Source organism: Lonchura striata, chromosome 16, assembly GCF_046129695.1.
Source record: "Lonchura striata isolate bLonStr1 chromosome 16, bLonStr1.mat, whole genome shotgun sequence".
In the NCBI taxonomy this organism is placed as follows: Eukaryota; Metazoa; Chordata; class Aves; order Passeriformes; family Estrildidae; genus Lonchura; species Lonchura striata.
The window spans coordinates 3,754,059-3,858,779 of NC_134618.1; the positions used below are offsets into that span (position 1 = coordinate 3,754,059).

The following is a 104,721-nucleotide window of genomic DNA, read 5'->3' on the forward strand; positions in this document are numbered from 1 at the left end:
ACTCAGCCAAATGCTCCAGGAGAGCCAGCCCAGCCCCAACCCTGCAGGTCCTGGCACAGCCGGAGCTTTGTGGCAGAGCTGTGCCAACAAGCACAATCATGGCAAAGCTGAACAGGCTGGGGGGTTATTGCTTCCCAGGAAAGGGTTTTCCCATGGCATTGTCCCCATTTTACTCCAGCTGTGATTCTTCACCTGGAAAAGGATGAGGCAGGATGTAAGAGGTGGGATGTGGGGCAGGTAGTGATGGGTCAGCCCAAGCCAGAGGACACCGAGAGGAACTGTGGTGGCAGGGCCTGAAGGGACAACCTCTTCTGCCTCTCCCCAGTGACAACAGGACTGTGATGCAGCCAGAAGTTGTGGTTAAAATTTAGGGAATGCCAGGAGAGGTGGGGGAGAGTTACAGCCACATACAGCCAAGTCTGCCAGGTCATTGTGTGGGCAGAGTCCCCATTAGGTCCTTAAAGCCTGGGAAAAGGCAAAAAAAACAAGATAAGACATAGGGGCAAGGGAGCTGGAGATAAAAAGAGGCAGCAAGATAAAAACAAACCCGGTGTCAAGGACAATACCAGTGCCAGGAATACTACATTGAAAATTTTGGACCTGGAGGGATAAAGATCATGCAAAAGGTGTCCTGAGTGCCAAAGCTGGCTTTCCAGAGCCACAAGGGATGCTGGCAGAATCACAGAGGGTCAGGATAGATGGGCAGGGCAAAGGGGCACCAGGTGTGCCCAAATTTGGGTAGCTCTGGGGCTCTGGCAGCTGCAGGGCCTGGCCAGCTGGAGGTCTGGGGTGCAACGTGAGGATGATGGGTGCTGAGTGGCAAAGAGCAGTGACAACAGTGCCCACACCAGCCTGTGGCTCTGGCCACATCCCTGAGCTCTGCTGATGCAGCTGAGGAGGGAAAGGTTTTGCTGGGATCATGGTGCTGATGAACACAGGGTTTTTCCCCTGTTGCTTGCAAACGTCGTCATCACGTATATAAACACAAAAGGCCAAAATGTGAGTCAGCCCAATGGCAGTTTGGCTCCTGCACCAACAGCCTGATAAATGGTGGAACCAGAGCTTGCAGAGGGGATTTATTCCTGTTTCGAGGGTTTCAAAAAGTTGTTTCATGGCAGGTACAATATACTGCTAAGATATAAAAGAAAAAAAAATCAAAATTAAAAAAAAAAAGTATAAACCAGGGTTTTTCCCAATTAGTTGCTCTCTATTGATGAGGGGAAACGTTTCAGTCTCAGGTAGTGGTCAAACATACTTTTTAGAGGAAAGAAATGCAGACAGTATTTGCATGTGAGCCATAGATGCAAATTTTATGAAGGTGAATATTGTATGAATATTTTTTTCAATATTTGCTGAGTAAGTTTTATGGCCTAGTGCTGTGATCCAGCATAACAAAAGGTCCTATTCACACAAGGGCACAGATCTGAGACCACCTCATGAATTCCTGAATTTCTCAGGGTTTTTTTTTCAAACATAAAGGATCCCAATGAGTCAATTATGAAGACCTTGATATAATATCTTTTTCTTATTTTTATTAAAATGCCATAGTTTAAACTCTGCTCTGTAAACAGTCTGGCCTTCACTTCTATCTCCAGGTGTCAATAATCCCATGAGGGTCAGCAAAACCAACCACAGATATAAAGTTGAGTGTGTGTGAAAAGTGTCTCCAGGACTGAGGCCAGCGATTGCAAAACAGTTTAAACTATAATCCTCCATTTTCATTAGTTTCTTGAAAAACTTCTGCTGTGGGCTTGAAATCCTTCCTGTTTTGTTGAGCCAAAGGTGATTTTTCTCCCCAGCAGTCTGAGCACAAACCTTCCCGCTGGTTTTATATTGTCAGGCTTCAAAAATCACATTTCCCACTAAGGACATTCTGCCCTTTTCACAGAGAGAGCTTGACATTGACATCTATCATGTAAACAAAGCTAATTAAAGACAGTTATTACTTGCTAGATATAAAAGTCTTCCAACTCCACAGTCCCGTAAATTTGGCTGCTTTTGGTAAGTGAAACTTTGTGCTCTCCCTATTCTGCAGAAACATTGAATACATTTCCAGCCTAAGAGGTTTCTTCAGCCCTCTATCTCTTTATTTTCTGTAAGATTTGAGGCCTATACAAGGGACTTCTTTCAGTCCACAGTGTTTGCCATGTCTTTGCCTTTAGATGCAGGAGGAGGATGGAGCAGCCCAGACCATCCCTGCTGTCAGCTCCACACTGCTGCAGCACCCACAGGCACTGGGAGCATCCTTCATTCCTGTGGGTTCATTTTTCAGCCTAATATATAATTTAAATAAGACCTCAGCCCAAAATTCTACATCTGCATCCTCTCCTAGGGCACTGAGCAGCACAGAGGTGGTGGGCTCCAGGCAGTGGCCACCTGAAGCTCCCTTCTGTTGGGAAAAAGAAATGACCTCCCACTAAGATGTCACTGCTGTGTTGCCTTTTTGGGGAAAAATGAAGGCAGTGACTCTGAGCTGCTGAAGTCTCTATGGTTAGAGAAGCACAACTGCTCATCTAGGAACAGAGGTGGGCTGTGGGCTGGCTTGAGGTTAGGAAGCTGATAATCTCTCCAGGAGCCCTGCCCACATTTCTGGCTTGGAAGAAAGTGTTTGAGGCTGTAGCAAAGTGATGGACTTGGTGCCTCCTGCTCTGAGCAGTGCAGCTGGAGGGGTGAGACGGGCAGGAGGGAAAACTGGATAAAAATCCAAACACCTCCACTCAAAGTGTCTCTAAAGTAGTCCATGGGACTTGACTGTGAACTGAACACAATCAGAAAAGGTAGCAAGAGATGCAGATGAAGGGCAAATTCTTCATTAAGAGCTGAAATGGTCCAAATAAAGAATCAAACATGGCAACAGTTATTTGAGCTATAATAGAATGAGACTTAATGAATATGTGTTACACTGTGAAAGGAGAATAGAATATTTTCTCTGCTCTTCAACAGAGATAAAGCTGAGGAAAGAATGGAAACAAGGATGGTAAAAGAGGATAAATGAACAGACAGGAAAAAGCCACTTGGAACAATTAATCTGCTTCTCAGCCCCCACTTCCTTGGTGCATGGCTGGAACCTTTTCTCTTTCTCTGGTCACATGTCTCTGCCTCCCAAAATCACTGCAGAAGTATAGAAAATCCTTCAGATGGTGGGATACCTTACTTTAATTTTCAGCCAGGCTTCAGCTTTGTAGCTTATTCAGTAACAGGTTCTCCAGGTACACAGGAATTTAATATTAATAACAGATGTTTTGACTGAACTTGTAAGACACACAATGACTTTTTGTTTGGGTTTTGTTTGGTTTTTTTGTTGTTTGTTTGTTTGGACTGAAGAAATACTGAGCGGCAATTTCAATTCCTGGTTTTCTTTTCCAAGTGTTCTAGAAATTAATTTCCCAAATAAATAGACAAGATGTGGGACAGTTTTAGGCATGAGATCACACACAGGAGCACCATCTTTACCAAGTTCCCTTTGGTGAATAACTCATCCCTCTGAATCTACCAAGCAACCTCTGAGCAGTTCTCACAGGTACAAATCATTCAGAGCTTCTGGAAGCTGCAGTCTGGAGATAACCTTTGCTGAGAAATTGCTGGACAGCCTGCCATGGGATTTCCCCTGATTGTTCCACTGAGAGTTTAATGTGTGCCACAAAGCACGGGGGTGTGATTTTTGCTTGTTGATGGTGGTTGTTGGTTGTCCCATTCACCCAACTCAAAGAGATTTCTAGTTTATAAAAGGATTAGGGTCCCATTCCTAAATCCTGGTTACATTTAGCCAATAAATGCTGGATTGCAGCATTTCTCCCTCTGTGACTTTTCACTGGGTTCTATGTGCCACCTTGTCCTGCTCTCCAGCTCCCACTTTTAAGAAACATTTGCTGTGTTTTCAGTTCTCAGAACCACTATTCCCTTTCCCCTGTGGAAGCAAGCATTCCCTCTTACCTCTGTCAAAAGGTATTTACGTACATGCCTCACCCACAACCAGCAGGACCCAATCCTGAGTGACTTCACACTTTATTTCCACAATGCACCACTATTGTCAGGGCAGCAGCACCACAGGTAAAAATGCCTGGAGGATGTGATAACCACTGCTGCCAAAGTGTTATGTTTTAGTATTCTCAGCAACATTTTCTTCTTTTGTTTCCTTTGGAAACAGAACAAAGCACATGGCACAAACATGCATTCATGCTCAGTTTTAAACATGAGTTTTTGGAAGCTGTTTGCTTTCACATTCAACCTGGTCCAGTGGAACATGTCCCTGCCACAGCAGGGGGTTGGAAGTAAATGATCTTTAAAGCCCCTTCCAACCCAAATCATTCAATGACTGTTTGATTCTATAAATTTCCCCGTATGAATCCTTGTTTCATCCAAGTTTCAATTCTACCATTGCAACAAAAATTTGAAGTAACAACTGGTTCCTGTGTTTGTAGACAAAAGTGAATTTTTTCCAAGCTTGAGAACACAAAAGTGTGTAGAAATGGTCTTAAATACAAACTAAAAATTGATATAATAGTTTTTCAATGCCTTCCACTTCATACTTATCACAACATTGCTAAGTTGCTGAGATGTATCTGCTCCACTGAAGGAGCAAGAATCATGTATCTTTTTGTGGTTGCCTTTGCAACCACACAGGTGAAGTCCTAGGTATAGGTGAGAAGAATGTTCACTTCAACCCTTTTGGGGAAAAAAAAAGTGCACCAGAAATCCAGTATTACTGAGTTTGGTTATTTTTTAAAAACCTGTTGGCACCCACAGGGCAGAATAACAGATTTGTGGCTAAAATAGAGCCAGGGAAAGAGCAAGTGAATCTATTCAGGGATGCAGTTGGGAACACTCTGCTTGGCTCACAGCGATGGCTCTCACCAGATCCATTCCCCCTCAGCTGTGCCTGGGGTCACCTTTCCACCACGGATCAACCAAGACGAGGGATCAGGTCACAGAAATGCCCCAGCAATTCTCTTCTTCCTAGAAATCTAAATTTAAAAAGGGCCTAGTGCACACATAGCAAATGTTTCACGAAGTTTTACGCTGTGTAATTGCTTGTGGCACATGCAATTCCTTAGCTGGGGTTTTCTGTGGATTTGCAGCAGATCTTCCTTCCAAACCTGCAGTGTGTGCACAAGGTGACTGCACAATCCTGTAATTACACCTGTAAATCCTCATCCCCACCTCTTTCAACTGAATAATCCAAAACACTAAATATAAAACATGCTTCAATTTGCAACTGCATTGTTGCAAAAATCCAAAAATGGTAAAATTGTGTTGCAACTTTCACACCTGTTGCAGAAATGGAAATTTTTTCAAATAATTACAGCTTCCTCCATAGTACTGCAGGAAAATCCTATGCCAAGGATCACATCTTGTCTGCCCATGATTTGAAAGTGGTTACTGATTTTTGTCTGCCCATTGGAATGGCCTTTCCTTGTGGAAAATAGAGCCAATTCAGACACATTAAATGGAGGCACCAGAAACAGTAGTTTGCTTGGACCAGGAAGAACATGACACCATCCTGTGGTATACAGGAAAGGAAAACCAGGAGCACCCATGGGAAGGGGGCACCCCAGTGCTGCTTGTCAATGGGGGTCCTTTTGTAGGATGCCAAATACCACAGATGCTCATTTGCAAGAGAAAAAACTGCAGAGCTTGAAAAGGGCAGATTGAGAATAATGTGAATTTGCTCATTCTTCTACTTCTTATCCTGACTTGGAGCCACAGAAAATCCTCCCTCATTTGTATCACATAGGACTATTTTTATGTGCCTTTCCACTGCCTTCCACCTACTCATGGAGTCCTGCTGATGACTTTAGTGTCACTTCCCAGTATTTGACTGCAGCTCTTGGTCATTTCCCCAGGTTTTTTGCTGTTTTATGCTGTGCTATAAAGTGGAGTTGCCTCATGGCAGCAGCACTGACTCAGCTCTACCTTGGGAATGCTGTAGCTGATCTCCAGTCAATATTTTAGAGCTTCTACTGTGTTTTCTTGCCATTATTTTCTAATGGCTTAAGACTTTGCTTCAGTTTGGTTATAGCCTGTTCATTGTCTGCCTAATTCCTGAGTATGTCCTGAGAAACTACAAACAGGTGGAGTGGGAGCTTGATGCTGGGCTAGGCTAGGTGACATCAATGACTGCCACTTGTAAAGTCCTTCTGTTGCTTGTTATTCCTTGAGACTTCCACATCCACACAGTCCCACTCATAGCAACCCTAACACTTCTATTTTGAATAAGAAAGTGCCTTTTTACTTACTTTTTTTTTTTTTTTTTTTTTTTTTTTAAGCAGCAGAGTGCCATGCAAGTCCCTGCATGAGTGTTTGTAGCTATAAAAGGACATCAGATGTGGTTGTATTTGCAGACAACAGTGGTACTTCCTCTCTTCGGAAATGGAGCAAGTTTCTATTTTGGGCTGTGCTGACTCAAGGGTGAGGTACCCAAGCTGATTCAGCAGTTTGGCAAGTGAGGAGAACTTCTGGTTATGAATTAAATGAGCAATAAATTTAAGTTTGTCTTCATATTAAAGAAATGTATAATTGAGTGAAGCCACCTCCTAGTGGCAGACATTTTGTCAGGTAAGTGGAATATTCTGCATTGCTTTTGGCAAAAAGACCTCTCCAATTAGACAACCATAAAGCCTGCAAGTAAAATCCTGGTCTCAGGGGAGTCAGAGATTTCTACTTATCCAGACTGGAATTTATCCATTCTATTGAGTCACATAAAAACATCTTCCACTGCTTACTTGCTTACTTAATCTGTGCATCTCATCCTCTCAGTGATATGAAAAAAATGAATAGCAATTTCAGAAGGATGAAAATATAGAACACAAAACCAACCTGGCCACTGCAAGGAAGTGAGAATGCACCACCCATTTACTCAGCTTCCATGGGTTCATATGGAACAGATGTCAAAGGTAACCCTTGTGCTCTTCTGCTATGGAAAAAATGAAATAAACATCGTGATACTTTATAATTTTTAAAACCATGAAGGAGTAACAGTCTTTCACAATATTTGCCAATGTTTATGTGTTAGTCTGTGAAAAGAAGCCAGAAGATTTGTTGAGTTTTGGTTTTCCTAAATGACTTATTTTACCTGGAGGCTTCCAGAATTCAAAATAAAGCTTGCAATAAATGCTCTGCATGTCAGTAAGGATGAAGATACAGAAATTTGTTAGAAAGTGAGATCTTTCTGCTTATTAAGGCCAGACAGCATGAAATGGGGTATCTGAGCTGTCTCCCTTGAGCCCCCTTCTGTTTGTGGATTGTCCAAACAGGTTTTAACATATTTGCCTCCATCTTTATGCTGTTTCCAGGCAGGATCAATAAACTCCACAGTCCCTACCCTATGGCATCCACGATGCCTGTTCTTTCAGGCTGCAAGTTCTTCCTTTGACAGCACACAACAAAAGCTGCAAACTTTCAAAGACCATTCCTCCTCCCCAGCTCCAGGAACCCCGCTGGCACTAAGGCAAGCCGTTGTTCCAGCCAGCCGTTCCCATGCCGTGTTCTCTGCCTCGTGAAGGCGGTTTGTGAAGTCTAAAAAAGCATCATGTGGGCTGTCACATTTCAGAGCCCCCTAAATAGCTTTGCATGGCTCCACCAGATAAGCAGTGAAGTACAATATTATGAACGTCAAACAACAGCTCATCATTACAGCTGACAAAGCTTGTTCTTCTGAGAGGGGAAGTAAATACAGTTCCATAGGCTAAATGTGTATTTAGTGGCTTGAAGTTAAAAGAACTCTGCAAGGAGGATTTGCATTTGCCCAGCTACTGCTCTGCGAAATATTTCCTCTAACTCAGTCTCTGAGAAAAGAAACCAGTCACAGAGTATCTTGGAAGGGTGGTCAGAGCTCTCCACAGGGAGCCAGCACAATCAAATCCAGAATAAACCCAGGACTCAGGATCCAGACTGCATGGTGGCTCCCAGCTCTACCAGAATGGCTCACTAAGAAAGTGATCCAGAGGAAGCATCTCCCTTAAAGAATGTCACAGACATGACCCACTCAGGTGCTGCCTTGGAGGGACACGCTGGCTGTTACACCTGTCCTGGATAAAAACGAATCAGAAGGTGGTGGTGGTGGTGAGGAAATAACAAATGCAACCTCAAACCACTTCTTGCTCTCTAAAACAAATCTCAGTCACACGTAAAACGAATCCAAGCATCACTGGTGTTTGTGGTTTTCTGCTTCATGTATTTAACCTGCCACTTGAATTCAACAGAGAAAAATTTACACAATACAAGCAAAGTGAAATTAAAAATTCAGTGTTTCAGGAGACAGTATGAGATCTGTCCCAGCCAGAGCTAATGAAACGGAACAGAACTGTTCCTTGACTGCACATGCAGGGTTTCCACGGAACTTGATAATGACAGGGGAAGGTGGGGAGTGGTTGGGCTGGTGAGCGTTGGGTGGCTGTTCCACCCAAAAGATCAAGTGGAGGAGCAGGATGGAAATCTACAGGTTAAAAGTGTAACAGGAGCTCCTTGGGGGAGCAAGGATTCTGCAGCACCTTGACACCCCCATGTGAAGCTTACCAAAGGAGGGTCTGACAAGTCTCCTTCCATACTATTTCCCTCCTTCAAACCCATAAACAAAAGCTGGGAAAGAGGAACTATTTTATTAGTGGAGATCAAAAGCTGTCTCTGACCAGTAGCCAGACAAAATTTGGTATCGTGTGGGTCACTCAGTGAAAACTTGTGATGTAGTCAGTATCTTTGATGTGATTCTGTTTATTCTAAGAATATACAAAGTACCACTTTATGGAGCCCAGGGGAACAAGACAAAAAATCTATGCTGGGATTTCAGTACCTCTTAAATATCTAAGTTCAAATCACCCAACATAAATCTTACATGTTTGCATAAAAAAAAATTAAAAACACAGGTAGTTTTACCTTAAATTCTCTGCCAATGAGGTAAAATTTTTTTTTCAGTTCTCACCTTGCCTTTGAATCCTTGGAAACTGTTGCACTTCTTTAATCCAGCAGATTAAATAAATTTATCATCCTGTATGAAGTAAAAATGTAACTTAAAAGTATATTTAGATGAATCAATAAAAAGGTTGGAAAGAAGTTTTAGTAAATTTATCAATTAATAGCCAAGCCCAGGAGGCCATCCTGCCTTTCTGCTCTGTCAGCTCAGGGATTTCTCTCTTCCCAACAGTGTTTATGTAAGAGCTGCATGGTAAGCAGCACTTGATATAAAATATTGATCAGCTGAGCCATTAGCTGGAATTCAAGAGACAACTGTGTCACAGCAAAACCAGAACAATTATTGCTATTGATTGGAATTTTTAGAGATTATTTTGATATTTGAGCATGTCAGGAAATACAAATTTCTTCTAAATAATAATACTAGAAACATATGTTACAGCATGGCTACAGGACACCTTTACAAAGGAAATGGAAAATAGGGCCGGTTTCAATTTCAGTAATTGTGTGGCCACAGATTTTCTGTTACTATTTTTAAAAAAGAGTATAGAGAGTCATAGGCCATTAAGGCTGGAAAAGACAAGGTCATTGAGTCCAACCTTTGACCCAAAACTACTGTGCCCACTAAACCATACTGTGAAGTACCATGTCCACTTATTTTTCTGAACACTTCCAGGGATGGTGACTCCACCACTGCTATGGGTGATTTGTGCCAGTGTCTGACCACCTTTCAGTGAAGAATTTTTCCCAATATCTGATCTGGTCATGGCACACCTTGAGGCCGTTTCCTCTCATCCTGTCCCTGTTCCCTGGGAGCAGAGCCCAGCCCTTACCCGGCTGTCCCCTCCTGTCAGGAGCTGTGCAGAGCCACAAGGTCCCCCTGAGCCTCCTTTTCTCCAGGCTGAGCCCCTTCCCAGCTCCCTCAGCTGCTCCTGGTGCTCCTGACCCTTCCTAGAACACTTCCCAGCCCCTAAATGTCTGTCTTGTCTTGAGGGGCTGAAAATTTACCCCAGGATTGGAGGTGCCCCAGCACAGGGTATGGTCACTGCCCTGGTCCTGCTGGCCACGATATTACTATTAATACACCAGCGCCATTGGCTTTATTTTACAGGATGCTGTGGTCTTCAGAGGAGAAAGGATTGCAGGAGGAAGGACGGCTGGAGTGAAGTGCTTTGCTGGGGAAGGCTCACCTGGAAAAAAGTAAATAGGATTCAGGGAAGGAGAAGTCACAGTAGGAAGAACTGGGGCTGGAGCTGAGGGGCTGAGAGGGATGAGGTGGGACCAATTTGGGAACATCACCTGTGAGCAAAGGTGAGGGATGCAGAGCTGGGGAGAGGAGAGGGAGCTACAGCACCAGCAGAGAGAGACGCTGTGAAGGAGGAAAGCCACGGTCCATCTGCGAGAAGAGATAATGAAACCGAGGGAGCGGTGCAGGCGAGATAGCGTCAGCCATAAACAAGCGGAGAACGAGGAGAAAAATAACCCAGCCAGTTTACAGCGGGGCTCGAGCCGAATTGTTTGGTGAAGTGCGTGCTGTCTGCGCATGGCAAATGTCAGCTGGTGGGGAGGGCGGTGGCGGGGGCAGCCCGGGAGCCCCGGCGCTCGGCCCCGCGGTCTGTCTCCACTGAGGTGCCGCCCGGCTCCCGCCACCCCCGCTGTCCCGTCCCCCTCACGGAGAGCGCTGCCAGCATCGCGCCCGTCCGCCTCGCGCGGGACCGTCCCCGCTCCCACCCGCGACCCTCGCGCTGAGGCGGGAAGAGTGTGTTTGTGTGCGGGGGGGGGGCGCGCTCCCGCCGCGCCGCCGCGCCCAATTGGCCAGCGGAGGCGCGCTCCCGCAGCCCCCCCGAACCCCCCCCAGCGCCGTGAGGAAGATGGTGGCGGCCGCTTGAGCGCGTCCCCGCGCTCCCCTTCCTCCCCTCAGACGGGCGGGCGGGCGGAGCGGAGGAGAGTGGCTGCTGCTGCCGTCCCGGCTGGGCGGGCGGCTGAGGGCGGGAGGCGGCCCCTCGTCGGCAGCCGTGCGGGGAGGAAGCGGCGGGCAGCTGCAGCCGACATGGAGGAGCGGTCCCCTCCCGGCGGGGGCCCGGCGTCCCCCCCGCGGGGCTGAGCCAGCGGCCTGCCCGCCCCGCGCCTCGGGAGGGCTGCGGGGGAGCGGGGCCAGCGGCGGGCGGCGGCAGCCCCGGCCCGGCTCGGCCCAGGCGAGGCGACTATGCGGGGCTGCCCCGGCGCGCAGTGTGCGGAGCCCGGCGAGCGGCCGATCGCCGCGGCGCTGCCCGGCCGCCCCTACGCGGCGGGGCCCGGAGGAGACTAGAGGCGACTCTGCGAGGAGCCCGGTGGCTTCGGCAACCCCAGAGACCCAAGTCCGGCGCGGGCTCTTGAGGAGGAATTGACAACATGGCTTCCCCACCGCACCAGCAGCTGCTGCATCACCACAGCACCGAGGTGAGCTGCGACTCCAGCGGGGACAGCAACAGCGTGACGGTGAAAATCAACCCCAAGCAGCACCAGGGCTGCACCTCTTCCAAGCACTGCAAGTACAGCATCTCCTCCAGCTGCAGCTCGGGGGAGTCGGGGGGCGCCCGCCGAGCCGGCGGAGCGGGCGGCAGTGGCTCCGGCCTCCGCCGGCCGAAGAAGCTGCCGCAGCTCTTCGAGAGGGCCTCTTCCAAGTGGTGGAACCCCAAGTTTGACTCCAACAACCTGGAGGAGGCTTGCATGGAGAGATGCTTCCCGCAGACCCAGCGCAGGTTTCGTTATGCCCTCTTCTACATTGGCGTGGCCTGTCTGCTCTGGGGCATCTACTTCGGCATACACATGAGAGAGAAACAGATTGTTTTCATGGTGCCGGCTCTGTGCTTCCTCCTGGTATGTGTAGCTTTTTTTGTGTTCACTTTCACTAAGACTTATGCCCGCCATTACGTATGGACTTCGCTGATACTCACCCTCCTGGTGTTTGCTCTGACCCTGGCTCCGCAGTTCCAGGCTCTGAAGCCTGTCTCAGGAAGTGGTGACATGTCCAACCGGACTCCCCTGGCAGATCCCACAGACACTTGTCTTTCTCAAGTGGGCAGTTTTTCTATGTGTATTGAAGTGCTCTTGTTGCTTTACACAGTGATGCACTTACCCCTGTATTTAAGCTTGTTTCTGGGACTGTCGTACTCGGTCCTCTTCGAGACCTTTGGTTATCACTTCCGTGATGAGAACTGTTTCACACCTCTGGGAGCTGGTGCGGTTTACTGGGAGCTGTTGAGTAAAGCCTTCCTGCACATCTGCATCCACGCCATTGGTATTCATTTATTTATCATGTCCGAAGTCAGATCAAGAAGCACATTCCTGAAAGTGGGGCAATCCATCATGCATGGAAAAGACTTGGAAGTGGAAAAAGCCCTGAAAGAGAGGATGATTCATTCTGTTATGCCAAGAATAATAGCTGATGACTTAATGAAGCAGGGGGATGATGAAAGTGAAAACTCCATCAAACGTCATTCCACTTCGAGCCCCAAAAACAGGAAGAAGAAGCCCTCCATACAGAAAACCCCCATAATATTCCGTCCTTTTAAAATGCAGCAGATAGAGCAAGTGAGCATTTTGTTTGCAGATATTGTTGGCTTCACGAAAATGAGCGCCAACAAATCAGCCCACGCCCTGGTGGGACTCCTGAATGACCTCTTTGGACGTTTTGACCGTCTGTGTGAGGACACTAAATGTGAGAAGATCAGCACTTTGGGAGACTGCTACTACTGCGTGGCTGGCTGCCCCGAGCCCCGGGCAGATCATGCCTACTGCTGCATCGAGATGGGCTTGGGGATGATCAAAGCCATCGAGCAGTTCTGCCAGGAAAAGAAAGAAATGGTGAACATGAGAGTCGGTGTTCACACCGGGACAGTCCTATGTGGCATTTTAGGCATGAGGAGGTTCAAGTTCGATGTGTGGTCCAATGATGTCAATTTGGCCAATCTGATGGAGCAGCTTGGGGTGGCTGGGAAGGTCCATATTTCGGAAGCTACTGCCAAATATTTGGATGATCGTTATGAAATGGAGGATGGAAAGGTGGTTGAGCGCGTGGGTCAGAGCGTGGTAGCCGACCAGTTAAAAGGTACGTGCTTTTATTTTGTGCTTGCTTCTCTTTTGTGAGGGAGCAGAGTTGCCCTAGTGCCTGCTCTGTGCTTGCTGACTGTGTTTTACATTTAACTCGGTGTGCTGATGATCACAAACACCGGAGGAATTACAGGATAAAAGATGCCACAGAGAAAAGCATGAAAGATCATCTGTGGTAGTCAACATAGGCTTTAAAACTCAGCGCTCCTTCTGAGAGTGTTGCCTTGTAGGGAGGAGAAGGTTCATGTGTTTGCTGTCTGTAAGAGGTTTTTGTTTTACTGTTGTGTGTCATCCTTTAATTCAGTAAGTAAACTTGTTAATTGACTTCATGTGCCATACAGAGAGCATATGTGTTTTGCAAAATTATGTGTATCTGTGAAAAGGTTTTTTTGGCATCAGGAGAGTTGGGACTGAGAAGGCATTTGGGAAAAATGACAGCTGGATTCACAGAAAGAAATGAGCACTGTAGATTTGGCAGTTTGATATGGCAAGTTGTTGCAGTTTGGAGTTAGGCTGGAAAAAGTTACTCAGGTGGCTCAGTGAGCTGGCAGATGCACTCCTTTCTGCAGCTCGAGGGATCTGGGGATGAAATGGCAAATTTGCCTTTTGGATAAGAAGAGGAGGGATCCTTCAGTTCCCCTTGGTTAAGAGTCGGATTTTCATTTTTTCTACAATGTTCATTTTGAAATGAAACTCCTGGTTGCTTTCTAGCAGCACTTAGAGGCACGTGCAGGAAGATTGTACGAGCTGAGGATTTAATTGGGTCTTTTGTCAAAGCTGTGTCTCTTCAGTGCCATGTCTTTGTCTCACAGAGAGATTGTTGCAGTGCTCATAGTCCAGGGTGGGGAGCAGATGGATCTAAATGGGAGTGGAATATGTAACAAACCCTGTTAAGGTCTGTGAGTTTTTCTGCTTATAAAAGTACCCATTTTGATGAAGTAAGCTGGAAAACTGAGTGGAAGAACCCGAAGGAGTCATAAACTGGCGTTGTGATGGAGGAAGGAGATATTTGTGGCAACAAACACAAAAGGAGGCCAGGATGGTGGTGGAAAGGTCAGTGAGTAAGGACGTGGGGAGAGCACTGCAGGGCAGTGGTGGCAGTGGCAGCTGCTTGCCCCTGGCAGGTGCTTGTTTTGATGTGACACAAAAACTTATTTTTGGTGAGCGAGCTGTCCGCATGCATACGGCAGCGGGGCTGCAGCGCGAGCCTCGCAGCAAGCAACGACATCGGCAGTGACATTGGTGCCTGGGAGCCACAGGGCTGAAGCAGATGTGTGTCCCTGGGCTTTGGCTTTCTGCTTAGCTTCTAAAAATACCGATTCAGTTAAATTCTTTGGAAAGTGTTGACACTGATGTATTTCAGTGGGAGTGTGCTTTCAAGAAAACAGCATCATACGTAACCTTGTTAAGATGAATTTTGCTGTTCTAATGGAAATAAATTGAACAGGTTGTAGAGAAACATCACTGTAGTATTTCCCCTTTCCATATACCTTTACAGCCAAATGTAGTGTGAAGGCTGTGTTGTAGCAACAAATAAAATTCAGTATTTTTACTGCATTTATAACTGTTCTCAATATTAATCCCAAAGTGACATGAACTTAGCTCTGGAGACTGATGGTACTGCTCCTAAATATTCTTGTTTATTTGTTTCTGTTTTGCAGGAGATTACAGGAGCACTGTGTAGAGCAATTATGCCACATGCCAGCAGTGGGTTTTTCATGGTCTTTCTCAGACTTCTGTTCTGTCCTTGGTTGCCATTTATCATGAGAGGGCACAGGCTGCTCTGCCTCCTCAGTACAGAGGTTTGGATTTTGCAGCTCTGAATGCCTTTGTTAGCTCTTGCTTCAGCCAGGGTACTACAGATGGACAAATTGACACGCAGTCTCTATAGATAAGATGAAATTTGCTTTGTGAACTGACGTTTAATGGTCTCTTCTTACCCCGAAATGTAGCTACAAAAGCAGCTGGAGCATGTGGTAAGAATTACTTTAACAAGGAATATGGGTTGGGCTTTGCTTTTTCCCCATTTCCCTTCTGTATTTTTTTTTGTAGAACTGTAATCAGCTGCCATTTCTTACCAATGTCTTATGCAGTTTCAGAAATCAGAGGCTGTGTGTACTTCTAAGGCAAGCAGAGCTTTGCCGTGACTGCCCTTAGCCACAGGTTTGTAGCACACTGCTCTGTTCCCTCCCATTGCACAGACCCTCAGGGGACGTGGTAGTTAGTGGGTGCTTCAGAGCTGCCCATTTTTTCCTGTTTCCTCAGAACTTTGTTCTGCAGCCAGATTACTCAGCTTATAGGTAAATGCCATCAGGGGAAAAAATACATCAAAGCCGATGATAAAAGCCATCAAACAGCAGTGCCACGGGCTGGTGTGTAGGATCTGCTGCAGGGGAGGGTTTTGTTGGGGAGCAGCTCTGAGATTTAATAAGGGAAACTGAGATTTCACCTCTTAATTAATTGATCTTTGCCAAGCACCTGCTCAGTTCTGTGAATGGAGGTGCTATTAGGAAGCTTTGCTTTACTGTTTTCCCTGAGAATCTGTTGATAGTTGTGATAGAGGAGAGGAAGTTTGTAGTGGTTATTTAATTATCTCATACCCTGTACTCTCTTCAAGTATAAAAGTGCTGTACAGATAGCAGACATAAGCTTTGTTTCCCTACCAGTACTTCAATTCTCAGCTTCCTTTCAACCCTTGATATCTTAATTATATCCTATTTTTTATGCTGTATGTCTAGTATATTATCTCTTAATTGTCTGAGCTGCAGCAGTCGTAGCTATCTTTGAGGCTGAGTCAACAGGAGCAAGTAAACTCTTCAAAGAGCAAAAGTAGGAGGTGCTGAGCACATGATGTCCATGTTCTGCACACTTCAGGACTTCTACCTAACATTGCTCCTGGAGCAGGTCTTGGAACAAAAGCACCTCTGTGGCTGGAGCACGTCAGGCGTGCTCCTGGAGCCGGTCCTTTGGCTCGGTTCACCCCGAAGGAATCCAGGTACAGCTCTCCAGCATGCACCAAAGCAGGGTGTGGAGGAGCCATTTGGGCAAACTGCTTCAAAACCCTGTTCCTCATTCCACTTGAAATCCTCAGGTTCATGTACCCCAAGTTGTCCTCGTGCTGCTCTTCCTGTTTTTTGGAGATGAGGCAAAACAAAATTTCTTTCTGTTTTATGGTTCACTGGAATCTTAGGATGGGAGTATCTTTTCTTCCTCCTTTGCTTCCTTGGCTCCTTAGTGCAAGCAGTGTGGCCCTGGTGTGTTCCCTCTTGTTTCTGACTTTGGAATTAAATAGATGGTGTCTAGAAGAAACCAATAAGGAGAGCTTGCCAGTGATGCCTTGCAAAAAAATGTTGCCTGTTTCTGACTGCTCTATGTTTTAAGGTTCCTTAGACCCCTGTTGTCACAAGTACCTGATCCCCTTGGTTGCAAAAGGAGTGCAGGAGAGCAGTGTTGCAGTGAATTTTTGAAGTCCACAGATAAACCCCAGCCATCAGTTCAATTGTATCTTCCATAATAATTTTCTTGTAGGATTTGAGCCAATTCACTTTTTCTGTTTTCTTGCAGAGCTTCCTAGCAAATAAATTTATTGAAGATCATAAGATACTGAGAGTCACATAACACAGGTTAATGTGTCCCTTTTGAGCTCTGGAGGCAGAGATCTCTTGGGATATAAAAAGTTCTGCTTATGGAAATATTTTTGTTTTGCTCTGTTCTTCTTGGTTGTTTGCATTTCTCTTTCTTGTTGCTTGGGAGGTCACAATATTGCTATTTACCAGCCAGCAACTCTTCCAGGAATACCAGGGTCACCGGCATCTTGTTTTTTGAGTGCTCAAAATAAGCATGTTGGGGCAAGAATGCTTTCTCTGTGTTTATAGGGCATAGCACAGCAGAACCAAGATTTCATTTGGGGCCTCTATGTGTATGCTGATACCCAAAATAATTCCCCAACTTTCTGCAGCCAGACATCTCCTTGTTAAGTTTGTCTCAATACAGCCACGCTTTTCTCTGATTTTGTCCCTTTTCATCATGGAGGGATTCTTGTGCTCTCTGTCACCTGGCTGAGCCAGGGCTGATGGCACAGGGAAGGTTGGCTTTCACAGCACTTACTGCAGGAGCACCCCCCAGTTCACCTGTGGCCAGCAGTGGCTGCTCCTGATAAAGCTTTTCAAAGATCTCCAGCTGATGTGCTGCTGTTCTCTCTGTTTCTTTGTATATTTGCTAATAATTTAAAATGTTTCTTTAGTAATAAGTAAATTGGTTATAAAAATCACCATTTTGGTCAATGGTGAAACCTTTTAGTCCGTGAATAGCCTGGCTCTTTTCAGGGTGACAACCTGTGAGCGAGGGGATGCTTTTCCCGTGGCACACGAGCTGCAGCTCTGCTCGGTGACTTGATACTCCACTGCTGCTTCACGTTTGGGTTGCAGGGAACATGGCACAGGTGTTCCTGAAAGACAAAAATCTTGGGTCAGGTTGTGAAGAGATAAAGCATTGAATTTTTCTTCCCTTCCTCTCCTCTGCAGCCAGTCAGGGGAGAGCACTGGTGTCTGCCCTGCCTGCCCTGACTCCTGTCCTTTACCAGCACTGTGCACAGAGGGCCTTTGGCTGTCATGTGCTTCTGGAAGTTCAGAGATAGATGAAAGATCAGATGAAAGTTTTCCTTGGCTTTTTGAGCCCAGCCTGCTGGGCACAGTGTAAATCTAGAAGGCTTGTGCTTGTGCCAGCAGGATGGCTCTGCAGAGAGCTCTGCAGATTCAGCTTTGCTCTGGGGCTGAGGGCAGCTTTAGTCTTTAACAAGTGAGGTTTTGGAGTCAGTGAGGGGGGTTAAGGTGCTTGTCCTGTGTCTTGCCGGCTGCTGTGCTGGTCTTTCCGTTCAACTTCTGGTTTCATCATGTTCCATAAAAGTAAATCTTAGATGCAGGCAGGCTTTTTATATTTATTGAACTGGCTTGTGACACACTGATTCTGTCTTTCATGGGTTTTGATACTGATCTGATGATCAGGCAAAAATAGACAGACAAATGTCCATTTTTTAAAAAAGTGGTAATTAAGTAAACATGTGTATGTATTTCCACTTTCTCACAAACAGAATTTTGAGTCCGATCATGATAGAAAATTATAATGACCAGTCAGTTTATCAGTTTTACATAATCTGGCCTGTTAACTGTTGTTGAGGTAGTGGTTCATGATTTTATGTGTGACAGCGAAAATAAAATATCATACACAGGTTGACTTTGCTCCTGTATTTCAAAAATGGTAAGTGTTCAGTGACAGAGAAAGAATAATAATTAGAGGTAATTTGCACAAAGGCATATTGCCAGGGAGAAGCGAATTCTACATTGATTTAACATTTTGACACGATCTGTAATTTTACCATGTAATAGCATAAAGAAAAGGAGGTAAATAGTGACTACAGTTGCTCAACCTGGTTCTTGTCAAGTCTTCACTCTGTGAAGATGTCTTTCACAGCTATAAACAAAAGAAAGAACTCAGTAGGAAAACCTAGTGATTATTGAGCTTTCCAAATATGACTTGATGAAACAACATAGCTTTTTGTCTAAGTAAGCCTGAGTTTGTGTGCAAGTACTGCTCAGATTGCTGCCAGACCTGGACAGGAAGGTCACAATTCCTGCAAATTTTGCGGAAGATTTTTTTTTTGAGTTGCTCATAGTTTTATTTGTGCAAAACCAAGTAGAAAAATCTCTCTATTAAAAATACTCACACTTCAGTTGCTTTTATTATTTAAGGAAAACTTGGATGTTGGCATTTGAGGCTTTGAGTTTTGATAACTGGTTTACAGGCTAATTTGACTGGACACAGTGATAAATAATTTGTAAGCATAGTTAGAACTCAGTGAAGTGAAAAGTTCTTCACTTTGAAGGGGATGGAGCCTAACCATCCACTTTGTTTAACAACGTGGGCTCTGGTTTCAATTTCTCATGTCCTGACACTAGCTAATAAATAAGTCAATGCAGTACTGAGGGTCTGGTTCTCAAGTGTTGAAGCTCTGCCCGTTTAAGCTCTTTAGCCCTGAACACTGTGGGCTGAAGGAACAGGTTCAACAGACCTTAAAAATTGACATCCTGCAGGAACTCAAGTGACCATGGCCACAGTGGAGCTTCATTCCAGAACATGGGAAAGGTGAGGGCTGAAATCTCAGGTCCTGCGGTACTGGAGGGACACCATGGCTTCTGCTGCATTCTTGATCATCATCTGCAGAGTCTTTGATCTGTCTTTCTGTCTTTGGCTACCCCAAATCTGGGTGCATGATGTACACAGGTACCCTACCAGTTGCAAATCTGAGCTTCCGTCTCCTGTTTGCATCAGAAAATCTAAAGAGGTACAGAACTGTTTAAATGTGAGAGATCGCCTTCCTTAAATAAAAGCTTTGACATGGGGCTTTTTGGGGAAAAAGATTGATGGAAAAGACAAAACAAAGTCAAAGACATATAATTTATATTCATTTTCTGTCGTGAGGAGGATGCATTATTTGAATGGGTTGTTTAAAACTCTTTTTGCAGTTACTTCACGATATGTACTTCACTTCTGCTGGTAGGCAAAGAATGTAAGAATTTTCATTCACCACTTTTAAAGTACAATTTCACTGGATTTCAATTTGCTGTAGATTGCCCTGCAATATTATTAAAACAAGGAAATTGGAGTTATTTCCTACCATCTACAGTTTGTGTGTAAGCTCTCTCTTTTGATCCTGAATCAAAGCTCAGTCCATCCATCCTGGCTCTGTAAGGAGAGACAGCCATTCCTCTTTCCGTTACAGCTGACACTTGAAAATTCTTGGCTATTTTTAGATGATTCTCAATCTCATTTCTGTCCTTTGAAAAGAAAGGAAGAAAAAAAAATTCCTAGCCTTTAAATTTCTAACTTCCAGTGGGAGTTGCTTTTGCAGAGTAGCCAGCTAGTCAATATAGCCTCATTAACACATTTTAACAAGTTCTGTTACATAAGTTTGCGTTATTGTGATGGCTGTTTCATAGGTTTGGAGGGAATTGTTGGAACTCAATTTAAAGAGAAGCCATGCAGGGTTTGAAAGTGTAGCCACTTGCTTCCAAGTAATAATTTGTGAAAATATAAAGTGGCAGTTAGAAAAGAAGCCTAAACTGGGGATGTACCATGGAATTACAGCTCGTTCTTTCCTCAGAGGTCGTGTTTGGGCACAGCTTCTGTCTTAGGCAGCAGCACAGATTTGGCTGGTGAGGTAGGTCTGGGTTGGCTTTTGTAAGTATTAGACTACCCCAGAAATCTTTACTGCCCTTTCAAGCCAAATTGTTTTCACCAAATTAATATTCTCTTTCATTTGCCCGCCCAAATGTTTTAACCTTGAGCAGTAAGCCTACTTTGAGAGATTGGTATTTTTTTATGGTTCTGAAATTTCTTTGTGGAGGAACAACATGTTCTAGGTATATTTCTTCAGCTAGCATCCCTCAGGATCAAAATCTCCCTCTCAACTGCCTGTAAATTTTTTGAGTTTGTATTTGCTGCTGTAACTTACTGTGGGAATTCTTGGCAAACCATCTAAATAACGATTATATTGCAAGTCTTTATTTTACTTATAGCACTTAATGTTCCTCTTGTTGTCCAACGTCTAAAACTTAATGTTCCTCTTGTCCAATGTCTAAAACTGTTGCCTTCAACTTGACTTGATAAATTTAGAAATCACGTTGCAATAGCATTACTTATAAAATCTCCAAAATTGGCACAGTCCAGAAGAACTGGCTGAATAAAGTCTGCTAGCTTGGTGATGGGATCTTTCCTTCTGCCTGCCTGCTTAACGTGTATGGGAGCATGCAAACCAAGCAAAAGTAACATCTTGATCATCTGCTCATGAAAGAGCAGTTTGCTTCCTTTTGGTTTTTTTTTTTTTTGTTTTTTTCTTCAGCTGAAGTTAAATCTGCTTGTGTGGATGTCGTCACAGGCTGGAATTCCCAGAGTGCCTGCTGTACATGATTCCATAAAGCAGAGGTCCTGCCACTGCAATGGGGATAAAGGAGCTGTGCAGAAAAGAGCCCAAAAGCATCCAAATCCAGCTGTCTCAGCTTATAAAGACTTAATTTCCTTCCAGTGTTACTAATTTTTAGGCCTTGATAGGAAGGCCTTCAAAACAGAGGGGGAAAGTGGAAAGCAAAACAAACTGATAAACAATACCATTGATATCAACAATCATTTCTATGTTTGAAGGGACAAAATGGTTGTAGTTTGATTGCATTTAACTGCACAATAAGCTAAAAAGCCACTTAAAAACCCTCAAGAAAACCCACCTCATAAAAAAAGTAAAGTCTATAATTGAAATAAAACATGCTATGAAACATTGAGACAGACCACAGAAAATGTATGAAAACTTCTGGTATTGAATGCTTAATTCTTTAAGTTCATTAGATAAATTAGGATGTTTGAGTCAGAAATGGGATTTTTGTGGTTATTAAATGTGCAGTTTTGCTGTTTGACTCAGATGTATGGGCCTGAGATGAAGAGTAGAAGTTAATTTCTGGTTGTGCTGTTTTCAGAAAAGCTCCCTGGGAAGCTTTCTCGTAGGTGTTTCCAGTAGTTCTTGGAATCAAATTCTTGCCTTCTTTAACTGGTGTTTAGTGGACATTTGAAGTGTGTCCTGTAGGTACTGAGTGTCTCTAACCTCTGACTGACTTGGACGAGCGACCAGCAGATAAATCTTCTGGAATTGCTCAGGGCCTGACAGGAGCGGTGCTACAGGCAGGATGTAATGAGGAAATGTTCCTCTATAAGGGCATTATTTGCAAAGAGACCAGGTACAACATCAGTTCCAAACTTCCTTTGTTTAGACAGCATGATGCTTGGGAAGAGCTGTTTCCAGCAGGTCTGAGCTCGGCCTGTGCTCAGAGAAGTGGCCACAGGCTTCCAGGGCAGGGATGGGGACCCTGTGGTGTCACACACAGTGACTGTGCACCAGCAGATAACCAGGCTTTGATTCAAGGCTTTTCCAGCTTTTCCCATCTATTTCCAGATTTTCAAACTTGGCTTTTATTTGGAGTGGGTCCAGAGGAGGTCACTAAGATGATTAGAGCGATGAAACACCTCTTCTATGAGGAAATGCTGAGGGAATGGGGAATGTTCAGCCTGAGAAGAGAAGGTTTTGGGGTGACCTAGTTGTGGCTTTCCAGTTCCTGAAGGGAGCTGAAAGAAACATGAAGAGAGATTATTTACAAGGGTCTGGAGGGACAGGACAAGGGGCAATGGCTTCCTATTGCTGGAGGGCAGGATTAATTGGGATATTGGGAAGGAATTGTTCCCTGGCAGGGTGGGCAGCCCTGGCACAGGGTGCCCAGAGCAGCTGTGGCTGCCCCTGGATCCCTGCAGATGCCCAAGGCCAGGCTGGATGGGGTTTGGAGCAGCCTGGGACAGTGGGAGGTGTCCCTGCCCATGGCAAGGGTGGCACTGGATGAGCTATAATTTACCTTCCAACCCAAGCTATTCCATGATTGTGGGAAGTTGTTTGCATCTGTCTGACTCTCTGTTTGGGACTGACCTTGCTACTAAGATCCATGTTATGAGAGATTCTCTCTCATGCACATATATGTTACTAATGAGACAATATAAGTAGTGTTTAATGTTTTATTTGCTGCTTGGCAATGTGGCATCATCTAGAAGCAGAGAGTGTTCTTAAAAATACCACATGAGGATGAGAAAATTTATTATCAGTTGTTTCATAATTCCAATAAACTGTTTAAGAGAAACATACACACCCCGTACCTGACCCGAGGTTCTGGAATGCTTAATGATCAGCAACTAGATTTTTCTGCTGAGAATGTAAAAGTAGCATATACATCTTTGGTTATGAAACATTGCTGCTGCTGGAAATTTCTGTGTATACAGAAATAAACAAAAGGTCTGTTAGTCTTCACTGAAGTTGTGTTTTCTTACCTGTGTCAGATGCTTGAATTTGATATTTGGTGATAATTTTCCACAAATAAGTCCAAAAATCTTACCTAAAGCTGTTGAGTTCATAGAATTGAGGAATGGTTAGGGTTGGAAAGGACCTCGAAGTTCATCTAGTTCTGCCTCCCTGCCATGGCAGGGACACCTCCCACTGTCCCAGGCTGCTCCAAGCCCTGTCCAGCCTGGCCTTAGACATTTCCAGGGATCCAGGAGCAGCCACAGCTTCTCTGGATATTCTGTGCCAGCGCCTCCCCATCCTCACAGGGAAGAATTTCTTCTCAATATCTCATCTATCCCTGCCCTCTGGCAGTGGGAAGCCATTCCTCCTTCTCCTGTCACTCTGTACTCTCTCTTTCCCCATGTCTATGTGCATATATAGCATTTCAGTAGCTATGTGCACCCTTAGAATGTTTTTTATATGAAAATGATCCGAGTTGTTGCTGCAGTCTGTTATTCCTCCAGAATCAGATGCTTGAACCGTGTTTAGTCAACTTGGAAAACATGTTTTAATTCTCGTAGCATGAATGGCTGCATGTTCATGAACTGGGTGACACTTCTTACTAAAAGTTTTGCTCGGCTCTATTTAGCAGGGAGCATCACAGAACTTACCTGCTGGCAGCAGAAGGTGGGAGCTTCAGCACATCAAGAATGCCATTTTTTTTAAGTGTGAAGGCAAGGGATCCTGACAGGAAGGTGCTGGTTTCCAAGCCCTGATGAGGCACTGGGATGGTCCTTTTGTTTTGCTGCTTATCCCTGCTCGGAGATAGAGCCAGTTTGGCCATGGCTGTTTGCTGATCAGGAGTCAGGAATGATTTTGTGTCCATAATCGGTGCTGAAAGTGAATCAGACCATACGGGAGGCATTTTTATCAGGCACAGTGTTTTCTGTGTGTTCTAAAAAACGCGTGCGTGATGTGGCTATATTTAAAATGGAGTACATCTGTTACGCATTTAATTCTTTCCAAGATTTCAGGAGGTGACAAAGTTGGAATTTGTCTTAAAATTCAGATTAAAATTTTGTTTTTCCAAGTTAGGAGCTTTGCCTGCTTGGCTTCCATCCTCACCAGTGCTTCTTTGAAGCAGTATATTTGCCGAGCACTTCAAGAAACGGTATTAGTTATGTATTTTGGGATTTAGGTTGTGATGGGAGTTATATGATCCTAATATCAGCCACAGCCAAGCGTGCAGCCAAGAGGGTCATAAATTACTGTGAGTTGTGCTGCTGCTGTAATGGAGCTGGATTGTGCTGACGGGGCATTATTTGTCTACCTCATTTGGAGCAAAGGATTTGTTAATTCTTGTGCTGCTTAGTAAGTGCAGGAGTTGGACCATGCCCCACCAGTGTTTGGGGCAGCTTTTGAAACACCAAATCCTCTGAATTCAAATGGCACTTGTTGAAGTTTGCTGTTAGAATTGTGACACTTCAGAGGGGTGCTGGTTTATTTTAACAGCAGAATTATTGATTTTTGGAAATAATGTGGTTGTGTGTTAAATGTCATCTTTGGGATGTTATGTTAACACAACAGCCTCTGTGAGGGAAATACATAACACAATTCAGGCACTGCATCTAATATACATTGAGCATGCCTATAGCTTGTCTAAAACAGCTTTAAATGTAGCCTATGACTCACTGATATAAGTAAAGCAAAATGTTGCTCCAGAAGTCTTTGCTGCTGTATTTAGGTGATTCAGTATAAAATCAGAGAATCACAGCATGGCTTGGGTTCAAAGGGACCTTAAAGCTCATCCAGCTCCACCTCCCTGCCATGGGCCGGGACCCCTTCCACTGTTCCAGAGTGCTCCTCCAAGCCCCATCCCAGCCTGGTCTTGGACTCTTCCAGGGATCCAGGGGCATCCACAGCTTCTCTGGGCAACGAACACAAAGAGTTACATTATAAACACAGGTTTTTGGGGTCAGAGGAAGGATGGCTTGCAGTATTTATGAGAGTTTTTATTGCCCTTGCAAAGCATATATAAAATTACAGCCCTGCTGTAATGACTGTTGGAGGACAATCTTATGGAGAGTGAGGCAGTGAAGTGTAGCTGGTGTTAGATGTCATTGAAAGGGTTCGCCCTTGGAACTTTATTTGTAAACTGAGGCACCTCTCGGGCAAGGAGCAGCATTGAGCTAATGAAGCCTGTGCTGCTGCCTGGGCTCCTCAGGTGCTGAGGAGCCAGTGGGGCTGAGCCCCAGTGAGGTTTGTGTTCCCACAGTGACAGCAGAAGGACCCAGTACCCGCTCCACGTGTGCTGTCGTGCTCCACGCAGCTGAGGGGCTGTGCATTATCAAGGAAGGAAGGAAGGTAAAGCAGCCTGAATTCATGGCTGGGCCACAATCCAGTAAATCCAGCTAGGATCCCATCCCTGAGCTGGAGCTGGTCGTGGCTCTGTTAGAACCTTGCAGGACAAAGAAATGGTTCTCATTTTCTGAGCTGTTTCTTTTCCTGATGTGACTTTGCCCTGTCTCCTAAATTGAAGGAAATCATGCTTTACTTTCAAGAAAGCTTAAAATAAATGTTTTCATTTATCTACATTTGGATATTTCTATATTAATATATAGCTGAACCGTTCTAAATGGGTATGAAATTTTACTCTTTAGTATTTACTCTTTCCTTTGTCAGGGGATAAGAATCCCCCACATTGGCACAGTACAGGCACTGGAAAGATCATCGGGTATTTGAGTAACTGGTGTAGATTAAAGGTGTATTACTTGTGCATGGATATTGAAGTAAAGGAGGATGGGTCAGGTGCCTGGTTTGAAAACTCTGTAGAGTCTTTTAATTTTCCTAATGAATAAACTCCTCATCTGTAGCTGTGGAGCCCATTCCTAAAACCAACCTGCTTGTCCAGACATTTGACTGTCTGGGTGTATCTGTATTTTTGGCCATGCCCATTCAATAACCTGACAGAGGAGATGGGTCCTTGATCCATCTCCACTTCAAGCTCTTGTTGGGTGTCTCAGGGGCTGTTCTGTGGTGTTCTGCTTGCTCTTAAAAACTTCTAGAAAACCCTGCTTCGGTTTCCTGTTCCATGAAGTGCAATTGCTGCCAGCGTGAGGAATTTTTAGTGTGACACCACACTCATCCTGAAGATGTGGCTGTGAAGCGTTGCCTTGCTTGAGATTTCTACTGTACATTCTGCTGTGGGAATCCTAAACCCAGGTTTAAATCCCAAGCAGTCATACCTGTGTTCACTTCAAAACTGTGCCTGTGGTTCAGGAGCAGCACAAAGTGCTGGTCTGTGCTGAGGCAGGGACATGAGCTCGTTTATTCGTATGAAACCGGGCTAATGTTTTGGTGACAGTGGTTCCCAAAATGTTGTATTTGAGGTTTGTCCAGAAATCCAGGTGCTTTTTACTGGAGTACAGTTCAATAGACTAAATAGTGAATAGTGAGTAGCTAAAATTAGAATTACTGTTCCATGAGACACAGGGTGTCTCACTCTTTTTATTTTCTTGTATCACAGTCCCACACGTTTTCGGCCTACTGCATTTTTGTTCACACCTTGAAGGGGGAATAAAGGGGAGAATTGTGCTTTGTAACAGTATAAATCTTTCATAAAATAATTGGAGATCTTAAGAAGTCAGATCTGCATTTGGATATTAGAATGAAAAGAGATGGGGACTGTGGGCATACCAGGCACTGTGATTCCAAAAATGGGATAAAGGATTGCAGGTTCAGCCCAGCAGCATTTGAAATTATTTTTTTTTGTAATTTGTTTGTCTGTTTAAAAACAAAGCAGTTAATGACTGCTCTTTCTTTTGCAGTGTCACACTGGCTCTAGAAGACAGAGGGGTTTTAAGTGACACTTTTTTGGGAAGAAGGAAATGATTCTTTAATGGTCTATAGTTTTCTGATGCTACTTTGCATCTGGGGCAATTCCTGCTGTTTCCTGAACCAAAATTTAACTTTTTGGATGTTGGAGACAGAAGGAACATACTGCAGCAGCAGCAGTAAATCCAACATTATTTTTGTTGCTTTATGCTCCCCAAAGAAAATTCCAGGACCTTTAAAACATGGAGGAGCCTCCACCTGTGCCAGATGTGGAAGTGACTGGTTCAGTAAATATATCCAGCTAATGATTTTGTTTTGGTTACAGGGATTACTTAGCACAACTGTTTATGTGAGTACTTCTGTTGTCAACGCGTCTCCATGTGTGGAGAAATTGGGAGTTTTTGAACTATCAGTGTACGCTGTACAAAAAAAGTTCACATGTTTTTAGCTGCTGTTTTATCAGCCAAGACAGCAGAGAGCAAATGTAGATAAACCATGAAAATCTGAGAGGTCATCACTACAGGGACATTAACAGTACAGGCAGTAAGCTGTTGAGTTTCTTCATGCTTGACTTTAAAATATACTATTATGAGATTTGTAGCTTTAATTGCTTCATTTTAAAATATATTACCCTTTTTGATTTTATTTTTTTTTAAATCTACTTAATTTAGATGTTAATTGGTGAAAAAAAATGTTTTCAAAGAATCTAATGAAAGGAAGATTAACAACTGATTTTTGGCCCAGTGAGGGATGATTAATTCCTATGGTCTCCTGAGCACTGAGACCATGGTGTTTCTCTATTTCATGAGTTCTTCATGAAGGCTGGGCTTTCCTTCTGGATGCACTTCCATGTTCTTGATTGCAGATTTTAGGGGCCACACAGGAGTTGAATTTTCTCCGTGAAACACAGCCCATGATAACTCATGTGCTCTAAAGAAAGGTCGTATTTGCTGATAGATCATTCTTCCTCCTCCCAAAAAAACCTGACAGCTGTTTTAAGAAGTTATTTTCAGGCTGGAACGTGAAACTTGGAAGAGAACCAGACTCCTTTATAAACAAACTTTGCAGTCCTTGTCCCCCACATAAAAAGTACTCCATATTTTTAAGTTTCATGTAGTTGGTCGTATGTTAATTCTCTCATTTATTCCCTGTTTTTATTTGCTTCAATGTTCTGTAGTATTTGTTTGCCAATAATTCAAAAGCATAAACTAGTGGAGGTACTGGTGGATTTTGTGGTGGGAGTTGTAATAGTGTTGCCAATGCAATTTGCTGATATGAAATAGAAAAGGTGGGATTTGCAGATATTAATACTATTATTGTTTCTAGCTATAGAACTGAAGAGCAAAACTGACCTCTGAGCAACATCTCATATATTTTTGTGCAAGTTTCCAAGGTCCAATAGCACTGTGGCAGCTTTTCTCAAAATATTGTGGCTTTTTAAGATAATTTTTAAGTGTTTGTTTTCATTGTTCTCTTGCAACTCAAGATAATCCCTGTAGGCATTATGACTGCAAAATATGTTAATGGGATGGAAGCTCTTAAGGGAAAATACTTATTCCTAAATTTTCTTTTGTATTTTTAATTACCCATTAGATTGTATCTTCTGAGAAGTAAATTAGAGAGGAATTTTGTGATGGTATTTGGAAAAACTGGAAGGCAGTGGGGAAGTGAAAACCAAAGGCATGGTGGGTTACAATGTGAGAGAAGAGATTATAAGAAGTTGAAATCTGCAGGAAACTTATCTGAAGCACTTTTGGGGAGGTGTTTTCTGTTTAGTCCTTAAATCTCAAGATGTTTCAATAGTAGAATAAACATGAATTAAAGAGATGTGAACCAAATGGAGAGAGCCTGTAAGAGGGCAGTTGGGTGGGATGGATGGATGGATGGATGGATGGGTGGGATGGATGGATGGATGGATGGGTGGGATGGGTGGATGGATGGATGGGTGGGATGGATGGATGGGTGGGATGGGTGGATGGATGGGTGGGTAGGTGGATGGATGGATGGATGGATGGATGGATGGATGGATGGATGGATGGGTAGGTGGATGGATAGGAAAGAGCAAAGAACTGCAGTTCCTGTAGTTTGGATGAAAAAGCTCCAGATGGGAGAGGTGGCCACACTCTCCAGACAAGGAAAGGGTCACTTATGGAGGGGAAGGAGCTGGAGCCCTGTGCTTAAACTGCTGCAGAATCACTGCTGTGTGTGGGAACAGCAACACCTCCAGCAGGGGTTCAGGAGCTCTGGGCTGTGGCCTTGGGGCAGGTGAGGCCTGAGTGGTGAGAAGGTAACTCAGCACCTCCTGGGAGGCATTGGAGCAGCCATGGATTATAGGGATGGATTGCTGCTGTGCCACTGGGAATAACCACACAATGTTTCAGTAAGAGGCCATTGCAAGAATTTTAATCCTCTTTCTGAATAATTTGAATAATTTGGCATAGAGCTGTTGCTGATTTACTGAGGTTGTTGTTTTGGGGTTTTTTGTGTGTTGTGAAGTATCTGGCTTGTCCAGGACACAGAGTGAAAGAGGATTGCTCCACTCAAAGTAGGTAGAGATGATCTTTGCTGTCTTCAAAAGCCCCATGGAGCAGCAATGTCCTGCTGGAGCTGTGCCTCTCCTCACTGCTGGGATGGAGGTGGCCCATCCCAGGGCTGTGTTGCCTGAGGAGCTCAGGGGTGCACAGATGCAGTTTTGCCCTCACAGTGCAAAGCTCCATGTTGATATTGTGGTACCTGTGTCTGGAAGGGAAATGTGCTGTGGAACAGATATTTGTTGCCCTACCCCTGATGACAACTGGCTGATCAGAGCAAGGGGCTTCAGAGGGTTACAGTCTCTTTTTTCTTCTTTTTTATTTTAGCATTCAATCAGTCAACTTCTCATTACCAAAGTTTTTTTCTATTGGTAGAAATCCAACACCCAATGATACTAATTTTTGTCTCTATATGCACATGTATAAGTATATAAATAAATCCATTGATTCAGTTAGTTCAGAACTGAAAAAGATACATTGCAAAGGAACATTTGGGGGTTGTTTTGCTTCTGATGTGAAAACCTTTGGATGCTGCAGCCTTTCCAAATGCCAAGCCAGAAGCTGGATGTCTTTTTCCATCCTTGGTGCTGGTGCTGCAGGAGCAGCCAATGTCCCTGCAGGTGGATGTGACAGCCCAGGGCAGCAGCGCCTGTGCTGGAGCAAATCTGCCTGTTGTGTCTTCTCCTTCCATGTTTATCCACGTTCCCTTGGCCAGCTGAGTCCAATCCCAGTGCACTGAGCCGGGTTTGCAGAGCTGCTGATCCCTGCTCTGAAGGTGCTTTTGTTGTGGGTACACTTGTATGATAAGTTTTTGTGATTCCAGGCGTGTTTGTTGGAATTTGTTCTGCCCTGCTCTGCAGTTCTTGCATTTCCAAGTCCATTTAACTGGAAACGTCACTCACACTGTCTAAACTTACAAAAGCAAACCAGATGGAGCTATCTAGAAAAGTTTTTGTGTGAGCCATTCTTTCTGTATATTTTCCAAAATTACGTTGCAAATCGTCAGATGAAAATGAAAAATAGGTGATCTGGGGTGAAAATATGAGCCACAGTAGGAAAAGATACATTTCCTCCACATGCAAACAAGAGCACTTGTGTATCGTAAGATATTCTCAAATATTTTCTCTTTTTGTTTTAATTTTCCTTATCTACCTGTACAATTACATAGGCTTATCAATAAGCGGATAAATATGAAATAATAAGAAATTAAATTTGATTTTTTTAATTGAGACAAAGTTGGCAAGTGATGGAAGCAGTGTGTGTGTCTGTGAGCGTTCTCTGAGGTTGCTGAGTCCTAGTGGTTTGTTGGTAATATTTCAGACTTAAAACCTCTCTCAGGCATGAGGGCAGCCATCAAATCATTAATTTAATATTGTGTTAGCAGCTCTCTCCTTGCAGTTATCTACAGGGAGACTAAATAAAAATACCTTAAAAAACCCATGTGACTAAGATCAAAATATCCTTAGGGGAGGAGCACTTCAAGGGCTGTTTTTAGGTACCGAAAACTTGAGACTGTCTTCCCTCTCCCTCCTGCACAGATTGGGGTTTTGTGGTGCCTTTTCTTGGTGGTTTTATTTGGTTTTTTGTTGTTTTAGATTTTTGTTGTTTTAGGATTTTTTTCAGATGAATTCTGTTTCTTTTCTTAATTGGGAAAATTGTTGTCTTGAAGTACTAATTTTGAAGGGTCTCAGCAAGTTTTAAGGAATTGTGTTTTTTAGGTTAATTTTTATCAGTGTTTTTACATAAGGATTTCTTTGCATCTATTTTATTAATTTTTATACCTCTTTAATTTCCCTGTTAAATTGCACAGGGCATGTTTATTACAAAAGGCTGCCAGTGTATGTTTGTATCCAGTTTCCTCAATAACTTATTCTCTTTTCAAGTTTGAAACTTGAATCTTTTATTTGGTTTTGTTCAAGTCTGATGTAACAGTGCCAGATCTAGTTATTTAAATTTCCCATTATAACGTTCTTATAATTTAAACAGTTTCTACAACACTGAACTTTCACAAACCCCGAGTTTCTCCAGGCTATGCCTTTAATTTGCAATTTAAAATTACAGTGGGAGTTGTGTCCCTAACTCATTTTGATCTCTCCATCTACAAGTTATGGAAACTGAGTTTTAAACTTGGGCTGAGGAAGAAAAGCAAAGTAGAAATATATTTCACTTGTCTGAAGCCCTTGGTATGGTACAGCACATTCCCAAGAAACAATGGGGAGAACTGGTGGCCTGTGTCTCCAGTCTCCCACTCCTGTGGGACCGAAGTAATTGGAACAGAACTGAGATTTACCCCAAAAATCTAAATCCCTTCTTCTCACAGAATCATGGAATCCCAGACTGGTTTGGGTTTGGAGGGACCTTAAAACTCATCCAGTCCCACCCCCTGTCATAGTAGGGACACCTTCCACTATCCCAGGTTGCTCCAAGCCCCGTCCAACCTGACCTTGAGCACTTCCAGGGATCCAGGAACGGCCACAGCTTCTCTGGGCACCCTCTGGTGCTTTTGATGGAAAGGAGACAAGTTTTTTAATTTCTCCATTCATTTTCCAAGCTCAGTTTTTTCAGAATTGCTGGAATTGCACATTGTTTGCTGGAGAAGCAGAGAAGCCCAACCAGGCTGAGGCTCAGGCCAGGATGCGTTTCCCTGCAGGATTTTCCATCACAGGAGGTTTTGTGTTTCCTGCCAACCTTTGCAGTTTTCCCATGCCTGTAAAGCTTGTGCAAATAACTGACCAGCAAAGCTCCATCCCTACAACTTAATGCCCCTCAGGATGTATCCCTCCATTCCTGCTGCTCACTTGTACTCTGGTTTTCCCCCTTTCTTTGCTGGGTCTCCCCTCTCTTCTCTTTTGTTCAAGTAAGGAACCACATGGGAAAGTGCATTCAGCTTAAGAGGCTGGTTCTTCTCTGCTCGTGCAGTCGTTGTGAATGCTGCTTGAGTTTGCCTTCATCAAAATGTCAGTTTTGCTTTGTTTTAGAAAAGATCAGAAGTTAGATAAAGATTTTTAAGTAGGGGAGGTAATTATGCTTTGCTGTTGGTAATACGATGCAGTGTTCAGCCCTGATTTCTTGGCCTTCCACTTTCCATGTAGATTAGAACTGTTGAATTTCCAATTACCCTTTGGAAAATTTGTTTTATCTTCCTTATAGAAATGTTTTTCTTCCATGCCTCCAGCATCTTACTTTTCCCCATTGCCCATTCTTTCCTTCCAGTCTTTCCTTCCAGGTTTCCACTCTGAGATTAACCAACGAAAAAGGGCTGGTTTGATACAAGTGAAGGGTGAAAAGCACAAAGGGAATAAATGGAGGAATGGGAATAAGCAGCCAGGGAGGCTCGTTGGGATCCTGCTCAGCAGATCTGCTCCTGGACAGGTGTTCCTTGTCTGTCTGCAGCTCATCAGCTACAGGACTTTCCCACTTCCTCTGCTCTCTTGCTTTCTTCCTTGCAGCTGTTGAGCTGAAGTGCCCATGAATTCAGAATTCCCAAGGAAATGGCCAAAAACTTGATTGGAAACGGTCACAGTCATCCTTTAATTTTATACGGGCCGCGACATGGGACATTGTGCAGTCTCGGTGTTGATGCATCGGTGGTGAATGTCCAGGCCATTTGTTCTTCAAAATCCATTTTAGCTGGTTTTAATGGCACAAAAATTTAAATATACAAATGGAAAGGTGTCAGAGCAGCTGAGCCTGTCTTGGTTCCTTTGCAGGAGAGGAGCCCAAATCCGGTGGGCTAGGAAATGCCCGTAAACAGTGTTCAGTCCGAGTTGTTTGTTTAAACTCTGCGTTTATGGGACCTAAAATAGACCAAAAGGGAAAGTAAATAATACAATATCCTATCTGGAGTGTTTCTTCTGCACTTGAAAATAAGTGAGTGTTAGAAGGGAACCATCAGGGGGACTCTGCAAAGACCAGCTGGACCATGGATGCAGTGCTGTTGGATGAAGCATGGGGTGCTTGCCCACTGCCTTCCCACTCCAGACCACAGCCACCAACTCTGGGCCATAAAAGGAAACAACTTTTCTTGTCAAAATACAGCTGCCCAGCCCATTTGCTTTCTGGGAAAAATGTCCAGTAACTGCTGGTACAGCTGTGTGATGTGCAGCTCTACCTAGAAACATTTACTTACTCTGAACTTGTGGGCTTTTCAGAGCCCATGTGGCAGGGGAATTACATAATGCTGCCAGCTGATGAATGGTCTCCATGTAGCAATGGAAAGCCTGGACAGAGTTTAAAGTTCAAAACAGTTTGCTTTTCAAAAAAAGTTTGGTTTTTTTTTTTTAATCAGAACAAATAATGTGAAGTGCCTAATTACTTGTAGAGATCATGCATCTCTGCATGAAATTAATTTTTGCATAAAAAGTAGCAAATATGTTTTGCCTCATCATTTAATTTCTTACTTCATAATACTTTTCCTCATTGCTCTGATAGTTTTAAATTTCTATAAGCTCTTTAAATGATGCAAGAAAGTGCTCTGCTGGCACAACATGTAAACTAAGTGAGTGGAAAAGTAAATATTTAAGGCTGACATATTGAAGTATAAATAGCGGTTACTGTGTGTAATGTTTCAATTGTAAAACTATTTCTAGGACTCTGTTAGTGTGCAGCATTGCTTGTTAAAATGGGAATGTTTTCTAAAAGCTGCATTTCTGTTTTGGAAAGTAGATCCCAAAGTGGTCACAAGTACATCTCTGACATGGATCCCTTACGTGTTTGTCACTTGGCCCTCGAGAAGGTCTGAGCAGCACAAATTGCTGTGCAGTGAAGTTTACCATTCTCAGAGGTTTGTCCATATTTTCCAGGCTTGATTTGGTGCTGTGCAGAGAAAAAATGAGGAATATGGTCAGGTAATGGGAGCTGGCTTTGTCAAATGCCAGTGTTGAGTCATTTGAGGCCCAGGGTGTCCTCCTGGCCCCAGCACGAGCAGCATTCCCTGGGGAGCTGCTTTGGGGGGATGTGTGGTGGTCCTCAGAGATCCTGGAGTTAACTTACCTCATATGTCTCACTCGACGAGTGGAATTTGGTTCTTTTCTTTGGAACTTGATCTTTAGCATTTGTGTTTTGCAAGAGCAGGGTATTTATCCTACCTTGTATCTTGGAGAACCATTCCCACAGCCTCAGTCAAGGGACCCTCCTCTAGAATTCCCATTCTTGCAGATTCAGGGAAGAGCCCAGTGGTGTTTTAGCTGAGTTCTAAGTTAGTTCAGCTGTACTTATTAGTTTAGTTCAGCAGTAAAGAACAACTTTCCTGTCCATTCTCCACGTCAGGAGGGCTGGGTGGCTTCCACATGGGCACAGAAAGGCAGGCTTTTAGTGCTGTGGCATTGCACAAGAGCTGTAAACTGCTCAGAGCTAAAGTTTAGCTCAGGCTGAGCTAACCTGACATTTGAACTTAATGCTTAACATGTTTTGCTGTAAAAATAATATTGTAGGAAGGCATTCCTCTGTTGAGAAGTTACTGTGGTAACAGGTATCAGTGATCCTGCTGGTAACTGTAGCTAAATCCGCTTATATTTTGGATGGAAAACAGGTTTTTACCAAAAATTATCTGGAAGAGAATAAAGTGAGTGATCTTCTAAATTTCAGCTTTTCCAGCTCTTAAAATAATGAGTCTGAAATGCAAAAAAAACTGTCTTGGTTTGTCCTGTAGGATGTGAAGACATTTGAACCTTTCAGAGTATCCCTTTTCTGAAATGTAGTTTGGTTGGGCCAGGTTAATAACCACTTTGTCAGTGGTTCTAAATCTCATTATCATAGCCCCATAGACACCCCTGCTGTCTTTGTCAGTTCATGCTTTCTTTTGTTGGTTTTTATTTAATTTATTGGCTTTTGTAATTTATGTGAAACATGCTTGTACATTTAGCAATAAAGAGTTTTTCTTGCCATCCCATACCCCTTCTCAGGGTGATGCACATTTTTGTTATTACCTCAATAGAAATAATTTATTTAGTAAGTTATTCCTTTATGTTTTAGTTTCAAATATAATACATAATTATACAATAGTGTTAATCAAAATGAAGAACCTTGTCCCAAATACTCTAAAAATGAAACAAAAAAACTCTTCATCCCTGTGAATTCTGGTTTCAACAAACAAGATAGAGAGATAGAGCACACAGCAGAAATGAATCGGTATTCAGGATAGGTATATACCTAAATATTTTCTTTCAAAATGACGTTTTAGAGAGTACTATTTAATGTCCCATCTTAGATACTTAAAAATCTAAAAGCTTTGCTCAGAATGATCAAATGTGCTGCGCTGCTGATGCAATACAGATAATTCAGAGGCTGTTCAGCACTTAACAAAAGGCCAATCTTGCCAACTTTCCTCTTAGATTTGTTCTTTCCTCCATTTGATCGGCTGCGTTTCTTGCAGCCTACTGCTACTTTTCCATCTCCCTAATTCCATAATTTATTTGCTCTCCCTGACATTCCAGAATCAGCATTTGGGAGCTATGGAATGGCAAGGCTGCCCTGCAGCTGCTGTGCAGCAGGGAGATACCCAGGGAGCATCATCCTAGAATCACAGAATCAGCAAAGGCTGGGCTGGAAGGGACCTCAGAGCTCGTCTTGTTCTACTCCTTCCACCGTCCCAGGCTGCTCCAAACCCCATCCAGCCTGGCCTTGGACACTTCAGGGATCCAGGAGCAGCCAAAGCCTCTCTGGGCACCCTGTGCCAGGGCCTGCCCACCCTCCCAGGGAACAATTCCTTCCCAATATCCCATCCAGCCCTGCCCTCTGGCAGTGGGAGCCATTCCCTGTGTCCTGTCACTCCATCCCTTGTCCAAGTCTCTCTCATCTTCTGTGCAGGTTCCCTTCAGGAGCTGGAAGGGGCAGTTTCATCACTCAGGAGCCTTCTCCAGACGGAGCAATTCCAGTTCTCTCAGCCTTCTGCTTCTCTTAGCCCACCACAAGGCTCACCACAGGCACTTTTTACCTTCTGTTTTTTTTCTAATGGTTTTTAAAATCTCTTCTCCAGACTCGCTGTGTTTTAAGCATATTCACATACTTTAGTCCACGTGGCTGTTTGGAAACAAACTACTCAAATTCATTTAGGTAGTAACTGTAAGCTGCACATTAAATCCCATTTCACATCACAGTTTGTAAATCTATCAGTAGTTGATTAGAAATATTCTTCAGGTATTCTGGATATGGTACAGTCAGGTACTTACTGTACCTGAGTTATTCCCTTTTTAGTTTATTCCGTTTAGGCTTATTCCCTTTTTAGTGCTAAAAAATTAGAAATTTTTTTATGTTTAGGTTTATTCCCTTTTGAGTGCTACAAAAATTAGATTTTTTTTTCTCCTCATAGTACTGCCCATCATCCAAGTGTTTGAATGCTGGAGGCGAGAGTTTTCCAGTAGATCCTCCTCCCTAATCTCAGACCTCAGAAAGGACCAGCTCACTTCCTGTGGTAGGGATTAGTGATTTGACTTCTGTAAATCATACATATTTCTGCCTGTAGCAGCATTAGCTGCAATACATTTGTATCATTTATAAAGCTTTAATCTCAACATGTTGTACAGGTTGTACATAGTTGATTCTTATTGCACAATGTTATCTTGAGCAAATATTTAATTTCTTTAATCTCCCCAGAAATGCAAAGTGCTAATTTACAATTCACTTGCATTCAGGTTGAATCTTAATTTCATGTGTGTATCACTTAACAGATGCTCTGGGGAGTAAAGATTCCTATAATTAGGTTTGACATATGTTTTCATGCGAGGTGAAATAGTTTGCATGCTTCTAGAATAAATATTGACTGGAGCCTGGATTTATAATCCCAGTAAACAACTGGACATGGGCTGGGAGCTCTCCACGCCCAGTGTAAGCTGTGGCTTTGGGAGCATGGACCCTTGTGATTCCAAAATATTGAGTCCTTCCTAATGGCCTTTTTTTGTTGTTGCTTTTGCTCCAAAAAAGGGCAAGATCAAAGTGCAGTCTGTTCTTTCCTGCCCTTCTAGATATACAAAACAGCTGCAAAGCACAATCAGCTATTGTAGTGATATGTGCCCCAGGTCTATAAATAGATGGAGAGCTGCAGGCTTGAGCTGTGCTGCTGCAGAGGCCAGGGGATTTTTGCTTGGGGTTACTAAACATTCCCTTGCTTGTTTGTGGTTTAGAACCATCATTTCCGAGGCTGCTAGATTCCAATTGAATTGGAATTCAAAATTATTTTGCCATGAAAGCTTTATGTGACTTCACTGTTTGCACTGTTTGGATTTTCACCTTCCTTTTTTTTTTTTTTTTTTTTTTTCTTCCTGCCCCAAAACACAAGAATTTTGCAGGTTTTTAAAGGAAGCCAATTAAAAAACAAGAATTGATTTGCTGAACCAAAAAAAAAAAAAAAAAAATTAAAAAATGCTGTGATGTATGGCCCCAGTGGGAAGTTTCCAGAGGCACACATGGAGAGTGAGAATGAGAGATGAGAGGCACGTTTCATTAAATTGTGGTCTGGCCTCTCCTCCAGCCTGGAAACGTGGAGTGTGACACTTGCTAAGAGCTTTGTGTTCTCATGAACTGGGAGGTGGGTGGCTGTGTGAGTACGCTCTGCCTCCTGTGCAGGAGGGATCAAATCTGCATGGCAGAGCCAGAGCTGGCAGAGCTGTTCCCAGATTTTTTTATTTTTAATTCAATATGCTGCATATTTTTTATTCATTATGTTAACTCGGAAGAGCTGTTGAGAGTGTACAAGCTAAGGACTTGTTAGATGATGAGAGAAAAATTAGTGTATTTGGCAGAAGTGAGGTGTTGGAGATAATTTGAGTTTTGAGTATCCAGGAGGTAGCTGAAGCTGCTGCTGGCAGAGGTGAAGCAGACTTTAAACTGCTCATCTCTTTTCCAAGCTCTCTCTTCCTGGAAAAACTATTGATTCCCCTTGCATTTCACCAACATTAGCACCTCACAGTATCAGTACTGCTGTCCTGCTTTAAATTTAAATGAGAGGGAGGGATAAAAATAACTCCTTTGGCATTTCACATGGATAGTTTTCAGCTGTAACCTTCATGCTTTGAGTCAGGTGAACCAGTTCACCTCTGGTGTCTTTCTCCTTTCAACCACAGGACCTGAAAATTGGATTTCCCACTGTGAATCAGGAGGTCTTGCCCCACACAAGTGCATAAATGCAATTTCAGTATATGTGGTCAGTGCTTTCCAAGGCCACGTGAGGTTATGGTGGAAATTCCTCAGAACAGAGCATGAATTTCTAATTTCTGACCTACTTGTTGTTTCTGAAGAAATAGCAGTAAGAATATTGAAGGAAAAATGTTGAAAATGTTGAAATCTCAACGGAAAGGAATTAATATTTACCTGAATTCAAAAAGTTCACCTAATATGACCTTTCTCTGGGAAAATTAGAGCATGAAATGGAATTTTAAAGTCAAGTATGACAAAAACTTGGATAACTTCTAACTGCCTTTGTGTTCTGCTGCATTGATGACAATGTAAACCAGACAGGCACACAGCAGATCTTGGAGGCAAATCAAACTTTTCCTGTAGTTTTCTATGTGGCAGCCATTTGATTTCCATTTGGTTTGGTTAAACAGCACAATACAGGCCGTTGAGGGACCTCTGAAGTTGCCTTGTCCAAACTCGGGCTCAGAAGAGATTTAGAGCTGGGTTTTAGGTGTCTCTCCCACTGTAACTTGTCCTTGTCATGGTGCTGTGCTCCTCTGTGGAGAGCCTGGCTCTCCTCCTGCCCTGTTAGGTGGTTGGAGCTTTCTCCTCTCAAAGCTCCCAAACCCCAGCTCTGTCCTTCCACACCAAGTGCTTCACCCCCTGATCATCATGATGGTCCTTTCTGGTGTCACCCCAGAGCAGCAGCTGCATCTCTGGGGAGCCCAGAACTGGAGGTGGTTTTCCAAGTTCTGTTCTGAGTGCTCACTGGGATGCTCCCAGGGCTGAGGTCTCTCTGAAGAGCAGCCTGGTCTGTAGATCTTTGACTGCTCCCAGCTTGCCACCGTGTCCTGTCCCCCCCCCAGTTTGGTATTGGCTGTGAGCTCAGGGGTGACATGAAGTTGTCATCTTACTCAGACCGAGATCTGCCAGCCAAACTCTCATTCTGTGTGGCAAGGAGCCAGGACAAACCTGTGTGCAGCACTTGGTGACAAAAACTCCGTTTGAGAGACCCCAGTACCCTCATCAGCTTCAAGCAAACAGACCTTTGTAAATCACAGCAGAACGAGGAAGGGGAAGTGCCAACCCTTGCTCTCAGATCTTGCTTTGAGGCTGAGACAGCCACAGGGAGAGAGAATCTGTTTCTCCAGAGCCACTGAGGCTCATCTGTGCGGAGGCAAACACAGTGGGAGAGGCTGAGAGAGAAAATCAGCCTCTTCCTGCAGACTGCACTGAGGATTTCAGCTGCTTTGGGAAGACTTGTGCTCTTCCTTAGCATAGATTTTGGTTTATCCCCTCTAGTTCAGGAGAAGCATTTCAAAATGTAATTACAAGATGGATTCCATCTCTTCTCATTGGAGTAAAACAGAGGGAATAAAAATACGGGAGATACAGAGGTGCACAGATGATCCATCTGATCACACACAAAGGTAGAGGGAGGGAAGGAGGGAGGGAGAGGAGCATCTTTTGTTTTCATTTCCAGCTGGGAGTTCCTGTGGCAGCCCCAGCTGCAGGCACGGCCGGGGTGTGTGTTCCTCCCCTGGGCACATCCCTGGGTGCCCATCAAGAGGATCCAGGAGCAGCACAGCTTTCACACCAAAATAACAGATTCAGGATTCAATGAGCACAGCTACATTTTATTTTTAATTCTCTTTTTTGCACCCAGGCTTCTGTGCTTGCTGGTTTGCCTGGGAGAGAAAGTGCAGCTTCTCTGGATGTGTGCACGATCCAGGTCCAGTGGAAAAGACAAATGTTTTGCTTGTACTGTGGTGCTAATGGGAGAGCAGACTTCAAATAATCAGTTTTCCTCTAAAGTAAACAACTTCTATGCTTCTGACATAAAAGATGAAAAGCACACCTCCTTTTAAAACCAGACCTTGCTCCTTAACACTGTGGCAGCTTTATAAATAAAAAAAAAAAAATTGAAACTACTGTATAGGCTTGGTATGAGAAAATCTTTCTAGGAAATGCTGTACAAATTCCATATTCTGTATAGTCTCTGTATCTTGCAAAGAGGACACCTAGCTGTTGTGTAGGACCTTGGGTAGATGGCTGTGACAAGTAGAGCCCTCCAGTAACTATTAGAAAAGTATTTCTTTTCTCACTTTTAAATTCATACAGTTCCATTCCAGTTTCCCAAGCAAAGTCTTGCATTAAATTCCAGTAGCATGGATCAATGAGAAATTGAAATGTCTTTTCTTGGACTAGGAAGCTGACTGGAAAAAAAAATAGAATTATGGATTAAGCACCAAAAAAAATGTGTATAGGTTGGGTTTTGTTTTCTGTAGGAAGATAATGTTCTTCATTTTGGAGCTTCATTTTCCTAAGAGCCATGAATAGAGATTTCCAGCCTAGGGAAATTGTCCCAAGTGGAACAAACCCCATTGCATTAGTAATGTGTATTTCCATGTTTCTGTGTATCGTAATATACTTATCATTCTGATTTTCTTGGTGTTTTTGAGATACCCTATGATGATGCATTTTAAGGGAGAAAAATCTGCTTATGATACCTGCAGCACTAATATGTCTTCTTTTATATTAAAAACTCTTTTTACAATGTATTTCTTCACTTATTGAAGTGTTAAAATCAAACAAGTTTGTAAAGCTTTTTAGACTTAATTATTTGGGAGGGTACTTTTTATTTTGACATATAATTCATCTATAATTTATTTATTAGTGATTAAGGAAGGAAAGTGTGCGAGAGCAACAGGACGAGTGAAATGAAATCAGAAATCCACTCAGGAGGGCAAAATGTCCATAAAGAGCTGAGATCTCACTGTACACAAAAGTGATGGGAAATCTTTTAGATGTACTGATGGAGCTGTGAGCTCACCTGTAAATCATGCACTCTGTTTAAAACCATTCATGATAGCAGTGTCTTTAATTTCAGTTTCCTTGAGGGAAGACATTGCAAATCAAATGGTGATTTTAGCACTGTGATTCTTTTCTGCTTTTTTTGCTTTGCACCTCTGAGGTGTGCAGTTGTCTTGCTGTACTCTAGATAAGCTGTTGCTTCCAAACCAGCAAGAGCTCATACTGGTTATCTCAGGGTCATGCTGAAAAATGTCAAAAGTTGGTTTTAAAGTCCTCCCTTTACATAAAATAGTTTACACAAGTGTTAGGGTAAAAAAAAAAACAACAACAAAAACAAACAAAAAAAAGCATATTCTGTTTCTCATTCAAACAAGTTGTCTCAAATACTTTTGGAAAAAAAAATTGCTTGTTATCAGATTAAAAAACCCACACTTTTTAAGATGAGTAAGCTAAAACCACTGTGACTCATCGTGTTTCTGAGAAACCTTGATCCCTAACCTCAGGGAAAGAGTAATCCCACAAAACACTTCATTCTTCATTGAGGAATTTTGTTTTTGAATGCTTAAATCTTCAAATAAGCCATGAAAGACTTCATTAGGCAAGTGATTGTGTGGAAGTACAAAGGAATTGGGCTATGAAGTTGTCTCCTGCAATTCTAACAGAGTGGGGCAGCAAATGGCAGCAGTATCAGAGAGGCAAATGCAGAGGTTAGGGAAATATTTAGCCTTTGTTGGATTTCTTTCAGTTTATTTAAGCCCAGCCAAGAGCGGTTTTTTTAGTTTGATGGGGAAGGGGATATTTTCTTTGTTTCCATGCTTTTACTTGATCTTCATTCTTTAGGTTGTTTTTTAAAGCTATTTTTGCCTAAAGGCTGCAAATAAATAGGTTGTTTTTGCAACAGTCTTCTTCTGGAGACCTGTAATCTTTACTTTCCCCAGTGTCTTCTATACCTCAAAGTGGATAAGAATAACTACACATCTAAATGAGAAGGGATGTAAGTTACACAGGGACAGCACAAAGCCCCAAAAATCAACCTGGGGGGACTGATCCCTAATTTCCATGGATCCCATAAATCCTGCTTCTAGCCCTTGCAGGGCTGCTCTCTTGCTGAGTGAAGTCCCCTTTGCAGAGACTGGAAAGAGAGACCAGACCTCTGTGATGATCTCATGGTTTAATACTCACCTTGAACTTCCAGGTGGAGGCTGATGCAGAATTTGCTTGGACCAGAGTAAGTTTGCATACCAGAAACTTCCTGTCAATAAACCTGCTATCATTCAACCATAGAGAAAGCTTCCCTAAGAATAACTTTTCCCCTATTTCTTTGCAAGATGTGAAGTATTTGGCATGTCACAAAACTACTGTCTCTTACGTGAGTTTATCAACAGATTACGCAGGGTGGTTCTCTATCTGGCATGCAAGCACAACGGAAAACATTATTTATATTGTATTTGTGGTGATAGGAGATGCCTCTTCCTAAGGGCTGGGAGATGGCTGAGTCAGTTCTCCAGTAAGATTAACTGGAGGAGATAGTGGGGCACTGTCTTTGGGTTTGGTTTTTGAGAGGAGATGAGTTTCCGCAGTGAACTATCTATTTATACCAGCTCAGAGCCCACTGATTTTTCACCCCCGTTGTTTTTGCATTCCAGACACATTCCTGCACTCCCCAGTAATAACTTTTAGCCCGAGGGTTTGAAATGTAATCAGCTAGTTATTAGCACAAAGTCTGAGAATGTTTTTGCAAAGGATGAAGAAATCAAATGTGGGCCATGAGCTGATGGAGGAGCTGATGGTTGGGGGCTTGCTCTGGTATGAACTAGGCTGCCAGGACTGGTCCAAGTGCAGAGAATAATAATATAGAATATTCAAACCTTGGAGAAACAGAAATGCTGATTTTACCCATGTCTGGTTTATGTCACTTGAAGAACTTCTACTTGTTTGTCTGGTGGTGTTGTTATCGCCTTCACTCTTAAAAATTGGTTTGAGTATCAGCACTGGACAAAGGTTTGCTGCTGGGAGTGTGGAGGTAGACTCATTTCAAAAGAGCAAATAGAACGTTTCAATGGATGTGCATTTAGAAGATGTTTCTTTAACTCCATGTTTTTAATGTCATTCTCACTGGATAGATTTACTGACATGACGTAATGGTGATGAGGCAAATCTGTTGGGTAGCAAGTGACAAATCTCTGTATCTGTTTCACTGGGTGTTCCTGTGGATACATGAAAGAATTCATTACCTATGTTACCTTCTTTACAGGCATGAATCATGTTATAATTTATCCTGTTAGGCTGTTTGGTGAAGTATGTGCTGCTAGAGTGATCCAGAATTTGCAGTGAGAACACAGGACCACAGGTTTACCTGTGGTCACCACACATGTTTTAAGGCTTGGCACAAGATACCTGTGTAAGCTCTGATAACTCCTGACCAAGGTGTTTGGCTCCTCTAATGGTGGAGTTTTGAGGGATGGGCTGGAACCCTCAACAGCGACTTGTGGGACAGAGAATTTGCTTTCTGTCCTTGCAGTTTTGGGGGTGGGGTGGTGTCATCACCCTTTTTGCTCATCATGTTGTTTTCCAGAAATAAGAGACGTAATCAATTCCATTGAACAGTGATCCAGTGGGAGAGAGCAGTAGAAGATGTCCTAGAAGGTCAAGGCCAGGTTGGAACTGGTCTAGTGAAGAACTCCCTGCTCATGGCAGGAGGGTGTTGGAACTAGATGATTTTTAAGGTGCCTTCCAACCCAAACCATTCCACAATCCCATGATTTTTTGTTGTGGTGCTTTCCTGATTCTTCGGAGTTTGGGTGCTTTGGCTCACTTAGAGGTCAAAGCCTGAGGAGCACAAGCTGGAAACCACTGGAGGTTGAATCAGCAGTTGGACAAGACTCTTCTAATAAAGAGCTGGCTGTGTCTTTCCCATCACACTGCCAAGGCAAGAGCATGGTGTCCTTTTCACCAGGTGACAGGGCTGTCCTGCAGCCAGCCATCACAGCAGCCCCATGGCTTTGAGGGCCTGCTCCACTACACAATTCACCTCCAGGATGGGTTTAGTGTCATCGGGTGACAGAGATCCACGCTGTGGATCCACGGCTGCCGTGCGAAGAGGAGGCGACGGTTCAAATGTGGCCTGTCAGGACTGGAGGTTGCCTCAGTGTTGTACACTGAGGAGATGGAAGGAATTTCAGAAACGTTTTGACTGTGTAAATCAACATAGTTTTGGCAGTATTTCCTTTATAATCTTGTTTTTGAACTTTCAAGTGGTTTTCATTTTGGGGAGTGATTTTTTGTTTACAATTTTACCTAAGGAAGGGAATAAACTGAAAAGCTGATCCTCTGCTTGAGGGAGACAAAACACTCAGTAGCTGTTCTGAAAAGAGCACTGGCTCTGGAGTTATTCTTATTTTGAGCTAGAAACACTGCATATACTCAGTGGCTGAAGCTTTCCAGTTAAAATACAGCTGTATAGTGATACATACTTAGGTGGTGGCAGCTCTTGGGAGTTTCTTCTTCACCTCACCAGTGTTTACACCACTGTGAGATATTGTTATTCTGAAGTGCCTCCTGCAGCGGTTTTATTTGCATTAGCTTTATTTTTCAGTACTGAATTAGTAACCATTTAAAACTGTCAACCACATGTAAACAAGCGGTGCGTAAGTTATGAATAACAACTTACCTGGAATTACAACTGCCTGTTTGGATTGCACAAGGCTGGGCGCTGGGGGAGTTGTGAAATGACTGAATTCACTACTGCAACATTATTTCTGTTTGTCTGGCTTCTTGCAGCCAATTTGAATAAATACCCTGGTGCTCACATGATTCCCTCAGCCAACAGTCCAGGGGGAGGGGGGGATTGCTGGTTTCCCAAGTGTTGGAATATGCATGCTCAACTCCAGCCCATGTGATGAGCAACATTTTTTGCAGGCTGTGTCAAAACTGTGCTTGCTCACTGTGTAACTTGTCAGTTCTGACCAAAGATCTTGGAGGGGGGAAGAAATACTATTATTAACTGATCTGATAATAAAATGTGTTGAACACGCGTTAGGTACAAGCATTAACTCTTCAAACTGGGCTGGTGGGCTCTGACGGCAGGAGGAAAAATGATCGTAGAATCGTGGAATGGTTTGGGTTGGAAGGGACCTTAAAGCTCATCTTCTTCCCAAATATACCATGGGCAGGGATGCCTGCCACTATCCCAGGTGCTCCAAGCCCTGTCCAGCCTGGTTTTGGACACTTCCAGGGATCCAGGGGCAGCCACAGCCCCTCTCCACCCTCACTTCTCAATAACCCATCTAATCATGCCCTTCTGCAACAGTGGGGAGCCATTCCTCCTTGTCCTGTCACTCCAGACCCTTGTCCAAAGTTTTTCTCATCTTCCTTGCAGGTTCCCTTCAGGTCCTGGAAGGCCACAGTTAGGTCACCCCAAAGGCTCTCCTCTTCAGACAGAGCAATCCGAGTTCCCCCAGGCTTTCCTCAAAGCAGAGCTGCTCCATCCCTCTGATCACCTTGGTGACCTCCTCAGGACTCACTCCCCACAGGTCCGTGTCCTTCCTGTGCTGGGGATCCCAGATTAACTTCACTCGGAGCACTGATATGCAGACATATGCAACTTTAAAAAACCCCTATATTTTAAATGCAGGAATTATCTAAGATATGCAGATTTACTTTTAATTTGATCCCTTAAGGGCAAATATTTTATGTTCTCTGAGTAGGTCTTAAGGCTAATCAAGCTAATGAATTGTTGTTCAAGGTAACAACATGGAAGGTACTTGTATTCCCCATGCAGATCCCACCAGCTTTGCACATGGATTGCAGCTGATTTGGGTTTTGCCTCCCTGTGAGTCCCTGGAGCACGAGGGCACTGCCAGCCTGTGGGGCTGCCCTGGTCCCTATAAAACGCTGATTAAGCGTGTCACATCCAGCCACCTGCATTATGCAAGAGGGAAAGAATTTGCCTGATCGTAGTCCTGTCAACACAAAGCCATTGCAGCAGTATAACAAAACAGGCTTCTAAAGTCTTGTTTAAATTGAATCTGGATTCTATTAAAAAGTGTTAGTCCAGAGAGCCACAATAGCTCACTTGGTTACTATGGGCCGAGCAGGCTCCAGTTGCATCAGACTATTGTTTTTTATTGAAATCCTCTCTTCCATCCTGCACGTTTGTTATTCATTACTTCTAAAATATCAATCAAAAAGATAGGTGGCATCCTCTGGTCCTAAGTGGAATTTTCCTGGGTGGGATTTCTAATAAGCTTCTAACTGCTTTCACTGTGGCCTCGCCTTTTTAGTTTAAAATTAATAATTTTCCACTTGTGAGAGCCTGGAGCTAAGAAAACTCGCACCTAGAGCCTCTCTTTGACTTCTTTTTAATTCTGCCTTTGTGTAGCAGACACTGGTGCAGCCATCCATAGTTCCTGATGTATGCTAGCTACTGCGTGGGAAGAAAATGTAATATATATGATGTCTTTCTGCGATGTTTGTGGCTTTATATAATTGTCCTGTCTAGAGCAGTGGAATTTTTCTTGAGAAATCCTTATCTGGCCATACATCTCTGGTTTATAATGCTGATGTTTAAACAGACTGTTTGAAGTCTTTGCCTTGGAGATATCTCCTGTGCTGTGTTCAGATTGCTTGTTTCCCTCCCACAGTAGTTTTAAGTTGGAAACGAGTTTTTGTTTATAATAAAAGGAAGTTTTGGGAGTATATTCTACATATCCCAAAGGATTGCTGCACTCTTTGGGCGATGTGGAATGTCAGAACTTCCCACGTGTGCAAATTCACCAGGGAAACATAGACAGATCCTGCCCAAAAGCTTGGATTGGAGAGACTGTGCAGAAAGCTATTCCCAAAGGCTTCCTCTGGCTTCCATGCTGTTACCATGCAGCAGGAATTTCAGGTATGGACAGGGATGTATGTAATGGATTTGTGTCACAGAAGAGCTCCAGGGGCTGATCTGTGCCCTGTGTTTGACATTTTGGAGCTGTTAGGGTTGGTTATGGCCTTGGCTGTCTGGTTTTGGACTCCGAGGTACCTTCCTGTCAATGATGAGGTGGGAGAAAAACCTCCAAACTCACATTTACATCCTGAACAAGAAACTAGGGGGAAGAGACTCTCTTTAAACCTTGTAATATCCCTTGAAGCACAGAGTCCTGAGCGTGCCAAACAGGCATGTTGTGTGTCTAAAGTGTATTTACATCTGTTTTACATCACTGCAGTCACACCCCCAGGATGGACCTCTCCATCCCACAGCTCCCAGTTTGCAGTGGGTGCAGCAGGGAGCTGGGCAGTGCTGGACAGTGACTGCACTGGGGCTGAGCCTCTCGGTCTCCATCCCTGCTGCTCTTTGCTTCTGCTCTTCCACCTCTGCCCTGGCACCTCATTCCCAGTCCAGCAGTGTAATGATGAATTCTGAATGGGCTGTGTCTTTATTAGATTCAGTTTTCTAATTTATTCTTATTTCTATTTCCAGAAAAGTTATTCTGTGGGAAGAATATAAGAATTTTTGATGTGTTTGGACCCCCATGCAAGTGCCGTGCCCTCACGTGCTTGGGTGACTTGTGCTTTGGCCACCTGCATTGTTCAAACATTTCAGTTTCTCTTAGTGTGCTTATTCCTTTCCAGGTGTTAGAATTAACACAAAGGCCAAAGGGATTGTCAATAAATGTGAAAAATAATGTCAATAAAATAATAGCAGATGCCTTTTCAGGCGTGGGATTGCATCATGGAATTTGTTTCCGTGACCCAGACTGCAGGAGAGTTTACAGGATGGCTAAACAGTGTCAGTAAAAGCCAGACAGTATTTTTACCAGTTAATCCCCAATATCCTAGAGCTGGAATTAGGGCCTCTTTTTAGCTTTAAATGCAGAAACACCATATATCTCCTAAGTTTTGTGAAAAACCTTTAGGACAGAATCTCTTTGCAGCATGTTAGTAAATTTGCTGGATTTCAAGCTTCTCTTGTGGAGCATGCTGTTGCCCCTGGCAAGACTGCAACTTTCCTTAAACCAGGCTTACCTTTCCTTAAACCTGCTTTTCTCTGCTATTTAGGTGACAAGCTGTGAGCTGTACTGTGGTGAAAAAATGAGTTAAAAACCCAGAGTCACTGCAGAGAATGGGCTCATCTGTTTTTTACTCTTAGGCTGTGGTCAGTGGCACTTGGGCACCAGCAGAGTTGGTAGAGCTGAGTGTAAATAAGGGCAGTTATAAGCCCAGTGGAAGGATCAGTCATATATATATATATATATATATATATATATATATATATATGCTTCGTTTTTCCTTTGGCTGGGTTATTTTATCTCACCCAGGTGAGAAGAAGATAAAAGAGGCTGAAGGAAAATGAGCTACCAGCCTGCAACTTCCTTTCTGCAGCTTAGCTATAAATGTAAATTGTGGGTTTGGGTCCAGGGTTCCCCACTTCAAATTGGCAGATGTTGAATACCAGAATTACACGTGTTGTTGATCAGCATTTTCCAAACCCACTGTTTTCTGTTAGATGATCAAAAGATCAAAAATAAGTATTTTGCTAAACAAAGGAGGCATAAGGAAAGCAGCAGTTTACCATAATACAGAAGATGCCTCTGGTTTCTCTGGCTCTTTCAGCTCTTCCTTGGAGATTATGAAGATAGGTTTGGGGCTTTGGCTTTTTGGAGTTTCTTTTGTCTTTCCAGTTTATAAAGTTCTGTTTCTTGTTATGGTTGTTTCTGCTTTCCAGAGACCTAAGATAGCAAGTTGGCTCAGAAATTCTCTTTCTCATTTTAGCCACAGGAAATGTTGCTCCATACATTCAAAGTGCTTTTCCAGGTAGGCTTGTTTGGAATCCATGTGTTTTGGGTTATGTGCTTTTGTTTGCACTGAGCTGGAAGTGGTTTCTGTGGGTTAGAGGGTGGGACTTGCTTCATTTCTTTGCAGGTTGGGGGAAATAAATTCAATTTTTATAGAGTCATCCAGAGTCCTTTTGTGCAGTCCTGCAGTGTGAGCGACACAAAGCCTGCTGTATAAAAGACAGTGGTGTGATTGTGGCTTCCAGCTTTATCGCTGAAATATCTGGAGATTAAAAGCTGGAATTCACTTAAGGGTATTTTTAGGGCTTTAAAATAGGAAAAAAAACCCTATTTTTTTTTCATGTCATTCTGCACAGCCTTCATTAGAGCAGTCAGATGCATTGTGTTTACCTTTACTGGTGCTTTCCTTTTTTTCAAGAGTGGATATGATGATGTGGGGGTCTTTAAGGTGTATTTGATCTTGAAGTGTTCAGTGAACTGCCGTGTGTGACGTTACACACACCCCATTGTGCAGGAGGAGTAGAAATAGTTAAACATTTTATGGGTTATAAGAATTAACATGAAAGTCTTCATTGTGTGTGTGTGTGGGAAATAGATTTATAGAAAATTTTTAAATCTTGATAGAAAGTTCACGTAGTATGCATTTGTATGTAAACTTTGAGATAAATGTTGACTGAGAAATGCTATAGAATAAGACATTGTTGAGAGAGAAATAGAACTAGAAGCAAGTTTCAAAAAATAGCCTTATGAAAAAACCTAAATACCTTAGAGAAATAGAACTATAAAAGGTGCATATTCAAAAAACAGTCTTCCTAAAAAACCTAAATACTTTAGAGAAATAGAACTATAAAAGACGCATTGTAATGAAACCTACAAGAGGTAATTTTAGATTATTAGCTTTAAGTCATTTACAGTGTAGTGTAGCAAAAGCTGATAAGCCGAGAAACACTTACGGTATGTTGTAATTAAGAAATAGCTTCTAATTGTAATAGCATGAATTATAACCTCGGTATTGTCTCACCCTTCTCATGAGACTAAAAGTAGAATAAAGGTTTTTAAAACACCTCTCAGTTACCCCATCTGTGGGTCAGAAAAGAATTTAATCCAGCATGTGTCGATAAATGTGGTGGTTTTGGCTGGCAGGGCCCAGGCTGCTCCAGGCAGGAGGAGGACGAGAGGAAGGGACAGTGCAGGGCAGGACCAGGGCTCCTGGGGGCTCTGCCAGGAGCTGCTGGGTGCCAGGCTGGCACGCAGCCCTGGCCACTCCTGCGGGCTCTGGGGCTGCCCCCTGGGCCTGCAGGAGAGATGAGAGAGGAGGGATTCCCTGAATCCCAGAAATCCCAGAAATCCCAGAATCAGCTGGCTTGGAGCAACCCTCCGAGGTCACCAGGTCCAGTCTGTGAGCAGTCCCCTTGGCAGGCAGACCCCGAGTGCCATGTCCAGTCATTCCTTGAATTATCCGGGGGTGGTGACTCCACCACCTCCCTGGACAGCCCCTTCCAATGCCTGACAACCCTTTCTCTGAAAAATTTTCCCTAATTCCCAAACTAAACCTTGAGTAGTGACAAAACAACAGGTTTTTTTTTGGGTTTTTTTTTTTTTTTTTTTTTTTTTTTTTTTTTTTTTTGTTGTGGTGTAAAATCCCAGTTCCCAGTTCAGTGGATGAGTGTTGTGCTGGGAGGAAGGAAGACATTTGTGTGAACTCCCTGTGCAAAGTGGCTCCAATAAAGTGAGAATACACTCCTCATAAATACAGATTTGGCAACTGTTGAACTTTAGGAATGAGGGAGAATATTTGCTACTGGAAATCATCTTTAGATTCAGCAGCAGCTTGGACCCAAAGGATAGCAAAGCTCCTGGACTGGTGCTATGTGCTGTGTTATTTCATGCATGGACAGTAGGTTAGTGCCTGAAAAACCATTCAAGCTTTGAAGAGAAAAAACCAAACCAAACCAATCAGCACAGAAAAGTGAGATGTCAAAAAAAGACTGGAATTAGAAGTAAATACTTTGGTGGGATTTTTCAAATTACTATTTGCTAGTCATGTAATATTCCAGAAATCACAGTAAATAATTTATTTTACAGAGCAAGTCAGTCTAATGAAATGGTGTAGCAGCACCTTTTATTGTGTGAGGAAACCTCACTCTAGGTCTGTGTTTCCTTTCCCTAGAGTGGCAGTACCTGAATATCAGTATTTTCACTCACAGGTTTTTGGTGAAGTGCAAAGATGTCTTTAAAAGGCACAGAGAAAACGTTTTATTGTCTTTCTAAAAAAAGAAAGCAAAAAGCTGATGGATTGCAGAGAAACACAACCCAGAAATGAGTTTATCATCAGCTCAGAAAGGAGCTCAGACCTGAGATATGATTAAATGGTTGATGCATGGAGACTGCAAGAGAAATGTTGGAAAGTTAAACAGTGAAAGAGCAGCATTAATTTAAAGCTGTTTGGTCAAAGGGGTTGCAATCAATGCAATTTGGATTTTATTACATCAATATAAGGAATATTGCTGTCTCCCAGCACAGAGGGCTGTGGACTGGCAAGCATTTAATCAGAAAAGGATGCTCACCTGTTAAACTGCCCACACTGCAACTAGAAAGGTGAAGTGATCCATGGAGGGAGGAGCAGGGATATATGAGAAAAGTGGGATTATATTTTGATTAAGTGAATCCATAAGGCTGTGACTGAAATGTTGCCATTGTCTTTTGGTGTATCTTCAATTCAGTGCTATGAAGGGTTTCAAATAATTTGAATTTCCTTACACAGAGACATGAGAAGTGTAAAAATGTTCGCTCGAGAAAGAACTTTTCCTGTGTGCTATCTTAAAAAGGGGTAAAAAATTCCAGTTCCAAACAGGTGAAGCATCAAAAATTAAAACTTCAATATTTTGTCCAAGAATTTCTTAGCAGTATTTGTGTTAATCCCTCATTTCCTGTAGGAAAAGACATCCTATCCTAAACAGATGCATGGAGGGATGTCCTCTCCTAATGTAGAAATCAGATTAGACTGGGTAACAGCAACTTCTGACCTGAAGCCGTGAGGATGAATGAGCCGAAAGGAAGGAATAAATTACTGAATTAAGGACTGCGAAGATCAGAACATCTTTCCTCTGCCTTTCCCTGTTCCTTCCTGGCAAGTAACTTGCCACAAATTACCTGGGGTGCTTTTCCTCTGCAGGCAGTGCTGGGGTGGCAGGAGGGAGCTGCAGCCTCTCCCTGTGCTCCTGAATTCCCCTTTGCTCACAGCCGCCGCCTTTTCTCACGCCACCACAACCTGGGATGTTTATACACAGCCTTATCTAGAATAACTCCTGTTTGTTTTTGTGCATACGGAAAAGAATTTGTGTGTGAGCACTTGCATATGATTTTTTTCTTGTTATTAGGAGTGGATTTAGTGGCTGGGGTGGGCTTTCTGTTTTTATAAGCTCAGAGAAATGCCAGGGATCAAAGGAAGGCGATCTGAAGGAGGGAGCCAAATACAGAGATTCACTAATGCTTCTAAAATTCCACGGTAGTAGGACCAAGAAACCCACAGTCGTTCTATGAAGATCTCATCTGTTATTATTTTGTCAAAAATACACTTTACAAACACTGCCATGTCAATATTCAAAGTAGATGACTTCAAGCAATGAGTGTTTTGGCTCAGTGTGCAGGAGCTGTTATTCTTTATAATGCTTGCAGGATCTCAGACCCTCAAGAGCAGTGAAAGGAATGGTTTGTGCTCCTCAGAGAAACATGAGACAGTTCGTTTTTTTTCCCAGGGCAGAAAATATTACTGTGTTAAGTTGGTTTATTTGGGTTGTTGTAGCCTGTTCCCTGTCTTTGCTTCCAAGAACCACCTCTAGAAAAGGCAGAATTGCAGGTTAAAGCTTGCCAGAGGACAGATTTGCTATCAGGCACTTTGAGGTTGTGCTTCAGCATTTATTTTGGATAAATTTCGGGGAAGGAAGTGAGTACAAGATTGATCTTGGCCTTTATAAATAGCACTACAAGCACCTCATATCATTTACTGCATTGCCATGTCTTGAGTTACTTCGTTGCGCAGCAACACAGACCAAAAATTGCATTTACACATAAAATAGCAGCTCCTCTATTTATTCTTTCCTTATTGTCATGTTACTTAATTGATTTAAACGTGCTGGTGTGGATGTTTTTCGCTCCCTACACTGCTTGTGTGGAAAATGACAGTGTTGGTTTTACTAATTCCCTGGAAATGTCAAAGGAGGAAGAACACTCTTCTCAAATGATGCATTTTAGTTACACCAGTACAGTTCTACTCAATTAATGACCCTTTTTTATACCAAAGTAGTTCAGACTCAGCCCAGGAGTTGCTTTGTGAAGTGTCACAGAGTTCCAAGGAACACTAAAGCAAATGGAGTTTTCCCATCATAAGGATTTAATAACAAACAAGTATTAGCTAGGCCATGTTAGTAAAGTTTTGAAAAGATGAAAGGTTTTTACACCTCTTCGTTTTCCAAAACTTAATAAAAAGAACCTTTTTCTCCTCCTGGCTCTCCTGTTGGCTCCATACAAAACACACGCGGGATATTGGTTTTTCTCTGTCCCAATTCAAATTACCCCTTTTGAGTAACACTCCTTACACAGGGATGTGGTGGGGCTGGGGGGCACAAGGAGGGAATAAAGAGATTTTTAGAGTCCTTGATGCCAACAACCAAGCATTTTAGCCACCTTTAAAGCCTGGAGGACAGAGTGGCTGCTGTTGATGTGCAATGGGCTGGTTTGCCAGGGATGGAAAGGACAAGGTGGGGAGTGGGGTCAAGGAGCTGATGTTTCAGGCTGGATTCTGCTTTCCCAAATCCATTTGCAGTGTCTGGTGTGTTGTAGCCTTTCCCCCTTTTCCTCAGTGTGGAGCTCAAACTGGAGATAATTTTACTGCATGCAACAAGATTGACAAAATAATTTTCCTGCACAGCACAGTAAGACATAAAAAGTGCCTTTTCAAAAGTACAATAAACAAAGAAAAGATGTTTGTTCAGGAAAAGAATTGGAGGAATAATAGGAATAGGGAAATTACTCCTGTTGCTTTAAGGTAGCTTTTAAAAATAGGAGTAGTCAGCTAATGCTCCAGCCTTTACCACAGTAAACATATAATTGTGAGCTGATTGTGGTGAATGCCTCAAACAACAGCCCCCATCAGCAGAAGTCTGAAGGAGAGAGCCCGACATCTGGAAGCCAGCAGCAGTCAGGATTTTATTAAGCAGCACTGCCAAATAAAATCCGAGCACTACTATAAATGATATAAAAATAAAGATTGGCTATGGCAAACATCTCGAGATGCCAGCAAGTGCGCTGGGTTTGGAGCTCTGTGTGAGAACAGCAGAGCTTTCCCAGCAGCTTTGGAGCCTGTGGGGGACATGGTGGGTAGGGATGTGGCTTCCTGTGCTGCTTGTCATGTTCAGGAGCTGAAGCTACGAGTGGAATAAAGAGAGAAACTGCACATTTGCTCTTAGTGTGCCAGAATTATTTTTATTGGAAAGGTTTTGGCCACGTACAGTCTGTGTTGTGCATTACAGACCTAAAGCAAGGTTGCTGGAATGTGATTTTCTGTCTGTGAAGGAGGTTATGAGTGACCTTATCACAGGGAGCAGGAGCCTGCCCTCTTCCACAGGCTGCAGCTTGGCACATTTATTTCCAGCGCTCACCCTGTGGATGGAGCCAATGGAATGGGTCGATGGCTGTGGCAGCCACGTCTGGCTGCACTGGGAGCCAAGGCTCAGGGGTAGGGAGGGGATGCAGAGCTGACCCAGATGGGACCCAGCAGCCATCCCAGGAGCCTGGGGCAGGGAGGGTTTGGGGCAGGGGGGGTTTGGGGCAGCATCCCCTGGGAACGTGGGCTCTGGCACCACAGAAGATCGAGCGCTTTGCCCTTCTGCACACTGGTGCCCTCCACTCTTTCTGGGGGAGATTGGTGCCCCTCCGTGCTGAGCAGGACATTGCCCATCTAGTGGCAATCAAATGAACTCCTGCAAATTCAGAAAGCTGTGATTAAGAGCTCCTTCTTAGGCTTTGTGTCTAGAAATAGCCCAGAACACCACAGCGCAAAGTTCAAGGATGTAAAAGAAGTGCTATGTTAAATGAAATTCCAATCTTTCATGTTTTGAACAGGTTTTTGATACAGCTCAGCTTGATACAACCTGCTATTTACCAGCCTGGCCTTTAATATTGGATCTGCTTTCCAATTATGCTTCAATTCATACACCAGTTGCAGAGGGCGTGTGTGGGTGTATGTGCGAGAGAGGGAGATTGATTTTGTTCTTTAAAAATGTGAAGTCTGCACTAACTATGAAAACCCATCAGAATTTCTAGCACTTAAATGCCATTTCCTTTCTCAATGTGCTACCAGCACTAAGTAATGTTCACGACATCTCTCTGGCGAGTGAAGGAGTACATGCTGCTTTTTCAGAAGTAGAATATTAATACAGATATCAGTGAAAACCAGGCTGCAGATCCTTTCCAGAAGTAAAGAGTTAAAGTGAAAGCTCAAATTATGACTTAGAAGCAAATACATAAGATCTTAGCTGTGTTTTTCAGAAGTACATGAGTGAAAATGGAGTAAAGAGAGTACATGTTGCTGTGTGTCAGCATCACCACTTGTGTCTGGAACAGCAGATTTGGGGAACCCTTTTTGCCACCACTTTGCACAGAACATATTTGTATTCCCGGTCGTTTTTCCCAGCCACTGTCTTTTTTGTGTGCTGTATTCCTGAGTCTTGGCAGTGCTTTGGTTGTCACTGTCTGAGAAGCCCAAAGGAGTGTTCTCTTTGTCTTTCTGTAGTTCTGACTGGTCGTTTCTGTCTCCTGTAGGTTTAAAGACCTATCTGATCTCAGGTCAGAAGGTGAAGGAGCCCCAGTGCAGCTGTTCTCAAGCGTTGCTTCCTGGCTTGGAGTCGGCAGACGGAGCCAGGACACCGGGAACATCGTCAGCCGAGAACTCCAGCGACCTGACCAAGACAACCAAACAGGTGGAAAAGCCCAAGGTGAGTTGTCCTCTCAAAGCCCAGCAGCACAGATCTCAAGGCAGGGCTGGGGAAATCTTATGGGCTTGTTTATGCACTGCTTTACATATTTACATATGTATGGGTGTGTGTACATAGAGTGACAAAACAGTTTGAGGGAAGAAAAATTTACCAAGTCAAATGCCTTGCTCCCCACTTGGCAAACAATCCCTAAAAAAAGGCGAGCACTTCTCAAAGTGGTTTCCAATAAATATTTATATTTCAGGACTGAGAGGTCAGTGATGCTTTTTTAATGGTCTCAATTTTATGGGGGGGAAGAATGTGATTTATGCAGCTACTGTAACTTCTGTGATTTTCTGCTTTTGCTCCTTCTGCCATTCCTCTGTCATGAAGGTTGTGTACCTGTGAGCCTTTTCATGAGTATTCAGCAGACAGCCCTGCAAAAGATAATTGGATTGTTTTTGTGATGGGAGAAAATGCTCTGGTGGGTTGGGAGATTGGTTTATCTGCTTGTTCTAGAAACCTATATCTGGAGCTGAGGGCAATGATTTGTATGGATTCAGCTTGGAGGAATGATGACACTTTGTTATGTTCACACCTCTCACAAGATCTCTTGACAAGGAAATCTGTGAAACAATGTGTATTGCTTCAGAGCTTTGCTGTTACTCTCCATCTTCCATCTCAGAACAGATTTCCCAAACAACAGATGTCTGTTCTCTCTTTTAATTTGTGCTAAGACTGGACTGCCTGAGGTGGGCACATGTCAGAGCCAGGGGTGGCCATCCGCAGGTCCCTGTCCTTACACTTCAGTGTGGTCAGTCCTGACTGGATCTCTTCAACTCAGGTTTGAGACTCAGCTGACAGAGTTGATGTGGGGATAATTTTCATGTTACTTAATTTTTACTGCTTCTCATTTTTTCCTGGGTTAGGAGAGCATGAGTAGAGCACCTTTACCCTGCCTCTGCTCCCAATTTTAAGATTTGAAGTAAAATCACTGGGTTACAGGTGAGATCAGCTGGAGGGCTGACCCAAAGAGATGGTCCAATGTCGAGTGAGCTCCTTAGAGAGCCACAGAAGGGAGCTTAGCCATCTTTATCTGTCCCCGAGATGTACAGAGTGTGGTTTGACAGCATCCAAGTTGCTGGGGATATGTTTCTATTCCTTCTCCTGTGTAAGAAAGAATATACTTGGCATCCTACTGGCACCAGCTTTTCATCTCTCTCTTGCCTTTCAGTGAGGGCAGTGGCAAATAAGGCAGGAAAATACATCTGAGAGCTGGGGGGAGCTGTACAGATAAACCTGTGAGCGCTGCTCAGGCTGTGGTCGTGCTGAGGTCCAGGTGTGGCAGTGACAGAAACTCCTTCATTTCAAGCAGTGAAGGAAGAAGAATGTGCCAAGTGGAGCAGGATTGCTGAGCTGCCTGTGTGGAGCAGAAGGGAGAGAGGAGGGATGAAGCCAAGCAGTGAAGCTGTGGCTGCTGTTCTGTGAGAGACAGTGAGGATGCCTTGGGAATGTCAGACAGCAGAGGAGGCTGTGACTGAGGACTGAAACTGCACTGAAGGATGGGACTGACCCACCTGCAGCTGGGGCTTGATAACATGGTTATGTACAGACTTGGGGTGGTACTTGTTAAAATGATCCGGGTGCAAAATGAAGTCTGTGGTTAAGGATCAACTCTGTTATGTGTTTTCTAAACTGTGGAGTGATTTACCTTGCACAAGGTCAGGTACAGCTGCACCACTCTTCCTCAGCAGCTGGGATGTGATGTGGAACATGCTGCTGCCCCATCAGGCTTTGTCCCTGATGTTCTGTGACTATTGCCGGGTGTTAATTGGTATTTAGAATATCCCGAATGGAAGGGATTCACAAGAATCATTGCAGTCCACCTCCTTGAAATGTTTCATTGCTGAGTGAAAGTCTGTAGAGTGCAAAAGTACCAGTATGGCTGTGAGTGAGAGAAGGAGAAACTAAAAGAAGCTGCTCAGGAGATCATCTCAGACAAGTGCCAGCCCAAATTCAGCTGCCTTGGCTACCCTGTTGTGCTACAGCTACTGCAGAGTTTGTGTCTAGAGGTGCCTGGTTTTACTCATCACCCTCAGCTCTGCAGCTCTGGCCAGGGATTTCCTAAGTGTCCTCGCAGCTGTGATTCCTGAGCATCCAGTGCTCTGGTGCTGCAGGGAATTCTGGATGAGCCCAAGCCCAGCTTTCCCTGTGATCCCATGAGCATCCTGCTCATGTCAGAGTGGGGACCACAGAGCACTGGCTTAACAGCCTGGTCTGTGGCTGTAGTGGCAGCACAGGAGTGTGGAGCATCCCTGCCTCTCCAGCACAGCCAGGTCCAGGGATTCCTGACTCCACAGCACGCTCTTGAGGGTAACCAGCCTTCTCTCTGCTGGGGAGAATCACAGAATCATGGGATAGTTTGGGTTGGAAGGACTTTAAAGCCCATCTGCTTTTCCATGACATGGAAGGGACACTTTGCACTATCCCAGGTTATTCCAAGCCCCTACATCTAGCCTTGCCTTGGACACTTCCAGGGATGGGACAGCCATGACCTCACTGAGCAAACCTGTGCCAGTGTTTCACCACTTCCATTGTAAAAAATTTCTTCATTGTATCGACTGTAAATTTCCCCTCTTTTGCTTTAAATTTATATGTATGTTAAAAAACCCCACAAGGTATGACTGCAATTTGATCAGAGATCATGCACAATTTTTGAAAAGGAGTGGGTTTCTTTTTTACAGCTTTTGGGCTTTTCGTGAGGGTTTTTTTTTAAAGCCTGCAGCTTGCTGGTAGGGTCTGGAGATAATAATTTGCAAAAGAATCATGACTTACATGCCGACTGTTTTAAATACAAAGCTGTAAATGGTGTCAGTGTAGGAGGAGATGACTCCAGCTCTGCAAAAGAGACTTAAGTAGGAGAGGCAAAATTACAGGCAAGTTGAAATATTTTTATTTTAAAGGGAATTAGTGGCTATATTGGATGCAAAGGATGACTTTCACATTTTGGGCTGGAAGGGATGTTCTAGAGGACAAAATATGTAAAAGAAAGTCAGGAGGGAGAATGCAACAGCAATTGATCCATGAAAGGAATTGTATTTCCTCCTCTGCTGTATCTGTAGTTCATTTAACTGCAAGCCTTGTTGCAGTTTGAATGTCAATAAGATGTGTTTACTGAAATGGCGAACACAGAGGGTAAAAACTCTGAGTAAATCTATAATAGCAGGTGGTTTTTTGAATGAAAACACTCTACCCTGCCTAAGTGGTTTTGGTATCAGTTTATCTTCCCTATCATCTTTTATGACATGCCTCACTTGACAGGGAATCATAAGCTGTTGTAAAAATGTTTTAATGATTGCTTGGTATGAAAACAGAAAGTCCTTTGTTTGTCTTAGTGTTTGCTGGAAGTGCATTAATGTTTTATTCATGGCACTGAGGTCACAGCACACGGAGCCTCTGAATGCCTGCAGTAGAGAGGGAAGTTAATGATGTTGACTTGAACACATGGGGAAAGGCAGAGGAACTTCTGCCTCTTCTCAAAGGTCAGGCTGCTTTTCCAGGCCCTTTGTCTTCTGGCTTAACCCTGGGAGCTGAGTGTTGGAGGCAGTCTTGCTAAGTTATTAGCAGGATCAAACAGGGAGTGGTTTCTTCTTTTTTTGTTAGAGGTATTTGGTTTTTGTCACCATTACCTGGCTTTTGCCATGGATAAATCTAAATCTGACTTCTAGAGGGTTAGTTAGTTAGGCTTGTTAGGCCACTGCCAGTTTATTTTTTAGGCCATCTAGTAATGTCTTCCACCAAGTGGCCGAGACATTTGTGATAGTTAGAGATTATTTTTAAACAAAACCATTTGAGAACCAACTCTATAGTTTCTTCAGCTGTGTGTCGGTATTTGTTCAGACAGCACAGGTTCAGAACTGGATGTAAATTGTTTATCTGATGGCAGGTTAGGAAACTCAGAGTATTTCAGTGCCCAGCCTGGACTCAGGAACAGCAGACAGGATTGCTGTTGGAGGAGGCTCCAGGTGCTACATGAAAGCCTTTGAGAGGCATTGGTGAGTGGTTAGATGTCACAGGAAGAGTGGGCTGGGAGAAACATCTGAAAAGTAAACATGCTGGGTGTTTTCAGGTGGGACATCAAAGGTGGGAAAGGAGCATTAGGGGAAAAGTGAGTTCTGAAAAGACTTAACATGCTGGTCTCTGAAATGGGGAATGAACCTGAAGGCAGAAGTTGTGGGTTTGGAGTAGAGAGGCTTGAATGTGTCCAGAACAAACAGACAAAATTAAATGGGATGTTGACTTCGTGACAAAAGGCTCAAGTTCTTGCTGGAAAACTTGCTGTGGTGTTTAGTAGCAGACTTTGGTGAGCCTGGTCACCCTGAATATCTCCAGAGCAGAGGAGCTGCCAGGAGCTGCTCATGGTGCCTCTGAGCAGGATCCTGCCTCAACACTGCCAGCACTGGAGAGGAACTTGGAAGGTGCAATTCCAGGGCTAATTCCCCTAAAGAAGATTGCATTTTAACTTGAAGAAATTAGCTTGTTTTAAAAGCTCAAGTGCAGTATTTTAGGTTTCTTCCAAAATGCACAACCTGAAACTGGTACAAATCTTGATGGTTTTGCTTTCCTTGTTCCCTGTGGCATTTGCTGGGTGTTTGGCTCCAACAATATATGATAGCCTGAGCTCCCCTCCCTAGTCTTAGGGCTCTGTATGAAAAAGCATTTGTTTGTTTTGGATTTGTTGCTTTCCATTTCTCCAGACTATTCATAATGCATCATGGTGTTTCATGTTTTTTCTGGATTTTGCTGCATTTTGTGCTGTCTTCTCTCCTAGGCATTCGGATCCCTTTGCAGGCAGGTTTCACCCAGGGAAATTGCACTTCTACTAGAGAGTGTGTTATTCCTCCTGGGGAATTCCTTTGCCCGTGGACAATGATCACAGTGTATCTGTGATCTTACACTACTGAAGCTGTCCTGGATTAGATTTAGCTTCAGCAAACAACAAATCTGTGATTTATTTTTGAAATGGTGCATTCTGTTCCAGTCAAATTTTGCTCCCTGCCTCCCATTCTGTAGCTTTGTTTATCTTTGAACCATGCTGCAAGTATACAAGTGGACTGAGTTACAAATTGCATCATACTACAAGGACACCAGAACATTCCTGGCTAAAATTCTTTTGTCTCATTTCAGCCTTGCCCTTCATGTAGTACCACCCTTGCTCCCCACTGCGATGTCAGCATAGATGAAGGAGCTATCCAAAATGGTTGTCAGGATGAGCATAAAAACAGTACAAAGGTAATTGAAGTATCTCTCACTTCCCTTTTTCCCTTAGTTTTCTGCTTCCCTTGGCTTTCTAATTTTTTCCGCCACTATTCCTTTATCTAAGCTCTTAAGCAGCAGAACTGATTCTGATTTTGATTTTTGATTTGCATTCAAAAATTCAGTTGAGTCCCCCCGACCCTATTTTCAAAATTTTTAGTAATTTTGTGAGCTCAGCTTGATCCTGAGAAGAACCTAAAATTAGGACTCTTTTAAACTATGTTGATAGTACCCAAAGAGGGAGGCCTAAGGAGCACTCTCACACTCTCCATCCTCACACCAGCGGGCTGGGTCACCTCACCACCATTCTGTGTCTTGCCAGCATCCCCTGCATCACCACTCTAAGACAAGATTGTTCTGTTCACACACAAAATTCACAGCTTTAAGTCAGTTTGCATCCTTTCCTGACCCACAGAAACAGCCTCCTTCATATTTCTTGTGCTGCTGCCACTCTAGTTTCCTTGCCTGTTGCTTAGATACTCTCACTGAAGCCCCCTAATTCCTCTGCCACGCCAGCTGCCTGTTTGTTGTCCTGTTTGTGGCCTTTGCAGCTCCTCTGCTCTGCCTGTCACCTCTCACTCCTCCCTGAATGTTAAGCTAAATGCAGACTGAGGACCGGTGCTCATTACCTGGTTGTTATATATTCAAATAAATATAATGTTTTCCCTCCCTGGGCAGAATCACTTTGTAGACGTGCTCTGAGACAGTGATCTTGTTCTTCATGTCTGTCTTACAGCTCTTCTTGCCTGTAAAGCTGATTGAAAAACTTGCCAGCATTGTTGCCAGTGCTGAGCCACTCCATTAATCTGTGTTTGTCCCTCTCTGTACTGGACATGTTGTCTCATGCTGAAACTGTAAGCTCAGAAGCAGGGCCTGCTTTACTGGGCTGTAGGGGTGTGTTACACAGCAGCTCTGTGCCAGAGTTCCAGGAAACAGCCTAAGAAAAGAATAAAAGCATGATCCCTTGAGCCCTGAGGGAGGTGTCAGCAGGGACTTGTCTCAAACCAGTTTGAGATCTCTAAGACAGAGAACATGTTGGAGATCTGCCTGGGCTGCCAAGATGGTAGGCAGGAGATGCTTCTTCCCCAGGTGGCCTCTGCCCACGTGCAGGGATCTCCAAGAACTGACTGAAGAGGGATTGATTGTCCTGAGGTGCCAACTGCCTGGTTTAAGTTGCTTCCTGCTGTAGCTGCATTGGCTTCATGTGTGTGAATCAGCAAGTCAGCTGACCTTCCTTGGAGGAGATATTCATACAGAGTTGAGGAAGAGGTCTGTAATTCCACTGGAGGAATACCCATGGAGCCCAAATCTCATGTCCTTCTTGGATTTGATTCGGGAAATGGGAGCTGTGTCATGGCTTTCACTAAGTCTGGAATGCCTGTTGAACTGAAAGCTCAAAGAACAGCCACATGCACAAAGTTGCTCTGGCATTTGGTTCCCAAGACTTCCTTGCAGCCTCAGCTCTCTTGGGAGGAAGAGCCATAAGCTCCCTCTACCCATCTCTGTTCCCTTCCCACAGCACATGCTGCACTCACGTCTCCTGTCTTTGGGGAATCTTAATGATATTTAATCATATCCTTGGACTTGCATGGCTCCCAACAGCCTCTGGAGCTTCCTTGTCTCTTGATGAGAGGAAACTCCCCACCAAGCCTCCAGGTTTTCAGGGAAGCCCTACAGCCTGTTGCCTTCAGAAGTCCCAATAACGTTGGAGCTAACAACATTTAATAAATAGGGATTTTCTCCTACACAAGCAGTTTCATACTCTAATCCCTGCCTGTTAAGATTAACAGAGCACAGAGAAACCTTGAGCTGACTGAAGGGAAGAATTTTCTTGGGGATTTGAGCCTTTGCCAAGGAGCTAAAGAGAAAGTCCATGCTGACCTTCTTTGAAAGAAAGAAATTTTCACTGCATTTTTCAGATGATCTTGAGGAACAGCAGGGAAAGCAAACAGTGCCTAGGAGTCCAAATCTTTTCTTTGAGCAAAAACTGAGAGTTCTTGGTTTCTACTATTCAAGTAACAAGTGGCTAGAGTGGTGAGGAAGAGGAGAAAGATGATGACTTTGACTTTTAGTTTTTCTTTAGGCCTTAGGTTGTTCTGGGAAATGCTCTAAGCAAATACAATCTTTAGTGTAAGTTAAAAAAAAACCAACCCACCAAACAATGAAGGCTGTTCACTAAGAGCTGGTTGGTCAGTTGATTTGGTTTCTCTTTGCTAGTCCTCCTCACCCCAAAACCAGAGGGGTTTGTCCTGGTTCTGCAGGATGCTCCATAGCCCTGTTCCCTCTGGGCAGGCTGGATAACCTGGCTGAGATGTAGGAGGACTTGCTCAGGAACTGCTCAATGTCTTTTCTTAGAGAAGAACCTGGTGGCCTTTTATGTGAGAAAGAGTGTCCCTCTGTCCCAGGGCTCTTGGTGTGCCCCTGCTGGGATCTGTGGCTGCAATCCCCTTTCCCTTCTGGTGATTATGGTCTGCAGCACACCAAGGAAACCACCCCATTTCCTATTCCTTCCTCAGCTGCTGTCACTGTGCTGGGAACACCTGCAGGCTGCCAAAACAACTGTTGTGAGAGCTACAAGGGACCAGACTGGGAATCCTTCCATCTCCTGCCTCCCAGCACGTGGCTCTGGGGCTCACACCTCTGTCGGGGCAGCCCACAGGGTGGGGATCCCTCATCCCCCCGGGAGGGAGGGAGGAAGGGGAGGCACAACCCACCTCCCTCCTGCTTTTCCTGTCGCTCCAGGGAACCATTCCAGCACAACCTTGTTATGGCTTTAGCTCTGGAGGTCTTGGCTGTGACAGGAGCCAAGCCCAAGGGTTGGCCCAAGGGTACTCTTCCCTGTACAGGGTTCTCCTGCTGCCCCCTTAGTCTTGTCTCTTCCTTGGCTGTGTCTGAACCTTTGCCTTCAGCTTTCTGTGTTCTGTGCCTCCTTTGCTTCACAGGACAGATCACACAAGGAGATGGAATTGATTCTGCATGCCAGAAAGGAGATATTTTTTAACTTTAACGAAGTTGGTTTTACAATATCAGTAACATATTTCAGCACGTGGTTGGGGTGGTGATGATATTTATGGTATTTATTTATGGTCACTGCGGTGGCATCCAAGAATAGTCTTCTGGAGGAGCTTGTCACTTCTGTACAAGCAGGAATGGAGAAACTTCTGTCATGAGTGGGCTTCAGGATGAGGATAAATGCTACATGATAAGTGATAAGATATGGAGGGGGGGAGATGAACACTCAAATATGCCAAGTTTGCTCTGTGTTTGCATCTGAAAATGATCCTGACTAACTGCAGTTCATTTTCATTCTAACCACACTTAGCTGTCTAATTCTTTTGGAATTGCTTCAGTACATATTGGTCTAGGTCAAACAAAATGTAAAAGAGGGAACTTCAGGCTCCATGAAAATAAATTTATTTTTTGAATAAAAGTAATTTGTGTTCTCCAGTGACAGCAGCATTGGGATACTGTGTATCTAAGCCATGTTGTAAGCTGTTATCAAAATTAAAGCTGTCTTAACTAACACAAAGGCAAAAGAAAACCGGGGGGGGGGGGGGAAAGGTATATCTTAGAGAAGGAAATGTAGTTTAATTTGCAGGAGTGTTTATTGTAGGATGAGATGTTCCCAGAGGTGGGGGAGAAAGGGAACCTCTGGGAAAGCAGCAGGCCCAAAGTGGTCAGGGGAAGGATCAGCAAGGGCTGGCAGAGTGAGCTGTCTCATGACCCAGGGAGAGTCAGGACAAATGAAATGTGTATTTTAAAAGCTTTTTAGAAGAATCTTAACCGTAAGATGAGTGAATGAAATTTGGGCTTGTGGTTGGTTGTCATTGAGTGTATGAAAATGTGCTTTGTTTTCTGCTCCTTAGAGAGCTGGTTCATAGAAAGCACAAAGGTGGCACCTGAACAGGTACGTGGGAGCTGTGGGGGATGCATGCACAGGAGATGTGGATGGATTTGGTCTCCGTGGTCAGAGCAGAGCTCAGGGTGCTGAGGGAAGAGCTCCTCTCAGTTTTTGTTCCTTGCAACCTCTCCTGTCTGTTCTGCTGACATTCCCTGGGTGTGTTTTGCTCTCTGTTGTCCAGGCTCCAGGAGGACACAGCCCAAAGACCCAGAATGGACTTCTGAGTCCTCCCCAGGAGGAGAAGCTCAGCAACAGCCAAACCTCTCTGTATGAAATGCTGCAGGAGAAGGGGCGCTGGGGCGGGGTGAGCCTGGACCAGTCAGCTCTGCTCCCCCTGAGGTTCAAAAACATCCGAGAAAAGACAGATGCCCACTTTGTGGATGTCATTAAAGAAGACAGGTAAGGAAAATGGAGCTGTGCAGTGGAAAACCCTGTAAAGGTGAGAAGGCAGTACTGGGGTCCCATATCCCATATTTGTGGGCGTTTTGTCTGATTTCAGTAATTGTTGTCAACTTACAACATGTTAAAAGTTTTCTGATTTTAGTCTTTATTTTGCTTAAACTGCAGTAGAAACTTGACATCAGAAACTTTCTGTTTAAAATAAGTAAAACCAGTTTTTCATTGCTTCCATAGTGAACAGTCCTCCTGTCAGTCCTCCTTCAGTTGAGTCTTTGAAGGGGAAATTGCTCTTTAAATCACTTGTCATGAAGTTGAACTCCATTTTATAATCCAAAGTCCTCTTAATGCATGTAGTGTGTACCTTCCTCTGCAGTTTAAGGTGTAGCATAAAATCTGAACCACAAAACTCACATTTTTTAATAGTAAAAGAAAAATGTCTGATAACTTGTGACTAATAATGAAAGCCTACTGGTCTTGGAAGCAGAATTAATAGGAGTGAATTCTCATGGACCTACTACTTACTTAGATATTGTAAAATTAGTTTCTCTCTCTGTTTCAAACAAAAAAGCTTATTTTGGGCAGAGGAAATATTCTTCAAAATTAGTAGTGTGGGATTTTTGTCAACACACAGCCATATCTCCATTATGGCAGTGACTTGACTGGAGCAGCTAAACAGCTGGAGGTTGTTACTTTTTATGGCTATTTTTGTTTCATTGCTTCCACTCAGATTGAGGGTATTTTGTCTAAATATCCTTGAAACTGTGTTCTCTTGTGGACTCAGCTGTTTGGAGCAGGGACACCATCACCTTTATGGAAACATGACTTAGGCAGGGAGAGCTGAGAAGGAGGGAGAGGAGTCCCTCTCCAGTCTCTTACCTGGATTTTGTCAGTTTACCTTTCTCCTGTTGCCACTTGAGTCAAAATTTAGGGTTCTTTATTCTTTTTCTCAGTGTGTGGTCTGTCATTAGTGGCTGAGAATGGAGGTTTAAGTGGTATTTCCAAATATTAGAAAATGGACAGATTGGGAATGTCCAGATGTTGGCAGAAATCAGTCAGAACAAATAGGAATGTTGTTTAAAATGTAACCAGCACGCTGCAAACTGTAAGTTATAGAAGTAGCTTAATTTATGCAGTTGGTCTGCTGAAGATACCTCTCTCAAGTTCTTGTGTTCTGGTGCTTTCCTCCTCCACTCCCAAAATGGGTAATTTTTTCTCATTTGGAAGAAGGAGTACCATGATTTGAGATCAGTCAAAGCCTGGCTTTTTTTTTTGGTCCCAATTAAATATCATCATTACCATATTAAGTGGGCCATTTCTTGTTGCCAGGGAAACTTCTCTGCTGAGTTCAGTTCATGTAAACATAACTTTCCAAAAATAATCTTCTGATTAATTAGATCTATGCGAAATGCTTTAAGCCTACCAGTTTACACTGATTTTTTTCAACATTTCTCAATGAGAAATAATATGGAATAAGCCATTTAAAAAATGTTCTTGGTCCCCTTCTGTAAAACATAATGTTGGTCTTGATTAATTCAGTATCTATGAGGATTTTTGAATGGGGAATTTGCAGTGTCTCGAGGGGACCAAACTTCCTCATGGTCACTTTACAAGAATCCCCATTTTCACTGAGTTCTGCTGTGTTGGTTTGATGCTGTTGCAAAGCCAAGTGATCTTCCCTGAGCACTGAGCAGTGATTTCCACTGCAGGGCACTTGGATATTAATTCCTGTTAACAGAAAATGCTTAACTCAGATATGGTGATAAAGTGCATAAATTAACCCCCCAGGCTTCCTGCAGAGCTGGGAAGGGTTAAACATATCCTGGGGGGATTCAGGAGTCTGTAGACTGCATTAGGAAGCTGCCTGGGGCTAGCTGGGAGGAAATGCTGGACACTGGGGATATTGAGCTCAGCTGTGTGGCTGAGAGGTTTTTGCATACCAAGATTTCACCTTGGAGCTGATACCTTGGCACAATTCCAATGTTCTTTAAAAATAATATTAATAAAGACAGTATTAATATGGTATGTTTGTATTAATACATTACAAAAGAGTCCTTTTATGAAAGTTACCAGTTCTTACAACTTGATTCTCTATATTTGACAAACAGTGAATACTTTCAGCTTTGGGTCTGGCTTTACTTCTGTAAAAATCCTATGCTTTGTTCATTGTAACCTGCACATTATTGTTCTCTTTAAAAAAACTTGTAGTTTAAGAGTTAAAATGTTTGAATTTAATTTCACTGGGAATATATTCAAAGGATTCTTGGTTTGAGGATTTTTGTTTCCAACAAAAATTAGGTATTTCTTAGGTTATAAACCTTCTGAAGTACAAGAAGCAAGTACTGGTATGCTGATCAGGGCAGTACTCACAATGATCTCTTCAGACTTCCAGAGCAGAATCTCAGGGATGTATGTAGCTCCCCCAGAACTGGGTTCTGTGCAGCCCTTCATCCCCTCCTTGGGGCAGTTTCTTGTTTAAATACTTTTTCATTAATTTAAAATTTGTTCATTTCTTTCATTTCCCACTTCCCAGACTTACTTGATGTGGGGAACACCCTGTGCTGGGAGGCAGAGGCCCCCTGGGAAACAGATTATGTACTTGACTGTTTCATCAAGTGGGATCTTCCTTTTGGAGACAGAATGAGCTGAGAAGGCCCCGGGAATGCTGCCTTCACCCTGGCTCATTCCTGTTCCACCTTCTGTTTCCTGCTGCACTGTGGAGCTGGACTGTTCCTCCTGCATCTTTAACCAGCACAACAGCACCATCACCACCTCTGCTGAGCTTCCCTGCAGGGAGAAAGGGGATTCAACAGTACTTTTAAAAAAAACAACCCAAAAGCTTTCAAAATTTTTATTATAAGATGCTCTTAGAAATGTCTAAGAAAGGTGAGGAATGAAGACAAGAATGAAAGAGAGAGGGGTGACTCAAGTGAATGCATCCTGTCATTCCTTCAGAGTATCCTGATATTTTTTATGTATTGGCCAAAGCCAGAATGTTTAAAAGTTACGAATTATCGGCCATATTCATGCTTAGACTCCTTTGTCTTCTCTAGCATCAGTCTAGGAATGTGTGTTTGGTTGATCTTGCATCTCAAAAAAAAAAAAAAATGCTTCCCACATGCCATCTTGTGCTGGGAGCTTCCAAGAAAACCTCTTAGGCAAGAGTTCCATAAAAATAAACAGAAAATAACCCCGAAACCAAACCCCTTAAAAAAAGAATCCAGGCACAGACCAGCTCTGTAGGAAATTTCTTTCAGCTTCTTCATCTGCTTGGAATTTGACCTCATGTGCATCTCTGGTTTTTGCTCAGAGTCACCAGCTTGGAAATTGCCCACTCTGCCTGTGACTCTGGTGCTGCAGCTCCCAGGGTGGGAATAGCACTGGGAAAGCAGCCGCCCCATTTTAGATTCAGAGGGATTTTAGAAACAATTCCCTGTAAATAACACATGGAATCAGTTTCTTGAAAATGAGAGGAGGTTCACAGGCAAGGAGGAGTGTGTTTGGAAGCTGCACAGAGCAGGGGGACGGGTTGGCCCAGCCACAAGCAGGTGTGACCTTGCTCTGTGACTCTGGGCATGAAGCACTCGGTGCTCTCGAGTCCCTGCAGCTCCCTGGCACCTGCTCAGATCAAGTGCCATCAGGGAACTTCATTCATAAACCTCATACTGCTGATGCAAAACTCAGACTTTTCTCTTTCTAAAGACTCAGCTTTTTAGTTTTCTTCCAGAGGATGGGGAATAAACCCGACTTCCAATGATTGAAGCTTCTTTTTTCTTGTTGTTGGATTTTTTTCACCTTCTGGAGGTGAAGGAGGGCATAAACACCCTCTGGTAGATGCTGCCTCTGGGTTCCTTAGCCCTGATGTCATTAGTTGTCACTGCCTTTGTTGATGGTGCTGGTCATTCCAGATCTCCCATTTCAGAAGTAAATCTCAGCTCTCCATCTCTTCTCTGCAGCCTGGATCATTGAGGGAATGTTCCCAGTTGAGTTACTGAGTTATTTTAGTGTCTGAAATAACAAGAAACTGCTGTTTTCTAAAATGGGCAAAGGGTTTTTTTCCCCCCCATAACAATTTGTCACCTTTGTCATCCTTGGCTTGCTTTGAGCCATAGAATTCCATCCAAGACACAAATATCCCACAGCCACGTGTCTCCAGAGGTTGTGTGTCTGTAGCAGCAATTAACCTTTACTGTTTGCTGGCTTATGTTACAATTATCTGTACTCATCGGTTAGATCTGTTAAATTTCTGGAAGGACTTGTTAGACTCTTCCTGGAAGTATAAAAGTTTGCTTTATTTGTGGAATATTTCCTTTGACTGAGCAAGTGATGAGGGTAAGAGGATACTCTGATGATCAAGAAAGAAGAAAAACCACAAGAACTTCAAAGCCAAGTGCCAGCATCCCTAGAAACAGCAGCCACAGTTGGGGGGGGGCCTGAAGGAGGTACAGCTGAACAAACTGATGTTGGTTTTGTCTTCTCTCTTTAGCCTCATGAAAGATTACTTCTTTAAACCACCTATTAACAAGCTGAGCCTCAACTTCTTGGATCAGGATTTGGAGATGGCATACAGGACGAGCTACCAGGAAGAGGTGTGTTTCTACTGGCATTGGTTTCTGTCTGTAATCTGTCTAAGCCACTGTCTGTCCTTGGGGTTTTAACACACTTTGTTGCAGTTGTTTCATGGCAAAGGTCATGTAATGTCAAACGTGATTTGCTGGTTGATCCTGCTGCCTCTGAAGAGTCTCCTTTCAGTTTATTATAAAATTATGGAATGGTTTAGGTTGGAAAGGACCATAAAGCTGATCCTATTCCAAGCCTCTGCCATGGCAGGGACACCTTCCACTGTCCCAGGGTGTTCCAAGTCCTGACCCACCTGGCCTTGGGCACTGCCAGGGATCCAGGGGCAGCCACAGCTGCTCTGGGCACCCTGTGCCAGGGCCTCCCCATCCTCCCAGGGAACAATTCCTTGCCAACATCCCATCTAACCCTTCCCTTTGCCAGTGGGAAGCCATTGCCCCTTGTCCTGTTACCCTAGGCCATCATTCAAAGTCCCTCTGCAGCTCTCCTGGAGCCTCTTTAGGCATTGGAAGGGCTCTGAGCTCTCCCTGGAGCTTCTCCTCTCCCGGCTGAACACTCCAGCATTCCAAGCCTGACATCAGAGCAGAGGAGTTCCAGCCCTTGGAGCATCTTTTGCCATGCCCTGAGTCTAGGCCAGTGTTTAGGCTGGAAATCTGAGGTATACTGATTTTCTCCATGTTCAGGTTAATGTTCTAAGTCTTTAGGGTGGCCAGAAAACCATGCTGAGAATGTAAGGACCATAACTTACCAAAGTAAAGGACCAATTGCTACTTGTCTTCTCATCAAATATTCTAACTTTGAGAATGGTAACTTGGAATTTAATTCTTGTTTAGTCACAGTCTCATGGTTATCCCTGTGGAATCCAAACCTGTGCTGAATTCAAATGTCCTAATTCCATAAGTGTGCTACATACAGATACAGGCAGCTCAAGACACTGGAATTGCAAGGAGCAGTAAATTGTAAGGAACTTGGTGTTTTCTTCAGGATTCTGCACTGAGTCTAAAGACTCCTTAATTCCCTTGGGGGCTAATAATATCACAGGCTTTCCACAGCACTGGATTTTTTTGCCTGGCTGATAGGATCTATCAAGAAAGTTTAAATTTACCTAGAGTGACATTAGGTGTCAGTTAGAACTGAAGCTGCATTTCCACCAGTAGCTGAAAAATTGCTGCCAAGAAAAGGCAATTGCTCTGCCCTCCTTGCTCCTCCTTCTCCCTGCTCCTTCTAATGGCTCTGGTGCTTCTCAGCCTTCCCCACAGTGAGCAGTTCATTTACTGGCCTAGCATGAAATATTCATGGTTGGTTTTTCTGTTTGGGGCTCTTTCTCTTTCCATCTGGGGCTGGTTTGTGCTGTGTGGAAGCAGCAGCAGCTCTGGAGAGGTTGGCAAGTGCCAGAGCCAGCACGAGATAAGCGTCCGGCAGCAGGAAGGGGAATGGGCCCTTCCCTTCCAGCAGCACTGAGCTGTTGATTTGGGTGATCCATCTGCAGAACTGCATCAGGATAAATTAGGTGTGGGTTTCTTTTCTTACCAGTGTGTCCTGCACCCGAGGGCAGTGGGATTTCTGCTTCTGCTGTTTGTTGCTTTCACTTCTGAGCAGTGTTGTCACATTCTCCTTAGCAATATTTGCTTGTTTTCCAATACTTCCAGGTGACACCTCACTTAACTTACTTTATTTTGCAAAGGGAAAGCCCAGTTGTGTTGCAGTTCAGTCTTTTTATTTTTGTCATGAGCTCCATGCTCATCCTGCAGAATTGTAATTTAGTGGTATCTCTCTGCATAAAGTTCCTGTAGCAACAACAAGGAGAAACTTCCTGTGGGATGCAGCCCTGCAAAATTTGCAAGCTGTAAAGAAAATAGTAAATCAATTAGTTTCCAGTGGAAAGATTGGAAATAGAAGCAAAGCAGAGATAGAAAAGCATATACAGATGGACCTATTAATGTAACTATATAGGAAATTCCTAGAAAGAGCTGGAATGTGTCTGTGCATTTTGTTAGTGGCAAGCTAATAATTTGAAAATTGCTACATAAGCCTCCTTGAAAGTGGGAATTTTCACTCTCTGATAGTAACTCTGCAGCACTGGGGCAAAAACCTGTTAAAGCTTTAATGTTAGCAGAGTTCTGGTTGAAAACAACAATGAAATCTTCTTTTGGGAGAGTGAAAAAAGATTTGACAAGAGTCCAGGTTCTCTGATGGCCTGACTGTCAATGCTGCTAAAAGTGACTTCCAGCACCCCTGAATTCACCTCTGATTATGCAGTGCCAGCTGCAGGCTCAGGTTGTGATCCCTCTCTGGAATCAGCTCTGCTTCCCAAGAACCTTAATCTGTTCTCATTTGGAAATGAAGGCACTACTTAGCACTGTTAGAGCATCTCTAACTCTGTCACCTGGGGACGCAGTGCTGCTTCCCTTCATGTGTGGTGAGCAGGATTCTGCTACCCCTGCAAGTTAAAAGGTAATTTTGGCACTGAAGTGATGCTGGCTGGATTTGTTAGATTGCAGGGAAGTATAAATGAGGAATAAGTTTGTTTCCCAGTATTGCTGAGCACAGGAAGTGTTCTGAGGAACAAAAGAAACTTCCAAATTAAACCAGAGCGCTCCAACTGGGCGCCTTCATGGTGGCATTGATAACACAGTTTCTGGTTTTCTTTGGAGCTTTCTTTCTCTGGTCTCTTGGGCAGATACAAACACTCCTAGGACTGGGCTCACCTTCGTAAGCCAGGATGTGTGGAGCTCATGATCTGGTTTTCAGCAGGACTAGCCACAGTAGCACAAAGCACAGCTGCACAAGCAGTAGGCCAGGCCAGGATGGGATGGAAATGTGTGGTGAGGGGTTATGGAAGAGCAGACCTAGATATCCTGGGCTCTGATCAATTTGGATTACACAGCTTTTAATCTGGTCTGAAAGGGAGATGTGAATTCTACCACAGGAGTTGTGTCTGTGGAGTGGTGTTAGGAGGGTTTTCTTAACTATCAGTGCTAAAACAGTTATAGTAAAATCTGTAATTATTTAAAAATAATAGAATAAAATATCCCATAACTTATCTTCTACTTATTATATTGACATTTATTTGCACAGAATAGTCAATTTTCATGTTATTTTATTTCTGTATCATAATAGTGTGTAAAAATCATCCCAGGCCTGGGCGCTGTGCCACCAATACTTCTTTTCAACAAAGTCTGCTCAGGAAGCTGTGACAGCCATCAAACCACCTCTTCTGCTTCTTGTTTCCAACCAGTGCTTACACTGGATTAATGAAGTGCCCAAAATTTCTTCATTCCTTTATTTGTTAGGAGCTGCTGTTCATCATGCAGTTGAATTCAGCAAAATAGCATTTATTCCATCCCATCCCATCCCTCAATCCCTGTGCTCCACACAGGTTATAAGGAATGCTCCAGTGAAGACGTTTGCCAGTGCAACCTTCAGCTCGCTCCTGGACGTGTTCCTGTCCACCACAGTCTTCCTCATCCTCTCCATCACCTGTTTCCTGAAGCACGGCATGGTGGCGTCCCCTCCGCCCCCTGCGGCCGTCGTGGTGTTCGTCATCGCCATCCTGCTGGAAGTGCTGTCCCTCGTCATCTCCATCAGGTAAGGAGAGCATAACAAAGTCTGCAAGGGGCAGGGAGAGCTGCAGTGGTGCCTGGCTCGGGAACGTTTTGTTTGACAGATCCCAGGAACTGGCTTGGATGGGCTGTAAGGCTCGAAGAGCAGAGTCAGTGCAGCCAAGGCTTGCGGCACATCTTGTGCAGGGAGAGATCTGGCTGCAGGAATTGCAGCAGGATTGTGACTCTGGTAGAAATCATGTAAGGAAATGGAATCTGCACCCCATCCCTGCTCCTCTTACTGTTCCTTGGGATGCCATGTGTCACTGTATGTCTTCTCTCCTCACAGGATCATCAGAATTCAAACAGGAAACTTTCATCTGTCCTGCAAACAAACTCACCCACAAAAAAACCACTCCTTTAAACTCTGAGATAAAAGTACAGAGTTCTGGGGTTAAAACTGATATCATGTGTCAGAGCTGCCAAGAGAAGTGCTGCCCTCAAAGAAGAGAAATTGCTAGAGGCACATTGTGTCTGTCCAGATTTTTTTTTTTTTTTTAAGTTTCATGAGTTAACATTGAGATAATGTTAACTGTCATGTTTTCTGTGTCTGACATACAACAGGACTCGAGTGCTTCCCCAGAAGGAAAGGGCACTGTTCTGTCTCTGCAGAAGGGCTGGCACTTGGCGTGGCTGTGCTTAGAGGTGCCAACCCCACACCTGAGCCCTTGTCCTGCCCTGTGCCCTCAGCAGACTTGGCTGCAGGTGCCTGGGTTTTATCAGCAGCTCCTCGTTCCCCGTTTGTGCCAGTCACCCCCAGTGCTGGGATGTTCTGTGCTTCCAGGACACTGCTGTGGCAGCTCCTCCATCCCCAGGGTTATCACACACTCGGAGCACTTTGTTCAGTGCAGCTTGTGCTCTCCTGGGTGAGCTGTGTGATCTGCACAGATACCCCTTGTAACCTGTCATTAACCCAGGTGATCGACCTGTTAATGAGCTGATTGTTTGTCTGGACCAGTTCACTCTGCCCTCCTCATCCTGGTGCTCCCTGCGCTTCCCTGACACAACAGCAGGATAAGGGGGTTGTGCAAATGGGTGTCCTCTCCTAGAGTTCTGCAGATCTGTCAGGAATGTGTCAGTCAAAATGCTTTTGTAATTATAAGCTGGAAGCAATTTCTGCTGCTGTTTCAAAAAGAAACAAGAGGTTGCAGTTTGCACTCTTATTCTGACTTTGAAGGGTCAAGGTAAAAAATACTGAATTAATGCTTTAGTCACTGAAGGAATTTGTACCTCAGTGGGCATGTAAATGTGTGCAAGTGGATTTACATTGAAGCTGGCATGTGGAGTAGAGAGAAGCCATCTATGAAATGCTTTTAAAGATAGCATTTCTTAGCAGGTGTGTTTGGTTGTTGCAATTTGAACAGTTTTTAGGAAATATAGAAATTCAGAGAGTTAAAGCTGTACTGGGAGATGGTTGACCTGGTAGATTTGTCATTCTAAACTGTGTTAATTATTTGTCTGTCCTCTCTCTTGCATCAGAAATGCATTTTCCCCTTTGCAGAAGTTTCTGTACTCTGGTTTGAATGGGGCAGAAGTTTAATTTCAGGCAGTTTTCAGACAGCTCTTTCAGGTGGTCTGGGTTTGGTGGCCATGAACTTGTTCAGCTGGGAACACCACAACTACTTGGCAGAAGTGTTGCTTTCTGCTGTCAAGGTGTATTTGGAGAAAATTTGTGTTCACTCACTTTACAGGTGAATTCTTACTTCATTTTAGTATTTTTCAATTTGTTGTTTTCCCCACTTGTTTTCCCCATAGGACATTGTTTTTGCCTTATTTTTTACATTTATAAAACTTACTGCTATAATCATAGAAATATTTATAGGTAGATACATACGGTTTTATTGCAGTCCTGCTCTGTAACTGGTGGTTTATGGGTTCCTTAAGGAGAAGGAAAATTGTTGTTTTCAGTCTATACAGTCAAGAGTTGACCAAGTGGTTTTGTCTGTGAGTGGCTGTGCAGGGGTTTGGCTTTACTGCAGCTCTGTGCTGTCAACCTGACCCATGATCTCAAGACCCTTCAAATTGTCCTGGTTACCTTGGGAACCAGGCAAGTGACCACTGCCTTTCCCTGTCCTCTCCTTCAAACCAGCACAGAGGTTTTGAATCTATATTGTGTATTTGCTTTATAGTAAATATCTAAAATACACTTCTGGGCCACTCCGGTTTTCATAACCTGAGGCACACACTCCGTACAGTTCCTTTGGGCAGGGAGGTGAAATCATCTTTTTCCTCTTCAAATCCTCTTCCAAGTGAGGACTGCTCCTTCTGACCAGAAACAGTGCAGAACTTCCTGTGCAGAAATGTCATCCCAAATGACAATCACCAAATACCACTGAGATATCTTTGGGGAGGAGACTGGACTACAATGCTGGGCACAATCCCAGAATTTCAGGAAAAGGGATTATTTTAAGACCAGAAAATTCTTGCCTAAGTTTCACATTGTATTTTCATTATCATGATGCTAAACACCCTGCCTTTAAATCAGCTAAATTGTAATTAAATCCAGGACTCAGCCTAGCAAGGGCTCCCCTGGCTCATCCCAGCTGTGGGAGGGAAGAGAGCACAGCACTGTCACAGCCTGGGCAGTGAGAAAAGCCTTAAAACTTCAGTTCTGCAATAGCAAAAGTCCTCATGGAGCAAAGCTTATGAGGGAGAGGGATGTTTTGATTCCTCTGAAGTGTCTGATAATAAATTATTGGAGTACCTATAGATGAGCATCCCACTGTTAGCACAAGAGCCACTCGAAAATTAATTGTATAAAGCTGCACGCAAAAATTGGTGCTTCATTTGTGAGCACGTGGAAGATGTCATCTCCTCTGTAAATGTTCTCTGAAGAATGTCCTTCTGCCCACTTGAAATGTAGCTACTTTGACGAGCTCAGCTGAAGTGTAAGAGATCCTAAAGTTCTGGTGTTAAAAAAAAACCCGTTGTCATTGAATGTACAACAGTGTGTGAGATTCCACTTGGGAGTCTGAGGAGTGGCTCTGCAGGAACACAGACTAGAGACTCTGCCCAGCAGCTGCCCAGTATTTAGTGTAAATATAGAAGTTTTGTTCACTAGATAATTTTGACATCTTGTCCTCAAGTAAAACTGTTTATAAATAAGTTTATTTACAAAAAATGTGTTGCTTTTGATAGCATGCTTTAGGGAAAGCTTGTGGGTGAAGAGTTGAGGGCAGAAGAGTGCGTGTTTATTCCTGCTCCAGAGAGTGAGAGGTGGGAGTTGATTCATTAATTTAAAAGGACCTTTCTAGGCAGCAAAAAAGAATCATCTGGATGAACAAAGCAAGTGCAATGCAGCAGTAGAAGGGAAGCTGTGCTGTTGTCTGACCAAGGAACTGCCCTTTTCCTGGTGCTTCACCTTCCCAGCCTTGATGAGGTGCCACCCCCCATCCATCCTCAGCCAAGACCTGTGGCCAACATTGGATCTTCCTAAATTCCTCATGACCAGGAGCAGAAATTGCTTTCTGCCCCTCGAGCCTAATGAACCAGATCTGTTAACACGACTGATACAGAGTATTGATGCTGAGGAAAACAATGTCGTCTGTTTGCCTTTATTTATTTCTAACATCTGGTATTTAATATCCCACCAAATTGCTGCCGTGCCAAAAGCTTTTGATTTGAACTCTGGGAATTGATTTTAAACTGCCAGTAAATACAAAAATGATGGTAACAGTCTCCATTAGCCATTAATCATTTATGTCAAAGTTACTAATTTGAACTCCAGCTTGTGTAAACAGCTCAGATGCTTTAGCATTTAAGCCCTGTTGAGCTGCCCACTGACACTGCATTATTTACTGATACTGCCCTGTAGCCATTAAATCTGTCTGCAGCTCTCACTTCTGTCTGGATTTAATGCACCCCTGATTTCCTGTGCTGGGAGCATTGAGCTGGATTCACTGCTTAGGAGGAGAATTCCATCGTGTAATTCCGGAGTGCAGAGCCCCACGCTAAATCCCATCCCGAAAAAAATCAGTGCAAGAAGGTAAAAATTATCAGGAGAAACGTGGCATTGCCCTGGAATGTGCACCTGCCCTTGTGAGACAGCAGCTGCCTAAATAAAGCAGTGTCCTCATGGCAGGATTAACCCCGAGCCTTCAGCCGTGGATTTGTTGCTATAGTTCCCCCAGGAATTGGTCCTGGCATGGAGGCTTGGCAGGAAGGAAAATGCAAACGCTGGAGTCCCTGGTGTGTGGGTTGGGGTGAGAGACTTGAGCTGGGCGTGTGCCGCAGAGCCGGGTCCGTGCCAGCCGGGATGGGAGCGTGGGCACAGGTGGCACCGGGCTGCCTTGGCAGGGACCGGCGTGCCCGGGAGCCCGGGCACTGCCATCCCTTCCCCCTCCGGGCTCTCTGCTCAGCCCTGGAGGTGCCAATCCAAATCCATCCTGGAGAATGGGGCTGTATTTTCAGGGCTGGGAAATCAGGAGGTGATTTCAGATGTACTCAGCGCTGGCCACTGGGCACAGGGACAGTTCTGACAGCCTTTAACCCTTCAGAAACCCCAGTCCTTACTCAAGAGAGCTTTTATAAAGTCTTTTATATCCAGTTTTTAAATTTCAGTGCTTTGCTGGAAATGCTGTTTTCCGATGGATACAGTTAGAATTTTTGGTGTGAGTGGAAGTCCATTAAACTGGGAACTGGCAGATCTCTGAGCACCCTCTCGTGGGCTCCCGGTGAATTACAGTGTGTTCCATCCCAAATTCCTCTTTTCCCGTGAATTTAAGTATAATTTACAGATTTTAACACATGCAATTAGAGAAGAGTTCTTTATGCTGCACAAAATACTTGTGATTGCAAGTCACAGAATTCCAAGCTGGAGAATTAAAATCTCATTCACAGACAATTTATATTTCAAGGTGTAGAATAAGTGTCAAACTGGCATAAAGAAATTTAAATTCAGCTTGATTTGTGTCAGGCTTTTATCCAATATAAAACTTTGTATTTCAGACAACAAGATTAAAAATGAGTGGATATCTTTTCTCTTTTTAGAGCTATAGGTGATGTGGGGTGATTTATGTGACTTTGGAGACTGGGAATTTCATATTTAATGGGTGTTTCTTGGGGCTGTGAGCATCTCTGTCCAAACAAAAAGTGTGGTTCTGTACTGTTTGGGCTCTGTAGTCCAGAATTACTTGCCCGGCCTGAGTGTGACAGCTCCACACATGCCATTAATGGCTCTGGATGCAGCTAACTGTGCTACACCACCTTGTTACAGCTTCTTAAAAATAATTAGGCACTTGAACAGCAGTTGCAATTTTTCTCAAGTGACTAATGTTGCGCTTTGAGAAGGAAGTTATCCCAAGGATTTATTTCTGTGGATAAATACTAGTTTTCTATGCAATACCCTTGAGTATTGAGCATCCTTTTCCCTTCCCTTATTCATTTTAGCAATTAGAGCTGCTCTCATTTGAGAAGCATCTCCGGTAAGCTGCTCTCCAGAGCTCTTCCACTTGGCTCCTTCAGCTCTTCCCAGGTTGGGGCCGTGGTTTTCTCGGCAGCTCGAGGCGGGAGCCGCTCCTTCCCGCGGGGCTGGTGGCACCCAGCTGGGCGGTGCCAGCTGGCCTCCCCGGCTCTGCTCCTGCAGCTCAGCTCCTGCCAGCTCGCAGCCCACGCTCCCCTTCCCCTTCCCTAATGACAGGGAAGGGAGCCTGCCTGCAGACTGGCTGCCTGCAACTGGGAGAACTGGTTTGGGTTGCAGCGTGATGGGTGCTGGAGCTGCCCTGCTTCTCAAAACGTTCCTGCTGTTATTTTCAGTAGCTTTAACTTGTCAGAGTTTTTCCTCTCCCTGCCTGCTTTACTTATGAATGGAGAAGAGTCTCCCCTCGGCTTAACCTTCCAAGGAAGTGAAGTTTGGCTTTTTGTTTTCTCAAAGCCACCACGCCGAGGCTCTCCCTCCCTTTGCTGCCTCTCCTCACCGGAGCAAACACTTGCTCATCTGGCAGCCAGGCTGGATTATTCCCTGGAATCACCAGCAGGTGCTGTGGCACCTTGGTTGCTCACAGAGCCTAAGTGATGGATTTGAAGCTGTATTATTAGAGGTAAATGAGAGGTACAAGGAGATGTGCTGCCATTAAAGCCTGGGTCCCTGCTTTCCTGTGTTCCAGGATGGCGTTCTTCCTGGAGGAGGTGATGACTTGCACCAAGCGTCTCCTGGAGGTGATATCTGGCTGGCTGCCTCGACACTTCTTCGGTGCAATCCTGGTTTCTCTCCCAGCTCTTGCAGTTTTTTCACACTTCACCTCAGATTTTGAAACAAATATACATGTAAGTTGTTGAACTCTGTTCCTTAACGTGACTGTTTGGAGCTAACAAAGCTTGTTGCTTGCCTGCCTTCCTCCACCTCCCTCCTGCTTTACATCTGTTTGATACAGATCCCTTAGAGGGATGGGGCTTTGTGGATGATGGAATTCCTGGTCTGTTATGTAAACACAGTCATGGTGAAAACTCTCAGACAAAAGGGGAGAGGATACCTAGAAATTCCTGCTGCTTGCATACCTTTTTCCTCTTAGACCAGGCACTTCTGCTGGAATTTTTTTGAGATAATGCAAGTGGTTCATCTCAGGACTATTGTCCTGGGCTGGATTTGGAGTTCAGAGTCAGAGAAGCTGTATCAGTGAACCATGACAATGGGAACAGGATTAGTGAGGGGTGTTTTGGCTTTGCAGAACAAAATGAAAGAATTCAAAGCAGAGAGCACTTGGTACCTAGAAATGGCCATTCCAGGAGCTGTGGGAATGGTTAAAGGAATGCAATAACTTCCTTCTGAAAAGGAATGGAAAGAAATTGGAATATTTAACCCAAACACAGAGATCCATAGGGAATTTGGTGTCTGTTATTCAGAGCACTCAGAACGGGAGAATGAGGGGTTTAAGCATTCATAGAATCACAGAATGATTTGGGTTGGAAGACACCTCTTGTTCCACCTGCCTGCCAAGGGCAGCAGTGAGGAGAGGGGAGGACAGTTTAATTTAAAGGCCAACTGTAGCATAAAATCAAGGCTTAAAAACTGAACAAAATGGCCTCAAGCTGGAGATGAAAGATTGTTTCTCTCAGGCAGCACAGTGTGCAATCCTTCCTTTCCAGGATCTTCAGGGAATTCTGTTTCACAAAGCTCTTGCTGTTTCAGGGCCCTGGGTGTAGGTAATGACCAGATCTTCTTCACTCTTCCTACCACAGCTTATTCCTGGGTACTGGGGGCTGTTTGTTCCGTGGGAACGTGTGACCACACATTTTTTGGTCCTTGCTGATTTAAACACACATCCCGTGGTTATCACAGTCACAGGGGGGTGTGGTTGACATTCTGTTCCATCCCATGCTTAAGATCATTCTGCAGCTTCTACCTTTTGGAACTTTAGGGAGGAATTTTTAAGCTGTAAATTAATTTGTTTGTTCATTCAGTCTAATGATGATCTTTCCTCTCCGTGATTATCAGTAAATTACCATAGGAATGTTTTCCTTAAGAGAAAGGAGCTGAAAACCTTCAAATCTCTCAAATCTGTCCATTGATTTTGCTACCATCCCATTCATCACCATCCTTGGTCATCTCTCCAAATGTTTCAGATATCAGAAGAACCACTTTATGGGTGTGTTCTCAATACAGCAGGTCAGGTTGAGTCCAAACACTTCAGGCAGCAGCAGTAAAATGGTGATTTTCATCACCAAACTGAGAATCAACTTTGCTTTCTTTCCTCTTGCAGGTGCTCCAGAGTCATGGGGCTGTTGGCTCACTCTCCAAGAGATGTCCCAGCTCAGCTTGTGCTCAGTGTTTCCACACTCATGGAGCTCTAGGAAATGGAGTCAATCTATAGAGGGTCAGGTAAGTGTCCTCCTTTACTATGACATGGTTTTGCAAAGTTTTTTTTTATTCGTAGCATTTTATACTCTCCCTGAATATAAAATCGTTAAAATGAAAATTAACAAAAACAGCCATGAAAAAAAAAAAACTTTCCAAAGCCATGCATCCATAGTAAAATCCAGCACATCCTGACCCTCTATAGGCTGGCTTCATGCTGGGGCATCACTTGGAGTGAGAACCAATGCTCTGCCACTTTAGGAGACCTGAAATGGGGGGAAAAGTAGGTTTAAGTTACGGGTTTTTTATGGACACTTCTGAAATTCCTTTTTTCTGTTTTTAAGTCATTTAAAAAACCAACAATTGTTGTTTGTAGTTTAAAAATGGTGAATTATGTAAGGATTTTTCCCATACGCTGTGTCTGCTCTCAATCACATGCTTGTTTGTTATGCCACAGGACTGCCAGGCTGCAGAGTCTGCGCTTCAGCTGCTTCAGGACACCTAAAGGGAGAGAGAAAGGGAGAGAATGATCATTTCATGCTGTAAAACACAGCACAGAGATAGACCAGGACTCCTTAATCCAAGTGTGGAGTCTCTAGTTTAGCTTGGATGGTCATGAATATTCTTGGGAAACCAAAATTGGCACATCATTGGCACACTTGAGAGTTTTGAGCACCGTAAGGTTGTAGCTGGGGAAATGAAGGTGCCCTGGGCAGTGCATCTGTCCTGCACTTCCTTTCCTTTTTCCAGGGAAGTTGTGGAGAGATAACAGGAGAGGTGAAGGTTTTGAGATGAGACATTTGGAACAGAAAATGTGAGCTTGTCCTTTCAAATTGCCACAAGTGGTCGTGTTGCCAAGTGTGAGTTGCCAGTGACTGAAGCTGCCTTTTGTCACTGAGGTAGATCCTTCCTTACCTGGACTCAGCTGTTACAGGGCAGTGTGAGAATGTTCTCTGAGAAGTGTTTCTAAAAGCAGGCAGGTGGGTGAAATTGCACTCTGCATTTCCAATGCAATGGAATTTCAATATTCAGTTTAAAGCAGGCAGGATCTAACCCCAGCAATGGAGAGGGGGGTTGCCATGAATTTTCACCTTCTTTTTTTCCCTTGTTTTGAATGAGAAGAGGCACTGAGCTTTGACCAAGGTAAGCTCTGGACATCGCTGAAATAACGGGTGTGTGATAAAAAGCTCCATCCAGGGAGAACAGTGACAAACCACCAGTGCTAAAGGTTTCCTTGCTGCTGGAAGGGAAGATGTCCATCTTCACGTGGGATGGCTTCCTGTGCCCATCATCCAGGCAGGATTACCCCTTCTCCCTGGCGTGGCTGTGTGCCAGGGCCCTGGGCTGCTGCTAACCCCCTCTCTCTCTCTGTTGCAGTACACCATGTTCATGTGTTGTGCCATTCTCATCACCATTGTGCAGTACTGTAACTTCTGCCAGCTCAGCTCCTGGATGAGATCCCTGCTGGCAACCGTGGTGGGAGCAGTGCTGCTCATCCTGCTCTACGTCTCCTTGTGCCCCTCCAGGTGAGCCTCGCTCGGGGCTGCAGGGGAGCACAGCTGGGCTTCTCCCAGGGAAACAAGGGGCTGCTGCACAGGATTTTGCTGTCTGCCATGACTTTCTTCAGCATCTCAACCTTAATGATTTTATTTCTTCATTATTGTTTTTTTTTCTTGAAGGATTTCAGGGGGCCCTATTCTGTGTGACACTCTGTGCTTCCTGATGTGTTTCTAGGACACAGTTACAGACCCGCAGAATTGTCTTTCACCACTAGTTTGAAAATCTGTTTTATTAAGGAATTTCCCAGGTATTTGGTGGTGCCAGAGAGCCCAACTGCTCCCCAGCACCCCTCTGGATTTATTTTTACCCTTAGGAACCACATATTCTTCCACCTCCCTCCTCAATGCATTTTCCAGTGTGGAAGGCACGTGCTTAGGTTTAATGGGATCTAATGGGATCTAATAGCCAGTTCCATTCTCAATTTCCTACCTTTTCAGAGGACTCTGCAAAACAGTAACCAGAGGAATCAAGATAATGCAATTTCGGTGCAATAATCTTAAAATTTTCCAGTTTTCCTCTGATAAACGATTCAATGCAAGGAGAATTTGCTTGCAGTATTCTCCTACTGTTTTCTTGCCAAGAGAGTTGAGGGGGTCCTTTCAGCCTTCTATTGGCAAAATTTTATAATCAACTTGCACTTCTCAGTGGCATAAGACCCTCCCTTGGGATGGATTTAGCAAGGTCTTCTCCTCAATCAGTCAGTTCCTCTCCTTCAGAGACCTGCTGAATCATGAGGTGAAAAACATGAAAAAAACCCCCAAGCAAAGCAAAAAGATTTTGCAGATACATATTTTAGTGAATATTTAGCTTTAATTACCTCTTTAAGTATCTTCAGTGGTCTCTTTTAATTGTGATCAAATTTATATTTTTTAAAAAAGGAAGAATTAAAGTCACCTCTTACACCTGTTCACATCTGTGATTTGAGGTGGCTGTAAGGGTTGAAGGAAGAAAGTCCTGGGGGAAAAATATCCTGGATCTGGAGTCAGTTGACAAGTGATTTCTAAATCATATTGACTACAGAAAAATCCTTTTCTTGTCTGTCTGCAAAGGACTTGGACAAGGAGGGCAGGGGAGTTCCCTCCAACTTCAGTGCAGGAAAGGAGGAAAGGATTGTTTGGTTCTGAAGCCTCCCTTGTCTCCTCATGGATTTGTCCCATTGGGTTCAGGATCCTGGTGATCCCAGTGAGCATCATCTGTCCCCAGCACTGAGTGTCCCTTTCCCAGTCCCAAAGATTTTCTCCCTTGGCTTTTCCCTCTGTAGCACTGGTGCTTTCACTGCCCACCTACAGCGTCACTGAGAATCATGGAATCACAGAATCCTTGAGTTTGGAAAAGCCCTCTGAGACCACCGAGTCCAGCTGTTCCCCCAGCACTGCCAAGGCCACACTGAGCCATGTCCCCAAGTGCCACATCCACACAGTTTTTAAATCCCCCCAGGGATGGGGACTCAGCCCTACCCTGGACAGCTGTGCCAGGGCTTTTGCTTAAGACAATTTTTTCTCTAATATCCATCCAAACCTCCCTGGCACAACTTGAGGCTGTTTCCTCTTGTGCTGTCACTTGTTCCTTGGGAGCAGAGCCCACCCCAGGTTTGGATTTCCAGGGGAATCAGTGGAGAGCAGACCTTTGATGCCATTTCTTGATTCCCTGGTTGCTCTTCCCTGATTCCCCCCAGCAGAAGTTCCTGGAGCTCCTTCCCTCCCTCATGCAGCTCCCTGGGGGCTCCTGGCAGAGCTTGCTAAAAGGGGGTCATGGAATACACTCCTGCACAAGCTCTGTGTTGAGACTTTGTGCAGAAAGAAAGACACAGAACTGGGGATTTTCCCCTTCATTTCAGCTTTATTAAGGGTCTGGGAATGGCTCTTCCAAGGTGAGAGGTGGAGACCTTGCTGTTTTGTCAGGTCACAGCATCAGCTCTTGCTGAGTGCTAAAGGGGCTCTGTGAATGTTAAGAAACCCCATTATCTTAATAAATGTTACTAAATGATGGTGTATTTCCACCTGTAGCGTGAACACCAGTGACCATTAATGGGCAAGGTTCAGAAATCCTGGAATATGTTGTTATTTCATCCCTCAAAAATAAATATTTCAAGGAATAGAGCTATTCAGCTGCAGGTCTGAAAAGGTGATTGATAAAATTAATCCTGAACAAAAGTCACACAGGTTAAGTTAGTGAAACCCATTACTTAAGTTTGTAAATGATCATCTTTTTGCTTCTCTCTTACCATGATTCTGATCATATTTTTTGTCACGGGGGCAGTTGCAGCCCTGTCTGCACCACAAACATCCATTCTGCAGTTTTCTTCCTTTTCCAGTTGTAACTAACACTGGGAGTTTGATACTGTCTTGCTACTTGATTGCAGAAGAGAAATTGTAATTCAAATAAATAAGAAAAGTTCTTGAATTACTTATTTTCTCTGATGGTATCTTAAAACATGGGTTCTGTGTTTGTTAGGGTTTTGGGGATTTGGGAGGTTTTTTGGGTATTGGTGGTTTGTTTGTTTTGTTGGTTTTGGTTTGGGGGTTTTTGGTTTTCGTTTTTGTTTGGAGATGTTGGGCTTTGTCTGTATGTTTTATTTTTAAAATATTTGTGCTGTGTGCTCACGTAAGATGAAGGCATAACGGAGTCTTAGAGTTCTGGGATTGCTTTTCCCTGTTTTCCAGGTAAGATGGGATTGTTTAACAATTACTTGTTCCAGGCATTACAAAGTTCTAGTTTCCCTTTACAGGGATTTGCAGCTCTGGCTGGTTCCCTCTTCCAAGCAGATAAATCATATTCAGACAAAGTTTGTGTACAGTTGATCAGGCCTGCAGTGCAGTTATCAGTCTGTGCAATAGGGAAGATGAAAATCCTATCTGGAATGCTGCAGGATGGTTTGTTTATTGCTTTAGCTTTCCCTCTGAAATCAGTGCTTTTTTCATTTCAGCTCCATGGAAGCTCCTCATCTAGATTTGGCACAGAACTTTAGGTAAGCTTTATATAAAATTACCATCTTTGTATTTAGGGATAGAAACATTTTCAGTGAATTACACGTAGCAAAACTTTGCATCCACAGTAATAATTTGGGAATTCAACAAATTGGTTCAGCAAGTTGTGTTTAAGCTCTTTGTGTAATTTCCTTTACAGATTACTTGGGTATGACCAAAACTCATCAGGGCTGGTGCTGCAGTCACAGAGTTGTTTAATGATACTTTCTCCTTAAATTGGATTTCTAGGAAATAGAGCTATGGAGGAGCTATTTAAAACAGCATCTGTTTTTCCAGTAGCAGCAGTTTTTAGAGCATTATCTGTCCACCATGAGCTGTTCATTTGATTTCCTTGGCTGATTTGCACCATTCAGAAGCAGCGTGAGTTGGATGCTCTCACAGCTGGGCAGGTGAGAACTCCCTGGTGTGGAGGAGCTTCCTCTGGAAAACCTGGATGTGCAGCCAGCTGCCTTCCCAGGATGGGATGTGACAGTCTGGGCCTGGCTGTCACCTGGCCTGGGCAGGGCAGGGAGTCATAAATCTGAGAGTCAAGGAAATTCTACCCGCAGCCTTTCAAAGCAAACAAAAATCCCTCCCTGGGTAATTAATGACCCCTGAAAATAAATGTGTTAAAGATTCACTCTGGTGAATCTCATGGGTTTATTGCAAGTTTTTGCAGTACCATTTTGAAGTGTTTTTACTTTGGTTTTTGGTATTAAACAAGTCTGTGTTTGCTCATTGCAAATTTGGGGGCAATTTTTGGGCCATGCTGGGTGTGATTGAACTGTGGATGTGTGACTTGGGTAATGCATCTAGAAGGAGTTTTCAGGAGCATGTTGCTTGTCCTGGGAGGATGTGTCAAAACAGAATTCTTTTCTAATAAATCTCATCTCCACAAATGCTGTGGGGTTTAGTGCAGAGGAATGAGAACAGTGTTTCTCTGGGTATTTCTTCACCAAGGCCTCAGCACTTACTGCAGTGTTGGGTTTGGGGGCCTCTGGCTTTTCTTATATGGGTTTTCCTTTTTCCTGGTTTTGATTAATGAAAGTTCTTTTTTTGTAACAGATTCCAGTTCCTTGAATCCAGAATGGAAATTTAAAGCCAAAAGAATAGAGGGGGCTGGGGGTTTTTTTGGTTTGTTTGTTTGTTTGTTTGGGTTTTTGTTTGTTTTGTGTTTGTTTTTTGTAAACATCAGTGTGCTGATCACTCCAGTAGTGTCTTAGAATCAACCTTAGTTTGGATCCTTAGTGTTTGGGTCCTTGTTTTTGTTTGTGAAGCTTTTGTGCTCCTCAGATTCACAAACCTCTTCCCCAGCAGCTCAGCAGGCTCCTGGCCAGCTGCTAATCACTGATCAATAATTCACCCTGCCTTAAATCTTTGACAACTGGGTCTTCCCCTCAGTGACAGAAATCCGTGGAAAGATCACCTGCCAAGCATTGTTTTCCTGCAGATATTTTTCTTCCATAAATATGTAACTTCTGATGGCAGGTGAAGGTGAGAAACCATGGAGGTGTGTCTGGTGAGCAGCTGTGGAGTGGGGCTTTGCCTCTTTTACAAGGCTTGGCTTGTGATCAAAAGGCCAATAAGGCAGTGACCAAGATATGTCACCTGTTAAACATTTCTAAACTTCATTTTTCACTTTTTATTAGGATGTGGTCTGTGCTTTTTCAGCTGAGGAAGAGACCCATGTGCTAATTCTGCTCAGCACTGCCCTTCAGTCCAGATCCCCTGGCCTGACCCTGCCCCAACTTGGACATTAACAAATATTGCAAGTTAAAAGAGAGAACAGGGAGTTAATCCTATTCTGTTTCTGCCATTAAACAGAATTTGGCTTCTTTCTTCAGGGCTCTTACACTGTATATTATTGTATACCACATTTCTAGAGTACAGAATTCAGAATTTCTCCTTTTTTCTTGTAATGGACTAATAAAAGGTGAAACTCTCTTGGCCTAACAAAATTTTTTGCTGCACCTTTCTGCCAGAATTGTATAAATCAGGTTCCTTATTTACCCCACTCAGCACTGAAGTTTTCCCATGTTCTAAGAGGGCTAGACAAGGTTGTGTGCTGCTTGTAATGAGGTTGTTCCCTTTCCTTGATCAAGAATAGAGATAATATTAATGTTGCCTGGGAAGAGAGACAGTAGTAATGGTAATGAAGCCTTAGCACAGAGTTCACCTCTGGACTGTCTGTAAATAAAAATGTGGAGTTTGCCTTGTTTTCCAGGCAGCCCAGTTCTTCAGCTCAGAGCATATGACCATGAACTTTGTCTTTGAAGCAGGAAACATTTCTCATTTTCATTCCTTGCTCACCTCAGAGCAGGTGGGATGTGCCTCTTTGCAGCAGTGTGCAGCAGTCTGGTTGTAGGGCAGGGTTTATGGGCATCCACTGCACGTTTGTCATGGACAGCAGCAGTTTGATCCTTTCTCCACACCTTTCCTCCCTTGCATTCCTCTCTCAGATTTAGCAGGCAGAGGCATCCTCTTTCAGTATAGCATGATATCCAAATCCAAACAGGGGCTACTGGCTCAGAAGCAAACTGCCTTTCCAGAAAGCTCTTTCAGTGGAAAGCCATTATCTTTATGATTTGTGATCAAGCCAAAGGAGATTCTATCTCTGGAGTCTCACTTGTTCCGTGTTCACAGCCTGGATGAAGGTGCCAAGTTAATAGTGAGGGGGCTGTGCCAGGCAGCATTTCACCAGTTTGAGTTAAAGAAATATTGTCAGCTCAAGATTTCAATTTGAATGATTTTTAAAATCAGTTTTCTGCTGCATCACCTCATAAAAAGTAGAATTGAGAAAGATTGGGCAATGGGGTCGATCCTTCCTGTTGGAGGTGTGGGGGAGTTTTTCTTTTCATTCTAAAGGGTGACTCCAGGTCATGGCTGCTGCCTGAGGGAGGTGATTTAGGTGATTTACAACCCTGTAGATCCTGTATGCTGGTCACTGCAACATCCACAGGCTGGATTTCCAGATGAGGACGATGCAGTTGCTCTCTCCTTCAGGCTGGAGTCAGGGCTTTCCATCCTGATGCACAATGGGATAAAATTCCTGCTCTGGAGCAGGGATCCTCCCCATTCCCCGTTCATGGAAGGAGGTCAGTGCACAGTGAGTCACTCCCTGCACATGCAGATCTCAGGGCTGGAGCCCACATGGCCAACGAGGTCAGGCCATGCTGAGCAGATCATGGAGAGCTCCAGGAATGGGGAATGGGAGGCAGCAGCTCCTTCCCTGAAGGCAGAACCTGCCTTCCACTTCTCCAGCAGAACCTTTGTGGTGCTTGCCTCGTTCACTGCAGAGGAGTTAAAGTACTCCGAGAGTGTTTTGTACAGCAAACTGTAAATAAAAAGCCTTTAATGGCTTAAATAAATCCCTGTGCTAGCAATGTCTGATATTAGAGGGGATTATCTGGATCAAACTTATATTCTCAGAGTAGTAACAGAGTCATTGCTCAGATACTTTCACAGATCTCTGCCCACAAGAGGTGAGAAATAATGAACTCAGATTCAGACAAGAGCCTGAATTGTGCTCCTTAATCCAGATTCCTTCCTCATTTTCCCCCACCTCTTCTTGTTTTCCAAGATTTTTTCTCTTACCTGCATCATTTTGTTTCATAAGCCCATCAAGCCAGGAAGGCGTTTTGTCACCTCCAAAATAGGTAACAAGGAATTGTACTTCAGGAATTGTTCCCTTCTAGTCATTAATTATGGAATCATTTGGGCTGGAAAAGACCTCCAGGATCAGGGGATCATAGAATAAAAGGGACCAACAAGGATCATTGAGTCCAGTCATTAACCCAGCCAAGGCCACCTCTAAACCACAGCTTTGTCTTTGTCTCTGACTTGTCTATCAAGGGAAGAAACAAACAGGTCCATAGCAGAGGTTCTGCTGAGAATCAGGGAGGAAGGAGTGTCTTGGTGCAGCCATTACAGGAACCTGATGGTGGGGCTCTACTTTGAGCTGGGACATCTCCTCCTTTCATGGTCCCCTTGTGAAGAGGAAATAAAATGAATATACATTCACTTCTCCTGGGAGAAGTATATTTATGGTAGAAAACAAAAGAAGTAATTTTCTATGTAATCTGTCCTATCTTCCTGAAATTCAACCTGCACAATTTGTATTGTAAATATTTCACTCACCAGAAACTTTTTTCCCCTTAGGGTTTCTGTAAAAAAGGGAACAGATACAAATACTATGGCACAGAGAAATGTTTTTGGATATGGGGCACGTTCATCTGTCTCACAGCTGTGCTGTGGTTTTGTTTCATCACACTTTCCTGTCAATCAAGTATTTGAGAATGAAACTCAGAAAAAAAAACTGCCTGTAATAAAGTTCAGTTCTGAAATACATCCAAAGTGGAAGCCTGTCCCCCATGGACATGAAGCAACAAAATTAACTCAGGAATGTTTTCATATGTTACAGTAACAAATTCAGCCTTCTCTTGAGCTGTTGCTCCAGTTGTGCTGAGTTTTAATCCCTTCCTGCCTTCCCAGAGAAATGCAGGCAGGTGCTGAGTATGGATTCCTTTCTGGCTCTCCAGGAGAAAGGTTGATGTGATGCTTTCCCTTCTCAAACCATCTCTTGACTTGAAAAACTTCAGTGCATGTCTGCTCATATCAAATCTCAAGCTTTGGCATAATTTTATCCAAAAAATGCAGTTGGATCCCTGCAGAAATGACTGTGTGCCAAGCTGTCTGCATTTAGCCTTCACTTCTGGGATTGCATAGGTGGGGCCTTCTCAGATTCAATTTGTGTCTTTGCATCTCTGCAGAAAGTTGAGATTGGAGAGTGCAGATGTCTCCTCGTTCAGGGTGGTTTGGCACTGGTAGATGCTCCATCAGCGCCTCATAATCTGCACAGGCAGGCAGTGAACTGTCAAAAGGATCTGAAATAATGCTCCCCATCTATGGCAGACAGGAATTTTTGATTATTTTATGTAATTTTGGCACTTGGAGAAACTTTCTGTCTCCAACATGAAAAGCTGAGGTGGTTTTATCATAGAAAAGATGTCAGCACAGCCAAGTTCCCCACTGCCATGCAGTTGATAGAACCCCAGACTGGGTTGGGTCAGAAGGACCTCAAAGCTCATGAAGTTCTAACCCCCTGCCACAGGGTTCTCCATGACGTGTCTTTTACAGGGTTATCTTCTCCCAAACCCTTCGTGTAGCGTTAAAGGCACATGGCAAAGGTTCCTGGTCCTTGGTGAGGACACAAGGAAAAGGCACACGAGTGTAAAGCAGCTGGTTGTGAATATTGGAGGTAATAAAAAATACAAAACCAGATAAATTCCACAAAACTCACAGACACTCCCACATATAGACATTCAGTGCACTCAGATACCTAAACACATGCACAGGTACATATTTACATACAATGGTTTTAGTTATATATTCAGATATAATAACTGTTTCTTGGTGAAATCCTTAAAACAGGATTGGGCTGTGCCACTGAACGTGGTGATAAAGAAATACTTGGTGGGTTTAAGGAAGTACTTGGTGAGTTTAAGAATGAAATTAATTCTTTGGCATTTCCTTAACAGCAGATGAAGTTCTCAAGGGATCTTTTATAATTTAGTATGTAACTGTGCTTCCCACACTTCCCTCTCCAGCATTTCTAACTGTGGAGCAGGGATGGCAATGCCCTAAGTTAAAATGCACCCGTGTGTTCTCCCCTTTGTGCAGCTCCAGAAAGAGCCCGTGCAACAGCTCGGTGCCGAGCGACGCCAAGCGGCCGGCGGAGCTGATGGGCCAGGAGGTGGTTCTGGTCTCCTTCCTGCTGCTCCTGCTGGTCTGGTTCCTGAACCGCGAGTTCGAGGTCAGCTACCGGCTGCACTACCACGGGGACGTGGAGGCCGACCTGCACCGCACCAAGATCCAGAGCATGCGGGATCAGGCTGACTGGCTGCTGAGGAACATCATCCCCTACCACGTGGCCGAGCAGCTGAAGGTGTCCCAGAGCTATTCCAAAAACCACGACAGCGGCGGGGTGATCTTTGCCAGCATCGTGAACTTCAGCGAGTTCTACGAGGAGAACTACGAGGGCGGCAAGGAGTGTTACCGAGTCCTGAACGAGCTCATCGGGGACTTCGATGAGCTGCTGAGCAAACCCCACTACAGCAGCATCGAGAAGATCAAAACCATCGGGGCCACCTACATGGCGGCGTCGGGGCTGAACACGTCGCAGTGCCAGGACAGCAGCCATCCCCACGGGCACCTGCAGACCCTTTTTGAATTTGCCAAAGAAATGATGCGGGTGGTGGATGACTTCAACAACAACATGCTGTGGTTTAACTTTAAACTCCGCATCGGCTTTAACCACGGCCCCCTCACGGCCGGGGTCATCGGCACCACCAAGCTGTTGTATGACATCTGGGGGGACACGGTGAACATCGCCAGCAGGATGGACACCACCGGCGTTGAGTGCCGCATCCAGGTGAGTGAGGAGAGCTACCGCATCCTCAACAAGATGGGGTATGACTTTGACTACAGGGGGACGGTCAATGTGAAGGGGAAGGGTCAGATGAAGACCTACCTTTACCCCAAGTGCATGGACAACGGGATCGTGCCACATCACCAGTTGTCCATATCTCCAGACATTCGGGTTCAAGTGGATGGCAGCATTGGGCGGTCTCCGACGGATGAGATTGCCAACCTGGTGCCTTCTGTACAGAATTCTGATAAGATAGCCCACGGCACAGATATCTCAGAAGCCAAGGACATCCTCCCTTCCGCCAAGAAGCTCCAGAAAGACGCGGCGAAGGCAGAGGAGAGGTGCAGGTTTGGCAAAGCCGCGGAAAAGGATGACTATGAGGAAACGGGGACTGAGGAGGTCAATGAACTGACAAAGTTAAATATCTCTAAGAGTGTATGATGAACTGTCAGAGTTGCATGAAGTGCTCTGTCCATAGAAACACACAGACTTTTGCAATTGGCAGTTTTCTTTTCCAAGAGAGACCTTCTCCACACCTGGGTTGTACGTTTGTGTTCATTTCGGCACCTGGGGCTGTGTGGATCATGGCTCTTCAGGGCTTGTTTTCATCCATCTCTCTCCTCCATGCCCCAAACCACATCCCAAGCTCCCCAGCTCCCTGTGCAACCATCTTACAGCTGAGTAGAGGATATTAAGTGCCTTCAGATATACTCCATTGGACTCCCTGTCAAGGTACAGAGGCCCCAAGTGAAATCATAGCTTTGGGTATTTATCTAATTTTAAAGAAAAGAAAAGCTGTGGTTATATCATTTTTATTGTTGTTTCTCACAAAACACTTTTTTTGGCTAATGCAACTCCTTGGGTTTTTTATATCTCTCGGAACAATGTTTTACTGTTATCAGACCTTTTGTATGTAACACACAGACATGTGCATGTATCTACCATATGAGACTGCTATAAAGTGCCAGTAATGCACCACAAGAATGTCTGGGCGAGGGGTGACAGCCTTTGGGTCGGGCTGGAGGGGGAGTTGTGCCGTGGCTCAGCCTTTAGTTAGGGCAGGAGGAACAGCTGCTGTCGTTCTGTTCTCCTTTCCCGATGCTTTCTGCAGCCTCCATGTGCCATCGTGTGCTTTGGATAACTTCTTTTCCATATAGCCAATGAGTTAGTGATCCGTGGGAATGGAAGGAAGGTTGGGACAGGTTTCCAGAAGCAGGAGAGACCACGGGAGTGCTGCAGTTCAGGGCTCCCAGCTCCGTACGCAGCTCAGTGGGAGAAGGTAGGTGCCATCGGTGTCTCTGAGCTGATTGGAGAGAGAGAAAGAGAGAAGCAAAATAAACGTTTTGGGAATGCCTTTATTTATTTATTTATTTTATTCCTGTTTGGTTTTTTGGGTTTTTTTTTAAATTTCGTTTGGGAATTTTCGCGTGCGGAAGGGACCGGGAGAGATGGATTGTTCATGGGTTTAATGGGAGTAATAAGACAGTGTTTGAGCCTCTTTGAACTACCAACCACTGTGAGGATGTTACCTTAGGCAATATTTGGTTCCAAGCTGGTGACACTTGGGAAGCCACCAAACACAGCTGAGTATCCCAGCTTCCCTCTGGACTGAGCCAATGGTGCTGCACAATATTTTTCAGGATTTTTACACACACACACACACACACACACACACTGCTTTTGCACCAGGGAAAAAATCAGAATGCTCCCTTCCTGCTGCTGAAAGCAGGAATAGGGAAAAGAGTCCTTGTAGTGAGCTGAGAAGCACAATCATTTCCCAGCCCTGGGAACAGCTCTGTGCAGGTCCCTAGGAGCAGAGGCCTGCAGGAGCCCAGGAGCTGCTTGCACAGGGGGAACTGGGACTGGGGGCTTAGGCTGTGCCAGTCTGCCCTCTGCATGCTTCCACCACCTCCCTCTCTGGCGTTGGATGCCCTGCTGGGGATCATACTGACCATTCAACTGTTCTAGTTTAGCCAACTCCCTCTGACACCAAATAAAGTGAAAAGATTTTTATTCCCAAAACAAGTTGACCAGCCAGGGAAGAGCTGGGGAAAGGTGGTGCTGCACTGGCTGCTGATGGAAGCTGGGGCCTCTTTCCATCGGAACTCAAGTCAGAATGTATTGATTCTTCCTCTCATCCCCATGTGATCTTGGGGTATGAGTAATAAATATATCCCTTGTGGGGTTCTGTTCAGCTGGTGGAAATCCATCTCCACACCACAGTCGGCATGGAGCCTATGAAGCCTTTCTCAGATGGGATTTCTGTGGGATTTCTGTGGGATTTCTGGATCTCAGTTGGACAGTACTCTGTGCACAGGTCCCGCAAAGCTGCTGTTCATGCATGTCAGTATTCCATTTGATGGGAAAGCTGCTCAGAATTAATCTTTGCTCAATCTGCCAGCACACAGCAAACCAGGGGATCTTCACCCCCAAATCCCTGTGCCACAGATGCTGTTCCTGTTTGGAGGCTGTTCCCATGAGCAGCAATGTGAGGTGGTTTTGGGGGCAGAGTTTTCTAGCAGCTTCCTACTCCCTAGGTTACAACTTCCCCCTCCCCACAGTGGGTTGCAACTTTCAGGTAGTAATTCTGCAAATACCTCTTGCATATGAAGAATGTGTACCTGAAACCATTGTTAGGGTTCTTGGTTCAGTTGTGTCAGTATTCCTTTTCCTACAATCAAGGAGCTAACATGATCCAGAATTGTTTACATGCCTTCCAGTGTTATGTTATTATCTTGGAGTTGTTCCAGCCTTTCTCCCTGTCACTTTTTTCTCCCAGTTTAAAGACCCTGCCATCCTTGCTCTCTCCCTGCTCAGCTGTGTGCTGGGGCAGAGCTCAGGCAGGACGTGCTGTTTCCTTGAGACGCTGCACAATAACCAAACCTCCCCCAGCCCAGCCCTGCACCAGGAGGGGTTGGCAAGCTGTGGTTAAACCCAAAAGGAGAAGGTGCTGGAATGGGACTGCAGACCCCAAGCACCTTCCTCTTCATTGTTCAGGATGCAGAATCCTTCTCCAGCCTATAAAGTACACAAGGCTCCTGTGCTGCTGTGGTGTGGGGCTGTGGGAGTATTGTTGGGTTTATGGGAACATCCAAATACCAAACTCCAAACCCACCAGGGCCTCTCTATGTTGGCACTAAGCAAATAAAGACACTGAGGACAGCAGCACTGGTGAACTCAGAAGTCAAGGGCTGTTGTCTGCTCTGGGAACTGACAGTGATGGTACTCTGCCTTAACTCTGGATTGGGAAAAGGCTCCTGCTGGGTGACCCGTGGTGCCCCGTTTGCTCTTTGCCAGAACAGCAGCAAGAACTCCACAGCTGGGGCTGCCAGGGCTTAAATCTCTTCAATGCAGTGGAGTAACCAAATCAAGAAGTTCAGTTCTCAATGGGTGGTTTGGAGTGTGAGATTTTCCAGGTGCAAGGAGATACCTGTTTGTGTTGTAAAGCAGTGTGAGCTGAACCTTCACGCCTCCCCTTACGCTTTGGAAGATTTATCCTGACACCAAAATGACTCCGGAGGCGTTTGGAGCAGTGTTGTGTGGCTGTGCTGCAGAATTCCTGACACGTGTGCTGGTGGGAGGCCACAGGCAAAGTTCACTCCATTAAAATGCCTGTGGTGTGTGTGCTGGTGGTGCCAGCAGTGCTGTCAGTGAACGCGGGGGGTTGGCTGGATCCCCAGGGGTTTATTCCACATGGACAATCCATGCGTGGCTGTGCTTCCAATCTTTAGGGTGCTTTAATGGCAGTGATTTAAAAATGGTCCAGAGAAGGGGACTGGGGAGATTGCTGAGTATTTGTGAACCCCATGTTACCTTCTGCCACTTGCAGCACCTGCTCAGGGTGCAGAGTGACAGGGAGTACACAGAACACTGTCAGCAGTCAGGTCTTAATCTGCTGCTAACACACCAACGTGCTTTTTCCTCCCTGCTGCTCCTGTGAGAGATTTCTCAGTGAGAACCAGATAAATGACATTCCCATTGATTAACTTCTGCTATTAGGACAGATTTGCTGTTACTTCCCAGGATTTGGGGCCATTCACCTTTGCTGGAGGTAAAACGAGCACTGCGAGCAGAGTGGGACAGTGCCACAGGCTGCAGCTTCTGCTGTGCCCCAGGAGTGACAGAATGAGGGGAGGAAAGGGTGGGTTCCCCAAGGGCTTTTCACAAAATGTACATATTTTGTTTTAGGGCTAAAACACATAAAGGAGGTGCCCAGAACAAAACTGAAGGGAGCTCCCTGTGCCCATAGCAGGTTTAGCTAAAGAGGAGTTTATTCCTGAGTAAAAGGCCAAGTTTTTAGGGCTTCTGGCATTTTAAAATTGCTAACTTTGATCTGTTTCTAAAACTTCCAATCTGAATACAGCAAAAGGTGTTGCAAGGGAGCAGTTAATTCACATCACTACATCTCAAGAGGCTGAAGGTGCCTGAGGTTGGCTGTAATGCCTTTGGCTGTTTAAATCTGCACCTTGGCTTGGAGAGGTTCTGCTGAATTTAAATTTTTTTTCTCCTTTCTTCCCTGCTGTGATGTCGTTTTCTCCATCTAGATGGGATACACAGGTGGCTGTTGCCTCTCTCTCCTCACCTTTGGGAACCTGTGTGTTGCCCATTGCACAGCAGAACCTGAGCAGAGCTCACAGCTCTGGGAGCTTGTGTTTGCTTTGATGCCTTGGTCCATTTTGCCTGGTCACAGCTGCAGTTTCCTCCTCGTGGTGGTTACAGAAGATACAGAAGAGGCACGTCCCTGCAGTTAAATTTAAGAATTAAATTTAAAAACGCAGTTGTTGTTTATTGATGTGATTTTTCCAGTTGCTGGAAATGCCAGAGGGTGGTTTGACTGTAAGAACAGAATGATTTGCATGTGGGAACAGTCAAGGTGGAGGTGCAGGGATGACCCAGGGCCATGGCACTGCCATCTCAATGCCCAGGCAGCTGTGAAAGCTGAAGTATCAGAGTACTCCTGAGACTTGACTGGCTGCTTGTGGAACATTGATTTGGGCAGCAAAGTCATTTGCTCCAATGTTCTTCTCCTTTTGAGTTCTCTCTGCAGGCTGTAGCAGTCCTTGGTTTGTTTCCTGGGGTAAAACTTGAATTGCTCTTTGCTGTTGCTGAGACTGACCTGTGCAGGCAGTGGCAGTGGGATTCTGCAAAATCCTATTAAAAAGTTGGAATTAGTAACCATTACTCAGCAATTCCTGCAGGCTCTGGAGCTGTCTGAGTGCTGCCATGGTGTGAAGGTGTCAGCTCAGAGCTGTAGGCAGGACACAGTGTCGTGCTTTGGCTCCGTGTGGTCAAGTGCTTCCAGGTCTGGAACTGGGGAGAGAAGAGAAGGGAGTGTGGAACGAGCTGCTGGCTGGTTTCAAGGGCTGATCTGTAGTCCAGGAGTGCTGGAAGGTGTCTCAGGTGTCAAGCAGAGCCTCAGCTTCCCAAGCTGAGTGGGGAACCAGAGAGCCTTAAAATGGGTTAATTTTATTAAAATCTGCGTTAACACCACCCTCTGAACTCTGTGCAGAGAGTTTTATTGGTGAAAGTCAGCGGGAGCTTATTGCATCTGTCTTACTTAAAAAGTTTGTTTAAAATGAAGCAACAGGCTCTGTAGAGGTTAAAGGAGAAGATGAAACGGGTGGAGTGTGTCTTGTCTTGACACTGGTGCAGTTTGAGGGTGCCATGGGAAGGAGGTTAGAGGTGCTTTGCAGACATGTGGTAAAGCTCTGGTAGAAAAAAAATACACATTTTGTATAAAATCTCTTTCAAGTCTTTCTGATGTGAACTGAACTTCTGTCTCAGCCCTGATAAGGGGCTGAGCTGTACAGCACGTACAGAACTGTTTGCTCCTTGCCTTCTGGAGTCAATATTGGCATGGGAGAAAGAAGATTAGTTTGGACAAAACAGATTGGTGGAAGATATTTAAAGCTTTTTTTTTTTTCCTGGTCCCTTACTGTAGCTGCTAAACATGTGCTGCCCTAACCCAGCTGCCCAGCCCGAGGCTGGCCAGGAGCTGGAGGCAGGAGCTCAGGGGTGGAGCTCAACACCCTCCTCAGGAGCTGTCCCACCTGGGCATCGGTGTCGGAGGCACAGCCCTTGGTGTTCCACACGTCTGGAATGGCCCCGAGGCCGCTGTCAGCATCTCCTGTCCCAGCCTTGGTGTGCTCCTTTGTGTCTCCCTCTTCTCTGGCTCACTGCAACAATGGCACAGGATCCCCGAGTGGTTTGGGTTGGAAGGGACCTTAAAGACCATCTTTTGCCACCCCTGCCATATCCAGGGACACCTTCCACTGTCCCAGGCTGCTCCAAGCCCTGTCCAGCCCGGCCTTGGGCACTGCCAGGGATCCAGGGGCAGCCACAGCTGCTCTGGGCACCCTGTGCCAGGGCTGCCCACCCTCACAGGGAACAATTCCTTCCCAATATCCCATCCAGCCCTGCCCTCTGGCAGTGGGAGCCATTCTCTGTGTCCTGTCCCTCCATCCCTTGTCCCCAGTCCCTCTCCAGCTCTCCTGGAGCCCCTTTAGGCCCTGGCAGGGGCTCTGAGCTCTCCCTGGAGCTTCTCCTCTCCAGGTGAGCACCCCCAGCTCTCCCAGCCTGGCCCAGAGCAGAGGGGCTCCAGCCCTTGGGGCATCTCCATGCCTGGAATGGATTTTAACATCCAGAAATTACACTGTTCACCAAATTGAACTGCAGAGAAGGTCCTGGCGAGGATCAGTTGGTACAAGTTGAAGTTCCCACTCTCATGGGTGATGCTCTGACCAGTTTGTCATCCCGCTCTTTGCTGGATGTGTGGTATAAGCCAGTGCCACCACTTGCATGTCACTGATTCGGCCATCAATTCTCAAATCCTCTTTCAGATGAATCAAAGTTACTTTCTCAAGTTTTTCCTCCTTTTCCTCCTTCAGTTACTCAAGTCTTCACTTGTTTCTACCTTAGTGCATTCTATCTTTGGAATTGAAGATGTTTTGTGTTGATTTGAGCTGGAGATACAGCTCAGGGCAGGGAAGGACACATAGCATGTTGTCCATCTGTGGGTGTGTCCAAGGGGAAATGCCTCTTTAGTGACTCTGAAGCTTTGCCTTTTCCAGGTGAGCCCAGAGCTGTGTTTAGGGTTTATTTCCAGTACTGGATGTACCACTCCATCATGTCCAAAGGAGGAGGAGGCAGCACTGCCAGCTCTGCTCTGTGTCACGGCCTCAGCCAGTGTTTGGCCACTGCACAGGTACTGGCGTGGTCCCACAGGCACCAGCAGATGTTCCAGGAGCCCAAGGTACCAGTCACCCTCTCCCCAGTTTAATTTCTTCTGGTTTCAGAGCCCATGCTGTGATACAGAGACACATAATACCTATGCTGAGACAGAGACCTGTTACACCCTGCTGCAAGTACAGCTTTAAACTTCCAAAGTAATAAACTCTTTAAAGCCAAGAGCCTTAACAACTCCGACATCTGCTGGAACAAGAAACGCAGTTCTGAGGTCATGCTGAGTATTTGGGAATTTTTCCTGCTCGATGGCAAGTGTCTCTGGCTTGCAGGGAGGCAGCAGCAGTATCCAAAGATGACAAGGACCTTGGCCACCCAGTTCCCCAGGAACAGGTAAACAAGCACCCCCAGTCACCTCACTGCCCCGTGCCAGCTGGATAGCTTTAGGTGTTGAATTGCTCAGGAAAGCTCCTTCTTTCCATGAAACAGTATTCTTAACTTAGCATCAGATGTTGTCTTTGCTGGTGGCAGGGGCTGAATTCCTCTTTTCTCACCCTTTGATCCTTTCAGCACTGAGGAGGACAAGGCAGGGATGTAAATGATGGAAAAGGGGGGATCAATTGGGAAGTGCCCCTGGAGGCAGCCCCAGTGGAGGAGCTGCCGTGCAGGTCCCACAGTGGTGCCTGGGCAGCAGCAGCTCCAGCAGCCAAGCTGTCCCCAAGCTCTGGGGAGGTTTGCTCTGGGCTGCTGCCTGCTCCACACAGCTAGGCCATGGTAAATGCACCTTCCTGCCTGCCTATTGGTGTGATTGTCTCATGGAGCAAACTGCAGCTGGTTACTGAAAGCGTGCTGGGAATCAGAGCGCTGTGTCCAACCACAACTGGCTGGGGCTGGGGATAAGGGTTGGGGTTGGATCTGCCCATCTTCTGTCCACACAGTGACACCCACACAGTGATCCCCCTGTAAAAGCCATCACTGGGCATTGAGGGTGGTGGTACCTGATTACAGCTGGAGAGAGACTAGTTTTGCAGTGATCAGCTGAGACCAGGGTTGGCTTTGTTTTGCCAAGGGCAAGGAGTGGTCTGGGAGCCAGCACAGGCCCCTGAGCATCCCCTGCTTCCTTGAGAAGCTCCCTCAGCACTGACCCAGAGCTTCAGCACTCCCTGTCCTTGCACAAGCACACGTGGGGATGGATAGAAATACAGATGGATATAAAGCACGAATTGAAAATGCCATTGAAACATTATTGAATTACAAATTGAAAATGAATTGATAACAGTTTCCAGGTAAAATATTTTAAAAGGCAAATTGAAGTGTATTGAAGTCTCCAGGTTAGCTGGACATTATTTTCTCCTGGTATCTCTGGTTCCTTTCCCTCCTGCCCAGCGCAGCCCGTGTTCCCACCTTCTCCCTCCCTTTGCAGAAGGAAAGAACCGCTCTGTTTACACTCCCTGCTGGGGCAGCCTCGCCCGGGGCTCACGGGGCTTCCTCGCAGCAGCCTCACTGTAAATACTCTGCCAACGCTTCGTGGACAAACCGAGATGGCAAAAAGTTGTATCTGTGAACTATTAAGCTCTGTGTGTATATAGATCCGATGCGTATTATCTGCGGCTCTGTAATCTATTGTATATTAAACTGTTCCACTGTACGGCCGATCATTTCATTCTCTCTTAGATGTAGAAAAGCTGAGAAGTAATTCACAATACACTGTGTCAACTCCAAATCGTTTTTTGCTTTCGTATTTTTGCTCCAACCCCACTTCAGCCGCAGCCCTTGGCACATGATCTGGAAGAAGAATAGTTTGGAATAGGTTTTTCAGCCCTTCGGTTTGGATCTGCCTTTTAACAATGTTTCTTTGATAATCGTGAAGCCACCAAGTTAATTTTTGATTAGGTGCATACTTAGGAGGCATCTTAAACACGGAAGGAATTTGTCACATAGACATGCTGCACTTTGATATGTTGGTTGGCAGTGAATGACCTTCCTATTCCCAGTGCCCAGGCTGAGAAGACAACTCCTTCCTAATTTTTCCTCATTTTAATCCAGCTCTGAAGCATTGGGAAGGAGCCGTGCAGCACCTCCGCAGCCACCTTAGGTCACTGCTGGACAGAGCTTTTCCCCACAGGGAGCTTGTGTTGGCCAAAACTGGAGATGAACTTTAAGTAGTTATTTTTCTATTTGGCAGAGAGCATTGATGGTTTACTCTGGAATTCCAGTGCCTTATTCAGATCCCTTTAATTTGCTTGGAAAGGGGAATGAAGCAGTTTTTCTGGAGTGAGTGTCCACAGAGCAAGGACTGTCTGAGTGGCAGTGGCTGGGCAAGAAGAGGAACCTTGATAGTTCCAAAACAGGAATCTGGGCTAAAGAACAAACCCAGTGTCTGTCTGTCTGTCCCACACCCCCCACCTCTCTCGGGGTTTCTTGTCAGCATCTCAGTGTGTGTTCATCGGGTTTCACTGGGGAATGGAAGCCCTAATGAGACCCTGAGCCCTCCCCAGTCAGGGTTTGACCTGGCAGATGCTAAGGTTTCCTCTGGATCCTGCTGCCTTTCGATGACCAGTGACCCACCACTGTGTCCTGCAGCACCAAACTCTTCTCACCAGGCAGCCAGAACATCTCAATGTGTCCAGCCACACTGTCCAGCTTCCCTTTCCCTACTCTTCCTTGGCTGCAGCAGAGCAAGAGCTGCATCAAAGCAGTTTTCAGTTTCTCTGGGTCCTTCTCTGGACTGATTATTTCCCCCCATATTTTGAACATTTGTTTTTTTTCCCACAGACCAGGTGAGTATCAGAGCACACTGTAACTAACACCTGTGGTGTAATTGGCACCACAGCCAGCATTTGCCCTGAGCTCCTCAGTGCCAGCCCAGTGTTTAATGCTGTAGGGGTGTGTAGGCCTTGCTGGGGTGTTCCCAGGTATTCGCCTTCTGTTGTAGGTGAAAATTGTTCCAATGTTGTCCAGTCAGGTTCTGATTGTGGATCGTGGTGATTGTCAACTGCCAAGGGATATTTTTTAATAAATCTGGTCAAGGCATTTCAAATGAATCCAGTCTTGCTGTTTTCAGTTTGTCTTGTCCTGGGTAAGCCCACTTTAAAGTTTCTTTTCTCTCTGTGCTTGTTTCGTGGTCAGGATGTGTCGTACACTGATGTTGGGTGTTGAAAGACCCACCCTGTGTGTGGTTAGTTTATGTGGGGATGTGTAACAAGAAAAGCCCAAAGATCTCTCAGGGAGATGTTTCACAGCAGGTTTGAAAGTCTGGGTTGTGTTTGTCCCTAGTGAGCCTTGGGTGCTCGGCCTGCTCTCATGGTGTGCTTGGCCCGACTGGACAGTGAGGGACAGCAGGGCCAACCCGGAGGCTGTTCCATGTCTCTCATCTACAGGTGCTGCCAGAGATCTGGCAGCTCAGGCCTGCTGCAGAATGGGAGGGATCTCTGTGGGATCCACTGGCTTCTTCCTCCTCTGGTAGAAAGGCTTCAGGATTGCCCTGGGTGCTGGGAAGGTGAGTGGCACCTGACCCCACAGGTTATTGGTGTGGGGGTGCTCCCAGGTTCTGTACCACCTGGCTGTGCCACTCTCAGGGTTTCCACTTCTGAGGAACCACCATCACCTTGGAGGTAATGGAGAGGTGCTGCAGCACCTGGAGCCATCTCCCAGTGACCTGTGGGTGGCTGAAAACTGCCTGGCCTTTGCCCTCCTTGCTTAACCAGAGGTGATATTTCCGCTGTCCTGTGGAGGTGAGAACTTGCAGGTGATCTCTGGCCCAGGCTTGGCCACATTTTAGGACCCCAGTGCCCTCCCAGCTCCAGCACTGTGGGAGGTGGGTGTGGAGCACATCTGCCAGCTCCTGCCCTGGTTCCCCTGGGCTATCTTTGGGATCTCCAATCCAAGCTGTTCCCCCGTTTTCCTGGGGCTGCTCCAGCTCTGTCTGGGTCACAGTCCTGAGCTGCATCTCTTCCCAGGGAATGCCCATCTGCCTCTCCCTGCTGTGCCATCACCATGGCTCCATCAAAAGACTCTGCCCTGGTCCTGCTTCAGGGGCAGCCCATGGAGAGGGTGCTCTCACTTGGCTTCCCACATCAGCCACCAACTTTTCACACCAAAGAGCTTTTCTTTCATCTCTGGGTTAAATCTTTCTTTGGAGCAGTGATTTCCCCCTGCTCTCTCTGGTTCTGTGACATTTCAGTCCAGCAAAGCCCACAGCAGTTTGTATTAATGGCTTTGGCTACTGCAGTGGCACGGGGGACATCGTGTGTCATGGCTCTGCCGGGGGGACCTGCAGGGCTGTGCTCAGCCTGGCCACAGCAGCTTTGGGTCTCACTCATTCATCGCTACTTTGCTTTGGTAACTAAACTTCTGTTGCTTTGTGACGTCAAGCAGCATTTCTCATTTCCCAGCCTCACAGAGTTTATGGGAATTTAAAAGCTAGATGCAAATGAACTTGATTAGCATGCTTAATTATCTTATAAACCTCATACTCATCTGTCCTGCATATGCTTTGTACTTGACACTCGGTGACAAAGTGACCATGTTGGGCTTGGCACGAGGTGCCTGAGTGAGGGAACCTTTGGGAAGAGCCTGGCTCTGTCTGCAGAGGGGCTGTGTTAGTGCCAGGGGCACACTGCAGGTGAAATGTCTTTTTTCAAAGGCTGTGTCCAAGCTGGGAGATGGGAAATGATGGGTAGAACATGTGGCAGAAGGGCACAATCTTAGAAATTATTAATTAAAAGCAGAAAACCAGCATGGAAACAATTGAAATAAACCCCAATCTCTGTCCATTTGCAGCCCAAGATCCTGGACTGGATTCTGTGGTGGCACATGATGCATTTCAGAGTGGGGAAGCTGTGCTGCAGTCACAGCACTGGCTGCCTTGAGCTGTCTCAGGGAATGCTTCTGGCCTTATTTAATGTTATTGAAAAATAGCAGAAAAAATGAGCCTTTACTTAGGTTGGTTTGCAAACCCGTGGCTCTGCCTGGGTAAGGGACAACGCAAACTCCAGACTTGTGCCAGAGCCCTCTGAGGGTTTAGAGGCTGTGACAGGGTCTGGGCACAGACTGTCAGCTCTACTATACAACAGAATCATGTTGGAGCCACCTC

At 44.5% G+C, this 104,721-nt stretch overlaps 1 protein-coding gene and 1 long non-coding RNA gene across 4 annotated transcripts; one reads left to right on the plus strand and one right to left on the minus strand.

The window, feature by feature from the left end:
• Positions 1-365: 365 nt before the first annotated feature.
• Positions 366-10,474, minus strand: LOC110476094 (uncharacterized). Of its 2 annotated transcripts, none has more exons than XR_013340850.1 (5): positions 10,207-10,474; positions 9,916-10,097; positions 8,918-8,983; positions 6,817-6,910; positions 366-465 (listed from the first exon to the last, which is right to left on the minus strand). It is a non-coding gene; the product is annotated as an uncharacterized LOC110476094 (long non-coding RNA). The 2 variants fall into 2 exon arrangements; XR_002466366.3 differs by lacking the exon at positions 366-465 and adding an exon at positions 3,883-4,964.
• Positions 10,475-11,095: 621 nt separating this feature from the next.
• On the plus strand, positions 11,096-93,798 carry ADCY9 (adenylate cyclase 9). Of its 2 annotated transcripts, XM_021540800.3 has the most exons (10): positions 11,096-12,997; positions 55,755-55,927; positions 61,094-61,198; positions 65,305-65,522; positions 70,006-70,108; positions 73,477-73,685; positions 79,804-79,963; positions 82,869-83,017; positions 85,978-86,019; positions 91,697-93,798. In XM_021540800.3, exons 1-10 carry the CDS (start codon positions 11,299-11,301, stop codon positions 92,883-92,885), a joined length of 4,047 nt encoding a protein of 1,348 aa, XP_021396475.1. In that variant the 5' UTR covers positions 11,096-11,298; the 3' UTR covers positions 92,886-93,798. The 2 variants fall into 2 exon arrangements, with proteins under 2 accessions (XP_021396475.1, XP_021396476.1); XM_021540801.3 differs by lacking the exon at positions 61,094-61,198.
• Positions 93,799-104,721: the final 10,923 nt, after the last annotated feature.

Excerpts from the sequence above, each read along its gene's own strand:
- ADCY9 (XM_021540800.3), top strand. The coding sequence starts at position 11,299 with ATGGCTTCCCCACCGCACCAGCAGCTGCTGCATCACCACAGCACCGAG. Across the intron at positions 12,998-55,754 it reads GGTAGCCGACCAGTTAAAAG|GTTTAAAGACCTATCTGATC; the intron begins GTACGTGCTTTT and ends TGTCTCCTGTAG. Across the intron at positions 83,018-85,977 it reads GTCTCCTTGTGCCCCTCCAG|CTCCATGGAAGCTCCTCATC; the intron begins GTGAGCCTCGCT and ends TTTTCATTTCAG.